Here is a 118,498-nt window from a genome sequence, read left to right on the forward strand (position 1 = left end):
AGTTTGAATTTCCTATGTAACTCAAAATTTTTATCTATTTTTATTAAATTTATTTATTGTATTATTATTACAATTGAAGTTTATACTCAGATGTTTTTTTTCAAAAACTTTTTAGTGAGCTTTTAAAAAATTAAAAACAGTATATGTGTTTTATATTAAATTTAGTTATAAGGAAATTTGATATACTAACGTTTTTATAAAAAGATAATTTGTATTATAAAATAGTTTTTGATGTATCTTTGTAGTTGAGATGTTAAACATGTTACTAAATTTTTTTAATCACTTCTTTTTTGTTAATTTACCAATTAGCGTCTAATTGTTTATATCTTATTACTTTTTATGTACGGTACTAAAATAAAAATACCAAATAAAGTCCTCAATATTCGTTTTTATTGTTGATGTTATTTTATTAAAATATTGTTACAAATATGAAAACAGAAATTTGTTAAGACCATTTTACAGCTCAGAATTCAGGTTTTCTACTTTTTATTTTTGTGGTAAACATACTTATGAGATTTTTTTTGAAATTGAAATGTTATCAAAATAAAATATTTAAACTAAAGCTAAATTATAATTGGGTAGTATCAATTATTATTAAATAAATAAGAATTAATGTGTTTTATAGAATGTTTTCAGAAGCTTTGGTTTTTTGTTAAGATGACTTTTAAACTTAAAGTGAAAATGATTTTCATACTCTTTTCACTTTTAAACTCCAGTAGCTAGGACAGTTTTTACTTAATATTTAGAAAATCATCGATTTTTTAATTTCAGCTAACTTGCATCACGATGTCTAGTCTATTTTTGTTTATTAAGGTGCCTATAAAAGCTTAAATAATAAAACTTAATTTTTTTTATAAAAATAGAAATTTAAAACAACTTAAATTCAAAAATTTATTTATAACTGAAAAATTAGGCTGATAAATTGATTTTATAGTATAAAAAGTAATATTGATGCTTTAATTTATGATTTTAACATATGTAGTTGAACACTTAATAATGAATGAAATTTTATATGTCAAGAGTAAAAGTACTTTTTCATTAAACTATCTCTTAAAAAATACGAAATGCTTAAATTTTTTGATTGAACTTTACATTTTACTAAATCTGAATTTAATATTTTCATTATACTACGAATCAACAATTCTTGTAAAGGACTTGGTACATTGAGAATATTTGATAAATCTTATTGAATAATGTTTTAGTATAATCATTAGATAAAAAAACATGTAATAATGAAGAATTGTATACTAATAAGTACCAACTCAAAAATCTTCGTAATTCTAACTAGTTTACACATCCTATTAGATTATATATGTTAATTTATTGTGAGGAAATATAAAACAGAAATGTTATATTTTGGTGTGTCAGATATGTAAAATAAAAAAGTTGCGAATCAGTATTAAGTTGTTATTAGATAAAAATGTTGTCCACATTTGATTCACAAAAACAAAAAAAAAAAGTATTTCAAAAAATGTTGGTAGAAGCGCATTTAATGCTTCAAACTAAACTGAAAATTTTCACCTAAAACGAAAGTTATGCCAGATAGCGAGAGGGTACTGTAAATATATTACTTAAACTTTGATGTCTTTGAAAATTAATCGTTATATAAAAAAATGGATAAAACTTCTTTTTTGCTTTTTTCATACAAAAAAAAGGTATTTAAAAGGTTGTTTGATAAATTCATTTAGTATTTTTATCAATATTTAATGTGTACAAACAATAAAATATGTGTTTTATGCACCGAAACTCTAGTAAAATTTTGATAAATAGGCAACTTTAAACACGAAATAAATATTTCTATATCTCTAAACTCCTCAGATTTAGTATTAAAAAATATGAGCATCTAAGTCCTTGTTTTCAAAACAGGCTTTTTTATTCACATTTAAACTACTTATTCTTCGAGAACACCCAATATAACCAATTTATAAAGTTTTCAATAAATAACTGCAGTAGAAAGAATTCTTTTTATCATTGAATTTATATTTAATATCTATAAAACACTTACAAGCGGTTACAAAACTAAATTAATTAAATTATGAGTTTAATTTGTCTCATTTTTTATACCGAAACAAACAAAATTTCATAAAAAAAAATAGAATAAAACATTTTATAAGGAATACTACTTAAAGTCTGGTATTTTTTGTTTTATTGCAAATTTTTTTGTTTAGTTTTCAAAGTAAATTCAATTAACAAAACCTCAGACTACATTTTAACTGCATATTTGTATTGTAACTATTTACAAATGTTGATGATTAAAAATAAATCATTCCCTATTTCCAGTTACGCGCGATTTGGACAACCTATAAACAAAAACCTCCTTTTTAAGTTATGTACATAAAATTGTTTAACTGCGTCACATCTTTATAGACAAAAAATTCCAATATTTGTTTAACTATGTAAGAAAATGAAGTTTTTAACATTTTACGTAAACTTACATCTTTTGTAATTATAACTAACAAATTTTTCGAAAAAAACTTTGTCTAAATGTGAAAGAAATTAAAAAAAAATTAAACTTATGTTATAATAATAAAATTATAGTTTCTAAGAATTTTAATATTCAAAACAAAAACAGATAAAACTAATAAAAAGATTTTATAGTAAAATTTATTATAAAGTTACTCTATAATAAGTTTTATTTAGTTGTAAAAAACTACCTTTTTTTTACAATTTTCTTTTAGTTTTCTTTTTATTGAAAAAAAATTGTAAATGAAACTGTTTAAAGCAGGTTAATTGTAGTTTTAGTTTAATCATGTCGTAAAGTTTGTGATTTTTTCACTTAGATTGTTATCTACTAAGTCAGGGTTGGAGGAACTACAGAAAAAAATTTTGAACACAGAATAAACGTTTTTTGTTGCAATTACTATTTCTATATTACTAAACTAACTTGTGTTTGTTAATTTTAGTATGTTAACATTTACTCAAAAAATACTAAAATTTAAAATAAAGGAAAATTTAAAAAAACTTGACTATAATTTTTAATTAAAATTTTGGTATAACATTGTGTCCTTTTTTGCATAAACTCTTAAAATATGTTTCTTTGTTGCATCAGAATCACTACATGTAGTTTATAAACTAAAGATGAATTAATTTCTTATTTTCATTTTTAAAAACGAAATTTTCTTTTCTATTTTAATTTAGAGTTTAAAAGTTACTTATTAATTATTTGTGCTTGAAGTTTACTTGACTAATAGTAGTATAGTAATGTTTAAGTAAAGCATCACACATTATATATACACATACTGACATAATATGCAATGAATGAAATCGATATAGATGAACTGACTAAAACTAAAGCTTAGTATTAAATTCTACTTGATTTAGCTTAAAAAAGATACGTATTTGGGGATTTTTTAACAATGACTTGTGGAGACTCATTTTGAATTGACATCATAATAAAATAAACAGAGTACATAATAAAAAAACGAGCATAAAGTTAATTTTGTAGGCATATTTATAAATTTTTCAAAAACATAAAACTTTAATGTCAATTATTTTCCTTATCTTAAAAGCTATCTAAAGATTTTTTTTTATTTTAGAGAACGCAGCTTTGTCTTTAATTAAAAAAAAAAATTGTTTGGGGTTTGAATTATTTCATGGAGTCCCTCCAAAAATAAAGATTTTTTTTCATTCTTATGGTATTAAAACCAAAAATAGATATTTTTTTTTGTTTACTTTTTTTCCCTTAGTTTGCATGTTATTTAAACTGTTAGATGTTTATTTTATAAATAATGTTAATATCTTTTACGATTTAGCCCCAAAGCAAAATGATGTATATTACACTATCATTTGCCTTGGCCATTTCCTAGATAAAAAATTGATAAAAGGAAAAAAAACAACTAATAAGAATGTGAATTAGAACAAATTTAATTAAATTATTTTAGTTAACTTAAATTTATTGTAATTCACATTCTTATTAATTTTTTTTTTCCTTTTATCAATTTTTTATCTAGGAAATGATCAAGGCAAATGATAGTGTAATATACATCATTTTGCTTTGGGGCCAAATCGTAAAAGATATTAACACTATTTATAAAATAAACATATAACAGTTTAAATAACATGCAAACAAAGGAAAAAAAAAAAAAAAATTGGTTTCAATACCATAATAATGAAAAAAAAAACCTTTATTTTTGGAGGGACCCCATGAAATAATTCAAACCCCAAACCAATTTTTTTTTAATTAAAGACAAAGGTGCATTCTCTAAAATAAAAAAAAATTTAGATAGCTTTTAAGATATGGAAAATAATTGACATTAAAGTTTTATTTTTTTGAAAAATTTATAAATTTGCCTATAAAATTAACTTTATGCTCGTAATAAAAAACTCTGTTCTGTGAAAGCTATTTTTTTGTATATTTTTTGTTTAGTATTACTATTGTTTTTACTACTGATTATTTTAGTGGATAAATTATATCTCTTAAAACTTAAATTATTTTCATTTTTAGTGTTGTAGGAATTTTATACAATGTACACATAAAGGTATAGTAATTCCTTAGGATGATGTTGCACCAATATCAAAGTGAAAATATATTATATTCGATCAATGTCTTTTTTAACCATAATTATATGCTAAAAATAAATGTTTTTATCTAAAAAGCTACTTTGTTTTACACAAGCTTTATAAATACACAGTAAGAATAAATTTTATTATGATAAACTAAATTATTTAATTGACTTTATTTTACGATATCATAATCAATGTATTGATATAATTGCTATATATTGTCAAATAAAAGCAATTAAATATTTTAGTTATATTAGTTAATGATAAATAAGTTTAATTCTATTTATATATTTATAAAATACAAATTTTTAGCCGAAAAATATGGTTATAAAAGACATCAAATATAATATACTTTCACTTTGATATTGGTGCAACATCATCATAGGAAGTTACCAAAAGTATTACTTATAAACTTAAATTAGCCTACAGTTTATTTGACTTAGTATTTGTTGTTTGAAGACTGATAATCCTACATTAGTTACTTCTCTGAAATAACCTAGAAATAATATATTGAAAATAAAACTTTAAGATCTTCTTAACAGGGTTTCCAAAAAACCTGGAAACTTGGAATTTGACAATTTAGGCTGGAATTTAACCTATAATTTCAAACAAAAATCACTAAAAAAACATTGAAAAATCTGGAATTTTTGACAATTTTAACACTTTAAGTAGTAAAATTTCAATTTGACACTAAAAATATATCATACAGATAAAAAATTTGTCATCTTTAGTATTATTTTCATTAAAAAACACATTTAAAGTAGCTTTACAGTATCTTTTCAATACTCAACACAGTTTATTACCTTAAATTTAACTTTAAACTAAAAATAGACCCGAAAATGTGTATTTTTTAAAACATGGAAAAAATTTGTTAAAAACATTTGGCAACCCTGTGTTAAGGGCATTAGGAGGGTAAAACTTTTTTTCTTTGTTACCAAAAATAACATTGGCCCTTATATGAAAGCATAAATCAGGGGTCGACAGCCTTGTATAAGTAGCTGGCCACACTTTATAGAAAATTATTAAAATAATTTACACAAAATACTACATTTAACCAAAAAATTTAACAATATAAATAGTATAATATATTAAATATATAAAATAGCACTAGTAATGCGTGATTACTTAAATTAAGCCCTAGTTGCAAGTTTTCACCATAAAAGCTTTTTTTTATATTGTTTTTAAAAAGTATGGTTTTAGCTGAAATGTTCCTTGCAGGCCACATATTTTGTCTTTGTGGGCCGCATTTGGCCAGGAAGCCGCTGTTTGCCAACCCATGGCATAGTATAGAGTATATAGTAAAATATAGTTTTTTTTTAACTAAAAGAAATTCAGTTAACTTCTAAGGTATAACAAGTTTTATTAAAAAATTCCCAACCAATAGTATTAAATCAAAAAAATTTAAAGCCATGTTTCTCTTAATTTTGAAAAATTCACTAAAAATCTTTCTTATTCTTCATTTTCTTTAGCTATTGACCTCAAATTTTCAGGACTTATTTTTTGCATTATAAGAAAAATCCTAGTAAAACAATTTAAGAAAAATCACAAATAAAAGTTTAATAAAAATTATATAACCAAAACATGAAAAAAAATCAATATATTTTTAATAACTGTTCAAAATATAGGTTTAATCGTTTGCTAACAAAAGTTCCTAGTGTAATAATTTCACTGGAATATAAATAAAAACAAATTGTACAGTAATCTTCCTTTATTGTACCAACATATGTTTCTGTGTGTTAACGAATCAACACACTTCAACTGGGTTGTAAATGGAAAGAATAACTTCTTTATAATTTAATTATTCTGTTTGGTTATTTATAATTTAGTTATTCTTTATATTTTTAATAAAAATGTTATATTATTTTTACTCAAATCTAAAAAAATTACAATAGATTTTTTATTATAAAGTTAAAATTAAACTGAGAAAGTTTGAAAAAGGTTGCTTAAAAACTGTGGGAGGAGATAGATTTTTAATGAAATAGTCTTTTTTGCCTTTTTAATTTTGCCCTAAGGATCTATTGGACTTTCTAACTTAGTCCCCTCATATCTCAAAAACTAATTTGAATTTTACAAAATGGTAAAAAACAGCTGTTAGCAAGCTGAACATCTTTAAAATAAGATCAACATGTAAAAAAAGTACTTTATCCCCTAAATATCACTTGTACCCTTAAGTGATTGTTAAAGTTAAAAGCTTGATCTTTTAAATTTAATCACAACTACAACAAAATTGCCATTTAACTTGAAATCCTTAAATTTGAAAGTTTAGGCAAAAAATAATCTATTAAAACCTGGAACTTTATATTTTTCCAAAACAACTTTGAATAACCTTAATAGATCTAAAAAAATGAATGAAATAAAAGGAAGATATTTTACAAAAAGTTTCTAGATATAAAGTATTTTTTTTGTATCATGAAATTGTTTAGTATTTAAGCCTAAAAAACAGTAGTAGTTTTTGTCTCTTACTCATTATTTTTAATCTTTATATTAAACCCAGGCTCTCTGAGTATAATTTTAGGGTTGCTACACACTCAAGTTAGTTTGAATTTTATAAAGATGTTTTAAAAATCTTAGTCAGTTCAGTTTTTACATTGCAATAATTCAGCTAATTTTAAGAGTTTTTGAATAACTTACGTAAGTTTTTAGTAAAATTTCTAATTAGTTACAGCTGATTTAGTTTTGGATATTTTAATTTTTTTTAGTGAACTAGTTTTCTTATTTTCATTTTTGTTAAATTTATAAAGTTAAAATTTTTTTATAGCAAAGTTTAAGGGATTAGGGGGGGGGTAAACACCTTTTTTTAGTTTTTGATCTTATTTTGTATAATTTTTACTAAGCTACAAGATACTTTTTACAGATTTTAAAAATTCAAAATAATTTTTGAGATATAGCCGGTCAAAGTTTGAGGCAACAATAGGATCCTTATGGGAGGCGCAAACTAAAACGGCAAATAACTAGAAATTACTAAAAATCTATCATCTCCTACGTTTTTTGAGATAAATACCTCAAATTTCAGGAAATGTTCCTTGATATATTTAGAAAATTCTGTTGGAACAGAATTTAAAAAAGATAAAAAATAAAAATTTTATAACAAAAAAACTAAAAAAAAACTGTTTTTTTTGTTTACTTTTTATATAAAGTTTTTATTTTTATTTTTTTTTAAATTCCTTCCGACAGAATTTTCTAAATATATCAAGGAAGATTTCCTGAAAGATATATTTACAGTCTTGCTTATAATGATTAGAAAATAGAGTTTATTTTTATATACAACAAGAACAGTGGTTTTTGACATCTTAAAAAATTAAAACTTGCTTAAAATAGTTAAAAATATAACAAGACTTTATACACATAAATTTAGAAATGTATTTTACGATTTACTTTAGTTTTTTTTTTATTTAAAATACATTAATGTGCACAATTTACACAGGATTAATGACAGGTTTATTGAATGTGAATAATCTTTTTTTGAGTTATTGTAATAAACGCAGGGTAATTAAGAATAGTTTTAGTCATTTATGCTAGTTTATTTTCCTAATAGAGTGGTAACCCTACTACTACTCAACTCAACCTCTTCATAAAAAATCAAAAAAGAAGTTTATTAAACTTTATTTTTGAGGGCTTAGTTTAAACTCTTTAATGAAAAAAATATAGTTTCAGTACAAAAGAATATTTTAGCATCAGAGATGGTGTATAATGTCATCATATAGCATATAGAGCAACATAGTTAACCCTAAATATCTTTCAAGTTTAAATGTTTTATCTTTTTTTTTGCTACTCAAACAAATGCACTTTTAAATATAACATTTGCGATAGCTCCTCTTCCCTTATGACTTTATCATACCTTTGATTTACTCTGTTAACAGTTTATCTTAATATTAACTAGTTTAAATTTTATTTTAAGCTAGTCATTAGGTTTTTTTTGGTTTGTTAATTTGCTGTAATTTACAGAACTGATGTGTTTTTAAAACAAAGACTATATTAATCTTGTTTGATTTTGAAATGGACACAATGAAACTAAACATTTTTCTAAAAAGATTAATCTAATTTTAAACTGTAACAGAAAAAATTAAGTATAGTTATTGCAAGAAAAATGTTAAAAAAAATATACAAAGCAGATAAACTTTTGTGGATTTCAAAGCAAAGTGTCAACAGATTATTAATATACCACACTTTTAGAACTTGTGTAAAATTTAAGGGAAGTAAACCTTGTTGTTCTTTTAAATATAATCCGTTTGTTAGCCAGCTAAGATTTAACCAAAGCAAAAATATAGACTACTATAAAGTACTTGGAGTTAAACCAAGTGCAACTGCTAAACAAATAAAGAAAATATTTTATGAAAAAAGTAAGAAACTGCACCCTGACAGCTTAAAAACTGGATCTAAAGATACTACTAATGAGTTTATAAAAGTTAAGCAGGCATATGAAATTTTATCAAACACTAAATCAAGGCATGAATACGATTCATATCGTCGATCATCATCAAAACAAACTCACACTTATGATGAATGGAAAAGTCAAGGTATGAACTCAGCTAGCCATCGCTCAACTTATAGTAATGTTAACACCTCAGGTGTGCATGGAATGAAATTTGAGCAAAAAAAAGAAGAAAATCCTTATAATGGAGTAAAAACTAGGTCATTTTGGTTTGATGTCTCTGTCATAGCTGCAGCATTTGGAGTGTTTTGGATTATGTGGAAACGGGAAATGGAAATGTCAGCCCTTGGCTTTGGTACGTTTTATAATGAGTTTTGGAAAGGTTTTAGATCAGGGCCGAGGGAAACTTATGAACAAATGGTTCAACAACGTCATTGGTCTCAAAAAAAAAAAGGTGAAATGCACAATATGGATAAGCATGTTACTTCAGAAACTTTTGCAATTAATCCTTATGAAGATAAGAAGAAGAGAAAGAAAAAAAGCAAAAACAAATCATCTAAAAAGAAAAAAAATAATGCTTTATCTTCTAAAAATTCTGAAGAGTCAATTGTTGATACTACAGTTAGAAAACCTACAGAGCTGCTGAATTTAAAAGCTAGTAATGTGTCAGATAAAACAACCCTAAATGATCATTCTAGTAGAAAAATAATACCTTTGTTAATAGATGATCAATCTAGAATGACAGAAGAAAACACAAATAACCTTGAAGATATATTGTATATTGATGTAATTGAACCAGTTAGTGTTAGCAATGATCAAAAATTCAACAAGGATGAATTGGTACCTTTGTCAGATAATAAAGCAATGAGCTCAGAAAGTTCCAATTTAAGTGAACCAAGTAATGATTTTTCTACTGAAAAGTCAGTTATTGGTCAACACAACACTTACTTAAATGTAGTTGAATTGTCACAAGATGATTTTGGTCAAAAAATAAATACTAAAGATGCAACAATCGAAAATACGGACAGTTTATTAGAACCCATTGACTACAAAAATTTTACAATTAATTTAGATGATTTAAAAACGTGGTAGAATATTTATAATAAAAAAATATTTTTTATCTGTTTTTTTTAAAGTTTGATATTATAAAAAGTTAGTTTAAAACTTTAGTTCTAGGTCAATATTTTCGACGTTATTTCAACTGTTTTAAACAAACTATTTGTTGAAATGCATAAGTTTTTGTCTAAAACTGCCGTTGCTAAGTTTTGCTAACATATTTTTTCGACTCGATTTGAGAATATTAAAAAAAAAAAGTTATATACAATTTTTGCGATAGAAATATGTGATTGTCTTTTAAAAATATAAATAAGTATGTATTAACTGGTATTATTTTAAACTCTTAATTTTGCATGATTTAGTATTTATCAAATGTTTCCATAAAAATTGTTAGTCCTAAGTAAAAATATGTGTAAACATTTTTATAAAGATACTTAAAACAAGAAAAGTATTTTAATAAAAACTTCTAACTGCTTAAAAAATCTAAACAAAATTTAAATATACGTATTGTTTCAAGATTTTTTTTCGCCAACTCATTACACCAATACTTATAAATTAGGAAGTGTAACAAATAATAAAAAAATTATCCTACATCAGATATCTGTTTTAGACTGAAGTTTGTTACACAGTTTAATCTTGTTTAGCATGGTAACTAACACCTAAGTAAATATTTTATACACGATTTAAATTGAAAAATCCTAAGCAACAAAAAACACCCTAACCTTGTAGCTTTAGACTTGTCTTCGTAGATATGTCTACTTGAATTGTTTTAAATGGTCAACGTTAATTGAATACTGTGTAATTGAGTTCTACAAATTATACAGAACAACTAGCATCAAAATAAACTACAAAACAATGTTAAATTAATTATTTTTGTTCTTATTGTAATTCGTAAGTTTTACCTAACCGTTTGTAGATGACGACTGCAAGTATTCGGTTGCGGCTGACTGATGAGTTTCAATAAGAAGGAAACCCAGGTCTTAGTCTACCAAAGGCTTGTGGTCTGATAATCGAATTGGTATGGTCAAACCTTATGTAGTGTATTCTGAGCTAAATATTAAGCGACTCATTTTATTCTACATTGCAGATCATCAAACTTTCACATTTATGAGATACAACCAGGGTTTCACTTTCTATAATTTTTATTGGATATTACAAAATAGGCTTTTAGTTTTCTTGTTTTCTATTTTTTGCCTAAATAACCAATACTTAGTAACATAAACAACTAAGTAAAAAGTAATTTATACAGAAATGAAGTATTTTAGCCTTACAAGAAAATTGTAGTGGTAGAAAGTTCAAATGAAATTTATCTTTGAAAAACATGATAAGGTTCATCTTAATTGGTCTAATGTTTTAATTCTAAGTTAATTATATTTTAAATTCAAATAATATATTTAAGTTCTTTTAAAACGTTTGTAAGGACTACTTTTTTGTAGATACTCACCTACCAATTTATACTTTAATAAAATATGAGACTAAGCAGGTCGACTAAGTATAGAAATACTTCAAATAGACTTAATGTGATGTTTATTTAAATTACAAAAAGAGGAAACAAATTTCAAAAAAGTAGTTGTGTTTATCCAAGAACAATTTACTGAACAAATTAACTTTCTATTGATATGTTTTTCATCTAGTTCATGTTTCAACTAGTTGCATTAGTTTAAGTGTTTAATTTTAACCTTTGGAATATCTTAAATTAAGATGAAGCATTAAAATATTTACCTTGATTTATTTTTGAAATTTAAGTTCTCTACACCTAGTTACAAAAATATGCAAGTCTTACTCGTTTACTTATTTGATAAGCTAAATTTAAAGATATGATTAAATTCAGAGTTTAAACACTTGAATAGTCTATAAAAATATGTAGTTATAAAGGATGGTTAGAATTATTAAAACTCTAATTTTACAAACTAAAAATTAGGTTAATTTTTAAACATAAACGCTTTAGTTTTTGAAATAAGTCTATAGTTGTAAAATTTATTAGCGAAGTTTAATTTTAAGTAATATACTTCTGTACGAAAATAAGAATAAAAAATGTGACATAAGTTTTAAATATGTAAAGTTATATAAGTTTGTATATATATATATATATCAAATTGTGCTATTTCAGTTTGAAATCAATAATTCCAATAAAAAGTAATTCGAATCTGATCAGCTCCTACTTAACTAATTCTATTCGATTTTTAATCCATTTCCATTTGATCTAGTCAATTTGTAAAGTTGTTTTTTCATTTATTAAAGGAACTGAATCGATACTCATCAAATACAACAGTGTGGCTTTTTATTAATCTTGGAAACACGTTTTATTTGATAATAAATAGAGTATTCAAACTTTTATTAATCTTTACGGTTATACTATTTTATGCTTCGCAGGGTTGCCATACACTAAGGTTACTTTTAAGTGTACTAAAATCTTAGGTTAAAAAAAAAGATTTAAATAAGCTCAGGTTAGTTTTTTTTTTATCGTGTAAATAACTTTGAATTGATTTAGTTTTAAATATTGAGATTTTCTATAATTAATTTTATACTATTTAATTTTTGTGAACTTTACTATGTTGATTTTCATTGTTAGGTAAAGAAAACCGTGTTGTGGCTAGTTATACTTGGTTTAAAATAGTTATTTTCATAAGTCTTTTATAAACAGAAGGTGTGAAAGCATGTATTTACAGCATTGCTCTAAGTTTTTAAAAAATAAAATTTATAAAAGAAAACAGTGATTTTAAGTATTTAAAAATAATGTAAAACTCGTATAAAAATCTTTCATTGAGAAAAATTACATTTTTTATTGTTTATTGAACGATAAAATAAATAGTGCTAAAAAAGTTTGGTCAAGGTTCAAGGACCTGGTGTACGATAAAATCTTTCGGTTATCGAGTCATACACCATGGAAATAGTTTAATTTGTTGTCCAAGACTCAGTTTAAGGTATAGTTTTCTGTCTTTAATGTTGCATGATACATTGAAACTAGTTAAAATCTGTGGAAAAAGTACAAGACTTGTTTTGCACATATAAAAACTTTTCATTATCTCTGAGAAATTACAGACTACTAAATGCACACATTATCAAAAATAATTACGCGTTAAGCAAAAAACGATTAACGTATAAAGTTATCTGCCCTAAAAAATGGCAACTAAGCTTCAATGGTTGTTTTAAATGATTACAATGTAACAATTCACGAAATTACAAAGTATTTACGTGAATGAATTTATTCACGAGCTATTTCTTAAAATTGAGTTTTATTTTTTTGCAACTTTTAATTTTTGTTGTGTAATCAGGTCTTAATAAGAATTTAAAGTTATTTGATTTTAACAAGAGTAATTAAATACCACACTTTTACTTTCTCTTAAATTTAAACTTTGAGTAGTTTAAAATTAAACACTTATACTTTTTGGAACATGATAATGATAAACTAAATTTAATTACAGATACTTAACATAAAAAGTCAATTTTAAAAGCTAAGTGATACAGTGCAGTTAACAATTAGAATGTATAAGAAAACTTTTTCTCGTTTTTAACAACAACCTTTCACTGAAAACAAATTGAAAATAAACATACAACAACTAGAACCAAATAAATACACAATTAGAACATTAATCCAGTTGAACTGTGAATAGATACTTGTAAAATAAATATTTTTAAATCTCCAAAAACATCTTTAATGAAGTTCTAGACTATTTCAACTAAATTTTTAAACTGATATAAAAAATTCTAATAAAAATAAAAGCTATCCGACTTAAAGTAGTAGCTTCATATGTTTATTTTTTGATTTTTGTTTTTATAGTAGGCACTAAGGCTGTTTAAGTATTAAAACTAGACAATTTAAGCCCATAATTTAATTACTTTTATGTTGTAACAGCTTAGTAGAAATTAAACACAACTTTTTGTTAATATAAAAAAACATTTTTTACCAAAACTATTAAATAAAACTTTAAAAGTTAGTTTTAAAGGTAATGTTTCTGTTAGTCCGGCTACAACTATCTAAATTTATTAAAAAAAATATATATTTTGCAGATTTGGGCAGAACTTTAATAAATTGAATAATATCTACTAAAATATAATTCTACGGTTTTCAAAAGTATATACATATATTTCTTTAGCTCCCTCAAAAATACCTTAATTTTGAACATTTACTAAGTTACAAAAAAAAATGGAGAAATACAAAATATTTTTTTTACAGAATTAAAGATAAAATTAACTACCTTAGAAAAACTTTGAGAAAAAAGTAAGAATAAACATTTTTTTAAAGATTTTTTCTTGGACAGTTGATTTATATTTTTTTAAATTTTAATTACAACAAAAACTATCTAAAATTGTTTCGCACCACCTGGCATAACTTTTGTTGAAACTTGATTTTCTTAATTAGTTTTAGCCTCTAGAATCTTTTGCTTACTAATAACTAATTTTCAATGAAAAACTCAAAGAATAATTATCTCTATCACTAGTAGCTAAACCACTATATCACATTACAACTTCACAATAAACTTTAATTGTTGGTTATGTGTACCGACAGTTCTAGAATAATATATTGGTTATTTATTAAATAGTTTTTACTAATTTTTATAGTTTCCTATTTATATTTTATTTTGTAAGAGTATCAAATTATTTCTTATAAATATTTGTATCACAATAAACTCTAACTGTCGGTACAGATAACCAACAGTTAGAGTTTATTGTGAAGTTGTAATGTGACACAGTGGTTTAGCTACTAGTGATAGAGATAATTATTCTTTGAGTTTTTCATTGAAAATTAGTTATTAGTAAGCAAAAGATTCTAGAGGCTAAAAGTAATTAAAAACTCAAGTTTCGACAAAAGTTATGGCAGGTACCTAAGCGAAAGCGGTTTGAGACTTTGAGTAGTTTTTAATGTTTTAATCTTTTAAATGTACAATGTACATGTATTACATCTTTATTTTGGCTAGTAATCTACCAGATAAACAAATTAGGATCGGGCCAGATCCAAATAGTTAGTTTTTTTGAAAAAATTAATGCCTAATTACACTCTGGATATGATTTTGTTATTACCTATTTTATTCTCTAGCAAATATCGAAATTCAGCTAATGTTTCTGAGTTTATTGATTTAAAATTAATCAACTTTTTAAAAATTCTTTAAATAAAGTAAACGTAAGTAAAATGTTTTAAGAACAAAAAGTACTGCTAAATATTAGTTAACGTAAAATAAACATAAGAAGTAATGCTTTATCATGAAAAGATTAAAACAACTATAAATCAACAGATTAACATAATTCTATTGATAAAAATAGGAAAAAGTATATCAATAAATTCCAAATTGAAAATTTTCCTTTGGACTTTTCATTATTTTTTTTAGCTTCTTAATAAGTAGAAAAAACTACAAATGTTTGTAAAACTTTTAAATATACATCAATTACTACTTAAAAAAGTATACAGTATTACTACGTATTTGTTTGTTCTTGATGGTTTGTCTAGAGCAGGTTTAGACAAAATGCAACAAGTGGTTTGGTGTAGTACACAAAACAAAAAAACTTCTTGCTCGCAGTGAGCTTTTTAGTTAACTGCTAAAAAAATATAAATCTTAAGCTTTTATATGTAAGTACTTTTTTTAAAGAGTAAACCTTAATGACTTTGTTATGCTTAACTATTAATACATTAATTCTATTTATTACACATTTATTTTATATTTTGGTACTCTTAAGTTAAACTTTTTTGAAAATTTTTAAATGGCCAAAAAGTTTTTTTTTTCATATGAAGTTGCCTGAAAAAGACCTTTTTAATTAATTCTGGCTCGTGTCTTGTAAAAGTGTGCTGAACTCTGGAGCTAGTGTATCTTTTCTAAGCTTTTGTTATAAATTAAAAATTTCAATTCTTTAATTATCGCTGTTTTGTTTTCTATATAGGAATATTTACTCTTAAAATTAGTTGTTTTTTGATATGGTAGATCACTTATTTTAATACTGTATTGTATAATTAAATGTAGTTGTTTTGTTAAATTTTGTATTTTAACTTAAATTTAATTTTCAAGTCTACTTTACTCTAAAAACTATTTGGATTATAAAGTAAATCAAAAACTTTGCATAACAAGTAGTTCTATGATTAACACAAGCTTAATCTAAACTTTTAAATTTAAAACAGAAAAATGAGTTTATTGTACACGGTAAAAAACTCGGCGCCAAAATATATGGTCAAAGAACTTATATAAAGGTTTAGCTTTCGGTTACCAAGCTGTACATATGTTAATTATTCTAAATATTTTGAGTTAAAAGTATATAAATAATTAATTTAAACTTTGAAGATGTATATTTTTAAGTTAAAAAAAACATACAATTAAGAAAAACAAAACAGAATATGAAAATAAAAAAAAACATAAGTTACATAAAAACTCAGAATCTTATAGCATGATTAAATAGAATATATTTAAGTGGTAGAATAATTTTTTCGTAAAATAAAAACTAAGGCGTTTTAATTAATTTAAAAATGTAAAATAAAAGAAATTTGATAACGAGCGGTTTATGACTTTTTAAAATAAATTTGTGTGTTTATAATATTGTTGATTAAACGATAAAAAAAGCACTCAAAAGGTTTGGTCTAAGGACCTGGTGTATGAATAAACCTTTTGTTATGGAGTCGTACACCACATGCTTATTAAATTTCTTACGCGCTATTACACATGATTTTTTTATCATCTAAATATTGAAATCTTTAGTAATAAAATAATCAATTAAACGGTAAAGAATCGAAATTTGTTTAAACATTTCATAATGTTACTAACCTTTATTTCACTGTTGTATAAAACAAATAACATTAAAGTGTACTATACTGGGTGTAGCATGTTTTATTTAATATTGACCTACAATAGAAAACAAAAAGTGTAGCTAAAATTTTAAACCAAATAACAAAGATTTTTAAATAAAAAGTAAATAATGAATGACAAAAAAAATAACATTCGAGTAACTATAAAATTAAATTTCAAACTAAATTTAAGCTACTTTATCATCGAATTTCATTTGTTAACATACAGAGTTCATCAAGCTACTTAGAATATTGTAATTAATTTTATTTAAACATTAAATCAATAACCTCTAGTTGATATTTCTTTAAGTTACTAAGAAAGAGAGCTTTTTTTTCTGAGCAAATAAGTTTCAGAATATTAAATTTTTTACTCATATATTTAAAATTTAAATTGTAGTAAACTATTAAAAATCAATCTTATGCGTGTGAAAAATTTTGAATATTTTCTTCCTTTTTTAGTTAACAAAAAACTATATAAGGAAACAATAGAATAAAAAATCTTTAACAAGTAGTAATGTTACAGGAGGTATGCTTATTTTGAATTTTAGTTATGATTTGAACAATTACTTTGCAAAAGTCTGTGTTATTTTTGTAAAAGCTAATAAAATCATTTTTACCTTATAAAATATAAGCCTTTTTTTATTGAAGAAAGCGCTCAAAATATTTGCACGAAAAAACCTTTCGGTTATCAAGTCGTACACCACTTGGATACAATTTAACGTCTTGTCCAGGAAAAAGTAATTCTAGCTTTCTATAAAAGTTCTTTTTATAAAACTGCAGTTTTGTTGATAACTATTGTTAATAACTTTAATCGTATAATCATAAATGTATATCTATTTAAATAAAATAGCTATTACTTTTAAATAAAAACTAATTTAAAATTTTAAAAATGTAGCAATTTTTAAAAGTATTTTATTGTTTTTTCATAACACTTTTTAGATATATTTAAAAAATAAAACAAACTTTGTTCATTAATATTTTTTAATTAAAAAATCACCGTCTATTTGAAAGTAAATGTAATATATTAAAATATTTTCTATTATGGATGGAAATAAAAATAAATGAACATTCTCAGTTTATATAATTTTGCCATTCTATAAAGTTTGCCAGGGTGAGATCCTGTTAGATAAATTTGGTATTTTACTTCGAAAACTAGCTTTTTTGTGTATTAGTTATAGTAGTGTAGATCTTTTTTTCTTTATATAATTGTGGTGCAGAGTTGCATAGGTTGACTTTATCTTCATATATGCTAAAGTTTAAAGCTTTTATTTTTTTGTCCTTAGTTTTTTCGTTTAAATTTTGATAGTTATCATTATTGAAAAGTATGTATCATAAAATTCAGAGAGTTACTAAGTTTCACCGCTAAACGGATTATCAAACTGCGAGTCTTATTCAGATATATTGTCGTATTTAGTCTAAACATAAGAACATTTTTCTTTCGTTTACTGTAACTTTTTAACAATTCACAATGGTCACTAGACGCAGTTTATTTTTTTAAAGGAAAGTTCAAAAATAAATTTTAAGATTTTGTTCATTTCTTAGAGATTATCCACAACACAAATACCAGCATATGACTAAGCCAAACGGCTGGAAGAACAAGTTCAACAACTTTAGAATGACAAATACATCATTAAAATGTAAAATTTTAATCATCATTTTCTAAAACGTTTGTTGACAAAGTAATATTAACAAAAGTGGAAACGAAAAAAATATTAGCAAGTTATGATATAGAAAACTTATACACTTAAGTACCTGTAAATTAGGTTATAGAAGATGTACTAAAAACGGTATGTGATTCAAACTTCAAAATCTCATGCATAACAAAAACGGTTGAGAAAAATACGCTTATTCTATGTTTAAAGTGTATTTTCTTATAATACAATATTTCAACAAGCGCTTGAAATAGCAATAGGCTCTTCTTCAACATTTATATAGGGCTCTACACATCAGATCTCATTCTATTTTAAAGTACAAAAAAATAATATCAGTTACAAACATAGCTTAAATTGTAACTAAAATGCAGATTATCTTAACTTCAGACTTACTTTGAATCAAAAAAAGTATTAGATGTTGAAAGTCTGTATCTATATAGATTAGGTCTGTTTATGTTTAAGTTTATCAATAATTTGTTACGAGATAACTTTAAAAAATACTATAAAAGTGTAAAAAATGTTCATAATTATCAAACCAGGCCTTCAGAAACAATCCTACCTAGATTCAACAGCAAAATAGGTCATAAATCACTATCCTTCCAAGGTAGTAAGTTATTGACTAAGCTACCATTATGTTTAAAAAATATAAGTTATTTTAGAAAGTCCCAGGATAAACTTAAAAGTTATCTTTTAAATAGTTATTCTCAAGGTCATTAGTGATCATTTCTACTCGTCTATTTACTTTGTTTAATGAGTTAATAGTATTTGTCATTTAATATATTTTATTTTTTTTTTTCTATTTTTGTTTGTTTTTTTGTTTGAAAGCTAATTTGTTTGGTTACAATAACATTGGTTTAGTCTAGGTTTTAGCATTTTCTATCTAGTTATTTCTAAGATTACTCTTAAAGATTACTATTTTGAATAAAGTTCAGAATGCTTACAAACTTTTTTTTCTGCTTACAATTTTTTTTTAATATTTTATAATATTTTTTTTTTTTGCATGTTGTTGTAAAAAAAAATAGTTAGAGATGTTTATACTTTAGCAGAAAATAAAGTATTTAAAAAGTAAGCTGAGATAACTGTTTCAAGCAAACTTACGTTAAAAAATCATTTTTTTTTGAGGAAATGAAAGAAAATTTTATTCTTTTTTATGTTTGTAAATGTTGTTTGCTTTCTATTATAACAGTTTAAGACTTAGAAAAGTGTTCAAAAAAAAATTTCTTTTGAACAGAAGGAGTTTTGTTGTTGTTAATAACTTTATTGTTAAAATTATTATTTTTTTTTTCTTATTAAAAGCATAAGTTTTACAGAACTTATCTTCATATTTTCATTTATAAAAGTTAAGTTCAGTTATTGTAAAAATAACTTCTTTAAAACTCTTAAAAAGATTTTACAGCAGTTTATTTAACCATTCAAATGTAAAATATTTTTATTTTTCAAATTAAACTATTAAATAAAATAAAAATTACCATTTTAGCACAAAATACTTTTTAAAAAAATGAGTAAAATTATTTCAGCGTATTACATTTTACTTTCTTTAAAGAGGTTGTAACCTATAATTCAAGTATCCAAACGTTTGCTATTAGTGTTGTTTATCTTCTTTTAAAAGTTAATTTAAAGTTAAATATATTTCTTGTGTTACTAAACAAGATTCATAGTACATTATTAAACACAAAATTCACTTAATTTTCGTTTAGTTTTATTTTCTTTCATTTCGTTTAATTGATTGCTTTATTACTAAAGATTTAAATATTTTCATGTTAAAAAAATTATGTGTAATAGCTCGTAAGAAATTTTATAAGCATGTTGTGTACGACACGATAACCGAAAGGTTCCTTTGTACACCAGGTCCTTAGACCAAACTTTTTGAGCGCTTTTTTTATCGTTCAATAAACATTTTAAGATTTAAAAAATACCTTAACAAACTTTTTTTAGTTCTTAAAAATATTTACACGTTTTTAGCAATTCGGTAAAACTAAATTGACAAACTTTTTAAATTTATACATTTTTTTATTTAAGTATAAATAATGAACCTCACCATACGACCAATAACAACAGCATCCAAGACAAGCTACGACCGGTTTCGTCTTTATTAGGACTCATCAGGCAGGCATAGTCGTAAGAAACCGATGCTGAGACCTTAGCAAGCGGGATTTATTAAAAAGTACTGAAGCGAGCGTTTGTTGGTAAAGTTAGAAAAATTGACACAGCTAAATCATTCACAGCCCAAAGTCTTTTATTTAAGGAATAGTTTTTTTTTCAAATAAAATTTTCAACTAAATATTTTATTAATCTTTTTTTTTCTTTTTATGCGCATTGTCTTCGATTTTTTTAATGAAAACAACATTTATTTCCAAATAGTTAGCTGCACATATTTAGGTACTTATTTTAGTTTTAGTAGAATATTTTGTTAGAAAACTATAAGTCAATTTTTTATGTTTCCTTTATAAAGCACAATTGGGATCTGTAGCTGAATTTCTTAAATATTTCAAAAAATCTTAAACTCTAATATTTTTTTCAATTGTGCATTTTTATTAGATAATAACACAAATTTAAGTGACATAGCTACAATATTTTATGATAATAGAACAAATAAATTTTAAATAAAAACTGTATATATAAATACAAAGTAATCACTAAATATTTATTTTGTTACAAAATGAAAATACAAATTATGCTTTAAATCTTTAAGTTATATAGCTGGGATTGATCAGCCATAATCTTTTACAATTTTATTGGTTTTAGTGTAGTTTAGATGCAAAGTCTTATCGTATTTTTTATCTTTTGAATCTCTAATTTTCATAACTCAGTTTTAGGAAATCTTAATAATTAGCCAACATTTACCGCGTAGTATATAATTGAAGTTAATTTATTAGGAACTTAATATAAAACTTTAATTTATTGGTTTTGTTGTAAAAGGCTTGATTAGTAACTATGAGGCAAAAGCTATTGAAATAATTTTAAAACTATGTTTTTACTTTTGACTTAACTTTAATAATTTGTTAAACAATTTTAAACAATGTAACTTGGAAATGTATAGAAACATTTAATTGATTAGTTTTTAAATGTCCTTGAATAAACCATTTTTAATAAGATGCCTAAATTTTTAAAATTTTTAGTTTTATTAGTAAAACACTACTAAAATATTTTAACAAAAAAAAACTTGATTGCGCATGTTAATTATCAATATTTCTATTACACTCTTATTTTAATCACCCAAACATTAGTACTTACAAGTTGACTATTAAGATTTTGGAAACTAACTCCACATCTTCTAATTTTTAATTGACCTTCAACTTGTTAAATATCAGAAATTTTCGTTTTATATAATAAATAAAGTTAACACAAAAATAGCGCTTTTCGTAATTCAAAATTACTGAATTGCTATTCTAAGTGCATTTTGTAAAAACTTTGTAGAAAAGCTCTTAAAAACCTTTTTTAAACCATAGCACTGACAGAGGGCTAGAATCAGCTTTAAAATGTTAGTAGTAATTATCATCAATTTCTTTTTACTTTTTTAATACTCGCCTGTAAAACAGACTTGGATGATTTTATCATTAGTATTCTTTAAAAACTGAAACAATTTTAGTCGAATAAATATAACAATATATCAACTTTATGCTACTCTTCGAAGCAAAAATACAGCTTGAGAGACTAAAAATTAGCCGGAGATAATAAGAAAGTTGATGAAATTGAATTTTGAGTCAATAATTTTAAGATAAAAATAAGTCAATAAAATCTAATCAACTAAAAATAAATCAATTAAAACACTATTTATAGTTAAAAAAATTAATAAAAAAAACAGCCCGAGAATTAGGAGAATATTTAAATTAGCTTTATTTAGAAAAAATTAAACAATATTCAGTGCATAGATTTGTTGTAACTAGTGGTCTACCAAATCCAGCTGAATTTGGTCATAGCTTGTTGAGATCCGGATCTAACCAAACTATTATTTGAAAGAAAAAAAGGCATCTGGTTCTGGTAGGATTTAAAATTTTAAGTTCAGGGTTGCCAAAGGTATTTTGAATTTTTCTTCTAGGTAAATTAGTTTCTTCCAGGTTTTTAAAAATACAAGTTTATTAGTCCATTATTAGTATAAACTTAAGGCAAAAAATTATCTAAAATGAAAAAAATAAATAATACAAAATAATTGACAATTTTTTTGTATCAAATCTAAATTTAATATTTCTAAATGTAGAAAAAGTTTATATTTCCAGGTTTTTTAGTGTTTTTGTTCAAAATTCCAGGTCTTTTAGAAATTCTGAAGTACGCTAATCATTAGTAAATTATATCAGCAACTTTATGTTATTAGCAAAAGGTTTTATGTTATCAACACTATGACTAATATTTCAACTTTACAAGATGTATTGGTTCGAAGCAATATTAGGTTAAAAACCTTTACTTTTAATTTATGTAAAAATGTCAAATTTAAAAAAATAGTAAAGAGAAATTATTGTCTGTAAGTAAAACAATATTAATCCATTAAATAACTTCTTCTCGGTACTAACTTAGATTAAAAATTTGAGACAAAAATTCATTTTGCAATTTACTTTATATTTTGGAAACTTAAAACTTTTCATTACATTTTGCATCGCATAGTACATTGCTTCTGAAATGGGGTTCCGCAAAGCCTTTCGAAATTTAAAAAAGAACATTTATTTAATTAAACATTTTAATTATTTAAAATTTGGGGTTCCGCGGAAAAGTTGAACTTTGGAAAAGGGTTCTGCCATTAGAAAAAGGTTCAGAAGCACTGGCATAGTACATATAATTTTATTTACCTATTATGACGTATAATTTCACAATCTTATTAAGGTTACTGTATTACACAAATCTATTTAGTTATTTACATGACTTTTGAAAAGCGTAGATCAATGGTTCCCAACCATTTTAATGCTCCGTACCCCTAAAATATTTTTATTTGCTCTCGCACCCCTTGCAGTACATGAAATGATTTATTTAAGAACAATTTTATAAAAAACGATAAAGACTTGTTTATTAATTTTTTATAGTGGTCTATATTAACAAGAATTAAATATATGGAAATTAAAAAATACAACAAACTGCATAAGTTTTTTTTTCTAAGGTAAAAAACAGCAGAACTCAGGCTCCTTCTGAAATTGAATTTGAAAGCTTAGGTTAAAATTATTCAATTATAATATGGCGTAATTAACTTTTTTTTCCTAATAATTTGATGTGCTCGTAGCTTTAAAAATCGAAAGTTATGTTTAGTGAACGAAGTTTTGGCTTACAGTCACCCAAATTAAAGAAAAATCTCCTTATCTATCAAACAAAACTTAAAGCCATCTTGCACCCCCTTGAATGCTGCCTCGCACCACCAAGGGGTGCGAACACCCCTGGTTGTGAAATCCTGGCGTAGATTGAAAAGTTTAAGTTCACAAAATATAAAATAAATTGCAAAATGAATACTTTTCAAATTAATTTATTGATTTAATAATTTTAAAATAGTTAGCATATAAGTTAAACTTAAATTATTTAGTTAAATATATACAAAAATTAAGTCAAATATTTTAAATATAAATTGTACAAAAACCAAGGTTTTCAATTATTTTTCCAAAATAAATCTAACTCTATAAATTCATGTTTTATGGCCAGCATAACTTATCAGCTTTTTTATTTATTGTATCATCTTTTTTTTTGAAATTATTTCTATTTTAATTAAAACTATTTTCATTCAATTTTATGCTTCACAGCACATAAACAAACATAACGTAGAATTAATTAATTTTCAAGCTTTTTTTTTCTTTGATTTAGCGAATGTTTTTAAAGAGTAAAAATCACTATTCTCATACAAAAAAATAATATAAAATATATTAATTAAATGCAGTGCAAGCGATGTTTTAACAATAAAGAAACTAGTCTTTAAATATTTATTACAAGATCAAATAAATAAACGGAAATTAAGTGTAGAAATTTAACATTGTATTTGTACTTTCATAATTATTTAACACTACAAGGTAAATATTCATCTGCTAGAAGAAACTCAAATGGAAGATTTACTTAATTTTGTTGAAGAGTGATTTCGTTGCCTGTAAAAATAGTAATATGTTTACATTATTTTAAAGTACTTTTAAAAATTAAATAACAAAATACAAGTAGTTTAAATTCAACATAATAAGACTGCATTTATGTTTTCTGTATAATTTAATGCTAAGTTGTTCATTAAAAAAACAACAAAATGTACAAACATACTTAAGAAAATGTATTTTAATATAAACATTTAAAATATAACAGCTTTAACAGTTTGATGTAAAATCATACACCTTACATTTACATATTTACACCGGAAGATTGTGAAAAAAGTAATTTAACTTTACACTTATTTTGTAATTTTTTGTGAAAAAAAAACTAATAACCACATACTTAACCTAATTTTTTACATAAATATTTTATTTAAAAAAGTTTTATTTTATTTTTTTTTCGTAAATAATCTCATTAAAAATTTTGACTGATCGATTTTATCAGTTCGTCAATTTATATTTCAAATATTTCTAAACATTTTTACTGCATCTAAACTTTTAATGAATAAGAACTAAAAACTAGTAACATTTCATATATATGAAATTAACAACTTTTTTAACATTTTAAGATGATGTTTAAATATAATTTTATAACTTGTCTTATTTCATAATTTTTGTTAACTCTTTTCTCAAAATATATACTTAGTTGTCATTATTAAAAAGTCTATTAAAATTAAGATCTAAACGCATTAGATAGTTAAGTTTAAAAAACAAATTCTAAAACAGTTAAGTTTATATAAAAACTTTAGTAAAATTTGTTACAAATAATAGAAAATAATTTAAAAAGAGACTTTATATTACAAGTTAAAGCTTAAGCTTGTATGTATTTCTTTTAATATGAAATTAATAAATTTTATAACTGCATTTATATAGTGCAACATAAAATACCTGTAGTGTTATTAATAACGTGTTAAAATTATATTCAAAAATTACTTCAAGTCCGAACTAAAATTGGATATTATATAATTGTTTTTGGTCGAATACTGAAAAATATTTTAATTTCCTCATAAGTGAATAAAAGGTTTTATTAAGTTTAAGGTGAGTTCTAAAGATAAAAAACTAAGCAATTAAAAACACTCATTAAGTGTTTTAAATAGGAAGATATTTCAAAACTACTTTCTAATATAAATTTCGGAAAAAAAACTAACAAAAAAGTTTTTTTCTTAAACTTTTTTCTATCAGCAATAAATCCACACATTTGATTTTAAACTTTTGTAACGGATCAATAGCAAACATTTAAATAAATTGTAAGAGAATAATGTTTTTTATATTTTTAGTATTAACCTTCCATTATAAACTTATTGATCTCACTGACTTTGATCTCTTATATCTAGAAAGTTATTTTGAATCTTTAAAGGGGTTAATGTCTGCTAGGTAAGATAAAACTCTACAAAATAGATCTATTTTTAAAAAACAATGTGGACCCCTTATGACATTAAAAATTATAAAACAAACGTACGCAATGATCAATGCTGTGAAGGAGGTCCATCATTTCTTCAACGCATGTCTCTTCCGTATTGCTTTTAGAAGATACACGATTTTCACAAGTTTCCAACTTAGCTATATACTTCTGACAATCTTTTGTCTCTCTGCAAGCTGCGCGCGCTTCTTCGAGTGGATCCTGAGCAAATTTGCTTTATTTAATGTTTAGCTAATAAAACTTTACTTACATTGATTAAATAAACACCAGAATTACAACAACTCGTATGGCTTGTTAGAGTACTATTTGAATAATACTAGTTTTTTAATTTTACTTAATTAGTTTAGCGACATCTTGGTGAAAAATAGCTAATCAGATACAAAAAAGCTGAATTAAAAAAACAAATAAAGAGCGATGAAATAAAACTAATGATAAAAATGAAAGACAGATAAGCATTTATGTTGTGTAAAACATAATTTTTAAGTTAGAAATATTGATATTATAATCTATAGTAATTTAAGTAAGAGAAAAAAAAAGATAAGTTGTATTTCATCTTAAAAATTCAATTAGAGAAACTATGATTGACTTTGTTGAAAATAGGTCGGAGAATATTAAGTTGATACTAAACTATTTTACAATTTATAAAACATGGCATATAATGTAAACAGATTTTTTTAAATTTTAACTAAACAATTATCAACTATAAAATAGAATTAATACTAAAACAGTAAACACAAACAATACTATAAAATTATTTGGTCTTGACAGTTATCAAACATGTACACAGTGGAGCCAAACTAAGTGCTTTTAAAAACCTTATTCTTATGTAGATCATAATAATATCAATTAAGGCCATAAGGGGGGTCCAACTTTTTTTTACAAAAATTAACTTTGACTTTAATATGAAAGCTTTAAATACAAACTACAAGCCTGTTTTTATAGAATTCAAAAATATTATCTAACTTTTGAGATATTGTAACTTTAATACAAAGTTTCAGATACAAACGTATGAACAACAAATTTTTCAGGGTCAATTTTTTTGGAAATTTAAAAATTCATTAAAAGTCTATCTCCTTTTCATTTTTCAAGCAATCTTCTTCAAATTTTCAGGAAATGTTTATAATAATAAAAGGAAAAAACGTTACTTTAGAATTTTAATGATGTAAAAAAATAAAAATTTTATCACAATTATTTAAAAAAAAGTGTTTTTTTTTTCAAAAAAAAATATTTTTACAATCTTTTCTTTAAATTCCAAAGTAACGTTTTTTTGTTATTTTATAAAGATTAGACTGAAAGTTTGAAGAAGATTGCTTGAAAAATGTAGGAGATAGATTTTAAATAAAATAGTCTTTTTTGCTGTTTTAGTTTTCCCTTTCCATAGGGAACCCATTATGCGGCCCGACTTAGACTAGTCATATCTTAAAAAATAATTTTAATTTTTTAAAACGATAAAAAGCATCTTCAAGCTTAGAAAAAACTCTATAAAATAAGATCAACTTGTAAAAAACATGGTTTACCCCCCCCCCCCTATGGCCTTAACTTAATAAAAAAATAATTATTAGATATCAGATTTTAAATACTAGTGTCCTAAGATGTTTTTGCTTTATGCTTTTTATGTTAATAATAGTTTAATTTTTAGCTAAAGTTCTAGATAAACTAACTTATATTTTAATAAATTAAGTGATGTAGCAGCTTGTAAATGTTTTGAAGACATTAAATATTAAGCTTTTATAATGAAAAAAAGCTTGTTCTACTAACTACTATTATTCAACAAAACTTTGTAAAAAAGTTCTATGAAATTTTTTTAAAGAATATGTTCGCTAAACTGTCTTGAACAGGGTTTCCTAAACTTTTTTGCAAATAGCCCCCTTTAAAGAAATTAAAAAAGCTATGGCCCCCTTCAACAAGATTACTCAAAAACACCTACTTTTTTTTTGCTCTTCATCTGTAACTTGAGGATATCTAGTGTAAGTTTCTAAACTACCATTAAAAACACCTAAGACATTTTTTTGCTCTTTATCTGCAACTCAAGAAAATCTAGTGTAAGTTTCAAATTATGACCTCATGGCTCCCCTGTGGCTCCTCTACTGCTCATGCCCCCCCTCTTACCCCTTTACTGCTTGTGACCCCTGAGAATCTTTCATGGCCCCCAAGGGGGCCTTTTGGCCTACTTTGGGAAAACCTGGTCTAGAAACATTAAAAACGTTTTGCAAGTTTAAAGACAATTAATTTATTACTTTAATAAACACGACTGAATCTGTGATCTTTAAAATATATATAATATGCTTTTATACTTTCAAGTTGTTTGCAAAGTAACTGAATTTTTAAATGTATTCTAGAAAGTTACAAAAAAGTGAAAAATACAAAATGTTTGTTCAAACTACTAACTAACAAAATATTTAAAAAAATTAAAACAATGTCAAACTATGAAGAAAAACTAAGGAGAAAGTAGTTATAAAGTTCTTTAAGGTGGATTTTCTATTTTATGGAAATCAACATTTGATCTATGCAAAAACCTTTCAAATGGCCAACTTGCATAACTTCTGTTTTAAACGGATTTTTTAAATTTAGTTTGAAGCTATAAAATTCTTAAAATCTTGGCTCTATAAAAGAAAAAAAAAATTTCCAGTTGCAATTTTAAATTAAATAAATGTTAAAATTTTAAACACAGCTATTTTACTAAAAAAAAAACAAATAATAATAACTTAAAAAAATATTAGATCTAAAACTAAATATATTGAAATAAGTATCTAAAATTTATCAGTAGAATAAGTACACTAACAACTAAATCTTCTTCCTCTTCTTCCTCATCATCGTCATCTTCATCATCATCTTCTTCTTCTACAACATCATCTTCTTCTTCCTCCTAGTATTTATATTTTTTAATTTTAGTGTTTTAAGATGCATTTGAAAAATTAAAAATTTTGATTTATCTTTGCTTCACAATCAGTAGTTAATATAAGAATTTTGCAACAATAAAAGTTGATTTCTTTTTTAACCTTACAGCTAAACTTTAATACACTTATTTAAATAATGCATTGAAAGGTTCAAACATAGCAATTAAGCTTTAAATTAAGCAAAACTTAAAAAAATACCATTGTTGTTCTAATTGATTTCAAATAAATCTACCTAATTGGTAATATTTTTAGTTAAGTTTTTGTAATTTTATTGTAAATGTTAAGGGCAAACTTTCTACTCACATCGCTTTTAAAAAATGTTTAAATTATACTTACTTCTTCAGGTTCAGCTTCAAATAATTTTTTTTCTTCAACAGTCATATTTTTTTAATTTACCTAAGAGAGATTCTGAAAACAAAGCAAAGCTTTAATCAAAATGCAAAAAAGGGCATTTATGTATACATATTAGTAAGTTATTTATCACTAATAATTAAGTCTTATAATTAAGAAGTCTACCAGTTTTAGGACTTAGTAAAATAGAATTACTTTTTGATTAATAAAATCTTTATTTTTTCTTTAAACTGAAAAGGAACACATTGTTAAAAGATATTAAAAGCAGTGAAAAAAAAATTATATAAAAGTGATGTTGAAATACATCTATTTTTTAATGTGTGTATGATTATTTTTTAAACCTTTATGGCAATTTTCTAATTATAAAACTGTTTAATTGATATAAGTAAAAGCTCCAAAATGACTTATTGGCCTATTTGAATAGTAATATCTGAAGATATCTAGTAGAGTTATACTTTGATTTATAATTTATTTTAATAACATATTATTATTTATCTCATAACTAAAGTTGAGACTACTGCATCTAAATCTGAAATGGCAAGATATTGGTCAACATATAACTTGGTAGTAAGAAATATTCTAAAAACCCCACTAGAAAAAACTAAGAGTGACAAGCTTTAAAAAATCTAGGTTTTTATAATTAACTATTTTGTTGCTTCTTCTTAGTAGAATTGGAACAACTTTGTAAATGAAACAACTAAAAATTACTCAAAATTAATAAAACTAAAATTAAGCTAGGGAAGATTGCTAAAAAACAGTAGGAGAAGTAAGATTATTCCTTTTAATTTGGTCCTTCTATTAAGAACTTTGAGCTTTGTGACTTTGTTCCCTCATAACTTAAAAACTAACTTGAATTTTTCAAACCAGTAAAAAGCAACTGCTAGCTAAGTAAAACATCTTTAAAACAAGATCAACATATAAAAATTTTCTTACCCCTCTATATTTTTTAATTTTACTTGTTTTTATGGTAGAAAACAATAAAAACATCAGTCTTATTCTTCCCTTTACAACAATAAGCATTTTTTGAAGGTCAAGCAAGTTGAAGGGTTGCCAAATGTTTTTGGCAAATTTTCTCCAGGTTTTTAAAATTTCCTCCAAGTTTTTAAAATTACACATTTTTGGGTCTATTTTTAGTTTAAAGTTAATTTTAAGGTAAAAAACTGTGTTAAACAGTATAAAAAAAATTAAAAAGATACTGTAAAGTTACTTGAAAGGTGTTTTTTATTAATAATAAAATTTGATGATGACAAAAAAATTTTTCTATTTGGTAGACTTTTTGTGTCAAATTGGAATTTTTCTACTCTAAATATAAAATTTTTTAAAATTACAGGTTTTTTAGTGATTTTTGTTCAATTTTCAAGGTTTTATCAGTTTTTTTTTCTCAAATTCCAGGTTTTCCCAAGTTTTTTTTGCCTAGCTGTCAAATTCCAGGTTTTTGAAGGTTTTTCCAAGATTTCAAGTTTAGTGGCCACCCAGTAAGTAATAGTTAAAATATATATAACAAAAATTGGTAACTAACTAGTGATATCACACCAATATCAAGCTGAAATTGTATAATATTTGACGTTTTATAACCATAATTTTAGGCTAAAAACTAATGTTTTAAGCCTACTAATAGTAGTACTAATAGTAGTATGGAATACTACTACTAATAGTAGTAATATGATTAATCTAAAAAGATGCTTTGTTTTAAACAAGCTATATAAATATATAGTAAGAATTATATTTATTTTATAATCTAAAATTTTTAACTGACTTTATACAATATCACAATCAATATAAATCCTTGTATAGATATAATTGCTTTATATTGTAAAATAAAAGCAATTAAATATTTAATTTTTGTTAGTTTATGATAAATATGTTTGATTTCATTTATATATTTTAAAATATAAATTTTTAGTTCAAAATTATGGTTAAAACAGACATTGAATAAAAACGGGATTTTGGTGTGACTTCATAATTACTCAATGGATTCCCTTGAATTTAAATTGTGCACCTACTAAGGTCATTACTAGCGAGTATACAAATTTTTATGTCATAATTACTTAACGGATCGCCTTGAAAATAAATTGTGCACATATTTAGGTCATCACTAGAAGTATACAAATTTTCATTGCCGTCTGTGCAGTAACTTTGTCAAACAAGATTAATGGTCAACTATCCTTTGATAAGAGATCCATGTGGTGAGACATTATCCTAGTTAAGGGCATAGGGGGGAGGAGGTAAACATCCTTTTTTGGTTTTTTATCTTATTTTATTTAGTTTTTACTAAGCTACAAGATGCTTTTTACAGACTTTAAAAATTCAAAATAATTTTTGAGATATAGCCGGTCAAAGTTGGAGGCAACAATAGGAACCTTATAGGAGGCGCAAACTAAAACGGCAAATAACTAGAAATCAGTAAAAATCTATCTCCTCCTACGTTTTTTGAGATAACTACCTCAAATTTTCAGGGAATGTTCCTTGCAATATTTAGAAAATTCTGTCGGAACAGAATTTAAAAAATAAAAAAATAAATAAAAAAATAAAAATTAAAATAAAAATAAATAAAAACTAAAAAATAATTGTTTTTTTTGTTTATTTTTTATATAAAATTTTTATTTTTAATTTTTTTAAAATTCCTTCCGACAGAATTTTCTAAATATATCAAGGAACATTTCCTGAAAATTTGAGGCAGTTATCTAAAAAACTTAGGAGAAGATAGATTTTTAGTGAAATAGTCTATTTTTGCCGTTTTAGTTTGCGCCTCCCATGAGATTCCTATTGTTGCCTCCGACTTTGACCGGCTATATCTCAAAAATTATTTTGAATTTTTTAAATCTGTAAAAAGCATCTTGTAACTTAATAAAAACTATATAAATAAGATAAAAAACCAAAAAAGGGTGTTTACCCCCCCCCCCCCCTATGCCCTAAACTACTTAAAAATTTATGATGATATAATTGTAAAAACATCAACAGGAAATTTTTCTTTTGGGAAACATTTTTAGAGTCATATGTATGATTTTAAAACCTTAAGTTTTTAAAGAAAGAAAAAATTGAACACTTACAGCTATGGGTAATGGATTGGTGTGAAGAAAGACTTTTTGGTCATCAAGCTAAACACCATTTACTTATGGCTATTTTTATAGTTTTAAAATTAAAACAAAATATTGATACCAAATATAATACATTTAGTATGGTAATTTATATAAATTATGCTTTTCACATAATTAAATTATAATTATTATAAAATTTTATTTATTTATAGAACTATTTAACAACTTGATTGCCCTACATAATCAAAAAGTCACTAGCAAGCCGGGGGCTTTTATTAAAAACTAAAAGGTAATTTTGGATAAATGATACTACTGCAGCAAACTACTGCAGTGTTTTGAAAACGTAAAGTTTAGAGGTTACATGGCTAACCAAATTCGACGACTTGCAAAACAAAGCTTAACATACGAACCTAAAAATTACAATTACATCAGTTCAGAAGTGATACTTGAAATATAAAACTAATATATCGCGAATAATGGTTAATAACGTATTATTTTAAAAATACAATTAAAATTACAGCATTACTTAGTACTAGTAACGTAATACTTGAATAAAACTATCCTGCTTAATAGTTATTCTTTCTTACTATTCATTAAGTATAAAATCTTTTACAAAGAACATTATGAAATTTTTTAAGATACTTTAATAAGTTTTTCAATTGGCGATTTAATTTTACAACTTCACTACAGTTTTAACTAAATTGAGTCATTAACATAATAGTTCAGTAGTTACTAAAACTGGTCACAGTCAGTACTCATTTAGTAGTCTAGAACTAGATACAAATTTCAGAAACAAATAAAGTAAATAAAATTACTGAACTTGACTAACTTTCTATAAAATTGCTTTTAAGTTTACTAATTTTAAGTAGTTTTTTTCTTTAACATAATTAATTTTTCGATGTCTTTAGACATTATAGTTTTAACAACAAAATAATTTTGTTAACATGCTATATTAAACATCTTATATTTTTTGATTTAATTTTGCAGTCTCATTACAGGTATCGAAAACTAAAGAAATTGTAATTCAAACTCCTGGACAAGACTTTAAAAGGTATCCTTTACCCGTGGTGTGTGACTCGATAACTGAAAGGTTCTTCGTGCACCAGTTCCTAGGACCAAATATTGTTTGTCGTTCAATAAACTATGATATACTTCAACACTAAGTTCTTTAAATACATTTAAAGACTAAAAGTCATAAAAACAAAACAAACTTAGATGCAAAACTTTACACAACACAGAAAAGTTTAAAAGACCAAAGAATAAGTAATACTCAAGAAATGTAACTTGTGTTAGCACACAGTAAATTAAATTGAGCAAACGATATGATTGCTTTTTTTTTATTTAAAAATTTTTGAAGTTTTTATTTTCATCAGATTTTGTAATTTTAAAAATTATCTAAAATATTTTTTCTGTTTAATTTATAGCTTTACAACGTGACACTAAGTTCGTTAAACGTAGCCTTATTGCGCTTTAAATTAGTTCTACTTTTATTCAAACAATTTTCCATCAATATTTTATTGTAATTGTTTGTATTAAAAATTTTTGAACTCAACTTTTACATTGTTCCATTCTTATTTGTACTTTAAACTTTTTATGTAAATTTTATAAATACTTTACTTTACCTTATTGTAATTTTTAAAAGCATAATTAACTACATTGTAATTTACCAACATAATTTTGTTACAGTCTCCCTAACAGATAAATTAAGGTAAAATACTAAGTTTTATAATTATTTAAAGTTAAACCAAAACGTTATTATAATTTTAAATGTTGTACATCAACATTTCATGCACTAATTTTGCATTAGAATATAAATCAAGTTGTCTATTAAAGTTTCTAAATTGTTTTTAAGAGTGAAGTCCTCTGTAAAAAAAGAAATAGTTGTGTTGCAATAAACTTCGAATTGCGAATTGTTTTTGATAGTTTTCCTAAAGTTTGAGACCTCTTTTAGATTCTTTATGCTCTAACTAGTAAGCAAACTAATTAATCACCACTTATGTCCTTGGCATGACGTTAAACTGTTTTGGTGTATGACTCGATAACCGAGAGATTTTTTGTACACCAGGTCCTTGGACCAAACCTTTTGAGCGTATTTTTTGTCGTTCAATAAACAATATTTATTATGTAATTAATCAAATGATTTTTGTGATTTCTTAACTTGCTTTTATTTGTTAAGTTTTTTTTAAGTTTACTAAATATAATATTTTTTTCTTTAACTATTAAGCTTGAGTTTTAAACAGTTCATTAAAAGCTTTTTTTAAACAAAACTTTATTAAAACTTGATAGCTAGCTATAAATTTCATATAATACTAAATGTATGGGCTTAAAAAGTTTCAAAAACATCAAAAAAAAGTTAAGTCTAGTTGTTTCTCTTTCATATTTTAAGTGTCGACATTAAAAAAGACTAAAATTTCTAGTTAATAGTACTTACTTAGTACTTTTTACATATGAGAACTTATAATTTATGTATTTTATCTCGTAAAAAAGCATTGAAAATTTTAATCTTAAGATGTTTTTTCTATTACTTCGATTATTTTGAGTTTTACATATGTAGAATAAAACAAACTATTTCAAAGAAAATTAATCATCTAAACTATTAATGTTAAATACAGTGCAATTCAATTCGAGCTACAGCTGAGGATTAAAAACAATTTTATTGCTTGTATGAAACATATGTAGTATGTATGTACCAGGGACGTAGCTAGCTCAAAAAAGTTACGAATCTGCAAAAACTAAATCATCTGAAACAACACGTCCTAGCGGGAACACAGCAATTTAAACTACCTCTAATATTATTGAATTTAATCTGAAATATGCAGTTATGTTAATACATCAAAAATTGAATGTTGAAGTACGAGTGATAACTGTATACAAGACAATTTATTTTGCTCCACACCCCATATGACTCTTTATGTCATGCCAATTGTGTAAACCCAAAAAACATTTATTAAAAAAAATCACAATTTAACTCAAAAACATTAATATTGTTTTCTATCAAACTTTTAAACGTATAAAATTAAACATTTAACGTAGTCAATAGTAACAACAAGTTATGCAAATTTTTGTAACATAAAATTGTATGATCTTGAATTTTGAAGCTACAGCTTCCAATAGGTTTAATTTTACATTGTAGCTTATTGACAAAACAAAACTTAAACGCGCTAAATGTTACAATTTGGATGTACTTAATTAATTCAATTTTTTTACGACACTAAAAATGCTAAAGAATACATATATGTCAAAATTATCTCTCAGGAGTGCATGACTAAGCATAAATGAATACTAAAAGCTAAGAAAGCAGAGTTTTTTCAAGCTGAAATAAAAGCAAGTTTTTTCGCACATAAGTATACGTTTCTGTAGATTTGCAGAAACGTACAAAGCCACGTCCCTGGTATGTACTGTTAATTTTAAATTTAAATATTTGCAATAAACTATTTAAAAGCTTTAAATTTTAAAGGGGATTTAGTTTATCTAGTGATATTATTTTCTTTACATTTTTATACATCTAATATGAACATTTTTGTTCAATTTTTTCTTTGCTTATTTAACTATAGCTTTAAATTTATTGTTAAAAAACATATTCATAAGTTTTTAAGATTTATAACTGTTGTGTTAATTCAAAAACTCAGTATATTATTTTATTTTATAAAGACTGCAGAGTTAGCTGTAAACTTATACATATCAAAACTAGTCTTTAAATAATTCTGTTAAATTGCAAAGTTATTAAAGTAAAAGGCTTATTTTTAGATAATAAAGTAAACTTTATTGTTACTAGTTGCAATCACTAAAATGAGTAGAAAATCGTAGATCTAGTTGTTTTTCCTTGAACTTAAAAGATTACTATTTACTGTGTCATTTTCCGATTCTCAAATCCGAAATAATTTTAGAAATTGCACTTAAACTAAAAACAACAGTATTAAAAACGACTCTAAACTTAAGCATTTTAGTTGGATCTAAGTTTTCTTCGAGTAAATTTTTGAAAGTTTTTCAATGTTACCTGAAAAATTATAAATTTTAACAATAAAAGTGAAAAAAGTTCTTCAAATCTGGTAAAAATTTATAAATTTGTGTTATAATAAATTGTTTTTTTCTATTAAACAAAATTTATTAAATTACACTTTAACTTTAAAACTGTTATTAAGAAAGTCTAGCATTCAATAGTAATAAGTAACAAAAAGTTTTCATTTCTAAAATATTAATAATGCTTTATATTATTTATACTAAAAGTTTGTTTTTAGGTAAATTTACAACTTATTTATTTGTATAAAATACTCTTAAAATAACTAAACTAGATTAACTATTCAAAAAATATTACTTATTCAGATTACATATTACTTTTCAAACTAAAGCCCTTACTGCTTTTTCTAAACATAAAGAATAAATTACTTAACTTTATACTAGAAATTAAATAACTAATCCTAGTGTTCATATATATCGTGAAGTAATTATTAGATATAATTTGTTCAATCTTTAACAACCAGTAATAAATTTGAATTAGTGCTTTCTTTCATTCATGTAAGTGGTTTATACTATGATTTATTATTTTATTGTGTATTTTAATTTACTTTACTTCATTTAGACTTAATAATTACAAATTTTATATAATTTTATAACAGTCGGATTAAACATTAAGTACTTTACCTATTATTAACCATTAACCTCTAAAAGTTTGTATAAATTGTTTTTATTTAAATAAACACATGTATAAACCTACTTTAGCTTCTATTTTTCATTACAGTATTTTTTTTTCAGATTCCAGTTGAAGTGTGTTAATCCGTTAACACACAGAAACATATGTCGGTATAATAAAAGAAGTACTGTATAACTTGTTTTTATTAAACCAGATTAATAAATGTCTTGTTAAAACAGATATATTCTAGTACAGGGGCCGGTAAAATGCGGCCCGCGCGCACGCTTTTATCTTAAATAGGACGCAGCCCATAAAAGTTATAACCTACGGCCCGCGAGCATTCAAATTTGGCAAATTTGAACTTTTTTTCTTTTAACTCACACTAGATATTCAGATATCTAAGGGTTAAAATAAAATAAAAATCTTAAGTTAGTAAAACTTTTTATTGAGCACAATTGCTTTAAAGATTTTTGCACCACTGCATAAGATTCTGATCCATAGAGAAGTCATAGCACACTTGAACTTCTACGTTTATTTTTTACTGTGCAGACCTTTGAAATTTCTATCTTTTTATCTATACAGTTATTAAATTAGATTAACCGACGATTAAAAACTTAACTAAATAATAATTTAATAACCACTTTTTTAATCAAAATTAAAGAAGATAGCATTTGAAAATATTCATTCAACTATATTCATAAAAGTCATATGAGATCTTCGAATTTTTTTTCTTATCTAGATTTAACAACAAGAGTAATCATAAATCGCAAGTCTACTTAGATTTTAAGTTGTGGACTAAGCTATCATTGTGTTTAAAAAGTCTAAGTCTTTTTAGAAGGTTACAGGATGAACCTAAAAATATTTTATTAAATAAAGTTTATCAACGTCATAAGTGATTACTGCTACTCTTTTAGTTGCATTTGTTTAAGTTGAATACTAATATCATTTTTTGTTTTATTAGTTGATTTGTTGGGTTACAATAACAATAGTTCAGTAGAAATTGCAGCATTTTTATTTAGCTATTCTTTAGATTATTTATTAAGACTACTACTTTAAATTATCTTCAGAATATTTACATATTTTTTTCTTATTTTCTAGCTTGCCCATATTTAGAGTTAGTTGTATGTGTAATTAATTTACATAGACTTTAGCATATAAATGATATGTTGAGAAAACAGTTTCAAATAACCTTAGAATAACTTTTTTTTTTTTTAAGAAACACAAAGTATTTGTTTTCGTGTTCGGAAACATAGTTTTTTTTGTCATAGTTATATTTTTCGGCTTAGAAAACTACTAAAAGTATAAGTATTAAAAAAATAAGGATACTTTTTGTCATCATTATTATTGTTTCTTTAAAGAGCATAGTTTATAAGTGTCACATCAATTACTCTTATATTTTTTAGTTTTTTTTCTAAAAGTTGAGATCAGTTTATGGTTGAGTTTATTTAAATATATTTTTTTGTTTATCATTGAAATAAAGTTTTCTTTAACTACTTCTATCACATTACTAAATAAAATATGAATAATTAAACTGTTAGCTTAAAATACTGATAAAGTTTAAAGTAAAAACTATTCAGGTTATTTAATTTTTACCTTGATTAAGGAAGTTAAAAGTCATCTTTCAAGTAACTTGATGTTTGATATTAAGGTTTATTATTTTGTTCTATAAGTTAAGCTAACATTAATTCTTTAGGTCTAAAAATGTTTTTGTTCTACTAATTTATACTTTTTTTAAGTTTTAGGCTTAATTTTCATTTAAAAGTAATTAGAAAAGCTTTTGAATACATTTTGAATACATCTTTTCCAAGTAAATATATTACTTAGTTACTTTTTGCTTAATTTTTTTTTTTATTGTTACTTATATTTTTTAACGTTTTACACTCTATAACAATTAACAAGCTAATAAGAATAAGTTTTTAAAATTTAAAGTTTTAAAGCATGTGGTGTAAGACTCGATACCGAAAGTTTCTTTCGTTATTCCTTAGACCAGAATTTTTTGAGCGCTTTATCTTATCGTTCAAAATACAATTTATATATATAGGTCTTTTTTATTTAAAAAAACTATTTTAAACTAGAAATCACGTCGCTTGCCAGTGATTTCTGCTTGGTAAGCTGTATCCGATCCGCGGATAGTACATTAAACATTCTTAGTTACTTCTAGTATCATTTACTACTTATTGGTTTTTCAAAAGTATTTTAAAATATATTAAATATAAAATACGTATGTTAAACTAAAAAAAATATATGAATATCTTCATCAATCGATAAAGTAGTCAGTAGTGTATAAATTTTTAGTAAAAAGCGGTAAAATTGCAGCCACTAGTCTTAAAAAGTTCTTTTTCACAAATGTATTGAATTTCACGTATGCGGAAGTTTTATTTGAAAAAAGTTAAAGTAAGTTTTCAGTCGATAAATAAATAATTTTAGTCCATGCTTTTTTACTTTTATAACATGTTGTTACCAAACGAATTAATCACCTAATGAAGTCTGAACTTTTTTTTATTACGTTAAATGTAAAAGGCAGATAAGTAAATAAATATGACTAACATTAATTTTTTTTAAGAAATGAGATAATATTTTATTTTACTAATTCTATTAGAAATTCCACGTTAATATAAAATTAATTTTACTTTTGAAACTTAAAAACATAATAGTTTTTAAGACGCTATTTTAAATAGTATATCTTAAACTATTTTTTAAATAGCATACATTTATACCAAATGTTACCTTTTATACAGTAAGTATTTTATTTTCAACTTGGAATGCAGCTAAATTTATTGTTTTACTTTTGTAATTTTTACGGTCTAGTATTAAAATGAAAAATTTGAAAAAAAAAGCAAAAAAATGACAGTAAAGGATTAAAGAATAATTTTAAATTTTCATATAATTTTTATTTATTTAAATTCATGCATGCATTGAATATCTCTAAGTAAACATTGTTTAATTTGAGACAATTTATAATTTAAACGTTTTTAACCTAAGATTGTTTTAACTCTGGATAAAAATTAACAAGAAAAATGTATTTAAAAAAAAGTAGAAATATGCATCAAAGGTTGTTTAATTATATTTCTTCCACAAACTAAATTCCTTGATAACTCTTACTATATTTTTGATAATGAATTATATTTTACATCAAGCTTTAATTTTTTAGTTATTTAACTTTTGATAATTCAATAAATTGTTATGTATACACGTTAATGTCGTTTTGTTTTTGAAAAAAGTAATAAGAATAGACTTTATTTTGTTTTCATGTAAAATACTAGCCTAGTCTAGTTTATAAACTAAATATTTAACTAATTTACTGAAAATGAAAACAAAAAAATTAACTTAATCTCTTTTAAAGTATTTCAGTAATAAAAAAGCGACATATTTTAATAATTATAACTGTTTTTTGGATTTTCTTTAAATAACTTGAAAGCTTTTTAGTATATAAATTTTAAAGTTATTTCTCGCCTTAATTAAAGTTAACAACACAAATAATTTGTTTTAGTGTTTTTAGAATACAATTTAAAGTTTTATTTGTAATATCTTTATACCTAAAATGAACAGTTTTATTTAAATAATTCCGAAGACTATAACAGCTTTTATTTAATTTATTCTAATCTATTGCATTTTTGGTTATTACTTGTTAGTATAAATAAATCTTGAATTTAAACTTTGTAGTTTTTGAAATTGAACTCAGATTAACTTAAATTAAAACTTAGAGTACTTATGTCTTAGTCAAAATATCTTACTCTATTCACAAATACTAGCTCAAAAAAGCAGATTCATACGTTAAACATTTTAATAAAAAAATGTAAGTTAGAAATTAACTGTAAAACTGGTAAGTTTTATTTTTTTAAATTGCATATTTTGAAATATACTATCACTGATTTTTAGGCAAAAGTTTTTTTCGAAATTAATATGTTTTTCACTTTTTATACTTAAAAAAAACAACTTTTTTGAAACAAATTTTCAAATCAAAAATTGTAATTAAAAGCTTCATATTATGATTCTTTTTTAATAAGTAATAAAATATCAAGTCGTTAATGTAAAAATTTTTAAATAATTATATGAAAATGATGTAAACGGTAGTAGTCAAGAAATACTAGTTTAGTTAAATTTTAAGAAAAAATAGTTGTTGACGTCTATGAAAAGGTTAAAACATTGAAAAATGTTTAAACCTTTGTGAAACTTTAAAACGATAAAATTTTAGGCGCTTGAAACGCTAAATCATTGATAATAATTTATGAAATATTTTTACACAAATTTTGGACAACAGCTTTTACTTTAAAAAAATATCTATCTTTGAATTATGATCTAAAAAATAAATTTAGAAAGAAATTGCTTTTAGAAACTTTCTGAATCCGATTAAACAAATGATTCAAAAGCAATTAAATTAATAAGTCGATAATTATTTTCCCGATGATTGAAGCTAAAAAATCATTTTATTATACTTCAAAACTCTCACTGAGACTTAAAATAAATATAAAGCTATTAAGCGTTACATATTTTTTTGTATCAAACCATGCAAAGTGTAAACTGTTTTAAAAACTGATTGTTGTAAAATTTAGAGTGGTGTAATACCTAATAATTGCTTTTAGAAACTTTCTGAATACGATTAAACAAATGATTCAGAAGCAATTAAATTAATAAGTCGATAATTATTTTCCCGATGATTGAAGCTAAAAAAACATTTTATTATACTTCAAAACTCTCACTGAGACTTAAAATAAATATAAAGCTATTAAGCGTTACATATTTTTTTGTATCAAACCATGCAAAGTGTAAACTGTTTTCAAAACTGATTGTTGTAAAATTTAGAGTGGTGTAATACCTAATAAAAAATCTATTAAGGTATGAAGTATTCAAACTTGTGTACATTATTAAAGTTGTACAGTCTTAGAATTTTTTATGTTTTTATTTAATCTAAGTAACAGGTTGACTTAAAAACTCCCGTTTAATTGATTACTATTAACTTTGAAATAATAGTATGTTTAATTTTAATACAGTGTTAAGTTTTGCTTTTGCAGATCAAAACTTTATGTAATAGTTTTCTAGTGTTACATAGCTATAAAACTGAACTTTAACATTTTATTATTTTTCAAACTTGAACTACTTTTAATTAAGCATAAATTAAAGACACTTTTACACATATAACTTAATTTCAAAAATTTTATTAATCACATAGTAAATTCGTATTGAAATAGAACGGAACTATCAAGTTCAAAAAATTTACGAATGCTACTTTATGATATAACTTTTTATGACTGAAAATATACCACCAACATTAACTTTATTAAAATATTTTTTTTTATTTTAACAAGAACTGTTTCCAAAGTATATATCATTTAAGTTTAATTAAAAAGTTGTACCGTATTAAAAACGTTTAGCAAACTGTTATATAACTAGAGCCTTTTTCATAGTTATATAAATAAATATGATTACGGAAAAGTAATACACAAAAACAAAGTTAACTAATTTCAAGCAGCTACTTCAAACTTAGAAGCGTTAGAATTTTTAGATAGTAAAAGCAGCTAAAAACTGGAACTTATCTATACACATATTTTGTTTATAAATTGTTTTTATAATTAAAAAAATACTTAAACTGTCTTCTGAAATAACTACAGTAGTAGTTTTTTATAAATGAAACTTAATCTTAAAAATATAATTGTTATAATAAAAGTGTCTTAATTTATACAAATTGTCTACAATGCATGTTTAACAATAGCCCTTTTGCTGACATGTTGAGCTGCTGCATTTTGATGACCTTGCGCTTTATGGTACTGTTGTTTAGATGTAGCAATTTTTCGTTTAAAAAATCCACACTTCCAGAAAATAAACACAAGGAAGCCTAAAATCAACAAGCCTGCACAAATTGCTGCAACTATATAAGAATAGTCAACACTGTTATTTTGGTTAGACAAAGGAACTTTGTTAACAACAAGACTTGTTATACTTGCATTAAAATTGCTTTGCTTTGAAAGTATGTACTCACTACGGTTTACATAAATATTTGCAGTTGAAACAAGCTCAATAGATTGGTAAACATTTCTGTATTCCTCAATAAAAGTACTGTTCCACACTACAGACGATATTACGATCGTTCTTTTACTATCTTTAGGAATCTCATCTATTTTACAGGTTATAGTAAGGCAACCAGGGTAAGACGGACATGAAAATCTTAGTTTTTGTTCCTCAAAAACTTTAAACTTAGATAACAACCTTGAACTACTTGTGTTAGTATTTTCCTCTACCTCTTGTAATTCTCTTTTATACATTTTGTGTAAACGATTTTCTAAATAATGTAAACTAAGTGGGTTAGTTATGTTTGCATAAGACTTACAAGAAAACCCTTCTAAAACCTCCTGAGATGACTTGCTGTTGTACAAGTTAGTTTTCAAGTAATAGAAAAGCCATTTTTTATTCTCTAGCTGGTTAGGCCAAGAAATTTTAATTTTCAGGTCTTTAACAGAACTTAGTCCCAAGTTTTCTACTTCATACTCATGAAGTAAATACAAACCAGCTTCGCTTGCATTCTTAATTGCTGATTGACCAACAACCTTTCCGCTAAATCCTACTGATCTGTACTTATCTCTGACAAAACCATTAATGTTAACTTGGCTTAACAAAAGTATATCAGCTGAGTACGTTTGTATTTTTAAGTTTTTCTGTGTACTTGTTGTATTTGACCACACAATTACGTCTAGATTTTTAGATTTAGCCAGCGACTCTTTTAATTTAAATTTAACAATAAAGTTTTTTTGACCCTTTTTAAAGGGGTTACCAACAGTACACTGTATAAGACCAAAAGTATCGTTATTTTGCTCAAAAATTTCGTTGCAAAAATATTTTTTGTCATTACTGTTGTTTACAGAAACTGCTTGATTAAATTTCAATGTTTTAGTAAATTGAAGATATATAAAAGCTTGATGTGCATCTTCTTTTCTGTTCCATGCTTTAATTTGTATTCCAACTTCTTTCTCTGGACCAACAACAAGTTTTTTGTTATAAGATGTTTCAGACTGGGACAAGTGGTTCCAACTATTACTTGTTTTAAGTCTTTCAACTAATGAAGCATTAAAGCTGAAATCGCTATCACAAATGTTGTCTTCTCCGCAATTTTTGGAAAAGTTTAAAACTACTATATGTTCGTTCTTGCTTTTTTTATCAAGGATTGGTAAATCTAAAAACTTTTGACCCTCTTTTGACTCTTTTTTGACCCTCTTATTTAAATTTTTAGGTATTTCAACTTTTTCTATAGTTATATTTACTTTCAAGGAAGACAATTTATCTATTATATCGGGTAAAATGTATACAGTTTTATTAAAGCAATAGTTACTAGTTTCATCGTTTATATTCACATTACCGTTTAAGTATCTTTGCCGATTTCTAGTTGAGAAAGTTGCACGTGAACTTCTTTGAAGATTTAACGGATCCAGCATAATCGAATAGAAAACATCTAAAGACTTGTTAAATAGATTTGGTTTTGTTTGTGCATTTAAACAAATATTTAGATCAAAAAATTGCATTGAATAAGAAGTAAGAACAACACTACTAGTGAAGTTCTTAATACTTGCTTTTTTAATTGGTTGCAAATTGATTAGTTTGAGTGATGTGCTACTTGTGAAATTTATACTGACAACAGGGCGACTTCTAAAATTAAAAACAGGTCCACCCAGACTACCAACAGTTACATCAATAAGTCCATTGTTTTGTAAACTAATTCCTCCACTTATTGAATATCCAAAACTACTAATATTAAAATTTGGTTTTAGTAAATTTTTTAAAGTGTTTCCTTTAATAACTTGAGAAGGACTCAAAGAAAACGATCTCTGACCGTTATAAATATATACTGCACCAGTACCAAAGTCTTCCATTGGTGCTGCAACAGCTAAATCACTTATGCCGTCGTAATTTATGTCTCCTATCTGAGAAATAGTTGAACCGAAACCCGACCTAAATAGCCCCTTACTAACCATGTCGTAATCTTCAAAATGCGGTTTTGTTAGAGAACCAAAATAAACGTATATTGCTCCACCAGTTTTTCTGTCCTGATCAAAATAATTAGGAGCTCCAACTATAAGATCATCAATTTCGTCACCATTTATATCGATAAGCTGTAAAGATGCTCCAAACGAAGCACCAACTTGGTCACCGCAAATTCTTTTTTCACTTTTTCTATAAGGCTTACTTGTGTCTTTTACTACAACGCAACCAGTTTCATTAGCTCTCTTCATTCCAATTGCCACAACACTTGGATTTATTTTAGATATACTAACTGAATAGCCTAAATACTGATCGAAAATGCCTTCTCTAATTAGATCTTCTCTTTTGAGAACTCTGATAGTTTCGTAATTTATCTCTTTTTTTGTATAATCTTCTACAGTGCTTTGGTTACTCACGTGAAAAAGTATAGCACTACCTTTACCTTCGTAGCAACCAGGTGCTCCTATGATTAAAGTGTTGTTTTTACCAAAAGAAGAGGTAAATCCAACACCACAATGTCTTCTATCATCGACACCGTCCTTTGATAACTTGCTTACTACATTATAGTCTAGTTCTTGTTTCTTCTGCAATGTTTTGTCTAGTAAAAAGCAATTTCCAGACATATATTGTTCTTTTTTCGGTATGGTACTGATATTATTTTCTTTATAATAAGAGCTTAAAACTTGATTTTGCAATGTGTCTTTTGTATTAACGAAATTCCATCTATTAGAACAAACTAAAACAGAGCCGTTTATTCCTTGAGATGCAACGGAAACCCCGAAGCTAGAACTTTTTGCAGAACTTCTAAGTTGTTCTGATATTTTTACTCTTTCACAGTCATTAAGCTCTTTTGTTAATGGACATTTGTACAAATGACCAAAATCAGATGAAGAATTTGAAATAACTTTCAACGCATCTTTTTTTGGCGCTCCTACTAACAACCAAGCATTTGTTCCATCTGTATGCTGTGCTACTGAAATTCCAAAAAAATCACTTGCGTTTCCTTGCTTAACATAAGGGTTTGTTCCATCGATATTGAAACAACAACAGAGTTTGAAAACAACTAGTAATGCTAATAGTCTTCGTAAAAGTCTCATTTGATACAATACTCTGTAAAAAAACTCAAATGAGTATACGTTTCAATTAGTAATTTTTTTTTAGGATAAAATAAGAATTAGTTTATTTAATTATGTTAAATTTTTAGTTAAATTAAAAAAGATAATTTTGTTTTACATAAGTAAGATACATATATTGACTTTGATTAAAAATAAATAGCTTTTTTGCTTGTTATTAGTCCATCACGTTCACTACAAATATATTTAATTCATATTTTCTAAACCTAATTTAATTTTTAATTACACAGAGCTATTCGTTTGCACTAACTTTAATATTAAGTTTTATTCTTGTTTTTTGATTAAGACTTATATAACTTTGATTATATTTATAGTTATGGTTTTTTTTAACAGCTTTAATTAGTTTAAACTTAAAAACAATTTTAAAGTTTTGATAAATATTTTAACTATACAGTTTTGTTAGTTATTTTATTTTATTAGAAACTCATTAGTACGCTCAAAGTATTTGGTGCTAGGACCTGGTGCACGAAAATAAATACCTTTCGGTTATCGAGCCGCACACCACGGATACCTTTTAACATCTTGTCCAGGATTTTATCAATTTCTAATTGAGTCAAACATTGCTTTGTAAGTAAATTAACAAATCAACAATTTTTTAATATTTTAATTATATAAAACTTTAACTTAATTGAATGGGAACGGGTCAAATATGCACGAAGACATTGTTGCACGAAGGGACACTTTTGTACGAAGACTTATTTGCAGGAGGGAACATTTTTGCTCGAAAACACTTTTGAATGAAGGGTCACTTTTGCACGAAGATACTTTTGCATGAAGGGTCATTTTTGCATGAGAGTGAAAAGAAAAAAAAAACAAGAAAAAAAATCAAAAAGACAACTTAATAAAAAAACACAAAAAACAAAATAAAAGTTACCGAATAAGGGTAAGGGTTAGGGGTAACAGTGATAGTAGAAAAATATTAAAAAGAAGAACGATTAAATTTAAAAAAAAAAGAATAAAAAAAGTTACTGACCGAGGGTAAGGGTTAGGGGTAACAGTGATAGAAAAAAAATACCTAATAGAAATTATAAACAAAAAAAACAAAATAATTAAAATTTTATGAAAAAATTAGTTATAAAAAAACAAAAAAGAAGAAAAAAATACTAACCGAGGGTAAGGTTTGGTGTAATAGTGATATTAAGATAAAAAAATTAAATAAAGTTAATAATTTAATAGTTTTTCTACCCGTGCAAAAGTGACCCCTCTTGCAAAATTGACTCCGTGCAGAAGTGTCTTCGTGCAAAAATATCCCTTCGTGTAAAAGTGTCCCTTCCTGCATTTTAGACTTCTACCCTAATTAAATAGTGTAGTTTTAAAACTTAAGAAGGATGATTTAATTATTCGAAATTTTACTAATATTTCCTTTTATAAATACATAGTTAAACAACCTTAGAATTTTTTTTTTTCTTGTACTTTTATGTAAAAATTATAAAGTAAATTAAATTAAAAAGATGTCAAAAACTGAAACCGAATAAATAAAACTTTGTTTATGTTGGTTTAAATTAAATTTTTTTCTAGACCTATTATAATTTTTCATGTTATAAATTTTTTGAAATCGTAAAAACTATAACTTGTTTAAAAGTTTAATTTTTAAGAAAAGCTAATGATTGATCATAAAAACAGCGCAATACACTAGACAGTATAAGCTTTGAAAGCTTTTCGAACCTTTTTTTTTATCGTGAGGTCATCTTTTTACTATTATTAGCTACAATACTTTGTTTTTACTCCGGCGCCTTACCGGTAACAATTAATTGCTTTTCTAAACAGCAATAAAATGACTATACCCGTTTTATAAACAACGAGAAAATATATTTATATTTATTACTTGACTAATATATAAATTATATAGTATTTGTCTATTTTATACTTTTTCATTAAAAAAGAATTAATTACCTTCTAAATATTTACAAGTTTATTATTTTTAAGATTTTTTAGATTTATTAAAGTATAGAACAAAAGTAAACCTTTGAATTTTAGCTAAACTATGTTTTTCTAAAAATATTTCGATAATTTTGAAATTACGCAAAAGTTTCTAAAACTTAATGTGTTTTATTAAACTGTTTTTTCACTAGTAATAAACGTTTTTAAACAAAATTTATGTTAACAAAAAACAAAAAAAAAACAACATGTTGCATATTGTATTCTAAAATAAAAAGACATAAAAACTTTACTCGTTTTACAAACAACTAAAAAATATATCTATCATTTGATTAGTTTTTAACTCTTCATTAAAAAAAAAATTCAATACTTATAGGTATACTACTCTTAAGCAGTCATAGATTTAATAAAGTATAAAATAAAATAAACCTTTAAATCTAAGCTAATAAAATTTTGTTAAAAAAAGTTTTCGATAAAATTTTATACTTTTGGAAGTATGCAAAAGTTATAAGAAATTAAAAAGTCTTATTAACTTAATTTTTTAGACAAAAATATATTTTAACAACAAACGAAAAACTTAATATTTTCTACAGAAAAAACTTATCAAAACGCATTGTAAATAATTTTACGCATGAAATTCTAGACTGGTGGTGATTCATTTGATCAAAAACTTTGATCTACTTAAACTACGCTGTTTTATTTTCTCAATACATTGGAAACGGCGAGGTAAAATGTATTCTAAATACTAACAAGATAAAAATTTAAATACTTAATTTTTTAAATTTTAGCTTTAATTTTTTTAATAGTTTTTATAACTTTTATTACAAAAGTAAAAAACTTTAAAGTATATTAAATGCTATACCTTTAAGCTGATAAAACTTAAAACAAACTCTTAAACCATTTTAATATGTAAGTTAAAATATTATGTTACAAAAGTATTAAAGTAAATATAAAGTATTATTTTATATGATTACTAAAAAGCCGTTAAATAATTATTTGATAAAAAAGTAGATATTTAAACTTTATAATCGAACCTAGTAAAATAGTTAAATAGTCTAAATAAATAAATAAATGTATGCTTTTATAGAAAAAAAAGACTTATTTTGAAAAATACATAACAAAACAAAAGCTAAATTTTTAAAAAGATTCTAAAAACTTTTTTTTTTTTTTGAAAAGCTAAAATACAGCCTAACTAAAAATCAACAGCTATATAACATGTCAACATCAAGTCAGCACTTGAATAAAAAAGCCACCACACTCAACTAAACAGCTTGATGTATTACCTTTCTTTTGCCTCGCTATTAAGAAACTCTCGCTGCTTCTAAGTTAATTTTTTCGTAAGTGTTCGTTATTGCTACTGAAGGAGAATCGTACTCACTTATCTTCACTATATTCATTTTGAAACCCTGTGCCAATTCTTACGCATATCGTAAAAAAGTATAACCGTGTGTTTGGTTATTACTAATTAGTTTTTTTTTCGTTGTACATAATTAATAGTACTGTTATAATGCAAAATCAGTTACAGAATTAGTAAGTTTAAGTAAAATCTAATTGCAAAATAAATGTTTAATTTCAAAATTTAAGGTAAAACTTACTACTATTTACTCATAGTAATATTACTTACAAATTTTATGACTTTTTTTAAGTATAATATAGATACACTTGTTTTAATTAAACTTATTCCTTTGACTAATTTTTTCGTTTAGAATGTAAGGACCAAATTTTAAGCGATTTTTATGTTACAAAAAAAAAACAATACTATAATTAATTTTACAAGTTTTAACAACAAAAACCTTCATAAAATTATTAGAATTCAGACAAGACTTAACTTGTTAAACTTTGATTATGTTCAATATCTTTTAGTTTTCTTTTAACAGTTTTTATTATCGTACCATTAAATTAAAAAATGATTACATATTTTAAATATATAATAGACCAAAACCTTCAAACTTAATTGTGACTTTTCAAGATGGCATTTTATAGCTCCCATACTATTGATTTATGAACTTAGTTTCATAAAGTATCTTATTCTGGACAAGAAGTTAAAAGGTATCTAAGTAGTGTGTGATACGATAACCGAAATGTTTTTTCGTTCACCAGGTCATTAGACCAAATTTTTTGAGCGCTTTTTTTGTCTTTCAATAAACAATGTATATCATTATGCATTCAAGTGCTGTTTCTTGTAAAAAAGCAAAAATGCTTAGCATTTAGCATTTAATATAATTTTTCTGTACATAAGTTTTTACTCAGTTTTTTAACATTTATTTTGTGCTCTAAAGTTATTGACAACAATTTATCTCAGAATTTTTTTATTCTCATACATGTAGTAGTACGTTTTTATTAGGACTAAAAATAAAATAGGAAATAAAGTAAATTTAAATAAATTTAAATAAATGTCTTCTATCACATGGAAAAAATAGATAAAATTACTAATTCTTTTATTTAAACTTAATCAATAAACTATTGTAATCATATTACTTTTAAAGGTTTTTATGTAATTTTTACAACTTCGAACTTATACTTATTTTATATTTTTGACAGGTATTAAAAATAACAGTTTATAACATAACATTTAGTCATTTTAAGACACAATTATTTTACTACTGCTATCATACACTTACATAAAGATTTACATACTTGCATCATACACTTATATATGTTTTTTAAATATTGCTTTTAGTTTGGCTTACAGTTTTATAAGATAAACGTTAGTTCTACGTTAGTAGTGAGTTGTTACTCTTTTGTACAATTTTTAGAGTAATATAGATCTAATATTTTGAATGGTAAATTATTAAGAAGGTTTTTAGGTTATTATGATAATTGTTTTAAAAAAATGTAAAAGTATAATTAATAAATTTTTCAAAATACTTTAAATTATAAAAAAATATTTTAAAAAATCCTGTATACACATAACATGAAAATGAAAAAATATATTTAGCTAATAATAAATTTAAACTTAATTTAAAGTTATCATATGTGTTGTTGCCACACATTATTTAAATAAGTAAAAGTACTAATTAATTTTGTAAGAACCATTTAATTAAAAAAAAAAGAACTTCATTAAAAAATCTTCCATTAAAAATATACTTGATAAGCCTTAACAAAATAAATTAGTTTAGTATAAATTTAAAAATATATTATAATTCAGAAACGATGTTTGAAGCTTTAAAACGTTTTTTATACTATTTTAACGATTTTAGTAACCATCACCCTAAGCTTACTCTTAAACCTATCATAAATCAATTACTAAACAAACACTAAAACATTTGAAGATCATGTTAAACAAACAGACTAATTAGTTAAACTTTTAATTCAACTCGAAATTTTACTACATCATTTTTTTTTTAATTGAAAACTTTCAAGATAAGTTTGAAAGTATAAATTGCAGTTATTAAACATTTGTTGTTTATGTAGTTTAATTAACTTATTTACTTGTTTACTTTAATAACTTCAACATGTTAAAAAATAAAACTAATGTGCTAAGAACAAAATTTAAATGTTAACAAAACTTTACGAAAATGTTTACATTTAGTCATAGCCGTACATTGTACGACGTACATTTTGTTTTTAAAATAAGTTGTTTCCTTTTGTTAGTTTAGGACAGGGGTCGGCAAACTGCGGCCCGCGGGCCAATTGCGGCCCGCGAAGGGTAAATCTGCGGCCCGCGAGCACGTTATTTTTTTGAATGGAATGCGGCCCGCGAGTGAAAATTTTGTGGCCCGCGAGCATGTAAATGTGGCCCGCTGAGTAAAAATTTATTTCAAGTTAAATTTTTTTCGGTAATTCGTTTTAATTTGATTAGTTTGGTTTTAAGTCTCTGTATAACATTTAAAAATAATTAGAAGAAGATACTGCTTTAGTTAAGTAATTATCTGAAAAAAGAGTGTAAAGAGTGCTTGAATTTAATAAGTTTGTTATATAATACCTATTTATTTAATAAACTAAATGCAAATGTTTTCCATTTTGTACAAAAGTAATGCACAGTAATTAACTAAAGTATCATTTCTTTATAGCTTAGATATTCTTTTTTAACATTTTTTAAACCAAAGTTTCTTTTATAGATTTTTTATTTGTAAATATTATGTTTTAGTGTAAAAGCATTTAAAATAACATAGTAGTAAGAAACAAGGTTTATTTAATTTTTGATTTTACAAATTTTACTTATTTAGAAGTTTTCTTTGCACTTAAGTTAATTTATATGCACACCAACTTAAAAAGATGCTCATAGTTTAAAACACTTTTTATTTAATACTTTAGTTAATTTAAGTTTAGTTTATGCATAATTTTCTGACATTGTTGTTTCTACATGTAATATCTAAATTTGTACAGACACATTCAAAACAGTATATATGACATAAATTAATAAATTTTTTTAGGTGTACATTTTCATTTTTCAAACATTGTTTATGTCAAACTAAGTCAACTTTGATGCCTTGCATATCAATATACACATTTGCTGTTTTTTGGAGCTACCTATTTAATATAAACTAGGTTTAGAGATGGTAAATTATCAAGTTTGTACATTGTTAATCCAAATAGTTCAAATTCAAGCAAATAAACAACTAAAAATTGACTCAAACTCAGACTTTCACCATTTGAAGACTTCAAATCTCAGGCCAATTAAGTCTTTTTATAATTTTTTGGCTAGAATTGTTTTTTGTATACAAAAATATCAGGAATATTTTTGTTGACTCAGGCTGGCTTTTTTGCTTGAAAGAGTGGCAAATTAAACTTATGATATAAGTTTTGCTCAATCCACAGTGTTAGTTTGAGTTATAATATATGTTAAATTTTAAGTCTTGCAGCTGATATAATTCAAAATATTATTTATATTATTGTGTAAATTTAAGTGTGAACAATCAGTGTTGCCAAAAAAATTGAATCCCGGAAAAGCTTTGAACTTAAAAATTTATGCTTAAAAATTCAGGAAAATACTTGAATTTGAGAATTTTTGAAAAAACCTGGAATTTCAAACAGTTTTTACATGTAAAGTAATGAAATTTCTATTTGACACAAAAAATTTAGCAAATAAACATTTCTTTATTAAAAATATATTAAAGTAGCTTAATAGTGTTTTTTAATTTTAATATTGATATATTTTTAAAGACACTTTTTAAACTTTAATTAAACTTTGTACTAAAAATAAAAGAAGGAATTGTACTTATAAAAACTTTGTATTTGTGCATTGCACCTTTACTTGTAAAATTTTACCGATTGGTGTGCTTCGTGTTGGGACTAAACCGAGAAATTCTACTAAAATGTCAAAGTTAGTAAAAACATCTCTAATAAAAATTCTCAGATGAGCAATAATTTTTCTATCAGTGCTCTCATGTTAAAATATTGATTAAAGTCCTAATTTGACTTATGCGGCTTAATAACCTTAATGAATTTCCTAACTATAACTTTTTGATGTCGTTGAAGAAATAAACAAAAGTTTTTCACTTCTGCCAACATAAATTATTTAAAATAGTTTTCAATTATAAACGGTATCTCATTTTAAATAATAAATTTTGCTACTTTATAACTTGCCTTAACAATTTTTTCTGATAATTCTGTAGTTACTAAAGATAATCATGTGCTTTGTTTGAACTGACTTTGGTGATTTGTTTTTTTATCGTTTCTCGCAATAAGTCCTAACTAACGTTTTTTTATTTTTGTAGCTCGTCTTATATTTTACAATTAATATTTTTAAATGCAATATTCTTATTGCGGATAAAGAATTGCTAAATAAAAAATAAGTTTTTATATTTCGCTAATGACTCAACAAAGTTTTATACTTTTGTTAAAATTGTTTAAGAAACTTAATTGTCCATTCAAGCTGACTTTTACTTTTTTTGGCATGTAATTTATTTACTGTTAATAACTTTCGTTATTTCTTTATGTTGTGAACTTTGTTTTAACTGGGTTGCTACACAAACAGGCTATTTTAAAAGTTGGAAAACTCAGGTGTAAGTGAAAATTTTATTTCAAGCACTTTAAAGAAATCTTTTAGAATCCAGAATAGTTTTTATGAATGTAGTGTAGTTTACTAATTGTAGTTTTTTCTTTTTTTCTTACACTTAGTGTACTTTTTTTTGATGATGATATTTTTACTAGGTATTTAAGCTTGATTAAAACGATTTATTAGCTTTTTCTAAATTTTAATAAACTTAGACTGGTTTGATACAACTCAGACATTTTTGCTTTTTAAGTGGCAACCATGTAAAAGACTAGTTACTAATAAAATATTTTATTCAAGTATTCGAGAATTAATTATGTTAAAGAATTTGTTCTAGCTTTCTGCAATACAAACAGGTATTAATCTTATTAAGTTAACTAAATTTTTAAATGAATGTAAACTATTTAACACGCAAAAACTTTTTTTTGAATTAAATACTCTTAGAAATATGAAAAAAGGGTTGATAATATAACAAATATATAAAATTAACCCATAAATTGTCTTTAAAATTTGGTTTTTAGAGAGAGTTAGGTTGTAAGTAAAATTACAAAAGTATTAAGTTTAACTTATTAAGTGCTTATGAAAATACATAGTTTATTAACACTTAAGTATATTAGTCAAAGAAAATTTTATTCTAATAAATATTAATTTAAAAAGGCATTCTATGTATAGCTAAAATTTTATTCTAATATATATTAATTTAAATAGGCATTCTATGTATAGCTAAAAGTCATTTAAAATGATAAGGTAAATAAAAGTAAAACTTTTTTCTAATATGACTAAAACTAAAAGTTTATTCAAATGTCACTAAAACTAAAACTGCGGCCCGCGAAGACTTTGTACACTTGAAATTTGGCCCGCGACCACCAACTGCCTGCCGACCCCTGGTTTAGGATAATAAATTTATTTAATGACTCAATAATGAAGATACTAAATCGATTATTTTATTTTTTTAAATATTTAATGTTTCAAAAATGGATGTAAGCATTCAACGTTTTTAAACATTTCCCATTTCTTACAAAATATAAAAAACAATTATAAAAAATACTACTTTAAACATTATTTATAAAATTGTATATACCACAGATGTTTTTGTGTTAAAACTTTATTCCGACTTAAACATCTGTGGTATATATTCCGATAAGCTTAGCTTATCGGAGGATCTCAGGGATTTAACGCCTTTTAGTGTTACATCTTATAAAATTGTATATATTTATAATTCTAACTTTTAAGTATTGTTAGAAATAAATTTTTATAAATTTTTTAATATCTTTTTTATGCTTTACTACTTTGGTTTAACTAATTTTAAGTAAACTTTCAATGATTATGTTATTTTAAACTATATTGTAGTCGTAAAACAAATCAGCATACCTTTAAAACATAAACACTCAAAAGTATTGTCTTTTTACTAAATTTTATTACTATGGTAAAACCTAGACCTTAATAGTCTTTTAAGTTGCTGTAAATCTTTTTTTATTAGGTATTAAGTTATTGTAATAAAATTTTCAATGTTATTATGTTACTTTTCTTGAGTTGTAACTACATTTAAATTCATAGTTTCCTGTAGTCATAAAATTTGTTAATACTTTCTGATTTTAAGTTAAAACAAGCTTCTTTTTTTTTAAGGTACAGTCACCTGTCGCGAATCTACTCACTCACTTGATTACGCACTCTCGTTTAGTTACGCATTTTAAAATTCTCTAAAAATACAAAAAAATATAAATATCCTTAAGTATTGAAATTTTTTTGTATGTACTAAACTATTAGTGTTTTATTTTATATATATCATTTTAAATACTAATAAATTTGGAGATAGATTTTTAACAAAGTTGATATATTTTCATTTTTAGTTTGTGCCTTTCATAAGAAACCTATTGAACTCTATGACTTTGCTCTTTATACTTTAGTTGTCTTAGCCCCTTATATACCTTTAAATCAAACAAGGTGCAATTTTCATTAAGTACTTAAACTTATCAATTATATTAAACATCTTAATTATGTCCTTAAGCTTAATTTAAACTCATTAAATATCTTATTTTTAAATAATTTGTCTCTTGCTGATATAAGATTAAACTTTTCTTGCATTGTTTTTAGAGAAAGATCTTTCTCTAATACGGTTCAATACAATTCAAACAAGTTTAATCTTAAGTGGGCAAGGAACATAGTACAAAAAATGTTTTGTACAAACATAAACAGTTTTTATTAAAAAAACTTTTCACATATATGTACAACTTGAATGACAACTACTTTTGTAAACAAAAGATATGGAAAAGTTTATATACCGTATTTAATCAATTACATTACAAGAAAACAGCCAATATAGTTTGTATACTACCTAACTATCGTTTAGTTACGTTCTTCTTGTTTAATTACACTTTTTTGCTGTGAACACGATGTGCGTAGATTCGCGAGAGGTAACTGTAGTATATGTATATAAATAAAAGTTTGAGTATCATAGGCATCTAACAAATGTATTCTGAAAAATTACGAATTTATAAATTACAATCATGTACAATAAGTTTAACTATAAATTAAGTTTAAAACAGGTTCGCAATTGTATTAAACAATATTGTTAATTTGAAATGAAATAAATTTTATATTTTTAATTAAAAAATACCTATAAATTTAAATAAATGATAATGAGTGATAGTATTTCAGAGATAAAAGCAAAGTTTTAAATTTATATAACATAAGCATATGAAAACTTAGTTTTTTGTTGTTCAGTTTCTTATAGTTTAAAATTTATTGTTTAAATTCAGAGTATTGAAGTTTTAGTCGTCGGACTTAAATCGCCCTATCTAACTTTAATTGTCTAAATATATTACAGTTATTTTTCTCTTAAGTAAGCCTAAAAGTATACTGAACAGGTAGTGTGTACACTAGGAAAAACGAACTAAAAAGAAAATTTACTGTTTTAGTAAATTTTAATATAACTTATTTTAAACTTTAAAAAATTAGTGTATAATAAACAAAAAGCTATCTACTGGATCCCGCCCGATACATTTTTATTGTTTTAAGAGCCGGCCTAAACCAAATTTCATAAACGATCGAGTTCTGGCCGGATCCTTATCAAATTAGTTAAAAAAATTAAGAGACCTTTTTTTTTGTAGACACAAAGTGTCTAAATTTTGAAATGCAATCACAATCAGTTTATAACAAAAAGTTCTCTAAAATGTAGTGACTTACAGGATCAAAATTTTAAGGATTTGGTTGGTTTCGAATCGCGATCTCATTTACAATCAAGATTCAGCCGGATACGGATCCAGTAAATTCAATTTTTTTTTTTTAATTTGAATTTTACTCGTTTATTATAGAGGTCAGCAGGAATTTGGTAGTCGCGGACCAAATTAAAAATAAAAATTTCAATAGTTGCATTTTTAAAACGTGACCTTTTTTATTACTCTTCTTTCTACTTTCAACTTTTCAAACTTTAAATTATCTAATGTAAGTTTAAAATTTCCCGTTAGAAATTCCAAAAATCTTTTATTTTTTCTACTCGTCATTACAAACCCAAGAATACCTAGTGTAACTTTTTGGTATATCGGTTTGCGAAATGCCCTTTGCGCACCGCAGTTTGCGAACCCCTGTTATATAGCATTGTTTACAGACATTTTTATGTCTACAGTATACTATACATCATTAACAACTTATAAAAACACCTGCTTCTTTTCTTAGAATTTTTTTATATAAACTTAGTGTGATTGTTTTATTTTTTATTTAAACATTTTGTTTCTTTAAAAAACTGCTCTTTGTAGTTTATCCAAAATTTTATGTAGAATTCAGTCGGAACCGGATAAATTTTTTTTTGAAATCAGTAAAATATTCAACTCGAAAAAGACACCATAATCACGCATTAACAAAACCATAGTTTTAGATACTTTAATATACTACTATTAACGAATTACATATATTTATAAATCTATCCTCGATGCTAAAAAAGTTATAAAAACATTTGAAGCAAATTCTAAATGTAGATTTTCAACTTGAACTTTAGTGGCATATGCTTTTCTTAATTTGATAAAAGCATTTCGATTTATTCTAGTAATTTTACTTCCTTCTTTTAATGACAAACCATATCTTTTCATAACTATTTTTTCATTTATTGTTAAAACTTTATTTAATTTTCTTATTTCTAAAAAGACCAATCTTTGTTTATATATAAACAATGTTCTTTAAACAGTTTGGATGTTTTTCTTAGTAGATAGGCCATAAGAGACAGCTTTTTGTACATAATGAACTTTTGTACATAATTTCGCAAGGTTATACTAAAAAACAAGTTTGTCTAAGCACCTAACTAGATAATGCAAAAATGAAACTTATATCACAGTTTACTATTAGTTTAATTTCTATCGTACTATTAGACTTTTAAAATGTTTTTTAGAATGTATTTTTTAACATTAACTTTTAAAACTTTAAAATCAGTCCTACTCACAAGCCATGTGTCAACCTTTACTCTACAACAAATTTAATTGAATTCAAAATTAATATACCAGAAATTGTTTATTTGATTTTTTTATTAGCTATAGTATAGTTTTAAATTTTAAATATTAGTTTTTAAAAAGTTCGATTTAAAGTTAACTTAACATGAAAATTTGTTAACTAGCCGATTCGTATCCAGTTCTAGCGGGATTTTTTTTTAAATAAGATCCAGGTCCGATCGGGTCCTAATTTGTGTATTCGGTAGAAAACTTATTAACATAATAATATTTAATTTTTTTCTAATATTTTTTTTCAAGATACAAAAATATTCAGGTTGATTTGAAACTTACAAAACATTTTAGGTTCTGGAATTTTCGAAGTTAACACTAGATAATTTGAGGCTTGTAATGAAGAGTAAGTAAATTAAACTTGGGTTGCAAAGATTTTTTTGGCATTTTAGTATGCACAGATTTTAATTACTTTGAACATTATTGCTATTGGATTAGAAGCCATTGAAACTATTAACCTACCGAGTCCAAAAATTTTGATTCGGCCGAATCCGAATCTCAATTTTGAAATTTGGATCCGGCCGAACTCGAGTCCGAATATTTTAATAATTGGTATCCGAAAGATTTAATCAGCTTGTTATGTAAATACAATATAAGTTTATAAATAATAATTACGTATCATATTATTACTTATTTCGTAAAAAAAGGTTTTAACAATATTTTCAACGTGTTTATAAATATATACATTTTTACTTTAGATCAAATTATTTTAAAAACGAAAACAAAAACTAGTGTCTTACTGAAAAAGAAATTAAGCTACATACACAAAACTTAGTTTCAATATTTTGATGGCCGTGCAAGCAACATTGACAATTGAGTTGTACTTTATATGCAAAATAAATAAACTATAGACTTTATTAAATGCTTAAAGCAGAAAACAAATCACAAAAAATTTAAAACATTATACGTTTAACTTAAGAATTAGTTTATAATGTGACGATGAACGAATTAGAACATAAACTTTTCAAAGTGCTCATAATAATAAAACAAAATGTAATTTAAGAAACATGGAGCCGTAACAAATTTAAATATAATACCAACCGTAGTAATGGCCTTAAAAAAATAGGAATTACAATTGAAACAATAAGTTTTTAAATTCCACTTAGGATTACACTTTAACCATTACAAAAAAAGGAATATGAACTAACCTTAGCAACTGTTTAAAACTATAAAACGAACTATAATTGCAAAAGATGTCTCTGTTTTACTACAAAAGACTATTCTTGTTTTTTCAGGTTGTGGGGGGGGGGGGAAATAAAAGTTTTTCGTCGGTTTTTGGAAGCAATCGATTGCGCTTTTGCTCGTACTTTTCTTAGCTTCAAAAAATAATCTTTCAGAATACACAGAAGATGATAGTGCAGCAAGATATTTCCTTGCAAAACTGGCAAGATGTGGGTATTTTGTCTTGTTGAAGTTCCACCAGTTTAAGACTTCATCTTCTTCAGATTCTGCATTTAAATTTTCTGCAGCAAAAAAAGCCCTTTATTACTGCTTCATTTTATTTTACAATAGAATCCTGTTGCTCGTCCTCCTGTGTAGCTATGTTTGATTCTATTATAAACAAAAAATAGTAAGTTGAAAACTTCTTCGGATCAAAATTTACAGAGTGTTGTAGTTTTGGTTTCTCTGGTGGCATTATAGGAGAATCTCTACCTTGATTATCTTCGAAACAGATATGCTTTTTATCTTTAAATTTAAGCTTTTCTAAAGTGAAAATACCTGGGTTTCCTTAAGTACCCTGAGTGTTTAATAACTCTTGATTGCTATAATCAATAAAAGCTAAAAAACAAATTATTAAAAAATATATGGCTTTTGTGAACTAAATCTCCGCACTAAAAACAGTATAAAACTAGCCAAATCGTTTATTTAAAGCTGTTGTATTTAGAGATATATAACAAATAAAGGTCTCCAATCTCCACTTATTGCTAAAGACAGGGTTGCCAAATGTTTGTGGCTAATTTTCTTCAGGTTTTCAAAAAATCCTTCAGGTTTTTAAAAGTACACATTTTTGGGTATATTTTTAGTTTAAAGTTTAGTTTATGGTTAAAAACTGTGTTAAATTGTATAAAAACATTTAAAATATACTGTAAAGCTACTTTTAAAAAGTTTTTTAATAAAAAAATTGTCATGATGACATAACATTTTTATCTATATGAAAGATCTTTTAAGTCAAAACATAATTATACTACTTATCATGTAAAATTGTTTAAAATTCCAGGTTTTTTAGTGATTTTTGTTCAAAATTTATCAAATTCCAGGTTTTTTAGTTTAAATTGTCAAATTCCAGGTTTTTTGACAACCCTGTAAAGAAAATGATATAACTTCAATCATTTTAAGATTTTTTTTTTATAACAATCTTTCACTCCAAAAAATAGAACATCAAATAAAATATAAATTCATTAAAAATTTTTAGGCTATGAATGTTGGTGGGTCAATATCAAAAGTTTTAGTTGAGTCTGGTTGACTGTTTGTGGGAAGATTGTCAACCTGACCTTTTTGCCCATAATTTTCCTGCAGACGGGGTGATTTTCTAGCACGATTGTTCTAGGACCCTCTACGGCAGCTTGGTGTATGTATTTCTTAAATTGGACATCATAAATATAAAATACTTTTATACTTACTTATTATAATGTATCAGTGAATTTTATCTATTAATACTAAAGACTATGCTAGACTACTCAATATAAATAAGGCAAGATAGTTTGGGTGATAAATCAATTATACAAAAGAAACACACAACAATACTACGAAATTTCTTATTCAATAAATATAAGACGCTTTTAAAACTTTTATAAATCACTTTGCAAAGTTTTTTGATGAAATGTTTCATTATTGATATAAGCCTTAACATTAATGACTGCAGCAAGCTTTAAATATTTTCTTAATATTCAGAGTTCAAAAATAAATCATGCAAGTAGTTGCAGCAGTTCATTACAAAATAATTAAGATTTTTTTGTTAACACATTTTTTTTCTTTAGAACGTTGTTTTTAAAATGAAGTATTAAAAAAATGGAAGTTGTAACATATATATCATAAATTAAAATTATCAATTCAATGAATAATAAAATATTGACAAAAAGTATATAGCTAAAAGTATGCAAACATCTGCTTTAATGTTATATATTTAAGTTGCATTTTTTCTTCGTATAAATAATGCAGCGGTTTATTACAACCGGCTAACATAAAAACTAAACATATGATGGATAAATAAGAAAGGATATCCAAAAATCTGAGATTAAATGCCTTAACTGTGTACTTAATTTTATTTAAGAGTCTAACAAAAATAATATATCATATTATATTATACTGTGTGCAAAACTATAAATCAAAATTGATAAGGCTTTTATAAGTGTGAAAACCATATTTTTTATCCACTCAAACGTGTACTCATTAACTAGTTTTACATTTAATTTAAATTTAAACAAACAAATAAGTAAAATTCAAAACGTTTAAGTTTTAATTTTGAAATTTAGGATCCGGCCGAATCCGAGTATTATTTTCAAATTAGGACTCGGCCGTGTCCGAATCCGAATCTTTGATTCGGTAGATCACTAAATGAAACCATTTAGCTAATCTATCAATACAATAAACTTTATACGAATTATATTTATATTTTTTTAATAAATTGTTCATAGAAGAAACAAAACCTTAGAACTAAGTGATAAATCTGTTATCTTAAACTATTCTATGAACAGTTGGATTAAAAATCAAGTAGTTCAAACAAATATTTTAATTAAAGTAGAGCTCCTAAGCTAAAAATACTTAAGAGAACTTTAGTCTGGAGCTTATGGAAGACTATAATGTTGCTAGTAGTTACCCACTAGCTATTTTATATACAATAATAACATATTAAACAATATTCTTTCTTTAAGTACTATTATAGGAAGGTTTTTAAACGTATTTATATACCATTTGCAACTTATTATTAACAAATTACTTATTTTGTTTTCTATTTTATTTGGTAATTACTTAGGATGATGTCGCAGTAATATCAAGCTGAAATTTTATTGCATTTTATATCTTTTTTAACGATAATTTTAGGCTAAAAACCAATGTTTTAAGCCTACTGTATTTAATTAAAAAAGATACTTTGTTTTAAACAACCCAAATAAATACATACTAAAAATTAAATTTATCATTAACTAAAATACTTGGTAATTACCTAAGATGATGTTGCACTCATATCAAACTGAAATTATATTGTATTAGAAATATTTTTTATACATAGTTTTAAGTTAAAATCCAATTTTTTAAGCTATAATGTTTAAAGAAAAAGGTACCTTGTATTAAACAAGTTATATAAATATATAGTATCAATTAAATTTATTTTTTATAAACTTAAATACTTAATTGATTTTATTTTACAATATTGTATTATATAAATTATTGTATTAATATAATTGCTTTATAATGTAAAATAAAAGCAATTAAATTTTTAAGTTTTATTAGTTTATCATAAACAACTTTAATTTTTTTTATTTGTAAAATTTAAACTTTTAGCTCAAAATTTTATTTAAAAAGACATTGAATATAATATTATTTCATTTTGATGTTGGTGCTACATTGTCCTAGGTAATTACTTTTTATTTCACAAAGGTTTTCAAAAATCAAAAGGTTAAATCAGAGTTTTGACAGGGTGTGCAGTTCCGACAAATTACAGACCACTGCGGAACAGATCAAAATAGCGCAATATTTGAATGTCTTTTTAATTGCACACCCTATCAAAACTTTGACATAGTTCAATGCTTAAAAGTTTTGAAATGATGTAAACAAAACAAACTCTACAGCCTGGAATCAATATTGATTGAGGATAAGCCACCTAAGTTAAATACGCAAATAGCATTAAATGGAAAATCAAAATTATTAACAACCTATTAATAAACACACCTTTACTTTAGTTTTACTTGCTAAACCTCTAAATTTTGTATTTATTTTAATGTATTCATATGTCATAATTTAAATTTATTTTTCGAACTGTTCACTAACCAAAGTTTTTTCAAATTTCATTTAACATTTATCACTTGAAAATGGAACTTGTATGGTTTTGAAAACCTTTGTGAAATAAAATATAAAACAAAATGAGTAATCTGTTAATAATAAGTTGCAAATGAAAAAAAATATTCTTTCTTTATTACATATTTCATAATATTAATTTGTAATTATTATATATTCCAGTGAACTTGTTTTGCTCGGATATTTGATAGCAAACAATTAAATTTATATTTTTGAAAAGTTACTTTATACACAGAAATTTTTAGATAAAAATTTAAACTTTTCAATCAAAACAATTTTAAGCTAAACTTAAAATATTAATAAGATTAAATTAAGGCATAAAACTTGTGAAACAGTTTATATTTTGTTTTTTTATTCTTTTATGTTTGTAAAACTCAAAATTGAGCATTTCTATATAAATGGAGACTAAAATGTAAACTTTTGAAACAATAAAAGAACAGTTTACTAGTTAAAAGCTCAATGTAATAAGGCTTAATTAAAAACAACTTTGATCATTCAAATCGTATGAACTATTTTTCATATATTTCAAACTCTAATTTTCTGCTCACAAAGTTTGATAAACTTAAAAAGTTTAATGGTTGTTATGTTTTTAACTGTTTTTGTATAATCTTTTCAATAGTGGCTTTTCTTACTTTTATTAGTGGAATTTCGTGACATTTTTTTATGCACTTACAATTCTAGTTGTAATATTATCTTTTTTACCTTACAGACATTTTTTATAAACTCCATTCTGAAAAGTCACCAAAATGTCAGATTATTGGATGGATGAAGATCAATATCAAGTTCATGGACCTCCTGATAATATAAAGTTGGGTCAGCTTAAAAGCTTGTTGTATGACTCTCTAATAAATACACAACATGTACATAGTTGTGCTTTTATCAACAAAAAAGATTTGCATGTAGAAGCCCATTCAAATAACTTGAGTCTTACAAAAGCTGACGCATCTGCCTTGAATGACCTTTTTAAGAATTTTATTACTGCTAGAAAAGATGGTTTTTTGTTCAACAATATATCTTATGACTGTGTTAGAGCTGATAAGCACTCCATTTATGCAAGAGGGTTAACATCAAATGACCAAGGTCTCATTCTAGTGCGTACAAACAATTATATTTTACTATCAACTTATACTAAAGATATGTACCCTGCTGTTTGTATTGAAGCAACAGAAAAACTTTCTGAGTATTTAAAGGAAAAAGGCAGATGATTAGTTTGCTACAGTTTACTTGTATTTAAACAGTTTATGCAAAATAACTATTTATACAATTTTGTAATGCTTTTTTTTTTTCATTTAAAATGTTAAAACTTTTATACTGTAGGTTTATTAAATTTAAATAATTGTTTTGCAATTTAAATGTGTCCAATAGTAAGGTTTTATAAGTTTAAAGTTGATTTCAGTTGTACAATAACTGCTGGTTATTTTCATCTGGTTGAAAGCTTTAATCAATTTAAACTTAATGCATTTTTTTCAATAACTATTTTATGCAACAAGCAATTTGTACCAAGGAAATTTTTTTTACACAAATAAAATAGTTATTATCCCAGTGTTTTAAACAACATTTATAATCTTACACAGTGTTATAACATTATAAAGTGTAAGACTAGTTTTTTTTTGATAAATAACTTAAGTCATAATTTGTTTTTTAAATTTTATTTTATTTCAAAACATTTATTAAGTTGTGCATTTCGTTTTAATAAACTTCTTTCTAATGCACAGGTCAGTAACATATACATTTATTTCTAAAAGTTTTTGGTAATGCTTTATTCTAAAAGAAACTCATAATTTTTATTATTCTTCTAAAAATAAAGTTACTTATAAATTAAGAGCTATAACAGTTTTTGACAATTAATTACTGAATTTGTGGATTTACATTTGAAATCTTCTTTAAACTATTTCTAACTTTTAAATGCTACACACATTTTCACTTAAACTGCTACAGTTTTACAGAAATAAATGTAAATTATTTTATTTTTACTTTACGTACAAAGAAAGCAAAAAAAAATGTGAGATATTTTTTCCTAAGATAGATTTTAATTAATGTATGATCAGTTAATAAAAGATTCTAAGTTTGTGTATGACCGTTAAACAATTTCTATCTTTATTTAAGCTGATAAAACATAATTTGGTTTTTATTTTAAGGTTTTTAAAACTGAAACCAGTTTTAGATGCTTAAAGTTAAGAAACTTAACTATTACTGTCTCTTTTAGCTGTTAGACATTTCATTGTACACATTTTCTTATTTTAAAAGAAAATATTTAAAAAGCGCTCATTGACATAAATCAGGGGAGATGTAAAACATTTTAGACGTCTTTAGGAGAAAAAATACTTTTTTTTAATTTGCTGAATTGTATACTAAATATTGAAACAAACTATAAATAAGAGTGTTTATCAGTTGTAAAATAAAGCAAGACATTTGAAGATTTCATAAAGTTACAATCGTTAAGCTTTTTATAATGAACAAGAAAAGTATTTACAAATTACTAGGTACAGGGTTGCCACAAAACCTTGAATCCTTGAAAAACCTTGAATTTGACAATTTAGGCTAAATAGCCTTAAGATTTTAAACAATTTTACATATTAATTAATAAAATTTTTATTTGAGACAAAAAATCAATCGTATTGATAAAAATTTTCTGTCATCATAAAAAAAATTTAAATATAAAAACAAAATTTAAAGTAGCTTCACAGCATGTTTTCAATGTTGCTATTCTATTTATCACAGTTTTTTACCTTAAACTTAACTTTAAAATAAAAATAGACCCAAAAATGTGTACTTTCAAAAACCAGTGGTCTTAATTTTTTTGTTTATCTAATTGAAGTCAACACATTGTATTAAATATACATGCAAATGATTTTTTAAAGTATCTTTGATGGTTGTAAAGATTTTTAGTTTTATTGACTTTTGTTCAGGAATATAGTCTTTTTAAACTAATTGCATTTAGTTTATAATACCTTGTGAATCTATGTATGGTTACTTTAAGATATTAAAAACAATTTTAGTTATGTTTAATTTAATAGGTAAATGTAAACGTTGATGTATTTATTCTTTATTATCTGTTATAAGTAAATTTATTATTTAGTTTTTCTTTGTATTTAGATTTGTAACTATTAATCTTATTTCAGTTTAAAATATTTTAGTTCTGTATCCTAAGAACAGTTATGTTAACATTCTAACTATCATTTCTGTCAAGGCTTCCGCATGTATTTTGTTCAATAAATAAGGAATTGTATCAAGGTTAGTTACTAAATAATTAAGTATAATTGACTCTAATATGTATGTTTTTGATCTGTTTTATTTGATTGTTTTGAAATGTCTACTTTTGCACATTTTGAAATTTTTATAAATATAGATAGATATTTAAGAGTATACAACAAAAATGATTTAATTTATCAACCTTTTGTGCATTTAGCTGATTTGAAACATTTTATTTTAAGTCTGAAAATCCTAAGCTTCTTTATTTTAAGCATTTTTCATTTAGTTAGTAAATTTATAATTCCAGAACTATTCAACTTAGTTGTTATAATTACAGTGCTATCTACAAAGTATCGTACATAATTAAACTAATCTATTATTAATTTTTACAGTTTATTATCAACGAAACAATGTTTCACTCATATAAAGGCATATAGGAGATCATCATTAGATTAATTAATTTAAATATAATTAAGCTAGTGACTAAAAACAACCAATAGCTTTAATGTTTTGTTAAAACATTCAAATTTTAAAATAACATATTTCCAGTACGCTTTTATGTTGCTATATTATCGCCTTAAAAATAATGTTGATATAAAAGCTTATGGTCTATAAACCTTAGTTATTGTTATTTGTATAGATCTAAACTAATTTGAAAATTACTTTTTTAATTTTGTTTTTGAAAGTAACATAAATATTTCCTCTAACAGCTAATCTCTATAGATAGCCTCTTAAAGCTATCTCAAATATTGCATTAGTTTTAATGACATTGCTTTAAATATAATAACTTTATATAAAAATTTTGCTTGTTTTTTAAAAATAGAATTTTATTTTTCATAACATAATTTAAAGCTGTTATAATATATGAATTAAATAAGTATCACCTCAGTATCTGTAACACCTCAATTTTTTATAATAGTTTTTTTGATTTACTGTATTTAAAGATGTCCAAATGTAAAATACTTATAAACAAAAAACAATTTTAAAGAAAAATTTAGGTTAGGTTCATTCAGGCTGGTTAAAGGTAAGTTCTTGCTATACATCCTACATTTTTTATTTAAAAATTTAAAAATTTGACTGTGTAATTTATTAAAGGTGAAACTATAATAAATTTTAGTAAAGATGTTTTTTTTTTTAATTTAATTAGATATGTATTATTCCTTTTAAATTTTTCAACCATGTTATAGTTACTAATATATTTTTATGTTTTAGATCACTGAAACAATGAATGCTGTGCATTCGCAACATAAAACTCTCACTGAGTTGTTAGATTTGTCATTGAAAACACCAGAAGTATGTTAAAGTTTTAAAGACTTCGTATATTTTTATATGTCTATGTACAGTACTATTTAACAGCAAAAACTCTCATAAAATTGTAGTTAAGGAGAATTTAGTTGAATATTTTATAGAGCAGGGATGTATATTAATTTATATTCCAAAGTAGGTAAACTAAAATTTTAGAAACATAATATTTAAGGGTTTATACTTACTGAAAGAAAGTTATATATGATGTTATTGCTAATGACTTCTTATTAAAATATACTTTTTACATTTTTTTTAAAGTTTTAAGATACTTATTTTTGTTTTATACTTGAAAACTTATCTAGGTAGGAGCTGTCAATTTCAACATACTCCACCAACTTCTGGCACAAGTTTTGCAGCATGTTGGACTAGCTGAAAAAACTGCTGTACTAAATAATGGTATGTATTTTTTTTCATATTTGAATAAAATCTATATATGTGTTTTATAACACAGTACTTTTTGTTTTTACTCTACCGATTTAGTTAAATACTTTACAGTCTACAGTTCTTAGTATTTTTTTAATGATAAATGTAATTAAAAAATTGTTAAAAATTTTCTTGATAAGTATAGAACACAGTAGTACTTAAAGTTGCAATAACTTGTTTCTAACTTGTTACAGACACTAATATACACCAACATAAAGGACCAAGTACGAACGATCTTTACAAAAAAGTTCATAATATGGAAGAGAGACTAAAAGTTTTAAACAGCTTCCCAACTCCCAAAGAAATTATTGAAAAATCTCAGTAAGCTTGAATACTATCCTTAAACTTTTTGTTTTTACCTAGCTCAAATATTGCGTTAGTTTTAATAACATAGCTTTGATTATAATAAGTTTTTAAAACATCTGTGAAATATATACTTTGTAATACTCTTAAGTAAGAAAATATTTTGCTTTCCAGTTTTTACATAGTTTCAATTTTCAGAGGTGAATCGGTCCAAAATGCAGCAGTCAGCACCTTTCAGTCAATACAATTGAAGAAGAGTGTTGAAGCTAATGAAGAAGGAGTGGCCAAAGTAATTTAGATTTTTTATTTTACTATTTTAACTATTGAAGGTTATTCGCAAATAAATGTTTAATAAACTAAGTTAAATCTATTTCACTTTTAGTTAAACTTTCTTCTTATATCTTTTACAAACTTAATTTTTGGTTGAAAAAGAAAACATTTCTATAATTTTTAAAAGTAATTGTATTTAGTGTAAATAGTTTTTTGACATGCAGTCAGCAATATTTAATTAAATTTTACTGTTTATTAGTTTTCTAACATAAAAGTATATAACTCAATAATTTTATTGGTTGTTGCATATTTGTTTACAACACTTGTTTAACTAAGCTAAAGTTCTATGAAAATATTTTATTTCTTTTTTTTTAAGTCTCTTGGGCTCATTGATGAAATCTTAGATGAAATGAACGACCTTAAAAAATCAAATGAAGAAATGAAACAAAAACTTGACAATTCCGTGGAAAAAGTAATATTTCATATAAATTTAAAACTAAACCATACTATGATTATGAATATAGATTTTTAATTTTTCTAGTGTTCTTTTTTTATAAATGACACTTTTTAAATTTAAGCATACTTATTGTTTGTTGATTAAAATAAAGTTTCAACATTTTAAAACTATTTTTTATCACTTGATGAAAAACATTTATATTTTGTGTTTCTCGTTTTTAGGTTATATTAATAGCATTGTGTTTTAAGTACAATTAGTTTTTAACTTATGATATTTTTAAAATTATAATTTAAGTTCAATACAGCTAAGTTCAGAGTTAAATGAACTTAAAGAAACTAGTATGAAAATGGAAGAACAGCTTGATAAAAAAGGAAAACATTTAGTAAGTAACTTGTTTTAACTTAATAAATCAAAACAGAATATAAGTTTAAATACGGTCGGAATGTTTTTCATAGTTTTTGTTGTAAATACTAGCTTCTGCAAAGTTTTATGATTAAGTATGCAATGCACTTGAGTTTAGTTATTCAAATTTATTTTCAGTATAATTGTTTTAGTAAACTAATTTTGTTTTGGTGATTTTCTTAGTTTAAAAATAAACAAATTAAAATTAATACAAGTAGTTTTTTTATACACTCTACAACTTGTTTACTTGTTTTATGTGAGTAATTTACTAAACTTACTGCACAGTGTAACTTTTTTCCTTGCAAGCAGTATGCATTTTTTTTTTAAAGTGTGATTAATTTAAGATAAAATAGAATAATTAAAATGTAGCTAGTGATCTTGCCTTGCGACACTAATTTTACTGTTGTATTAAATTCCACAATATATCGTTAAGGTACAGTGATAGTTACTAAAATTTACAAGTACCTTATACTTTTATATAATTAATTCTAAAAAATTAGGACAAAGTCACAGAATTTTTAGAAGAGCTGCCGAAATTAGAAGAATTCGACCAGTTCGTCACTTTTCCAGTGGTCGCTCAAGCACTCGTCACTGGTACACTGGATGAAAAAACTTTCAAAGAATCGGTTGGTTGAAAGTTTATTTTAGTTAAAGGTTTAAATATATTTTGAACTTGTATAAGTACAGCTAGGTTGTTAAAAATTAAAATATAGATAATCAGTATTTTTTGAATACTGCTTTTTATATTAATAATCACTAAAGTAGTTTTAGTAATAATAATAAGTAATATTTTTACTGAAAACGCATTTTTTAGGTAAACATTTAATAAGCTATTTAATTTTGATTCATTGTTTTTGTATTAAAATATAAATTTCGTAATTTATGTCATGTTTTTTACCATTTTTTTTATCTTCTCAACATTAAAAAAACGTAGTTGTTGATATAAATTCGTTAGTCACTTAACTGCTAAGTTGGTAGCTATTTTTATCTAGTATTCATTCTATTAGCTTAAATTTTATCCAAATACAAGGTTGCCACTGACTGACACTAGTTTATAAATAAAGGAGAACTAGTTTTTTTTTATGTGTAACGTAGACTAATAAATATTACAGTTTAAACAACTTTAAGTCATACTTTTTAAAGTAATGTTCTTTAGTCTTAATTTTTAAGTTGTTGTATGGTTCATTTTCAATTTAGATTGATTGTTTTACAACTAGTTCAGTTTGTTGATTACATGAATCCATACATACGATAAAGTTTAAAAAACAAGTTGAATACTTAACATAAATGAGGCAAACTGTTAAAAGCTACAGCCAGTTGTATTTAGCTATTAGATATGTTAATTCCAATCAACAAAAATTTTGGAACTAAAATTATCAAAAGCATACATAAAAACAGTATTGCTGTCATATAAAACTAGTCTTGCTTCCTAATTACTTACATCGTCTGCATTTGCAGGCGTTTATAAAAACTTACTTTATGAATATCTTAAATTTTTAAACTTCTTTTTTCCTTTTTTTTTGAGTAACGTTAAATAAGTAAACCTTTATAAAATTCATAAAAATACTGTCAGTCCTGTGCTTGATGGTGTTAGACTAAAATGAAATTATGCACAGGCCAACTGTAAAAGTTAGTTTTACTGGAGGTCAATCATTTTTATGCTTTACTTAGATACTTAGGCTGACTTAGACTAGACTAGTGTTTTAGTGTAGCAACCCTATAAAAGTTTTTATATTTAGTTTGAGTTAGTATTAAAATGTAACAAGCTTTTTTTTTAACTAAACAGCTCACTTATTTGTTATTATTTTTGTTTATTTATTTTGTTAAACTTATTTTGCTTATTTTAGTACATATATAGAAATTTTATGAAAGCAGTTTGAGTTTAAAAAAATAATATTTGATTTTACTGTTTGTTTTTTAGAGAAACAAGCCAACTGCTAAAACCGAAAAACGAAAAGTTTCAAAAGAAAAGAAAAAAGCTAAAATTTTTCCCGCCAATCCAAAAATAAAAGTTTCCATTGAATCCGTTGGCACCACTAAAGTCACCACGACAAGAGTTTCAAAAGAAGCTGTAACTCAATCAGTCAGAGCAGCTAGGTATCATGAGATCATTAACCGCAGCACAGAACGTGAGTCTTCTGAAGAAAGAGAAATCAGAGAAAAAATCAGAGCACAAAAGGTGAAGAAGGCTTTGAAGAAAACCGCAGTACTGAATCTTGAAAATAAGTTTAAAAATGCTGAAGTCAACGACACGGACGAAAAAATTACTTTAGTAGACTCCTCCCCGTCGGTACTTGATTATGATATTGATGAAAATTCAAATTTTCAGGACACGTTAAAATCTAAAAAAGATAATTCAAAGTATAAAAGAAAAAAAAGTTCTCTTTCTTCAATGGCATCGCTGCGGCAAAGAAGAGTTTCGAGTGAATTCTCGATATATACTGACGATTTAAGATCGAGATCCGGGTTTACTCTAACCGGAAAGAAGGGTAGCGCCATGAGTCTGGTAGAAGCACGAGTTAAAAATCCAACTGTTTGTTTTTTCTTTTAAAATTTAGTAGATATTTAAGTTAGTTTTGTTACATAGCGCTTTGTTTATTAAGGAGTAAAATTGAATTTTCAAAAAAAAAATTTATTTATGTATAGTTTATCTTCAAAATCAATAATAGTAATCAAAAGAATAGTACAGCTGTATATTGAAAAAAAATGGTATAAAAATAGTTATACTATGAACTATATATTAAAAAAAATGACTTTAGTTTTATATTTGAAACGTTTTTATGAAACACAATTCATATTATAAATAAGCTAATTTAATTATCCTTTTTTAGTATTGTAAATCTTTAAAGTATTTTCCTTTTTTTTGTGCTAACTAGTGTAAAAAAACGTTTGAATTTAACAAACTTAAATACAATTTTTATTTAAGTGTTTTGATACTGATAAAGCCGCTTACTGTAGATGACTTACAGTCACTTATAAACTTAATTAGATTTATATTCAAATATCATTTTCTTTGCTAAATATTGTTTTATATTTTTTAGTATCTCATTGTTGATTATTAATTGAAAACTTTGTAAATACAATTCTAAAGCTTTTGATTATTTATTAGGGTACTCACGCCTTGGAAAAACTTGGACGTGTGTTTAGTAGAGTCGATCAGTTAGAGGAAAAAATCAAGCGTTATGAGGTTTTTACTTTCATTTTATAGTAATTCTTTTTTAACTTTAATTGTTTATAAATTGTTAAGTTATTATATGAACAACCAAAATACTAGAGCATATAACTATTTCAAATAAATATTCAAACAGTACAGTTATAAGAACATTTATTTATTTAAAAAATTGTTTACTTTGTTAGAATAGTTTTAAAGGATTTTTAGTAATTTTTATTTGCAATTTTAGAACGAAACTAGCGATAAAGCTGATAAAAAGGATTTTGAACAAGTCAAAAGAATAGGTGAGTTTTTATAAAATTGTTGTAAACCTTTTATATTACAAAGAAAAGTATTAAAAAATATTTTTTTTTTATCCTACGCGTTTTATAATTTTTTTATGTTATAATGTTTTTTATTAAACTTACAACCTCAACTCTTTATATACTTTTTTTTTCTTTTATTCTACTTTTTAGTTTGCTATTTATGTTTTATTTCCAATTATTTCTAGTAATGGAGCAAATCAACCACCGAACTAGAGGTGCTAGCATCTCGTTTCAAGATCAAATTGACAACTTAACCGAACAAATCAACCAGTTAGCTGGTACGAGGGACAATGTAAGTAGTTTATATTTAAAAGCAATGGTTTTTGTAGTAAATATGTTTATGTTCCTGAATAGTTCACTAACAGGTTGTAAATGTTTTCTTTGTAGTATAACTTTTATGTTTAACTGTTTAAAAGTATAATGATTAATTTATTTAAATACCAGCTATAATCACAACACGTTTCTTTACCTACTAAATAACTTATATATTATCAGCTTCATTTACACTTTAAGGTTAAAATAGACTACAACATAAAATATGAAAACATAAAAGCTAAAATGGTTAAATGTACAATTTTAAATTTAATCATAGTATTTTTATTTTTAAAGTCAGCGTACTCTTATGTTTTAAGAAGCGAAAATAGATCAATGATAAGTTGATAAAGTTTATTTTATATACAGTAATTTGTTTCAGTCAATCTTAAGAAATGTGTATGTTTATGAGCTTTTTTTTAACAAAGCAGTTTGTGAGTTTAAGTTCTTGCAGAAATTGAATTTTCTAGTTGCTTATTTAGCTTTGAAAATAAGTTTGTTTAGTAACTTAAACCCAAAGTTTGTTTTTTCTTCAAATATTTTTAAATTAAGAACTGGTTACATTTAAAGATAAAATTGACTTACATATTTTTTACCAAATCAATATTTTTGTCAATTAGTTTAGCATTTTTCGACAAACTTTGATACTAGTTTAAGCCAAAAAAATCTTTTTTTACATTTATATATATATAAAAAAAAACTAAATTTATTATATCGATAAAGATTTCAACTAAGCTTTTTATACTATGAAAAGTACAAAAGTGCCATAATCATAGTAACGTCGTTGGTTTTAATAATTCAAGTACTTTTCTTCTTTTTTTCCATATTTCAACAAACTTGTTTCGTTTGGATCTGTAATTAAAAAACATAATTAGCAACTAAAATTTTAAATATTTGTACAACCATATATATATTATATATGATTGAGTAAAGTGTGATTAGCGAGGTTTTACAAGATGGTGTATGGAGGCGCAGGTGGTGTTGGGGGTGCGATCGACCTTGGAGGTAAAAGGCTTGAAAAAGTTCTTGGTGTGGGACTTCCGAGCATTCCTGTCGACTGTAATGGTTATAACTCAAACACGAACATCACTAAGTTGTCCGAAGAACTCGTCAGACTTGACCAGGCGTGCAAATTACTCGGAAAAAAGCTCAGCGTTCATTTTAAGTAATTAGATTTTATATAACTAGCAGATTAAGTTTTTGTTTTCAACTCAGTGAAAAAATTGTTAATTTTTACCAGATTGACTTTATTGGTTAAGAAAATCAAATAGTTTTGTTTTTGAAAAATTAATTTGTTTCAAATAAAATAGTTTTAAACTTTTGTTTTCAAAAGTTCTGATGTTTTATTAAGTTATAACATTTATTTGCTTAGATATCGTTTACAGAGTTATGTTACATCATTGTACAGATTTAACATAAGTTTGCCTTAAGTAAAAAATTTCAATAATTTTACAAATGTAATAAAGCTACTCTGATCATTTTAACTTTGTTTATTTTTTGGAGTATAATGATAGTTTTTCGAGCATCTTGCGATATACATTTATTATAATATAAACCAAATTTAAATTCAGTTTTAATTTTGCTTTAATCTACTTTATCTTTCTCTATTGTTGTCTTATAAAGGTATCAAATATGTTTTTGTTTGTTATACAAAAGGAGTTTTATTTATTTAATTAGTGGTCTTAAAATCATTATATTTCATTTACAAAAATTTTTGTTTTAGATCAGTTTAAATAAACCTTAAAGTTGTTGTAGAATCCTTTAAAAGTAATACAGCATACTTTAACAGAGAGATACAAGACTGTAGTAACAGATTAGACGATAAGAGCAGTCATTTGCAAAAAGAAATTGACCGCATCAACAGTGTGCTTCACTGTGTTAAAAAAATTACTGACAAGCTTGGAAGCGGTCAGTTTGCACATATGCTGGAGATGTTCGGCATAAATGTTTCAGATGACATCTCATTCAAAGGTTACGGAACAGAAATGCATGACAACCTGGATGGCACCGATGTACAAAGCCAAGTTTTTCATTCAAACAACATACCGATTGCTACCAAAATTGCAATTCATCGGAAAGTTTTAGTTGGTTTTAAAGTTACCACTCTGATTAACCTAGAGTTTAAGTTTGTATGAGACCTTTATAACTTTTTTTTAGTCTTGTATTTTTTCTACTGAACAGTATAGTTTTTTGTTGAAGTATAACAGCATATAAGTTTGTTTTTGTTTTAATAAGATACTTGAAGTTTTATGAATAAAACTAGTTTTCAATAAACAATGTGATCCAGCTTTTCAGATAAAAAAAATAAATAAATAATTTGTACCGAAGAAAATATTTAAACAACGAGATTTTTTCATGAGAAAACTTTTTATAATCAACGATTTATTGCGGGTTTCTTTGTAATTTATGAAATAAACTATAAGTTTTCATATTTAATGAATGTGTCTAGCTTAATAATATTTAGTGCAGAGGATAAACTAATATATGCTTACTATGACATGTAGATAGGCGTATATGTGTACATAATTTATAAAGTAATTACGTTGTACCAGAATATAAAATCTATTACTCTTAAAAAAATTGCAATGTCATCAAAAAATGTAAGCTTTGAAAATTTTATTTACAATATGAATAACTAATAAAGTAGGGTAATAAACAAGCGAAACTAATAAAATTGGGGGTATAAACCATTAAAACTATATATGGTTTGATTGAGACTTTTAACTTTTTAATGTTTAAGAAATTATGTAGAACTTTAACGATTCAATAAAATTTTTAAGTTCTACATAATTTCTTAAATATTAAAAAGTGCTACAAAAATTGCAGAGGTATTTTAAACAAATCAATAATGTTTTTAAAATACCTTTGCAATTTTTGTAGCACTTTACTTTTTATCAAGTCTTGACTTATGCATTATATCTATTAAACACAGTTTTAATGCAATATACAGGTAACTTTTACTCCCATAAAAATTTAAATATGTTTATTATGACTTTTTATTGCATGTATATAGTATATTAAGCTGTTACTAAGCTATGTCAAGCATAGTTTATAAATATTTTTTAAGTTGTTTGTTTAACATTCAAGAGTTTCACTTTTGAAAAGAATATTGGTGATAAATTTTTAAATAAAATGTTTACTTATGTCAGCTCTTGCTTCGTTACTGCAAATATTTAGACTTTTACGCATTTCGGATTTACATTGACGTAGAATTAAGAATAAAGTTTGCTGAAAGTTGTTCCTTGTTTAAAAAATTTTTTTTAGTATTTTTATTATAAAAAACTTGATTTGTAGCTAAAATGTATTCTTTTATTCAGGAAACTAATGCTTTGACAACTTTGCAAAACAGTATTATTGCTGTTGAATCGAAAATTAAAAGTTTGTCCCAAGATATGACATCAATTGCTGACGAAAACAGAAATTATGAAAAAAAAATAGATGTAAGTTATACTTACAAGTTTCTGTGATTGTAAATAAATTTTCAACATTCAAAGTATAACTTCATGTACTTTTTTTTTTTTTTTTTTATCAAGAAAATTTGAATAATCATCATTATTAGTTGAGAAAAGTAAAATATTTAAACTTTTTATTTGATTTAAGTTGCATCGTAAAAACTAATCACAATGACTTTTTGCTTTAATCAAGTTCCAACATATAAAAGTACTGTATCATTTAGACTAAATACAGTTGTTTTAATTCCCATGAAATTTTTTTAAGTGTTTTACGGCTTAGATATGTTTCATGTTAGTTTAATAAAGTTTTTATAGGCTTAGTAAAAATATATACAACTTATACTTAAACCCACGCTTAAAAGAATCACGTCTGATTAATAAAAATATTTTTATATGTTAAATTTTTTTTAAAGTAGTTACACTTTTTATAAATTATAGTACTTTTTCCCTTTTGGAACGGTTTTTGTTGTATACTTTTTATCTTGTTTTTTTAATTTCGTAGTTTTTCTAAAGTTTAGTAAATTAAAGCCAGATTGATTATATATTTTTATTTCATTCTTTTGTGATACTAGTTTTTGTTACTCAAGTTTTCATATATTATATTCAGTATACTCTACTTAGTTAAATGAAAGTAAGCTATATAATTTATCTTTTTTTTTTCAGAAACTTTGTTCTTCCTTTGAAACACTAAACAAAGAAAAAGCAAATGATGAAGATACTAAGAAACTAATTGAAAGTGTAAGTACCGATATATTTATAAGATAGTATACAATTTTTTTACGTAGGGTATTTCTTTCTTTTTTTTTATTTTACCAATACTTATTTTTAAGGATTTATTGGAATTACTAAAATATGTTGGACTTATAAAGATATAACTAATTAGCTACTACTTTGATGTTATTGACTTTATTCTCAAATTTATCTATGCTTGTATTACCTACAGAAAGTAGACAAAGCACAGCTTCTTCTTAAAGTTGACCAGAAGGATTTTGAAAACAAACTGCACGAAATTTCAGATAAGTTTATGGAAGTATTGCAAAGAATGAACAATAGTGTTAGTTCTTTGTCTACTATTGTTTGATTTTAGCGTATATCTCGGTAGAAAATTTTGTATGATTTGTATTGAAGTACAATAAGTAGAAAAATAAAGTTTAAAATTATTTAACTAAGTTATAAATTCAACTGAATTGAAATACATCTTAATTTAAAAAAACTTAACTATGATATAAAAAATATTTAGAAGCTTTTTTAGTTTACTAAATTATATATGATATAAATTGTATAATATATGAAACAGTTGTTTATTATTTGATTAAAATATATTTACATATTAATACAACACTACGTTTAACAAATACAATTTTTCACTGTTCTGTTAGACACAACACCTCTTCAGGTAGTTTATCACAATAGAATCTTAAAATATAAATCAAAATGTACATGCAATTTAGCAAAAAACTTTAAGGATCGTTACGTCACTAAATAAATCATTAAAAATTATAAGACACATTAAGTTTGAATAGTTCAAAGTTATTTAAAATAAAAGCTAGAAAAGTGTTTACAATTACTAAAAACTTCATTTCGTTTATTTATATCTAGATTTGAGTTAAATTTTGAGATATCGTGTTTTTCCATATTAGACAGAGTGTAGCCATGTTTTAAATTAATTTGTTTTTGTTCGTGCTAAATTTTTTCAGTTAATGCTAAAATCTTATATATTATTTTTTTGTCATTTTCTTGTCATTTTCTAATTAACAAAAAAAAAATTATTATTAAATATTAATTTAGCTTTAAAAATAATTATTAACTTTAAAAAATTCAGGAAATAATACTTTTAAAATCTTAACCAATGCTTCACACATTCTCAATAAAAAGAAAACTTAAAAAAAAATTTTAGATCTTAAAGTAATATAAATTCTAAGTTTGATTATACAAGAGAAAAAATTAAGAGCTAAGAGACAAAAAATTTTCAAATAAAACTATATAAACTCAATTAAAGTTTAAATCTAACCTTTGATAACAAACGGAATATTTACATCCATAAAATAATTATATAATTTAAACAAAAACATTTGTAAAAACTTTTTTTTTAACCAAGTTATAGTACAAGAATACAAAAAATAAGAAAATAAATAAAATTACAAAAATTAAAAGCAAGTTATTAAAGCATAGTTTTAAAATGGCTTGAAAACACTTGTAAAACTGCATCTGAAAATTCAGAAATAATTAATGACATCAACCAAAAAATAGAAGGAAAAAAAATTTCCCACATAAACTGGAATTTTTTTTTTCATGGCCAGTTGATATAATTAGTAAACTTAGTACACATTTTGCTAAAATTGAGAAAAAGAAATGTAAGAATAATGCAGCTTCCTAAAAGTATTTAGTAATATAAAAATAACAGCAGTAGTTAGCTCTGATTGGATGTGACAGAAACTGAAATATATAGTATTATACAAAACTTAGACTCAAACAAAGCCTATAGTGAGGATGGTATCTTAGTTAAAATTATTAAGAAAATAAACAATTTTGTATTATCGGGAATTAATAAACTAATTAAGGTCATAGGGCATAGGGGGGTCCACCTTGATTTTTACAAGTTGATCTTGTTTTATGGAATTTTGTTTGAGCTATCAGACATTTTAAACCGCTTGAAAAAATTTAAAGTAATTTTTGAGATATGAGCGATCAAAGTCGGTGACCTCAATAGGTTCCTAATGGAAGGCGCAAACTAAAAACGCAAAAAATGACCATTTCATTAAAAACATATCTCCTCCTTCATTTTTTAAGCAATCTTCTATTTTCACAGAAAGTGTATTATTAAATTTTAAAAAGATTAAATGTAAATTTTTTTTTTGCTTTTCAAAAATAAAAAAATTATTAAAAAAAATACCACCTGATTTTTTGATTTTTTAATCTAAAATTTTTATTTTTTAATATTTCAAAATACCCACATTCAAAGTCTTTTAAACTATAAAAGGAACGTTTCCTGAAAGTTTGAGGTCTCTAGCTCAAAAAATGAAGAAGAAGATAAATTTTTAGGGATTTTTTAAATTTCCAAGAAAATTGACTCCGAAAAATTTGCGGTCCATATGTTTGTATCGGAAATTTTTTATAAAATTTACAATATCTCAAAAGTTAAATAAGATTTTTTAGTTCTATAAAAACTGGCTTAGAGTTTGTACTTCAAGCTTTCATATAAGATCCAATGTTATTTTTAGTAAAAAAATGTCGGACCCCCCCCCCCCTATGCCCTTAATCAGGCATTTTGTTAAAGTAGGTATCCAAATAGCTGAAATTTAGCAAAAGTAATATTCAAGTCATGATCAACACATTACCAGGAATCTGTAGAACAATTTCTTATAATTTAATCTTATATGAGCCCAGAATTGTTCAATAATTTTAATTAAGATTAAGAAAAATTGTTATTAATTTTCAAAAAGATTTTCAAAAAACGCAATATTTATTTCATTCAATGAGCTCATCAATTCTTAAACTAAAATTCTGAAAGAATAAATATGATAGTCATAAAGAATGGATGCTAATCTTAAGGGATTAGTTTCAATTTAAGTACTTGTATGTAAACAAAAATAAAGTTCAAACAAAAACAAATTAGACTTTCAACTCATTTTTTTTTAGAATTTTAGTTTAAACATGATGAGCTCATAAAAAGAAACTCTTTTTGCGTAGTAAAGTTTATAAAAAGTTAAATAATGTTCTCCTTGTAAATGTAAAAAGATCTTTGATTATTGTTTTATATAAAGCAAAACGTACAATATTAAACAAAATATAACAAGTATGTCGAATATTTTTTAAATTTTATTAGTTTTAATTGTAAAAATATTTAATTTTAGTTGTCCTTCCGTTTTACTCTAAAAAATATCTGTTAACTTAAAAATTTGATACTAGTGAAAAGTAAATTATTTAATAACAAATAAATACTATTTAAAACTAGAATTAATCAAAAACTAAATATAGTTTTAACAGTAGATATGGCAATTTTTCAATAGCTTATTTTCTTAAGTTAGGTTAAAAGTGTAGAGTTTATGTATTCTTTAGGTCATTTTAAAACTTTTAAATATTTTATACAGGGTGACGATTGGCGTGAAATGGTTAAAAAACTTTCAGATGAAATTGAAACTAAGCTTGATAGAGATGAGCTCGAACAAATCAAAAAGGAACTAGAAAAGAGGTAATAGTACATTTTTATTACAATTAATGTCATAACTTTTTTTTTTCAAAACAATGTTTTTTGTTTATATCTATTTAATGAAGTTAATAAATATTTATGTATTAGTATATAAACTTGATAATGAATCATATGTAATAGTGCTAACTGTATTTGATATATATTTACTTACGTACTAAAAAAATGTTTTGTCTACCTCGCAAATTTTCTGTTGTTATTTTATTATGTGGTAAATCACAAGCAAGCTTGTATGGTGACACTAACAAGTTTACCTAAGTTGTGCTATGAGTTTAAAGCTTTTTTACATATTTTTTCATGGCAATTTAATTTTCTTAATAAAAACTAAGGCGCCATATCTCAAAAAATAACTTGAATTATAAAATAAAATATGACAGAAGATTCAACATACCAATAAAGAATACATTTGTAAAAATTTATTTTAAACTTTTCGTCAATGAAATTCATAATTGCTAATTGTAGCCATATTTTATTAAGGTTAAAAAATTGTTTTGGACATGTCACAAAAATTTTATTTTAAATTTAAGAAAACTAAAAAATGTAAGCTTTGTTTTTGATTATAATAAATTCATTAAAAGAAATAATCCACTAACTTGAATCGTCGTGCACTCTATTTTACAAATTTACGTTTTTTTTCTTTTAATGCAGCCCTTTTTTGTGCACAATTTCTGATTAGAATTGCACATTGATTTGAGTAAATATTGAAAACTATATATATTTACTAATCAGGTTAAAATAAGGTAACTAATCACTAACAAAACTAGACAGCAGCCACTGCTCTCTTTGAGACTTTGCACTTAATCTATTCACTATTGTTTAAAATCAAGAACGTTTTCATAAAATTAGTTTTTAGGTCTTTTCAAAAACACGTTAATGTTTAGTTTTCATACTAGGTTAAAAAAACTGCGTAAGATGGTCGACGAAGCACAAGGGCGCCTCGGATCAAAGATGCAGGGAGACATACTGATGGAAGGAGACGAAGCGGCAGGGTTGCGTCGTCAGCTGATCAACTACAACTGCATATCGTGCAATCGACCAATCGACGTGAAGCATCCCTTCACTCCTTCGTACGCGTTCGTATAATGTGTATATATTTCTAGAACTAACTAAATAGTAATCAAGTATAATAAATAAAAGTTATCAGTAAATAATGAATCATACACTTAAAGTTACCTACACTTTTTTTTTCTTTATGAGTGATAATTTTAAATAATTTTTTTTTTAGATGTTTTATTTAATCACAAAGTAATAGTTTAAAGCTTAATGAATAGAGTTGCCAAAAAAACCTGGAATTTGAGAAATTATGAAAAAAAAACTGGAATTGTAAACTATTTTTACAAATTAAAAAACGAAATTTCGATAAAATAAAAAATCTGTCGTAAAGATTAAAAATTTTTGTATCATATTAAATATTTTTCATTAAAATACACATTAAAAGTGGCTTAACAATATCTTTTTAATGTTGTTATACTATTAAAGATAGTATTTTAACTTAAGTTTAATTTCATACTAAAAATGGACTAACAAACTTTTATTTTAAAAGCCTTGAAGAAATTCGGAAAATATGGAAGATATTTACAAAAAACCTTTGGCAACCCTTTATGAATAAAAACGAATTGCAAATTATTTTTTTCTTATATCAAAAAATTTTTTATTTGTTTTCAACACTTCAAAATTAATCGATAGAAGCTGACAAGTTAAAATTATAACTAGGTATTTGACGAATCATAACAAACTAGTTTTTATCAAAGTTTCCTTTTTAAAAGATTTTTAGTTTCAACTAGACATTTTGACAAGCAATTTAAAGTAGTTAACAAATTCTCAATCTACTTTATCTAAAATTTTAATGCAGTATTACTTTTTCTAAAATTAAAAGCATACTTATAGTAAATGACTTTTTTAAATTACCAGGTTTAGAAAAAAAATAGTTCCTCAAAATTTCTTACAGATTATGTGTATAATTTTTCTTTTGTTTTACTCCTATCATTGCTGCTTTTGTTTGATTTTTTTTATAAGCAAAGGCCTTTTCGCCTTTTTTGTACACATGACTATTGCAAAATAGCTGCATATACGGTTTCACCTGTAAATTAATAAATAAACTAACTACTTTTAGATATCCATCAATTCCAAGTGGAGGCGAATTTCCTTACAACAGGACAACTCGTCCATACACAACATTTGAATTAGACCAGATCCGTAGCCATGCAAAAGGGTTTGTAGTCATTCAAATTGTAATATTTTTAATAAGTTTTGCAAAAAAGTTATGAAAGTTTATAAACTTGTGAGAGTATGTTTTTGTTTTATGCTAAGGTCATCCTTTTTGACAGACATATTTCTATCAGTCTTATTAGTTATTTATAGTTTTTCTTTTGTAATTTAGATTTTAGAAGTGCGTTATAAGTTAGTCACTCATAAATTTGTAAGGTTTAATTTTGTAAGTTAGTTATTTTTTGTTTTTATTGTAAAGGACAGAATTAGAAGAATTGATTAAAGGTCAGGCAACTAATTACAAACTTGCTGTTGAAGAGAGAGAATATTTGAGACTCAGACAAATAGAGGAAATGGCTAGACAGATTAATTTTACGCATACAGCCGCTAAACACATTAGTATCCAAGAAGATGAGTTTGTATTTGTTTTAGACAGTTATGTTTAAAGTCTTTGTTTAAATTAGTTGGAATGCAACATATTGTCAGATACTTATGAACGGCTGATAATTATAAATTGTTTAAAATTTTTACCAGTTTAAAATGAATAGAAGCGATTATGCATAGATTTGCAAAATATATCAAAATATTATTAATTGAGTCTGTTTACTACTAATGCTACTATTTTAAACATTGTATGGATATATTTATAAGTTCTACTTCTCATTATGCTTTATTTATTTTACAATAACCCTAACGCAGCTATTAAAGGTTTAAAGACCTAAGTTTTTGGTTAGGGTGCTTTTATTTAAACTCTTTTGTAATGGAATTTTTATAGTTTTAAAACAAATACTTTACTTACCATACATGATACAAATTTTATTTAATTTTAAATTCGCTCGACATCAATAGAAATTCTATAAATATAAACAACCAAAAATATTTGTTTAATTTCAATTTGTAAAACACAGGTTAGATCCTTCACACAATGGCAGGGCATGTGGAGGAAATTACACAATGAGCTACCCCCATAAGGGCACTCGATACACCAGACTAACGCATATTAGGTTATTTATTCAGAGTCTATAGATTTATTAAATATACTGCAGGGATGTTTTTATTCGACACTAAAAAATAGTTTAACTCACAACAAGCTTTAATATTTTTTATGCTATACTAGAAGTTTATGTTTTATAAAGAAAAAAAAAGTTTTTTGTTCTAAAAAATTATGTTATATTAGTTAAACTTTTATAATTGTAAAAGTTTTTTACGAGCTCAACAATAAGCTTATGTTAGCATTTTATTAGCTTTTTGTTTGTATTATAATACTTCAAAAACACAAGCACATTTGTTTATTTCAGTGAATTATGGATGCAAGATGACTTACAAAATCAGATGAAAAGTGATAAGAAAGAAGTGCAACCACCGGCGGAAGTTGATTTACTCGGTGAAAACGGGCAAATTTACAAAGGCAGGCTACCGGGTCTCAAGGAAAAAGGATCGCAAAATATTCAGGTTTTCATGTTTTAAGAGAGTAGTTTTTAAAGTTTACTTTAACCGTTTATTCTTACTGTTTAGCCTTGAAAATAAGTAATAAATTTTCTTGCATTTTAATGTAATACTGTACATAATAAATGCTATATAAAAAAGTTATTGAAATAATTTCAAAACTTTTACTTTAATTTTTTCATTGTTGAGTTAATGAACTGTTTAGTAATTAATGAAATAAAGCAGCCTCAGACTGCAAACCAGTCAGAGCGGCCCAAATCCTCCATAAACACACGACCTCGACCCAAGTCAGCAGTGCCCTTGTCCAGAATGCGCAGAACCATAAATTTGAGGGGCTTAAACGAGCGACTGACCGAGTCGAAAATTTCTGAACAATAATATTTACAAGGTTAACATTATTTTTATTGCAACAGACCGAAGAGAGCAAGTTGATAGCAGAAGAAAGTAGAGAGAAGGAGCTGCCGAAAGCGGCGCTGCTTCCAAATATCAGATGCAGTCGCGAGTCTCAGCTGTCAAGTTAGATTTTTGCACAAATTAGCACGATCACATAGGCAAAATTGTATGGTAAAGTATATAACAGCTTAAGTTACACTTAAAACAGCACACTTTAGAGGAATTTTTATCAAGTTTATGCGTAAAATTAGCAGCTATTAGCAAACCTTAAGTTATTAATGACATAATTCTGCGTGAATCAATTGATTAATTGTTAGCACTATTTTAATTGTTGAAAACATAAAACTTTCATGTTTTAATGCTATTTATACGTTTTGTATAGTTTTAAAAATGTAGAAAAGTATGTTTGTGCTTTACAAGAGCCATAATAATTCACTTTAGCTAAATTTAGTTGTTCACAGCACTAGTTTAATTGCCAATAAAATAAATCTAGTTTTTAAATTTAAGTAAGCTTTCTCAGCAGTAATTAAATGTATTATTTGCATATTTTGTAGGTTGTAGTTAGCATTTTATTTAAGCCACGTAAAAGATAGTTCAGAATCAAAAGAGCATAGTTTTTATATATCTCAAGTTGCGTTTTATCTCATCAGAAAACTTAAAACTATTAGATATTTGTACTGAATTAGAAAAATAAAAGTTAGTTAATAGTTTATTGTTTTAATTACTTTTTCATTCCACTCAAATATCTTATAGTAATTATATTAATCTAATTTTTCAAGTGGTATAACAATATTGTTTGTATGTAAAGTATTAACTAACATAGTAAATTTGACAACGTTTCATTTTATTCCGTTAAATTAAAAAAATTACGGTACATTAATTCATGCATTTTGTATGCAAAAAGTATGTTGTATAATATTTTATGAAACTAATATTGTTTGGTTTTAATTAATACTTTTCTTTGAGCATATTTATTTCTATGATATAAAGAATGCCAATCTAATATTCCACACAGATTAAAATCATAAGGAGTCTGATGAAGCAATAAAAAAAAATCATTTATACTCAAGAAGCAATTTCGTTGTGTTTAATTTTGTGTAACTTTAACACTTGAGAATAGTATTGTATTTTAAGAACTCACACCATGCACTTTTTTAATGTATATTTTACTTATTATATCAATACGTCTTATACATAACGTTTTATTATATCTATGCTTCTTTTGAAAGTAGTTTGTAGTTTTTTACTTAACTTAAACTTAAATTGTGTAGTTTAGTTTTAAGCTTTTTCTTTTTTGTATAACAACTTGTGCTAAGTCCAAGTGTAATAGAAAATTTGTACGTTTAAATTAAATTTAAAGAATTAAATAGAAGCTCTGTAAGTGCTGCCACTTAATATTTTTTTTAATAATTTTTTGTACACTGTGAGATACTTTTATTAAGCCATTTTTTAAGTTTTATTAAAGTGTCTTACGTCTAAATTTTTATGTTTTACCAAAGAATAGTTAATGTATTGTCTTAATTTAACAGCCAATTGTTTATATTTTAGCTTTTGTTCACACTCAATTAATATTCACCTTTTGTGCAAATACGACTTTTAAAAAGCGCTTTTAATAAAGAAAATACTATTTAACTCAATCTAAACATTTAAAGCAAAATTATTTAAATTTTGTTAAAAAAAAATTAATTAACTGTATAAATAATTTAAATTTGTAAGGTTTTTTTTAATCTATTTTGTAATTTTTGTATTTAATGTAGTATGCTTTAAATATATTTGACCTTAGCAGTTATCATGTAATGAACTGTTTAAAAAAATAATTAGATTTTTGAATATAAAAAAATCGGCTTTTTTTTTTATCATTTATTGATTAAAATTTATGTTTATAATAACAGCTTTATACAGCAATTTTGTTATAATTAAATTTTTTTAACAGATATTGTTTTGTTAAACTTCTCTAAGTATTACTAAGCTTTTTTTTCTAATACTCATAAGGATTTAAGAATATTTTCTCATTAAATTTTGTAATAAACTCTTTTGGGTAAATATTTTATAGAAGTTGTTTTTATTCTTCAATTTGGACTCAAATAATAAACTAAAGGTAATAATAAAAAATCTAATTCAAGAAGTAGTTATTTTAGATTTGATATTTTATTCTTTTACTGTGCTTTATTTGTTATTTCAAAAAAAATACTTTGTTAAATAAGTAAAAAGAGATAACAAAAATATATTTATTCAAAAAACTCTTATAAAGCAAAAGTTCGATACTTACTTTCAGTTACTGGATAATAATTTTATATGAAAGTTTTAATTTATGTACTATACGTAAAACTGTTTAGTAAGACACTTAAACAACAAAAGTATTATAAAAGTAACTTTTTAAAACAAAAGTCATTTTTATTAACACACGCACCGATATAAAAATTAAACATATAAGATTAAGAATAAGTAGGTTTAACTACAATCTGGTTTTGTTAAATAAAGTTCTACGATTTTATTTATGGTATATATATCTACTTAAAGAGTTAATATTTCAATACTTACAAACAACATCGTGAGCCGCAAACAAAAAATTCTTAGGATTAGGATCATAATTATTTAAGGAATGCATTTTTAAGAAAAATTTCAGAATTGACCAACAGTATACTTGGGCTATTTCTTTACTTCACAAATCCCCTAGTCTAAAGTTTTATACTGAAATAACACTATAAAGTTAGAGAAAAAAATTGTCCAGTTAAATGATAATCTAATATTTTTAAAAGCTACTGTTAAGAAAAATAATTTGAAGCAAACTAGTATCTTGTATTCCTTAATAAAGTACTTAATAGTATAATTATTTTTCATCAACAAAGGAGACAATGTGTGTAAAAAATTAATTACTAATATTAGTTAATATAGGTCCTGGGCATGACGTTTAACTGTTCTGGTGTATGACTAGATGACAGAAATGTTTTTTGTACACCACATCATTGGACCAAACTTTTTGAGCGTATTTTTTTCACGTTCAATAAATAATATACGCATTTATTTGGTAAAAGAAATTGCTTGTTGTTCACACGAATTTGCTTTGTAACACATTTAGGTATAAAAAAACTTAGGTCTTAACGAACTAAAAAATTTGCTTCATTGTTTTTCTCTAAATCGTTATTATAAAAGATAAGACTTATACTAAAAAGAAAATTTTAAATATAAATAAATCATTAAATATATTTCATATCATCATAGTTTCAACATATTTTATAAACAATAACTTTTAGGTATTTACAGTTTTAAACTAATTAAAAAATTATAATTAAAATAAAATTTATATTAACATGAACGATGTACTTTTACGTGCGAAAATCTTCTTAGGGAGGTCTTTAAATATCGTAAGAAGTTCTGAAATCAACATTAATTAGTTAAACAGACATTGAAATCAAGTTTAGATTAATTTTCAAAATATTACTAAAGTGGTTTCTTAATTATTCCTATTGATTTTTATTTTAAAAATTTCAATCCACAAAAATCATGTAGTACAGTATTTTTCCAACTAAAAAAACTATAAGCAATAAAATTTAATAAAAAAAAAAATTATTTGTTTATATATCTGTTCAAACGAATCTATCACTTTTTTTATAAGACAACCAAATGTTATTGAAAATTTATATTGTCGTGTTAATTTTATTATCAATATTTTTTTATATATGTTTAAAATACCTTATTGTTATGGTTTTACAGATGTACTATGATTTTTTTTTTTTGGTTTTAGCTTGACTGTGTGATTTTTAAAGTTTTCATCCAAAGTGACATAGTAGAAAATACATACTAATAGAAATTTCCAAAATAATCATTCTAAAGCTAGCTATACTAATTCAAAGTTATTTGAAAAAGTTCCTCAATTCTGACATCTTAAGTTTAAGCAAAAGTTTATAAAATATTTTGTTTTAAAACTATAATAATAACAAACTGCATATCAACATTGCACTGGAAAACCTGCTCATCCGCATAAGTGCCTTGAAAAAGCCGCCAAAAAAAAATTATCATAAAAATTTAAGTTTAAACAAGCAAACGTTTATACTGTTTAGAATTATTTATTTCCGTTTTCCTTGAACCCTACTCCTACGTGATCTTTTAAAAACAGTAGTTAATTTTCTAACTAGTTAACATATAAAGTAGTATACAATGTAGTTATAAAATAGTATAGCAAGCAATTAACATAAAACTTAAAGTTTATATTATTTTTTATTATAAAAAAAGATTGATTGTAAATAGATTTACATTAGCAGTTTAAGATAACTTAAAATAAATTCTGTAGGAAACTGTCGTTTATAATTTATGGGCATGACTATCAACGTTAGCACAACTGTATGCAATTTCTTAGACACAACTTTAAACCTGACTAACAATGTACACAAACCATACCGTAAAAAAATTCAGAAGTAAGGTATATAAATAAGAATTCAAACCACTCAAAAGTTATACAAAGGAACCTCCCAGAGATGATTAATAGAATTAGAAGAGAATTGATAGACTTTTCAAAAATGAACAAATATTTAAAAACTTTGTAGCCACATACAAAAACGCTTTAGACAATGCCAACTTCAAGCATACACTAAAATATAGAGAAAACAAAAAGACTCAAACTTCAAAGATGACGAACCAACCAAGGAAAACCATTTATTTTAATCCCCCTTCTGTCAATCCGTAAAAACTAATATCGGCAAGATACTGAAAAAAAAGAAATACTAAGTAAAATATTAAACAAAAATAGCTGTAAGCAGTCTTATAGTTGTATGACGAATATTAAGGTGATAATACATAAGCACAACAAGAAAACTCTAAATAAAACCAACAAAACCGAAGAACAAAACAACACTACTAATAATATATCCTGTAACTTCCGCTCAAAGAATCTATGCCCCCTACATAGCAAATGTTCATTAAAAATTGTTATTTAAAAACCACTATATCATCTGCAAAGGAAACAAAACATTATATAGGTTTAACCGGAAATACATTTAAAGTAGATAGAACAGTAACAATGCCAGCTTCAAAAATTATAAAGACAACGGGACCAAACTAGCAAAATACATTTGGCATTTGAATGACAACAAAATCAAATACGACATAAAATGGAGCATCCTCCACCACATTGGGGAAATTAAAAACGTACATAACACCTGCAAGACTTGTATTTTAGAAAAAATAGAGATAGCCAATGCTAACAAAAAGATCAACTTGAATAAGAGGTACGAACTGTTTGCAATCTGCCTGCATTTTCAGAAACTCTGCTTTAAAACTTAAACTATCACTGGTTAATTAGTAAGTAAAATTATTTGTAATTGTAAGGAGTTATCTTCACCTCTAGAAACTTATTTTACATTAAAATGCGATCCCAAATTATAATTTTTCAATAAGACAATTTAGCAAAATTTATAACAAAAACAAATTATTTCAGTTTGTACATCAAATTAAAATGGGATGAAGGAAGTCTTCCTCTTTTGATTTTAAAGACCGGACAGGATTGAATTTTAGATAAACATAAATAAAAATGGTAAAAACCATTAAAAAAATCAGTCACAGTCTTATACAACCACTTTGAAGAGATCTTTCGTTTATTAAAAAACAAACATTTTCAATTCTTATTCAAATAGAATTTCTATTAATGGTTCTTACCATTTTTATTTAAGTTTGTACATCAGTTCAAGCAGCAATATAATTACGTCATAAAGCTAAGTTTAAAGTTTTTTGAACTTTAATCTTTAACAAATAAAATCTTTATTTAATTCAAACTTTAAGTTTATCATTATATTTTTTTTACAACTAACTTTTAGTTAGTTTGGTTTATTACGACTTTTATTAATTTTTTCTTAATCTATAGTGTTCATAAATTTCTTAAAAAGATAATGTAAGTAATAAATTCTTATTTAAGTTTAGTATTAAAACGTTTTGTTTTTATATAATCTAGTTTAGCACTAACATTTCAAACTTCACAGTAAAAATTAATGCAGTAATAGTAACAAATTTTAGTTTTAAACATAAGTTTATTAAACCATAAGTTTTTAAACCATAAAATACTTTGGTTTTTTTCATTTTGTTTTACTTAATACTTTATTTTTATATACACCTTCCATTTATTTGTTCAAAAACTTTTTTTTAGATTTATTTTAACAAGTGATGATCACTTATATCTTAATGTTGTTTTGAAACTTGATTGTACTGAAACATTGTTTTGTTTATAATAAACTGTGAAAATAAAATATCATTTATTAACTAAACTTAACTATGCAAGTACTGTTATTGAAAGATTTTTTTGAGTATGTATTTATATACCATTTGAAACTTAAAATATATAGATTTAGATTACACGTTTTTATACTTTTTTTTGAGAACTCTTATTTAAGAACTCTTTTTTTAGTTTGTTTACTATTCACAAACATTTTGAAAAACACTAACGTGAAAAACATTAAATAAAAACTAAATTTCATTAATATTTCACAACAGTTTACGTTGGTAATTGTTTATTACGGTTACAAAAAACAAATATTATCTAAATTTCAAACTTTAAAGGCACAATATTGTAATTAAACCGGCCTACACAAACAAAAAAGTTTTTGACGACTTCAGAAACAAAAGTAAATGCTCAGAAAAGTTTGACGCGAATGTAAGTTATAGATAAGCCTACTCTGCAGGTCAGAGCATCTCCTATATTGGAGAGACAACGAGACAAGATTTTTTGACGAATTGAAGATCACTGTTTTACAGACAAAAACAGAGCAATATTCAACCACCTATTTAGTTAAACACAATGCCAATATTCTGACATCGTACAAAACTTTAAAGTTTTAAAACGACGTAAGGAGAGCTAACTTCTGGAATCAATATTGAAAGGTCTAAGTTGTTATTGCAAGTTTATTGTCCATATGATGGACCTAGAGATCAAAACCTAGGCCACTTCAACAGAAAGACACAAAATGAAAAAACAAAAATAACACAAGTAGTTCATTTTGTTAAAACAAAAGTATAAAAATATTTTAATATAAAATTTATACATTAACATAAAAAGCAAAATATTAACCACAAACTTATACTTATTTACGCTTTTTGTAGAAGAATCAACATAAAAAATTTAAATGCATTGACTGACAACAAAAATAAAACCTAAAGCCCCAAGCACATTAGCAATAGACTGTCCAGAAAAATAATCATTGGAGACATTAAAAAAGGACTCATCATTAATAAAGGAAAGGCGCTGATAATAAAATTGAACTACAGACTAGGCTAAATCTTAAAATTAAATCAACGGTTGATAAAAATTACTTATTAGATTTACTAACAAATATTTTATTTTGATTTAAATCAAACCATTTTAACTTTAATCGAAATTATTCAACATGTTTGCAAGAAACTAATTCATTTGGAAGTTTGTTCCATATTTCAACTGACCGATAAAAAAAATAATTATGCTAAGCCTTGTTATTAAAATGATGTTTGCATGTTTTTTTTTTTTGCTATTTCCTCTCAGTAAGTAATTAGTTTTATAAGGTTGATAAATTGATTGTAAAATTAATCGTAGTTTCACCGTTAACTAGTTTTAAAAAAGTTCTGAGGTCAAATTCAAGTCACTTGTATTCTAAAGATTTAATATTAAGTTTTTTTAGTCTACCAAGGTAAGACGTGTAAGAAATATTGCAGCGGTTGAAGATTAGTCTAGTATATTTTCTTTGAACACATTCTATATGGTTAGTATTTTTTTTTAAGTATGGAAACCTGATTGGTGTGTTATATTCCAACTTAGGACGAATGTATGTGAGAGACAATTTTTAGGATGTTTATATCCGTAGACTTAAAGCTCATAAAAAGATTTAGTTAATGCAATTGGGTAAAGATAATTAATATGGTGATTTCATTTTAGATTTTCAGCAACACAAATTCAACAATCTTTAAACTTTTTATTTAAAGATAAATTTGTATTGTTTATTTTTAGGTCAAAAATAGAGATAGTAGTATTTTTTGAATATTTAGAGATTGACATTTATTAGGGTCTAATTTTATTTCCTTTAGCCAATTGTAAATTTTATTTAAAGAATTCTGTAAAGTTGTGTTCGATTGGCTAAAAAAAAAATGTTTCGTCTACAAAGAGGTTAATGTTGCTGCTAACATCAACTTCTGAAGCTATACCATTTATGTAGTTAATAAACAACCATTTCTTGAGGGACTCCTCTAAAAGTAGGTAATTGTTCTGAAAATGAGTTATTAATCTCTACTTTTTTAATTCTATCGTTTAGATACTCTTTAAACCAACTAACTAGACTGCTACAAATTTTGTATTGCCATTATTTTTTTTATTTAATATGAGAGACAGAGTCAAAAGCTTTTTCGATATCTGTATAGATTACTTTAAAAGACTTATTGCTTAAAAAAACACCAACCGAAAGTGTTAGTAATACATTAGTGAAAAACAGGATGTTCGGTTAGAGAGAAAACCAAACCGTTTAGGTGAAATAAGATTATTTAGAAAAAAGATAGTCGAGTACTTTTATAGAAATTATATGTTTAAAAATTCTGCAAAACCTACTTGTCAAAGATATTGGTCTGAAATTTAAAGGATTGTAACTGGAATCTTTTTAGTGTATTGGTAACACATATGAAAGTTTCCATTGTTTTGGCACAAAAGATATTGCCAGAGAACAATTATAGATTAGTGATAATGGAAAAATTATAGAATAATTAGTATGATTAATAAAATACGAAGGAATATTATCTGGTGTTTTTATTATTTTATCATGTAAAATGATTGACAGATTTAATTATTTCATCATTGCTTATAAAAAAAATTGCATTTTAAGACAGTCTTTATCAATAAGTTCAAAATTTTTTTTTTCATCATCTTTAACTTTTTGAAAGGCTTTATTTTAAAAAAAGGCTTTATCAAAATCAGATACTATTGGTAAGTTGTTTTTGTCATGCAATACAGAAAAAAGCAGGTGCTATCTTAAGCTTAGATTTTACATAGCAGTAGATTTTTTTGCATTTATATTCTGGAAAAAAAATTTTTTATGTTCCATGCTAAATATTTTAACTTCTTTTTGATATTCATTGGAAATTTTTTTGTATTTCTGTATTATCTGCTTATCTGATTTATGTTATTTATTTAGTTTTAGTTTTTCTCTCAACAACTTTTTTTATATCAAAATGATATATTTTTGATTTTCTGTGATATTTAGTTAAGGGCTCAAATTGTTTGATTAAAAAGTTTATTGTGTTTATAAATTCGTCCTAAAATTCTTGTAAGCTTTTTGAATTTTTATATACAACTTTTCAGTTTATTTCTAACAAAAATTTACTAATATTATCAAAGTTTAATCTGTACAGTCTAAGTAGAGCGACCGAAAAGTTGGCTTTGTGCCCCATCAACACTAATGCCAAACGAAATAACGCTACGGTCATTAGCATCGGTTAAAGGCAAATCTACCGAATGAAACTCAACTCTATCCAAACCAATATAATTACAAAGCAGTGAATCAGGAATGTTACCGTCTTTATGTGTAGGTGAATCAATGAGTCGTGTAAGAAGGTTATCTGAACAAAATTTAATAAAGCTTATGTGACAATTGTGTTTGGAATATTCTAGTCTGTATTTGGTAGGTTGAAGTCACCAAGAATGTAAAAAGGAAACTTTTTTGGAATAAAGTGTCTGATTAGGTTGATCATTTTTGAAACAATTATTAGAGATTTAGAAGAATTTCGAGCGATGTAGAGACATAAAAATCTTATTCTTAGTCCATTTAGAATCAAAACATATAAATTCAAAACAATCAGAGGAAATAAAGTTATTTTGAACTTCAGCTAGTTAAAGAGTTTTTTTATATAACAGCAACGCCTCCCCTGCTTAGTCTATCAGTACGGATAATATTATACCCTAGGGACAAAAGTTTGGATCAATAGTATTAGGATTTGACCATGTTTCAGTAATAGAAAAAATCTAACATTGATTTTTTTACACATATAAAATTCAGCAAACCTTATATTTTTAAAAGTAAATCTTATACTTGTCTATGAAATTTTAATAAAATATTTTTACTAGAGTTAAAATTGTTTCAAATAACTGTGCTTGAGGCTTTAGTACAACCACTACAATAAAAACTACCTTTTTTTTTGCTATAATCGTTTGTTAATTTTTACTGTGTTAAAAAGCTGTATGTTAGAGTTTGAGAAACTTGACTTACTAGACCCGGAGATCCTGGGTGTTAAACCGAAAGGGCTGTCCAGTGTTTTCAACTATTCTGTTTTGTTTAATCATGTACCTAATGTTCAAATTTCTGCTTTCAGCTTCTGCTTCTTTTTCTTTCAGTTCAATTCTTAAGCTTCTAAAATTTTCCATCTCTGATTTTTTTCGATCAACATTAATGTATATGTTAATTTCTCTTTTATGGTGGAATGTTTTAAGGTTTCTTAGACTCGGTAATTTTTTTCTAGTTGATTTAGTTGTTAGTTTCAGAATAATTGGTTTTGTTTTATTGCTATTATATTTACCCACACAGATAAAGTATTTAGTTCAGTCTCATTCAACTTGTTAGAATCTAAACTATCTTGAATTAAGTTGAGTTCTTTTTTAGCATTTTCAATTGCATAAACTGATGGACTGTTACAACTTTTTGGAATATAAAAATTACGACATTTAGATATTTTTATATTTTATTTAGTTTTCTTTCAGTTTCAGCATTTATTTTCTCTGCTATAAATGTAAATTTACTACCGATGTTATTAACTATGCCAGGTTATTTTGTAATTGAATTATTTGATTTTCTGCATTTACTGAATATTTCATTTCAAATGCTCAAATTTACTGGTAAAATCTTTTTAAATTCCATAAGACTCTTACTTAGCAAACTAATTTTCTGTTAAAAAGAAAATTTTCTGTTCTAGTTCTTTGATTTTCTTCTCATATTCATTTTTTAAATTACTGATTTCTTCTTCAAATAATTCATATTTAATATCATTTTCTCATTTGTGGCTCTGTTAAATTTACTGTTTTCAAGGGCACCTCTTATATCTGCTTCAGACATATTAATTTAACTATAAATAACCTTATTCAAATAGAATAGTTAAACACGCAAGTAACATTAAACGAAAAAGCAAACTTTTTGACAACTTACTAATCAATATATCTATACTCAAGTTTTGTTTGCTGCATGTTAAATTTTACATTTTAGATCCTATAATCATCTTTAAAAATATTTACTAACTCATTAATTTTTAGATTAAGTTATCAAAGTTAAAAATAAACTTTGTGCAGTTCCGAAAATGTTTGTTAAAAAAAACAGAATGAGTAATCTGAAATTTTGCAAAAATGATGTTTTTCATAATTCTTACAAAAAAAAAACTGAACTTATATATCTAAAATTATTTATACAAATATAAAACTTAATAGAGTACTTAAAGCTTAATGTACTCCTAAAAATGACGTTAAACTGTATTAAATTGCGTAAGACTTGCAAACCGATAGGTTTTTCGGTCTTAGTACCAATTATTTTGAGCGCTTTTTTTGTCGTTAAATAAACAGTAGTACTAAAAATAACTAAGGCTGAAAATTAAAAAAATAATTTTTACTTTTATAACTCTTATCTTTAAAACATAACTGTTCTTGAAATCTTTTTAAGAACAGACAAAGCAGGATTGTCATTGTTATTTCATTTGTGAAAATTACTCAAGATGAATTTATGATTTACAGAAAATGCTTGTTACGTATTGTATGTTAAGAACTCTTTCTTTCTGGCAGCCTACTACAATATAAAGTATTCCACTTTTAAATAACTTTTAATTACTTAAAAATGCTCGCTTAGTTAAATGGCTATTTTATTTTTACTTTTTACTAACAAAATTAGTAATAAAAGTATTGTAGCACTTCAAATACATTTTAAGTCAACTGATTTAAGTCCAGTTATTTGTTGATTTTTTTTCTTTATGTTTGAGTAAAATGGGTTAGGGATAAGGGTGTTCAAAAAATTAAAAAATATTTTATACGTTTTGCTGACGCAGCAAATAGCAAAATCTCCACATCACAATCGGAGTCTTGTCACATCGTGGAGGTCTTTTTCCTAATACTAGTTGAGTCAGCAAAAAAAAAAAAAATTTTCATGGTTTTTTAATTTTGGCTTAATAACAACCTATATTTTGACTAGTTATTAACATTTGGGAAAGCTTAGCCTAGGCATAAAGGTTTAACAAAAAAATGCCCTAAGATTTTTTTGATTCAGCAAATATTAGGGGAAACGTCTCCGCATTACAATCGGACCCGTTTTAATATTAGAAAATTACTACAGAAGGAAAAATTTTATAAAATAGTTTTTTCTTATGATAAAAAATGTTAAATTTAATTTTTTAGTTGTGGGTTATAAAAAAAAAATTAACTTAACTATTTTTTATACTTTCTTCTGAAATAAAGAGGTAAAAAGGATCAAACAGAAGTCCTCTAATTTTTTATGTTTGCAAGTATTGCTTGGTTTCTATTATTACAGTTTTAGACTTGGAAAAGTATTCAAAAAGAAAAAAAAAGTATAATTTAAAATAGAAGGAAATTTGTTGTTGTTATTATCATTATTGTTAAAATTATTGATGTTTTTTCATATTAAAAGCATAAATTTTACAATAATTATCTTCATATTTTTATTTATAAAAGTTAAGTTCAGTTATTGTAAAAATCACTTCTTTAAAATTCTTAAGAAATCTTTAAAATAGTTTATTTTACTATTCAAATGTAAAATAGTTTTTACTGTTCAAGTTAAATTATTAAATAAAATAAAAAGTATCTTTTTAGCCCAAAATACTTAAGAAAAATTTTCGTAAAAATGTTCCAGCTTATAACATTTTACCTTCTTTAAAGAAGTTGTAACCTATAAATCAAGTATTCACAGTTTCACACGTTTGTTGTTAGTGTTGTTAATATTCTTTTAAAAGTTAATTTAAAGTTATATATATTTTTTAGATCTTAGGTTACTAAACAAGAATCATAGTACATTATTAAACCCAAAGTTCAGTTAATTTTCGTTTGTTTTATTTTCTTTCATTTTTATTCTCGTTTAACTGATTGTTTTATTACTAAAGATTTAAATGATAAAAAAAACTACGTGTAATAGCTCGTAAACAACTTCATAAGCATGAGGTGTACGACTGGATAACCGAAAGGTTTCTTTGTACACCAGGTCTTTAGATTAAACTTTTTAAGCGCTTTTTTTATCGTTCAATAAACAATAATAATACTACTTATTCTAAATATTTTAAAAACTGTTGTTCTTAAATTTCTCCTGGTTTTACAAAAAAATATTCTACCGCTTAGGTTGTTAATCTTGCAAAAAAGACATAATGTTGATGGTGTTAGATAAGCCAATTGCATTAACTTGTAAGCCCTTCAGAAAAGTAAAACTCTAAGTTAAGGAAAGTGCAATATTAATATCAGCTTTATAACTGTTAGATAAATGCATCATGTTTATCCCAGATTTGTTTATTTTTCTTTCATTAATAAATGTTCATATTGAATGTCATTAGTTATAAATTGTTTACCAATGGACTTTGAATAATATATTAATAAGAGACTAAGAAATTCACATTAAAAAGTTGACAGATCTGTGCAAACTAAATAATTTAAGTATTTAGTTTGCAATACTGTAGTTTGCTACATTCAGTGAACCCAGGCATTTATCCCCAGCATTTACAAAGTAGACAAAATCTATCACAAGATTGGTTCTATTAAAAAATCATATTTAGTAGTTGATTTAAACGAATAATTTAGTGTTTATATTTAATCAATATGTTTTAATTTTGTCAAAATTTATTTGAAAGTGTATTGTTAAGTAGATATTTAATACTATTATGTAGATTTGTCAGTGTGGCTACTTGTTTTTTTTGAATTTTCTTCCAGGTTAAGAGTATTAGTTTTCCAAGTATCCTAGTATGTACTATATATAAAGTTGAAATTTTGTTAATATTACACAATACATACTATAGTGCTAAACTTATGTCTAACAAATAAAATTATATGCTTAATAAAATTCTAAGTGTTAATGCATTAATTATTTTCAACTGTATTTAAAATGTAAAACTGTATACAAATCCCAATGTAGAAAAGTTTTCAGGATTTTCTTCCTATAAGTCAAGTTCCTGATTAAATATCCACTCTAATATATTCATTTGTAATTAAATGATGTGGATTATTATTTTTGTTCAATGTAAACTTAGTTTAAATTATATAAGTATAGTTAGTTTTTTAAGCATTTATAATAAGTTTTAATTTTTAAACCTTGTAAAATATTTTAAAATTTGTTAACACTTGGTTATTAATTGTAAGTAATCTTATTTAGTTATTAAAATATTTCTTCTGTGTCTTAACAAAAAATTCCTAGTTATTAAATTTGATCATTTTTAAAAGGGCAGATTGATGTACATTGATGACATAATGCAAAAAATTCATTATAAACTTGATATAAGAATTCTAAATATATAATAATCTTTTTGTTTAAAGTTTAAAGTTTGTCACACACTCAGGATAACTCTGTTAGATGTCTATCAATACATGAATAGTGGCATAAACAGGTTGTTCAAACACTTTGGCAACTAAAGCTATTTTGTAACTTCATGTTAGATTTGATGTTTTTCTTCAATATCAGTTGAGTTTTATGACTAAAAACTTATTTTTTCTTAAAGTTTTGGTTTCACATAGTCCTAAAATTAATTAAGTATTTTTCGGCATTTAGGCACAATTAATGGTACTTTTTAATCAGTTTTAGATCATGTTAGTTTTTCCTTCAATTTTATGTAAACTACAAGTATAAAATAACTCAGCCTACTTAAGTTTTTCATTTTGATTATGGATTTTGTATAACATTGAATTATATAAATTTATCTAGGCTTGATTAACTTTTTTTTCACTACTTATGTACTGATTAGATTTTTTTTAATTTTCAGCTAATCAGTCTTGAGATCAATTTTTGGTCACTTTGCTGAATTTTTGCATCAAAAAATTTCAATTAAGTTTAAATAACATGAAATATAACTGTCTTGACTACCATGCGTAGGTGTTTAAATATGAATCCTAGAGTACTTTACTTTGCATTGAAAGTGATTTCAATTAGTTAAAGTTAATAATACAACCTTATAATTATATCCTTAAAATTTAATCCTTATAATGGCTGTTTCAGTAGTTTAAAGTGTGAAATGGAATTACTAGTAAAATCAAACATTAGTTGATCTACTGACTACTAAATTCCTGGTTAGTTTTTAACATTTTGAATGTTTTTGCTGGTTTTGAATTTGCTGGTTATATAATTGATGTTATATTATGAATAAGTTATCATAAGGAAAGTTCAATTGTTTTGAAGTACAACCAAATTTTAACTTCAGCAAGTTATTAACTCTAAAATTTATATTACATTTAGTATATTTGGGGTTACCAAAAAGCTATGAATTCTGGAAAAACCTGTATAATTACATGTCAAATTAATAAAGTTGATAATAATATAAGTAATCGCTCTTAGACAGTTTTTTTGTATAATTTAGAAAATTTATTTTAAAACACATTTTCAGTAGCAATACAGCATCTTTTCAATATTTTTTACAAAAAAAACATTTTAAACCTGGAAAAATTTAGAAAGCCTGAAAATTTATGAAAAAGCCTATGGCAATCCTTAAGATATTAAGTATTTAGGTTTTATTTTAAGTGTCTATAAATTTAGTCATATAACTATTCTCAAAATTACTTATTAACATCATACAAATATGATATATAACTTAAAAAATAATTTAACCATAAGCGTTGCAAGTTGGTAAGTAAATTTTTTATATTAAGTTTTGTCAATCAGTATTTAAAAATTGTAAATTAAATAAAAAAAGAGACTTGTACTGTTAATCAAACACTTAAATATATATAATAAGTACATACATTTTTGAAATGTATGTAATAAAAATGCACAGTTTAAACCTATGTTATTAAAATGTTGTTTAAGTGTTGACTATTGGGTTTTAATCTTACAAAGTTTAACTATTACATTTTTTAATGTCATTATTAGGTTGCTACATCAACAAGTCACAAAATATTCTATACTTATGCTTCAACTTTGATAATATTTACAGATCTCTTAGATAATAATATATAAAAAATTCAAAATGGTTGAAATGAAGAAAAAGGTAAGTCTTTGTGTAAGCTTAAAATAAATTTAAAAAGAAACAAATTACAGTTAAATAATTATAATTCAATTTAATGCCTTATAAATTTCAGTTTAAAATGTGTTATATATGTTTTTTTTTCAGACTAGTAAGAAGAGCAAAGTAGCTGTTGTCAAGGCTGTCCAAAAGGATGTAAGTTATTTTGAATATTTTGACCCAATGAATAGGTTTATTATACTATTAGACATATCCTTGAAGATTATTATGTTTTATTGCTTTAATAAATGTTTTTTTTACATATTTTCATTTATCAATAATATTTAATATTTTTTAAATGTTTTAAAATAAGACTTGAATTTTATTAGTTTTCAACATTAAATAATAATTTACAGGTAGAAGAAGCACCTGTCAAAGTTGCTAAAAAAGAGGTTCAAAATTTTATATTTAATGTTAATTTGTTTTTACTGACTGCTTGCCTTTTTATTAACAGTTATAAGAAAATTAATTTTGTAAATTTAATTTATGCAGTTTTTAAAATAGTTACTTAAAATAAAGTTTTAACATCATTGTTTTAAAAATAATTAAAACTTGATAGCAAGCAAACAGTCATAGTATAAACTTGGTGATAATAACACCAATTTTTGTTTAAATACTTGGTAGAAAACATCTACTTAAACTTGTGGTGCACTTAATTTGAACGTAATTGCTCTTGCTAGCTGTGGTCCTGTGTTCAGTCTCAGCTAAGCCGCCTGTCTGATGAGCTACTGGTAATGCGAAACACATGTAAAAAGCATTTGCTTCAATAAGCTTTTAAGTTGAACTCACAAATTTGATTGTTTATTGATCAAATGCTGTTGTGGTGGTCAGTTAACCTGTAAAGTGAGTACAGGACACAGTATAGAGTACATGTGTAATGGGCTGTATTAACTCAAGAGCATGAAGGCATTCGATTTATTGTTGTCTCTAAGCGATTGGGCTAATACTTGGTTTCAACTCTTTATGAGTATATTTATAAAAAAAATTTCACATTTTCTAAAGTTTAACTTCATAAAATATTAAAAACAATTTGATATAAAACCTCATTTAAACATTTTTTCTAAATTATACTTGAAAGTTTTACAACAAACCTGTTTTAAATAACATAAATTATTAGAAATCTAAAAAGTCCAAAAAAGTTGTCAAAAAAGAAGAAAAAAAAGTAGTAGAGGAAAAAATGGAAGTTGAAGAAGAATCATCTGAAGAAGAAAGCAGTGAGGAAGAAACTAAAGTGAGTAAACATGTTGTATGCTTAAATTTATTTGAATTTTAAAATTAGTTTGATACTCAAGTTTTTTATCTTTATAATGTTAATTTTTTTTTGCAGCCTGTAGCTAAAAAAGCAGCAGCAAAAAAAGAAGAATCTTCTGAAGAAGAAGAATCTGAAGAAGAGGAATCTGAGGAAGAAAGTGAAGAGGTATTTTAAACTAAACATGTTAAAAGCATATAATCATAGTAAAAAGCATAAATGAACTACATGTTCAAATATATTAATAATTGAAATAAATAATTCAAATGTAATACTTATGATGTAGGAGGAAGAAGAGAAACCTGCCAAGAAAGCTGCCAAGGCCGAAAGTGAATCTGAAGAGGAAGAAGAATCAGAAGAGGAAGAATCTGATGAAGAAGAGTCTGAAGATGAAAAGGTGAAATATAGATATTATAAAAATAAAATAAGAGTTTACTTTACAACTAGTTTGTTGGTATTTAAATAGTTTTATTAGAGTTGTTATAAACTCTTATTAGTTTTATAATATTTATTCATGCAGAAACCAGCTGCAAAGAAGGTAGAAGCTAAATCTGATGATGATGAGGAAGATGAGAGTGAAGAAGAATCTGAAGAAGAAGAAGAGAGCGAGGAAGAAGAAAGTGAAGAAGTTGGTAAAAATAGTTTTTATTTATTTTAATGTTTAAGCTAAAAACATATATAAAATTTTGTAAATTAATTTGTAAACTTTTATATTATTTAATTTGACTGTTATATAGGAAGAAGAAGAAGAGGAGGAAAAGCCAAAAGCCAAGAAACGCAAGGCAGACAATGGTGATGAATCTGCAGCTAAAAAGCAGAAAGAACAGGTCACTATGATGTTTACTGATGTCCCTGAAAACCTCAATGACAACTCCTTCAAGAAATACCTAAAAGAACATGGTGTTGAAGTTCTGTCAATGCGTGCCAACTGGGGAAGACAGTAAGTGATTTTATTGTGTTTAAATGACAAACTATGATAACTTAATTAACATTATTTTCCTAGTTTAAACAATCATAGTTCTTTTCTAAATTGCTAACTTATTATTTTATCTCAGGAAAGTTTTTGCTGACATCAGTGGTGATGAAAAAGATGCAGCATTGAAGCTTAACCAACACGAATGGGATGGATATGTGATCAGCGTTGGAGTTGATGCCCCTCGTGGTGATCGTCAACCAGGATGGAAACCAAGGGAAGCTCCAGCACCTGACCGTGATGAGCGCACACTTTTTGTCAAGAATTTGCCATACTCCGCTGATGAGGACACCATTGCTTCATACTTTGAAGATGTCAAAGAAGTCCGTCTTCTCACCGACAGAGAATCAGGACGTCCAAAAGGGTAAGTACTCCTATATTTTTAATATTAGTTTTTTTTGTATATAGCTGGCAAACTAAAATAACTTGATTATATGGATTATTTTGTGCAAACTATTATTTATTAAAAAACATTTGTAAAATTATTATCTAAAATTGTTGATATGAAACTAATTGTTAATGTGTTTTAGAATGGGTTTCATTGAGTTCAACACCAAGGATTCCAAAGAAACTGCTTACAAGCAAAAGGACGATGGAATTGAAATCGATGGTCGTGCATTGTACTTGGATGTGCTTACTGGAGATCGCAACAGGACCGGAGGTCGTGGAGGTTTTGGAGGCCGTGGCGGCGGAAGAGGTCGCGGAGGATTTGGAGGCCGTGGTGGTCGCGGTGGACGCGGCGGTGGATTTGGAGGATCCAGAGGACCATGTAAGCTGAGATTGATTATTAAAAATAATATTTTTTTGCAATAATCATGGTTGTCAAAAAATTGGGATCCTGGATTTTGACAATTTAGGCTAAAAAATCTGGAATTTGAGAAATGAAATAAAAACCTAGAGTTTTGAATAAAAATCACTAAAAAACTTGAAAAAGTCAGGAATTATAACAATTTTTACATGCTAAGTAGTAAAACTTTGATTTGACACAAAATGTTTATCATATAGATAAAAATATTAATAACCATCAGGCATTTTTATATAAAAAAAACACATTTAAAGAAGCTTTAAGATATCTTTTTAATGTAGTTATGCTATTGCATTAAGTTTTTTAAATTTTAAACTAAAAATAACAGACCCTATAACACTTAATTTTTAGAACCTTGAAGAAATTTTGTAAACCTGAAGAAAATTTGCCCAAAACATTTAGTTATCTTGAACAAATGATATGATCAATTTTTTATTATTATCATAATATCGGCATACAATAAAATCTAAAGAAATCATTGCCTGAAATTTATTATGCAAACATTAAGTTAATCAGTTGTGAACTGATTTGATATTATTCAAATAAACTATTTGTTTACAGCCACTCCATCGTCTACTTTGTTCGTAAAGGGACTTACAGACGAGACCTCAAAACAAGATCTTGCTTCTGTTTTCGCCGGTGCAAGTGACATTAGAATCATGACCGATAGAGAAACCGGAGCTTGTAAAGGGTTAGTACTTAAATAACAACTGCTTTAACTTTTCTGCAACTAAAAAAAAGGAATTTACTAACTTTAAATTAAATTTGAATTTAGTTAATGCCTCTATTTCTAATTAAAAAACTGTTATACTCTCTTACAGATTCGGATATGTTGAGTTCGACTCCGAGGATTCAGCAACCAAGTACTACAAGAGCAGCAAGGGCGGCGTTGACGTTGGAGGCTCCAATGTTTATGTTGATTATGCCAAAGCCAGAGACAACTCCGGTGGCTCCCGTAAGTTTCTGATATTCATTTGCTGTTTTGTTTGGTCAATCAACCTCATGATTTAAACAAAATAACAGTTTCATTTATAACTTAATTAAAAAATTAAATTAAATCAGGAGGCGGATTCGGAGGTCGCGGTGGCGGACGCGGTCGTGGAGGATTTGGCGGACGCGGCGGCGGTCGCGGAAGAGGCAGGGGCGGATTCGGTAGCAATGCAGCTGCTGCTAAAAACAAGGGAACTGTTCAGGAATTCCAAGGAAAATCCACCACTTTCGACGACTCTGACTAATTTTTTAAGACCAAACGAGCATTCGAGTAAAAACGATTGTTAATGTTCATTTTAGCAATTGTGTACATATATAAGTTGAACTTTTTCGAGTGATACTTCGCGTCATTAGCTTTTTATCGCGCTAGAATTGTTTTTTAGATGTATTTTATGTCGTATAGGAAAATTTTAATAAAATAACAAAAATTGAAATAGTGCTTGACTTAATTTTTATGTAATTATTTTCTGTCACTCTTATTACATAATGGTTTAAAATAATTATGTCACAATTATAGGAGACTGAAATCCGCAGGGTTGCCAAAAAACCTGGAATTTTGAACAAAAATCAATATAAAAACCTTGATTTTTAACAATAGTTAAAAGTAAAGTTAATAAATAAATTTCGGTTTGACTCAAAATCTATCCTAAAGATAGTTTTTGTCATCAATTTTTTTTAATTAAAAACACATTTTAAAAAGTTTTTAAAAATTTTTTATACTATTCAACACAATTGCTTGCTTACCTTAAACTTAACTTTAAATTAAAAATAGACCCACATATATGTACTAGGAAAAACATGGAGGAAATTTCAAAAACTTGAATCCAACAATATAGATAAAAAAAAAAAGCAATTTAAAAGTTGACCTTTACTATATGTATAAATTAATTTTATCAGCAAGAGACTGTCTAAAGCAGGGTTTCCCAAGCTCATTTTTATAAACGCCCCCTTGACATAGATTTTCAAAAATAATTGCCTTCATTAATAGATAGCGCCCCTTTACCAGTTAATTATGCTAAGTATTTTACGAATCTTATTCAGGGACAAATTCTCATATACCATAATGGAAGGTAATTACCAAGTTTTTCCACAAAATAACATAGTACTGTTTATTAATAAAAACCATAAGTAATAAAAAATCCGGCTACATTTAATGTGTTGTTTTAAAAATTGAACAGGTTTTTGAAAATTAACGTTTAGAAATAAAGGCTGATTGAAATTGAAAATGCTTATTTAAAAAAAGTTTATTTTTTAGAACTAGTTCAGAACAAATTTCAAGATTTTTTATGAACTGTTAAAGCTAGATTAATAGTGAAATGTCTTATATTTGATTTTAAAAGAAAATTTACCCTTATTGTTATGGATAAGGGTATAGATGTTCTTAATATTCTGCTGTATCACTTTACCTCTTTTAATAATGTTGTGAATTAACACATTTCCAAAACCTAACTGCAGCCAACTTGAAAAATACATAGTAACTTCTCCCGAATCTACTTGGTTGCGTACTCTTCGTTTAGTTACGCATTTTAGAATTCTCAATTATTTTAAATCTTCGATAAAGATAGTACAACAATTTTTTTTTTGTATTGAATTAACAATTTTTATACAAAATTTTAAATGCTGATTTACCTTTATATTAAGACTCGGTAAAGTTATATTCCTTGACTCAGAAATTAAACATTTAATTGTACCTTAGTGCACTGGTCGTCAAGGTGTACAAGAAACTATTTTTTGGGGTTCACAAAATTTTAGCGGTGCATGAAATTTTGAAATTACAAAAAAATATACATAGAGATTAATTATGTGGTTAATATTTAATAACGTATTTAAAGAAAACTGAACTGGGGATTTTGTAGTAATTGCGGAGAAGTGTTCAATTAATAAGTGTGTAAGACAAAGCCATATTACTAAAATATCATTGTGAAAATAAGGTAGATCATATAAAGAGGATCAAATAAAAAGTTTCAACTCAAGTTGGTAAATGGTTTGCATGTAAATACGAACTGAGTTATGACTTTTAAGGAGAAATGCACTAAAAAAAGTGTTTACGTAGTCCCACCACTAGCGACGCTTATTAAAATTAGATCTTGGGGTGCACCGATTTTATTTTTTACAGCTTGGTGTATACAGAATTTAATTAGCTTGACGACCACTGCCTTAGTGTATCAAATATTATAGAAGAAAACAGTAGTTTTAATTAAGACTCTGAAAGAAACAAGATTGTCTGACTAACAGTAATCGAAGTTCACAACACAAACATATAAAATATTTTCATTGCAATATAAATGTATTATCATCTAAAGAAACAGCTAAAAAGAAAATTTCCATCAAAATGTGGCAACGATACAAATAATATGCATTCACATTTCTCATTTTTTTTATAGTAAATATATCATCAATTCTAGTTTTTCTGTTTCGATTGTCATCTATACAATTGCACAGCGAACGTTGAAATTTTTCGCACGTGGCCCTCAACTCTTCATAGTGCTAGTACAGCTTTAAAAGAAAATAGTTGTGCATTTAAACTATAGGTCTTCATCATCCTTCGAGTTCAAACACTTCTTCCTCTTAAAAACTTAAACAGTTTTATAATGAAGTTTTAGGTATGTTCGTGGGTTCAACATCATTGTTGACCGCTAAAACCTCCTCGAAAATACTTATTGATTATTATAGAGTTGTTTCGTCATCCATTATAATAAAACCGCTTACATATTTGGACTCTGTTAACTAATATTTTTCTATTAACCAACCAAATGAAAGTGGTTCATCTTCAAGTCAACTTTTATAAAAGCATTTCTTACAGTTTTCTCCGATATTAGCTTCCATACATTAATACTATTGTACAAAAAACAGCCGTAGGTGTTTTCGCTATTTCTTGTTTAATTACGTTCTCACGTTTAGCTACGCACTTTGAGTATGAACACAATGTGCGTAGATTCGTGAGAGGTGACTGTACCAAGAAAATTATCCTCTTTGCAAATAAAAATTTCTAGCTGGATATTAAAATTGTGAATAAAGCTAATTAAGTAACTGAAATGAGTAGAACAAATTTTAAAATAGATAGCAAGCCTATTTAGGTTGCATTTGATTAAGTTATAGTTTTACCTATTCATCGAACTGTATTGTATGTTTATAAAACAAATATAATCAGTAACAATATTTAATTGTATTTGAGTTCTTTAAATATTAAAAATCAAGTTTAAGGTAAAAAAGACCTGGAATTTTAAACAATTTTTATATGTTAAGTAGTGAAATTTTGATTTAATACAAAAAAGTTATCATATAAATTTTTTTTTGTGATCATCAAATAATTTTTTCAATTAAAAACACATTTTAAGAAGCTTTTAGATATGTTTATAATGTCGTTTTACACAGTTCTTTACCTTGAAACTAATTTTAAACTAAAAATAGACCCTAAAACGTGTAATATTAAAAACCTGGAAGAAATTTTGAAAATTTGACTACCAGAAACAGTTGGCAACCCTGCATTGCTCAAACTGTCTGTTTGATTTATATGAAGTAGAGTAGACTAAAGAAGTATCTATTATTTATAAGATAGTAATTAAATAAGGTAGTATTTTCGTATGACTAGTAGTATAAACAAATTAAGTGATGCACAATCTCTTTGTGATTACTTTGTATCTGTTTCTAATATTTTTGTAATATAAAATAAGCTTTGTACAATTTAATTCAGTGTTCTGTGAAAAAGTTAGTTGATTTAAGTAAGTAATCTATAACTAAAGTAATTTTATTTAAATCTTAGCTAGAAACAAAAATATAATTGCAGTAAAATTATTGATCTACCAACTTTTTTTTTAATGAAGTTCTTTCCAGATCGATTAGTTTATTTTTAATTTTTATTACACTTTTAATTAAATATTTTAATCGTTTATTATCTGCAAAAGAAGTGATAAAGTTATCTAGACAACGAGCCAGATTTACCAGCTGTTCTTTAGGGGGCAGAAATATTAAAAAGTTAACCTGGGTAGGCTGCAAAAGTTTTGAAATTTGTACAGTTATTTATTTTTAAATTTAAAAACGTTAAGGTGTATGGAAATAATAAAATAATAAGCATTACTGTACCAAAAATCAGAATAATACCAAACTTGCTATATAAAAGCAGAATATTAAATGTATTGGTCAAACTGTCTTCAAGCTAAAAAAAATTGTCGCACGCCAGAGGTTTCTGCTTCGCAGGCCGTACTTGGTAAGTTATTAACCTATGATTTTGTGATAGCTAATGGTTAAAAGAAATTATGCCGAAAAAATCTGGTTTGTTAATAATTACTTCAATCGATTTTGTAATAAAACGGGTTTGGACAAAATACGGCCTGAGGGTAATATACGGCTGCTTAATAAACTAGTAATGATGAAAACTTTTAGTAAACTGAGATATGGCAAAAAAAACTTGAAAAAAAAATTTACAACTATGATATTATTTAAGCTTATAAACATTGTGGTAATAGTTATATTTGTATAATTTTCTGCAAAGACAAATTAAAAGTTTTGCTTTAGTTTAGTTTTACAAAAGGTAACAAAGTACAATCTAATAGCTTGTTTAAGTACACTAAGAAATGTTTATGAATAAAAAATTCTTAATACCACAATGTAAAAACATTTATACTAATTGAAATATTAATTATAACAAAAATGTAAATGCTTTTTGTAGACAAAAATAATCGTAATCATTGTTTATTCACAATTTCTATATTTTTTCTTATATGCCATTTTTCAGTATTGAAATCTTAAAAATTACTCAAAAAAAAGTCTCAACTATAGGAATACGAAAATATAAAGTAAAACGTATAACTATAGATTGCATGAAAAAAGGCATTGAAGTTAAAAGAGTATATAAAATTTACATATGAATTAAATTGACATGCTGAACTAAAGGCACATTTTAAGTGCATGAGAATCTAAACTTTCGATGAGTTGTTTTATGATGTCAAAAGTGGGATATTATTTAGATAGGAGTTCTTTAAAAATGGTGTATTACAGCTTGTTCTGTTCGCATATTCAGTATTGTACATCCGCTTGGGGTGGTGTTGCTGTTTGAAACCAATTATTAGTATGCAAAAAAGTATAGTAAGATATGTTCGTCGCGTGCCTGTAGTGACTCCAACAAATTTCTTGTTTGCGGTAGCTGGTGTTTTGAAATTCTATGAGGTGTTTAACAAGCAATTTTTTAAAATTATGCTGAATACTTAGAGATGATTTATAGTTGAGCCTAATTGTTTTACTCCAGTTAGTATGGTTCATACACACAAATTACTAGACGTTAAAAAATAACTAAAATACATTAAAAAATACCTAGAACTAGATGATACTCATTCAGATATTTGGTCCTAAGTTGTGGTCTGTTGTCCAGAAAATCTTAAAAAAGTATGAGTTTAAGTAGAGTTCTATAAGTTGTTGTTGAGCCAGTATACTGAGTAAATTTGAATGCTTTTGAATCTGTAATTTGCGTTACATGCGAGTGCTGCTAACTGTGTTTATGTGATATTTGTCATGTGTTTATCTTAGCGGTTTTTAATAAAAGGTTCGTTTTTTGCATATTTATACTAATATATATTTAGTTAGTTCTGGTTTATTTATAAAGGAAAATAACATACGTTGATTTATTAGCATGTACATTTACTGTTTTATTTTACTAATTCATTACTATCTTTTGCAGAAGTTTACTTAAATTTTTTATTTTCTTTTTGTTTAGATTATTTTTTATTTTAGATATTTAAGGTTTGAAAGCTTTAATTTAATTAGATAATTTTTAAATTTTATTAGTTTTGTTGCAGTAAGTAGTTTAGTTGTACAAATAAACCTTTAATAAACAAATTATTAAGATATTCTTTAGTTTTAAAATTAGTGTTTCCAAACTTTTCCCTAAAGGATTCAATTAATCGTGAATATGAAAGTTTCGTTGTCTATAAATCCACAGGTCCAGGCGATCATAACAACCAGTATGTTGGTGAGATCGAACGATAACTGTTTGTAAGAATAAAAGAGCATGTAGCTCCAACTAACAGTGCAGTGTTTAAAAATACTTAGAATAGTTCATAATGTAAAAACTGTAATAACATTTATTACTGTTTTAAAATTATTTAAATTTGTAGTTCTTATAATAGTTTAATATCTGCAAAAACTCTATTAATTAAAAAACTTCAAGCTTGTTCAAATAATCAATTTGGTGCTTATAAAGGATCAAGAATTATTAACATTTTAAAATAATCTATTTTGTTTTTGTTAAGCTTTTCGTTTAAACAATCCATTTTGTGTTAGTTATCTATCTTAATTATTACTTGTAATTTTTTAGTTAAGTCTTACTCTGTTTATCTTGTTTCAATTATTTTTATGAGTATTTAAGTTGTTTTTGACAAGGGAATATGTAAATTCCGAAAGCTAGCTAAAATTGTAATAAAATCTAACAATGTGTTTTGTCTTGCACTACTACAATATAATGGTACTTGAAACATTAAAGGTTTTCCTATACTAGTATTATAAATAGTAATTACAGACGTTAAAACATCACTTAATTATAGATTAGAGTTAATCATTAAATGCAGAAAACTGTCCAGCTTATACCTGAGTTTATGTTCATACTTTATTTTTTTATTGACTATTAATGGTTTTTAATAAATTTATGTATATATATAATTTAATATTTTTTTTGTACAATTTATATTTGAGAATAAATAATTGTCGAGCAGTGGTCTTCAAAGTGTGCACCAGTGCACACTAGTGTACACGAAATATATTTTTGGGTACACAACATTTATTTTAGGGTGCATGAGTTGTAACTTACAAGCTTATCCTAAATTTTTAAACTTTCTCTAGATATTTTGGAGTTGATGATGGAGAGTAAAAAGAAAAATAAATTTTAGGTGTTTTAATGGTAGGTTTGTAACATATACTAGAAATTATGGAAAAAATTAGGAAGTTTAGGGGGAGCCACAAGCCGTAAAAGGGGGAGCCACAAGGCCATAATTTAAAACTTACACTAGATATTTTGGAGTTGATAATAAAGCAAAAAAAAAAGGCTTTATGTATTTTTTGAGAAATTATGTTGTAGGGTGGAAAAAAGTTTGGAAAAACCTGCATTAGATATAAGGGGAAAATTGAAACTTTACAAGATATTCGCGCATTGGGGTACACAGAACTTCAACTTTGTATTTTAGGGTCCACAGATTTTGAATACCTTGAAGACCACTGTAAGATTTCATAACTTTAATACTGTAAACTAACAAAAACTAAATAAGTATAAAAAAGAAAAAAAATAATAATTACATTTTGGTACTAACCATGACAAAATTTTGGTCCTAAATCGTAATTAAATTAGTAAAATAAGCTGGTTCATTTTATTTAGTATACTTTTTTACTTTTAAACATTACCTAGTGCATGGAAAACTGTTGATTTTTATAAACATCTAGTATCAAGTTGTTTTTGTTATCTTTTGGATCATATTAATAGAGGTCTCTTTTCTGACAAAACTAACTTCATAAAGAATTTTTTTAGTATTAAAAAAGTAAAGAGGTATAAAAAGTTCTGTGTAGAGCAAATCAAGTCTGTCATGCACCAAATACTACCACATCTGCCCCAACGACTAGAAAAGTTGTCCAACCCCCTTATTGTTTATCAGAAAAAATAAAAAGAGAAAATATCACTTAGGAATGAAAAAGTGAAATTTAATTAAAACAGATATATTATATATATATATATATATAAAAGATGCATTAATATCATACAACAAAAGTATATATTGGTGTGTCGAGTAAAAATGGAGATAAATAACTATATACAATTAATCAACATGTTTTTTAAATTTAAAAAAGGTAAACATACGCAATTAAAATGTAAGCAAAGACTCTGTAACTTGATTTACAACTTAAAATTTTGGTAACATCTCAAAAAAGGTAAGTTATTAATTTTTTTTAACCTTCAGTGTTTAACACATCAATTATAATTTGTAAAATACTGATGCTTTGGATGTAATTATCCTTGATGGTTAAATTGTTACCTATCAAAGAAAATTTTGTTTTAAATTTAGTGAGATTGTTTTTATTAACTATAGACGTTTTGTTTCTATTAAAAAAATAAAAGTTACTCTTTTAAAGTATTAAATACGGCTGGAACATGTTTTTAAATCCGGACTCGGTAAATCACTAAGTGTTGTTCAGCATTAATTGTTTTGAAGGTCTTCCGGAATATTAATTCGTCGATCTAGTAAATCACTAAAAAAGTAATATTTTTTATCTAACTCTAAAAATACTCGAGCTGCTAGATCATAAAATAATAAAGTACACAATAGCAAAAATAGGCTTTGCTATTGTTATTTATTTTAAAATGATGTTTAAAGTTTAATTTTTATAAAAAAAAGGTTTATGTTTTATTTCGATTTAGTTTTAGCCGAATTTTTTATTTTGTGATGTTAAAACTTGTCCGGGCGTAATATTGTTAGTCTAAATTAAATTAGTTTAGGATAAATACTATGGTGAGCAACATATGGTACGCGATATATTTTAAAGTTATATAAACTTGTAATATACAAACATTAAAATAAAATAATTTAAAGAAAGCTTAAAAGTATGATATAAGTTAAATTAAATGTGAACAGTGGTCATGCTGTCATATTTCATTGTTGTGTTTTTATAAATTGGTTTTAAAATAAATCAAAAAACTTCTTTTAGTTTTTATTAAAAAAAGCAAAGCGACCGAAAAGTTATTTTTTAAATCTGTTCTGTTGTGCATAAACCCCGGTAGCAATATCTAATGCTTTACTGTACCATATCTGGTTTACTGTTTAAAGAAATTTTCCTCCCAACACATTCTAAAAAAAATTGCTAAACTCCGTAATATTTATTAATTTTGTTTATCAAAACTGTGAGGTTTGTTATTTTGACGAGTTTTCAATAGACTAAAAACACAAATATCTTATATATTTGTACCTCTTGCACCTTAATAGTGTAATGTGAACTATCAATAAAAAATAAAAACTAAGAATAAATATACAAAAACAACTTTTTAATGATATTTTCCTCTTCTTATTGACGAAAAAAAAGCTATGAGTTTCTGAAATTAGTTTTTTTGATCACAAATTTTTTATCTCTTTAATTTTTCTACCAAACAAAATGCTCTTATAATTTTTATTTTATGTTATTGCTGTGTATAACTAGTATTTGCTGTCTAAAAACTCTTAGTAACTATTTTAGAACTTTGGTTTATAATATGTATTAGCCTACAAGTCTACAGAAAAAGAAAGTTAAGTTTTAGTATTTTAGTGTTAAACATGCAAAGTATTTTTTATACTTTGTTTAAATAACAGAAAAAGGTTAGATAACAGTATTTCGAAAAAAAGTTTTTTTTATAAGCTCTTATTGAGTTAAGATGATTAAGTTTCTTAAAATGATTCTTAGTGTGACGTAAAACATTACTTTATATGAAAGATATGGGTAGGTGTCAAAAAGATACGAAGAAAAACTTTTGCACGAAGACTTTTGTAACTTGTTTTATTTATACTTTATTTTATTAGTTAGTTAGTTCATTATTGTTTTTTTTATTATCATTGTTACCTTTAACCCTTACCCTTGGTCGATAGCTTTTTTTTACTAGTTTTTTGTTTTACTTTATTTGTGTGAGGTCGTTTCTCTTAAAAACAACTCATCAGATACAATTTTTTATTCTTTTTTATTTATTTTTATGCTTCTAACGTTATACAAATAAAGTAAAACATAAAAACTAGTTTAAATTTTATCTACTTTCAAAGGATCATGTTTATAAATATTTCTGTTTTATCTGCTTAAACAAACAAATGCTTTTTTTTTCTTTTTATAATTATCTATTTATTATTCTTTTTTTTTTTTTACTATCATTGTTATCCCTAACCCTTACCTGTCCATGGTCGGTAGTTTTTGATTATTAGCATTAATTTTTTGTTTTTTTTTCTTATGAAAAAATTACCTTTCATGCAAAAGTGTCTTTGTGAAAAACTAACCCATCTCCAAAATATCTAGCTGCTGAATAGAAAAAAACAAGTTTTTGAAGTATTTTAAAAGCATTGAAACTATAAAACTAAGTAATTTATTAAATAAAAGCCCGTAGATTCAAACTTAACTTCAGTAATTGTAGTGGTGTTTAGAAAATGTTGTCAAGTAAACTCGATAAGAGTTTTTTTTTATGGTTATGTGTGGCGTTATAGTTTAGTTGTCTTAGTTATATAAAAAACTAAAAAATTGCAGGTTGTAAATCGAAACCTAAATATACAAAAATATATGCAACAAAATTTCAGTGAATATAGTACATTGTCTAGTAATTGGTTATATTTTACTTTTGATGCGTAATGGTTCATTAAATAAAATATAAGCTGTTAAACTTAAATGGATTTTTTGTTTTTTCTTTGTTTTCAAGATATTTACAGTAATTTGTTATACGCGTTATTTTACCTAAATTTTTCAATTTTCTTTTAATTATATTTTTTCCAGTTTTTTATTATTCTTGTAATAAACTTGAGTACAAACCAAAATAAGTTATATCAAAAATAAAATTACTTTTGGTTTTGTTTAAACAAAAGTAAGTTATCATAAATATATTTTAAATTATTTTTCAATTAACTTACACGTAAAGTTTTTAGTTTGCATTAAAACAAATTTGCGTCTACAAACTCCATAAATTTTTTCTTAATTTTTTTATAAACTAAGATAACCTGAAAAAGTTTTAAAACAATCAAAATTTTCAAAAATAACCTACATCTTTTTTTCTACTTCACAAAAATTCAATATTTAACGTTTATTATTTACGGTATATATCATCTATAATAACACAGCCTACTAAAAACAAACAATAAATTATTTTACATTCACTTTTTTGAATAATAACCGTTTAAAAAACAAATTAAAAGTTATAAAACTGATCCTTAACAATGTCTCAATATTTTGATTGTTTTGACAACAAGACAACTTCCAAGGAATATAAAGTTTTGGACAATCATCTTGCTTTGCTTATACCATTACGATTTAAAGATTAGACATTAGAGTCAGTCCTAAAGTAAACATTATTTATTAAGTTCGGTGAAAACTTTTCTGCGATAGTCTGGTGGAAATGTTATTTGATAATAAAGAAGTGACATGCTGATGCATTTTATTTTGTTCCAGTTGTCTAGTATTTTTTGAAAACAATTGTAATTTGGAGTTCTAGAGTCTAGATAGTTTGATTTCAAAAGAAGAGAAAACACGATCAATGCTAAATCGCACATGTAGTGACGAAAAGCAAGCCACCAAAAACTTCTGTGTAAAAATTTATATATAAAAAAAAACAACTCCATTTTTTGTTTAGTGTTAGAGTCTGTTGTATCGAATACCATTACCAAAACTTTGTCTATGAATTTATAGGTTTAGTTATTTCTTTATTGCTTTCTTAATTGCACTTAGGGCTTCTGTGCAAATTTTTCCTTTTTTTCGTTGTTATTAATGATATTCCTAGTAATTTAATTTATTTACAACCAGGTACAAATAATGCAATCCGTTTCTTATGGTTATAAACAGTTTTTATAGTTTAAAATATTCAAGTAGACATACAAGATTTTTAGGTCATTTTTATTAAAATACTTTTTTTTTTAATTTTAATGTTTTTTGTTAATTTATCTTTAATTTACTTTTTTTCTGTATGTTTTATTTTTTGTATTCTGCTTTTTTTTACTCTGGTGCAAAATGTAACTCGTGCAAAATATTTTCTTCTTGCAATTTAGTGCCCTCGTGCACATTTGTCCTCGTGCAATTTAGTAACCTCGTGCATTTTGTCTTCGTGCAATTTTGACCCGTTCCCCTTAATTTTAAATATAAGTAAAGAAGATCGGTTTTGGTGTAGGTATATTTCAATTTTTCTTTAAGAATTATCTAACAAAAAATTACTAATTGTTGTAGTACGACAAATTAAGCCTTACTACAAAATACATTTTTACTTTTAACCTGTATTTTCTTGAAAGTTCATTGCATCCTTTCTTTTTAGCAAATAAAAAAAAAAAGTCTTTATAATTCGTTATATTAGTTTTTTAGCCAAAGCCATAGAAAGGTTTTTTTTCCAAAGCAGCGTGTTCCGTTTATATAATGGTAATCAAAAATATTTTAGTTTTCTAAAATCAAAACACTTTTCAAAACATCAATGATAAATTTGTTTGACTAATCATAGGTAACTAAAATAAGTTTATGACTTTTTAGCATAATATATGGTTGTCTTTTTATATAAAAAATATAACAAGTAATTTAAAGAAACCTAAACATTTATTTCAAAATTAAAAGTTGTTTAGTGTTAGTTTTAGTACCAAGTAATTTTCAAAAACAAACCTTTTTATAAGCAGTATTTATCATCCTGGTATATATAAATCATTAAAATGGAAACATTTTCTTAAAAAAAGTTTTTTCTAAAGTTTTTATTTCTCTTAATAACAACCGAAAATTCTGTTTATTTACTCTTTAATTTTTAACTAACTATAAGAGTTTTTTTTTGTTATAACAGATTAAAACAGGTTTTAAACTAGTTAAAAAAAAAAAATCTAAGTAAATAAATAAAAGTTTAATAAATTGAAAAACTCAAAGACTTTGTATAAAGTGAAGAAAATAAATCATAAACTGATTTGAGCAAAAAACTATTTTTGTAATATTGGAAAAAAATACAAAAAATAAAAATATATTTTGTGTTTCAATTATAAAAAAATCGTCTAAAGTTATTTTTAATTAAACTAAAATAATTAGTAGGAGGACTATCTGGCGACTCAAATTTAACAAAAAATAATGTGATAAAATCATATATTTTTGTATAAAATGCATTCGTAGTAAAAAAAAATTATAAAGTTTTGAAATTGAATAGCTTAAAAACTTATACAAACTTTTAGTAAAATAGATTGTTAATCACAACAAACTTGATTTGCTGCTTCTCTTTAATTGCAAAGCGTTTTTAAAAATAAGGAATTTTGCAAATCTCGCGAGACTCCCCATGGTAGAAACTTTTTAAAATTTTTACTTGTTTAAAAGTTTCCCTATTTTAAAACTTTTTACCAAGTAAAGATTTTACAATTTTAACTAGTATATGGAAAAGTTGTTCATATCCATATAGTAATGACAATTCAATGAATTATGCAGAAAGTTATGTATATGAATTTTAAAAAAAATATTTACACTAAAGATTCAATAAAATAAAATAAGTGCCTCTCTTAGACTTACTATTTCCTAGGCTACAGTTTTGTAGGCTACAGTGATTGGCTGGTTGAAAAGTTACTGTACAAAAGTTGGAATAAAATAAATTAGTTTCATTAAGATTAAATATTAGAAAGCA

The 118,498-nt window shown here is 25.1% G+C and overlaps 6 protein-coding genes across 7 annotated transcripts; 4 read left to right on the forward strand and 2 right to left on the reverse strand.

The window, feature by feature from the left end:
- The first annotated feature begins 8,452 nt into the window (after nt 1-8,452).
- On the forward strand, nt 8,453-10,704 carry LOC145828471 (uncharacterized). The gene has a single exon (XM_082936231.1). The coding sequence runs from the start codon at nt 8,591-8,593 to the stop codon at nt 9,965-9,967; it is 1,377 nt and encodes a 458-aa protein (XP_082792357.1). The 5' UTR covers nt 8,453-8,590; the 3' UTR covers nt 9,968-10,704.
- Nucleotides 10,705-24,226: 13,522 nt separating this feature from the next.
- On the reverse strand, nt 24,227-29,117 carry LOC145830571 (cytochrome b-c1 complex subunit 6, mitochondrial-like). Its single transcript, XM_082938276.1, has 4 exons — nt 29,044-29,117; nt 28,593-28,676; nt 25,850-26,011; nt 24,227-24,399 (listed from the first exon to the last, which is right to left on the reverse strand). The coding sequence occupies exons 1-4, from the start codon at nt 29,086-29,088 to the stop codon at nt 24,367-24,369; spliced, it is 324 nt and encodes a 107-aa protein (XP_082794402.1). The 5' UTR covers nt 29,089-29,117; the 3' UTR covers nt 24,227-24,366.
- Nucleotides 29,118-42,189: 13,072 nt separating this feature from the next.
- Nucleotides 42,190-45,800, reverse strand: LOC145849157 (integrin alpha-6-like). The gene has a single exon (XM_082954254.1). It carries the CDS (start codon nt 45,789-45,791, stop codon nt 42,414-42,416), a length of 3,378 nt encoding a protein of 1,125 aa, XP_082810380.1. The 5' UTR covers nt 45,792-45,800; the 3' UTR covers nt 42,190-42,413.
- An 18,056-nt stretch (nt 45,801-63,856) lies between these two features.
- On the forward strand, nt 63,857-64,668 carry LOC145844148 (profilin-4-like). The gene has a single exon (XM_082951513.1). It carries the CDS (start codon nt 63,890-63,892, stop codon nt 64,346-64,348), a length of 459 nt encoding a protein of 152 aa, XP_082807639.1. The 5' UTR covers nt 63,857-63,889; the 3' UTR covers nt 64,349-64,668.
- Nucleotides 64,669-66,256: 1,588 nt separating this feature from the next.
- LOC145832893 (uncharacterized protein C16orf96 homolog) lies at nt 66,257-86,181 on the forward strand. 2 transcript variants are annotated; one of them, XM_082940106.1, is made up of 21 exons: nt 66,257-66,377; nt 67,548-67,628; nt 67,943-68,036; nt 68,258-68,384; nt 68,565-68,655; nt 69,013-69,108; nt 69,398-69,475; nt 69,996-70,121; nt 72,605-72,682; nt 72,897-72,951; nt 73,158-73,264; nt 76,602-76,724; nt 77,400-77,474; nt 77,680-77,790; nt 80,828-80,928; nt 81,837-82,016; nt 83,057-83,155; nt 84,060-84,155; nt 84,450-84,603; nt 84,820-84,985; nt 86,006-86,181. In XM_082940106.1, the coding sequence occupies exons 2-20, from the start codon at nt 67,560-67,562 to the stop codon at nt 84,973-84,975; spliced, it is 2,016 nt and encodes a 671-aa protein (XP_082796232.1). In that variant the 5' UTR covers nt 66,257-66,377; nt 67,548-67,559; the 3' UTR covers nt 84,976-84,985; nt 86,006-86,181. The 2 variants fall into 2 exon arrangements, with proteins under 2 accessions (XP_082796232.1, XP_082796235.1); XM_082940109.1 differs by having other exon boundaries at nt 84,823-84,985.
- Nucleotides 86,182-101,094: 14,913 nt separating this feature from the next.
- On the forward strand, nt 101,095-105,559 carry LOC145849735 (nucleolin-like). The gene is made up of 13 exons (XM_082954781.1): nt 101,095-101,148; nt 101,272-101,319; nt 101,520-101,555; nt 102,281-102,394; nt 102,491-102,580; nt 102,699-102,809; nt 102,933-103,040; nt 103,150-103,352; nt 103,468-103,749; nt 103,916-104,154; nt 104,752-104,881; nt 105,012-105,145; nt 105,253-105,559. Exons 1-13 carry the CDS (start codon nt 101,128-101,130, stop codon nt 105,423-105,425), a joined length of 1,689 nt encoding a protein of 562 aa, XP_082810907.1. The 5' UTR covers nt 101,095-101,127; the 3' UTR covers nt 105,426-105,559.
- The last annotated feature ends 12,939 nt before the right edge of the window (nt 105,560-118,498 follow it).

This window comes from Thalia democratica, chromosome 1 (genome assembly GCF_965202585.1).
Source record: "Thalia democratica chromosome 1, ktThaDemo2.hap1.1, whole genome shotgun sequence".
NCBI lineage: Eukaryota > Metazoa > Chordata > Thaliacea > Salpida > Salpidae > Thalia > Thalia democratica.

Excerpts from the sequence above, each read along its gene's own strand:
- LOC145828471 (XM_082936231.1), top strand. The coding sequence starts at position 8,591 with ATGTTAAAAAAAATATACAAAGCAGATAAACTTTTGTGGATTTCAAAG.
- LOC145830571 (XM_082938276.1), bottom strand. The coding sequence starts at position 29,088 with ATGACTGTTGAAGAAAAAAAATTATTTGAAGCTGAACCTGAAGAA. Across the intron at positions 26,012-28,592 it reads AAGAGGAAGAAGATTTAGTT|GATCCACTCGAAGAAGCGCG; the intron begins GTTAGTGTACTT and ends AAATTTGCTCAG. Across the intron at positions 24,400-25,849 it reads TTCACAGCATTGATCATTGC|GCAACGAAATCACTCTTCAA; the intron begins GTACGTTTGTTT and ends CTATTTTTACAG.
- LOC145849157 (XM_082954254.1), bottom strand. The coding sequence starts at position 45,791 with ATGAGACTTTTACGAAGACTATTAGCATTACTAGTTGTTTTCAAACTC.
- LOC145844148 (XM_082951513.1), top strand. The coding sequence starts at position 63,890 with ATGTCAGATTATTGGATGGATGAAGATCAATATCAAGTTCATGGACCT.
- LOC145832893 (XM_082940106.1), top strand. The coding sequence starts at position 67,560 with ATGAATGCTGTGCATTCGCAACATAAAACTCTCACTGAGTTGTTAGAT. Across the intron at positions 69,109-69,397 it reads TTGACAATTCCGTGGAAAAA|CTAAGTTCAGAGTTAAATGA; the intron begins GTAATATTTCAT and ends AGTTCAATACAG. Across the intron at positions 76,725-77,399 it reads ATTATGAAAAAAAAATAGAT|AAACTTTGTTCTTCCTTTGA; the intron begins GTAAGTTATACT and ends TTTTTTTTTCAG.
- LOC145849735 (XM_082954781.1), top strand. The coding sequence starts at position 101,128 with ATGGTTGAAATGAAGAAAAAG. Across the intron at positions 101,320-101,519 it reads TCAAGGCTGTCCAAAAGGAT|GTAGAAGAAGCACCTGTCAA; the intron begins GTAAGTTATTTT and ends AATAATTTACAG. Across the intron at positions 101,556-102,280 it reads TCAAAGTTGCTAAAAAAGAG|AAATCTAAAAAGTCCAAAAA; the intron begins GTTCAAAATTTT and ends ATAAATTATTAG.